The sequence below is a fragment of the Uloborus diversus genome, chromosome 5 (genome assembly GCF_026930045.1).
Source record: "Uloborus diversus isolate 005 chromosome 5, Udiv.v.3.1, whole genome shotgun sequence".
In the NCBI taxonomy this organism is placed as follows: domain Eukaryota; kingdom Metazoa; phylum Arthropoda; class Arachnida; order Araneae; family Uloboridae; genus Uloborus; species Uloborus diversus.
In genome coordinates this window covers 760,858-884,075 of record NC_072735.1, presented here as the reverse complement: position 1 = coordinate 884,075, position 123,218 = coordinate 760,858, and the positions used below count along the sequence as shown (strand labels likewise).

Below are 123,218 nucleotides of genomic sequence, written 5' to 3'. Positions count from 1 at the left end.
GAATTTGGACCTACTCTACTGATCTTCAAAGGCGCTAGAATGATTGATGGTTTGAAAATTGGGGCGCTTCCAAATGTAACAGTTGCAGTGTCTCAGAGTGGCTGGATAAACTCAGAGTTATTTCTGATGTGGTTTCAAAAATTTGTCCAGGGGATTTCCTCAGCAAGGCCTGTGGTGCTATTAATGGATTCACATGCGAGTCACATAACTCCTGAAGTCATTGCAATGGCTTCAGAGAATGATATCATAATTGTAACATTTCCAAGCCACACAAGTCATTTGCTACAGCCTTTGGATGTAGCAGTATACCGGCCTTTGAAATTGGCTTGGCAGAAACACCTGAGGCAGTTTCAAGAAGGTAATCCGCTGAGAAGACCAGGAAGATTCGATTTCCATGGGATGTTCAGTCCCGCTTTTCTGGAAGCATTCAGCAGAGAAAATATCATTTCTGCATTCTGCAAGGCTGGTGTTTTCCCACTAAACAAGATGAAAATTCCTGATGAAGCCGTGACAACAAACGTGGATAACAGGTGTATGGATGAAAATTCCCTGTCAGTCAGCAATGCACCTGCTACAAAGGAAGGCATCGATGATGTGTTAAAACTACCTGATTTTACAGCACGTGCTCCAAAACCTGCAAGGAAGAGGCGTGATCCATCAGCTGCAGTTCATCTTCCAGGGGAGAAATCATGTGGTAATACTTCCACCGCCAGTACCAGTTCCAGTACTAGTGACACTCCCAAATCCTGTGTCAGTGCCAGTACCAGCAGTTTGGTTAAAGCCAAAAAGAACACCAATAAGAGCAAAGGTGAAGCTGAAGATGAATGGTTCTGCCCCAACTGTAATGAAAGTTACTACAAAGGACATAACAAGAGCCCATGGATCCAATGTTGTTTTTGTTTAAATTGGTATCATGAAAGTTGCCAGGCAGTTGACTCAAAAAATCCACCAACAGTGTTCATGTGTAGTGTATGTGCACGTAATGAAGAAAATGACAGTGACAGTGATTAAGTCATTACCACGAAGTTAGGTACACTGACTCACGGAATAAGGTAGACTATCACGAATTTAGGTACATGTGATACTTTTTTGGAAAATAATTAAATTACATTATATTATCATGTATTAATTCTGTTTGATGGTTTAATAACTAAGAATAAAGTTTACTATGTCTATGGAAAAAATATCAAGTCAATAAATTCAGAAAAAATTATCGATTATACTGTTTGAATCCTTAGTATCACGAAATTGGGTAGGTATATATAGAAGAAAGTATTGGATTCGTGTAAATTTTCTAATTTCGAATTTGACGGATTCGAACGTTTTGAGGTTTGCTGAGTCCATTTCGACCATTTTTGGAAAATGTCTGTCTGTGTGTGTGTCTCGTATGTGTGTGACCAGTTTTTTGTGGCCGCTCTACAGCAAAAACTTCCTCATGAAATTGAACGAAATTTGGTACACATATGTGCTGCTATGCGAACTTGTGCCCATTGGTTCTTAGCGCGAGTTCCTCCACGGGGGTTGAGCAATGGGACGTTTCTTGAGTTATGCGTGCCTGCTATTACAAAGGAAGTAACTGGCGGAATCAAACAAAATTTGGTCTATGCGTTACCACTAACAGGTACAGGTGTTGATTCAATTTTGGTGTTAATAGCTCAAACGGAGGTTGAGCTATAGAACGTTTTTTGTCGTCATCTTAAGAAATAATGAACGGAATCAAACAAAAAAATATCGACAAGTAGCCCTTTGAGGGTATATGAGCTGATTCTATTTTGGCATCAACAGCTGAAAAGTGGGCGGCGCAATCGAACGTTCTTTTTTTCCATTGTGAGTGCCATATCTCAAGAAGTAATGCTACGTTCTGGATGAAATTTGGAATATGTGTGAATCCATAAGTAAACAGGCGTTGGTTCAATTTTAGCACCAATTGCTTCGTGGGGGGGGGGGGCTGATTTTTTTATGTGAATAAAAATAGCTTTATAATTACAACAATAAGAAAGATAAGTCGTAATACAATGTCGTCCGCGTATTTCGTGTGATTTTAATAGTCGACAAATAACCAGAAAATCGCGATGTTTTAAACTTTTTAACTGTTGCCATCTTATGTTTGTTAACAAATAAATGTATGTAATTATTTTAAGCAAGGCTTTAAAAATAATTTTTAATTTTCATTCTTTGCTTTACTTTTTAGGTAAATCGGGAATTTGGATGGTCGTCAATTTTTGGCGTGTGTAATTTTGTTTTTTGTTGGGAATATTGTTTCATCGTCAAGCATGGGGAGGGATCAGAACTATAAGAAAGATATAGAAGAAAGTTCCGTGATGGCCCCAACATACTAGTTTGCGTGGATTTCTTCGTCCATACAGAGTGTGGCTGAATTTTCGATCGGGTTGTCGATAGTCGAGTTTTCAGTTCTATTGTAACACAAATCTCAAAATATTCTAATCATAAATACAAAACACTAGCTATTAACATTACTTATCGTTAAAACTTTCAATTGATATTCTAAATTTGCGAGCACCTTCTCACTATCAACATTGCAGAAACTTGCTTAGCATTATGGGTTAAGCACAAAAGTGGTGAATACCTTCTGGACATGCGTACTGTGAGTGTTTTGGTGACTTTGTTTCCGAATGGCTCAGGTCATTGAGCATTAAGGAATGTGGAGAAGTCTTCTCGATTCCGTAATCTAGAAAAGATGATATAGTTTTCAAAAAAGGCAAACATCTAGGAAAATCAATATTTTAGACTTTCTTCTTTTAAAAGTCCTTATTTATTTTTTTTATTTTTTATTTTTTCTTTAATTTATTATGTAGAAGAAAGGGAGATGGGCATGACAACATTTGTTTTCATTTCTTAATTTTTCAAAAATAGATTAGCATTTTTTCACAAACATGTCGGCAGAATTAAATAGTGCTTTCTTTCATGAAAAAAAATTTTTTTAAATATTTTTTTTAAAAAATGTCTTCATTTTATAGTATTTGAAAAAGAAATCTTCTATTGTTTGACTGGCGTGAGCTCTACAACTAACTATTTAATATAGAGTAAAACCTGTCTACAACGATACTGTTGGAACCTAAAAAAAAATAACGTAATAAACCGGTTATCGTCCGTATATATATATATATATATATATATATATATATATATATATATATATATATATATATATATATATATATATATATATATATATGTATATATATATATATATATATATATATATATCGTTATAGACAGTATCGTTATACACAGGTGTTTCACTGTGTGTACTCATAAACAAATTACATTGAATGTAACTTTATACTGTGTAAATTGTGCAGTAATTGATCAATAAGGAAATATTTGTTTCAAAAAATATGACATAGCTCACGTCAAGTTTTAAGTGTTCGTAGCATGTTCTAAACCCTGGATCGACAAGAAAAAAACTCACAAGACTAGATATCACAATTAATAGTTAACCCTAAGTTCAGTGGATTAACCCTAAATTCTTGTAAAAAGCATCAATTCATTATGGATCACTTTTCCGTTTCTTCATTCTCCTAAAATGAGTCTTACCAGTGAAACAGTTAAGTTACCGGATCGAGTTTAAGCCTTGTGAAAGTAAAGCATTTTCTTACATCTCAAACTTTGCCAGAAAATATTATCAAATTAGTATGCCGTGGCGCGTGTTTCATTGTTGGTGAGGTCATTGTTGGAGCGTTACTTGATCAGTGATTTCGCTATTATATTTACGACGATGCTTTTAAGCGTAATACACGGTATGGAGATTCGCCAGTAGTTTTTTAAACATTTACTTATATTATCATGAATGTCAAACCTTTATTAAAAACAGTAGGTTTTTAGGAAACGTTTCAAGCTTACCTCTCCTTTCTTGGGAGTGTTTCCTGAAGCAAATGATCACAATCAATATGATTGCAAATAAGACTAAGAAAGAAATCAAAACTGGCAGCACAAGAGTCACATTCTTGTAAAATGGCATTTCTGTTTCTCTTTTCCCATATGCAGGAAAGGATGTTTGCCCTGAAAAATTGAAAAGAAAAAAAATTACTTACTCCTCGTTAAATTTCTAAGATTCCGATATAAGTAGACATAAACTTGTGAACAATTAAAAAAAAAAGAAAAATTGGTATTCTGTGTAAGCGTAATGTTAAATTGCTATACTTCATGTACCTTTTTCTCAAAAAGTTTTAATGATAGAAACTTACAATTTTCAACGTGTTTTCAATATATAACATCTAAGAATCTACGGAAGTAAAATTTTAAAGAATTTCTGCTTCATTCATGACTTACTAAATTTAAACTATAATTTTTAACCTAATAACTATAATTAAATTAATAGCCATTTTGAAATTTAAAAAAAATACCGTTTTTGACACTAAAAACAGCTGATTATGAAAATGTGTGAGCCCTAAAGCAAAATTTTCGCTTTAGTATGATTATTGACATACAAATAAAATGTGATAAAATCTTCCAAGAGATATGTAATGTAGTTTTTTAGGGAAAAGGACATGAGTTTGTAAATTTGCCTTTTGAGAAAATCGTGTTTGATAGAAAAATTGAACTTAAATTTTAATACAGTCCATTGATATTTAAATTGAATAGTTTGAATATCGATCGTGATTTGAATAGTTTGAATATCATTACCTACAAAAATGCAAGATCAGATCATTCGTTAAGAGCTTCGATGTGGCAGATATATATACACACACACACACACACACAAACTGAAAAAAAAAAAAAACATTTTTATAACAGGTTTTAGGGTAAAAGCGTCTCTTAAATATGGGTTATTGTTACAACCTCGAAGCCTTTTGCTGGGTAGAAAAATATGAAACGTGCGAAGCATTTTGCCCAAAAATATTAAATTTATATGGAAAGTTGACTTAAAATTGAATTTAAGAAAAAGATAATGATAATTTATGTTTCTGTTATTTACTTTTTCTCACGCAATGACCTACGTTTTATTCCAAATCTTTTAAATTTTGTAAAAATGAGGGGATGGGTAGTTTTTGATGGTGATATATTACTCTAAAGATTTCATGACTTATATTTGTTAACGTTACCATTCACAAAATAATATACTTTAGTTGTATGCATCGTATGCTGTCCACCCCCCTCCCTCAAAGATGAATTTTGGACTTGGATATTGGTGAAAAATATGTATCTAAGAAACCTATATCAAAAGTAAGGAAGGCATGTATATGTAATAATTTATTTGCATTATCAAATGCATCAATATATATTATATAACTATTGAATATAAGTATGAGTACAAGCAGTAATTTTCCATTTACGTTTGGCAGTCTTTATACAGCCAAACTGTCTGAAAACTGCGTATTGTTAGAATAAATGGCGGAAACCGAACACTAGGCTGAGAAAAAATCTAGAAAGCTAAAATGCATAATCGACTATTATTATCTATATTACTAGTGTTTATGTTGAAAAAAATATTACACATGTAAGACAAAAACGACTAATTAAAGTAAATCAGAAATGAAAGTAGATAATTGATACATACAATTTGAGTCTATTTCTTTCCACATTCAATTTTACTATTCGGACATTGAAAATACATAATAAGTGCAAGTTAAGATTTTACCTTCATTAGTATGCAAAATACTTTATTTACTTTGAAGGAGCTACCCCTGGCCTTTTATAATAGAGCCCATACTTTATTAAATTTAAATTCGTCATTTAATATTTTTCATTAGAAATATTTCATCATATACCTACATGGTAAACTACGCTTAACCCTAGAGAAGTCGCGCTTCGGTCGTTTCCCCGTCCGTTGTCATATAGTTCTCTCTATCCCACCACCCCTTACTCTAATAATGGGGCCCATCTGTGCAGCTGAAGGTCAGACTCTCCCCAGCTCACACACTTAGTTCTGAGAATTTTCTTCGGTATTTCAAAGTTGCATAACTTTTGGAAATGTACGTTGGTCATTTAGACCAATAGCGCGCCATCCTGGTCCGGTGTCATTTTCTCCCTGGCACTTCCTTTCTTTTGCTTTCGTCTCACGGATCGCTACGGCGTGGAAAAGACCGAAGCGCGAGCACTAGCGTAACAAAAGAAAACGCGACTTCTCCAGGGTTAATATGAAAGTTTTTGTCATTTATTGAACTGTCTCAAATAACCAAAAAATTGAAAAGAAAAAAAAAAAGCTCAGACTTTCTTTATTAAAATTAAAAATATTGCAACTTACTGTTCTTAAACTAGTTTTGAGTAAGGATAACTAATGTAGATATAAACATAAACATACTTTGCAAAGCGGTATAGGAACTAATGAAAACATCTTAAACCGATATATTTTTCTCAGAAGTTGTTTTACAACACCGGATTGGACAATTTTTACTTCCAATTAGATATTAAAATGTTTTTTGCTTTTTGTTAACCAAGACTATTTTTATAAAATTGTACCAAAAATTGATAACAGTTCAGTAGATTTCCATTTAACAGACTTTTTAACTTCTTCGCATTAAAATGAAAACGAAAAAAAAAAAAAAACAGTATTTACATTTTTTTGCAAATGTTTTTTACGAATCATCTTTAAATCATTTTTTTTTTCGAAAACATTTTTTTTCTCTTTTTTCTTTTCTGAAGTAACTTCAGAAGAAAAATCAATCCTTTTTAACATAATGCGAGCATGCTAACCGCTTTTTTTTTTTTAATTAGTTCTTACACAAGATTTAAATGATAAAAATATATATTCAACCTATCTTAATTTAATCTTTCAAATTAAGTAAGATATTAATCTTCATTTTGTTGTCGAGTTCCACATTTACGTTGAGTTTGAAGATTAATTAAGGTATCTCTACTAAATCTAGTTTATGGAAACTACCGTTTCAGCTTTCTTTAAAATACAGCGTTACAAAAGGAGACGCGACTTCTCTAGGGTTAAATGTTTTTAAATTATGTGTTTTATGTGATTTATACAGATTACGTAAACAATCATGAATGTTTGAAATAAAAATAATTGTTGAATAAATATTTTCACAAACCTGTTTGAGAAGGGTAAAGGGTTCTAAAACTGTATTCTGCTTGAGTAAGTCCAGCTTCGGTATACGCTGTAACCATCAGAACGTAATCTCTTCCAGGCGCTAAGTGCCGAAGAGTGTACACTTCTACTGGCATGTCTAATTTTTCACTAACGGTTGTCCACTGGTTATGATATTTCGGCCGGTATTTAATGGTGAAATACATAATAGGACAACCTCCACTTTGCCAGGCATTGAGATTCAGTGCGACTGTTGTTGAGTTTTGGTGGATAAAATTTGTATCCTTTGGTGACATTGAAGCTGAAAGGTAGAAATTGCTATACTTTGCTTACATGAAAGAGAACGAAACATTAAATGTGTATAACATGACTTGCAAAAGCACTAGAAAAATATAAATTATTGCAATGTCGGACAAATTAGAAAAATACATTGCATGCAAAGAAATCAAAACAAATTACGTAGTAATGCGAATTAAAACACTGTTAGTGATCAAAGACGTCCATCTAGAGTGGCAAGGGGGGGGGGGGGGGCTCGATCCCGCCCTTTGAAATTAGAACTTCCTTGCCTTTAGTACTTTTTTCTTTGCAAAAATGTAAAAACATTTCTTCTCCAGCCATTAATGAATAAGTTATTAAAAATGTCAAATTTTAATGACTCTAATCTGTTCTGCAATCAGTTTCCACGGGGAAAATATCCAACTAAACCACGGGAAAATATTTGAGCCCCCCCTTGCAACTTTGCATATGGGCGCCCATGTTAGTGAGATTTTTTTTTTTTTTTCACACTTGTAATTTGGGGAACTTTTATAATCGAAGAAAACGTATGAAATAAAATTGCATTTGGTGCTTAAGAACAGTAATTTTTTTGTTAATACAGTCAACGCTATTTAAATCATCCCATTACTACGATCCTTCCGTTACAACGACCGATGCATGAAGCCCCGTTTGTCGTCTATTCCATAAACGTAATGTTATTTAAACGTCCATTGGAACGTCTAAACAGAATCTCTTATTCCAATGTAATGTCTCAAATTAAATTTTGATTTTTTTTGAGATTCTCAAGCCTGGTATATTGAAAACTGATGAATTACAATTTTACGGATATATCTAAAGATAAAAAATTTCGATTGAAAAGAGTTATTTGGTGTGAAAGGATTAAAGAGTTGATGAGAATTGTACACAAATAATAGACATAATGATTTTTTTTTTTTTTTTGAAAATGTCAAAAAAAAAAAAAAAAAAACGGAAATCGGGTATACACTATCTTATTGAAAATATAAACTATGTTTTTGAAAAGAAGCTGAAAAAAAGCAGAAGCAAACCATGATCTTTAAATTCAAAAATAACTAAGTTCTGCCAATGTTTTTCAGTGTACATTTCGCTAAATATATCCGCCCAAATTCAGGATGGTATTGAAATATAAATATTAAAAATATTTTGAATGGCAATTATTCATAGTTTTGCTAGTTTCTTAGTTCTCTTTTAAAATGAAGTACAGCTTATAAAAGTTACTCCTGTATTTCTAAAAATGTGGCTGAACAATTTATCTTTATCTTCTAAAATTACATTATAGTGACCTCTCGTTATAGCTATTGTTTTTTTTTTTTTTGGACGACAGGTGTCGTTATAACGAACGTCAACTGTATTTATAGCGGATTTTTTTTTTTTTTTTTTGCTGGGATTACCAGTCAAAACATTCCAGCAAAAACTACACAGAAATAAGTAAATAAAATAATGAACAATATGAAAACAGTTCGGGAGAAATTCTTAAAGTTTTCTCTAAAATGTTACAATTGTCGCATCTTATCCGACGCAAATTAAACATCCGAAATTTCGTGAAAAGCATGCATCTCTTTTGTTCCACTGCTAGGTAAAATTTAATGCTTGTTGTTTTTATTTATTTATTTATTTATATTTTTATTAAGGGGTCTAAGGACCTTTATAACCTTCAAAAATTTCGATTTTCTGGGAAAAATATATGTTATGCATAATTTAATTCTGAACAATTCGATGCCTTATTTATTACAATATGCCAAAAACTTTTCATGTTATCGTAAAAATGCGTTAACTTTCCCCATAGAGATTTATGTTAACAACAGCTTTTTCAGCCTCTTTTTCACAGGTGTCGGTTTCTTCAGTTTTCTCGTTTTGCGCGCATGATGTCTCAGAAAGTTTCTTATATATTTCCATAAAACTTTTCATGCCCGTTTGTCTGGTATATTTTATGATTCGAACCTAAATTTCAAAAAAAAAAAATGAAAGTTAATATTTAAAAAAAAATGTATTTTTGCCTAAAATTTTGAAAATTTTCGATATTAACTTCAAAACAAATTTCAACAAATTTAAAAACAATGAATAAATAATTTTAAAAAAATAAATAAATAAATTCAGGTTCAGGTCATAAATATAAACCAGATAAACATACATTAAAAGTTTTACGGAAATATTTAAGAAACTTTCTGAGATATCATGCGCTCAAAACGAGAGAACCGAAGAAACCGGCACCTGAGAAAAAGAGGCTTAAACAACTGCTGTAACATAAAGCTCCATAGGGAAAGTTTACGCATTTTTATGATATTTTGAAAAGCTTTTGGCGTATGGTAATAAATAAAGTATCAAATTGTTCAGAATTAAATTATGCATAACATATATTTTTTCCAGAAATTTTGAAGGTTAAAAGTCCTTAAACCCCTTAAACAATATACCCACCCTTGCTTAGTTTAAATTACAAAATATGGTAAATTAACTTTTCCTGCCTCTTAATATAATTAAACAGAGTATAAATGCATACACGCGCACAACATTAGTAAAAAAAAATCACAAATATTGTATTTTCAATTTTAAGTTCTTTATCTCTCATTACATCTCTTAACGTTTACAATATACTATTTTTATTCTCATTAAAAGTTCACGATAAAAAAAAATCATACCCGCTCCATTTGTTCTAGCATAAACAGATTCACTAGGTTCTCCCGTTCCCAGGCTGTTAGAGGCTGTCATGTAAAGATGATATCTTGAACCACATCGTAGTCCTTTAAGAGTGTAGCGATCAACAGAGCTGCTCAGTTTTTTCTGCTCCCATTCTCCGTTTTCCGTCTTATAATGAAGAGTATACTCTGGAAGGAACATTTTTAACGCATTGGAAATTGTTTAGCATTGCTTATTAGTTATGCATACACAATTTTATGTTGAAAAATATTTTATGGAAGTAATTTAAACTTTAAAGACATTTTTTTCCTTTCTAGTTATTATTTTTACTCCGATATTTGCCGGACTCCAAACAAAGGTTGTTGATTAATGCACATTAAATAATATTTCGAGCTGAAAGTATAGAGAATAAATTTGTTTAAGTTGTTCATCGTTGTCAAAAGCAATGTCGGGACGCGAGAGGATGATTTAAAAAGAAACAAAAACACAAAAGTAATCAATTATTCAACGTATTGAAGCACAAAACATGTAAATTATTGCAGACACGTGTTTCGGTGTTACAAGGAACACCTTTTTCAATGCAAAGAAGTGTGAGCTTCTGGATGAAAAGACATCCGAGAAAAGCAACACGCTGCAACAGGAGATAGTATAAATGACAAAAATCAGAAATTAAACAAAACAAAAAAAAAGATAAAATGATAAATTTATTACATAATTCCATCAGGAAAAAAATCGTTAAGTAATAAATTTCTAAGAAAACCCATAAACAATGCAAATAGTCCAAAAATGGAACCAATCTGAATAAATTAGCAATAATATTACCAGCGGGAAAAACTATGTCTGGAAGCAATGTATCAAATGGAGAAATGCGGGGGGAAAAAGTGAAGGATAAACAAATTGGAATTAGTTGATCACAAAACGAAATAAGAAAGCAAAAAATGAAAAAATGAAAGTAAGAAATGTACCACGTTTACATAAAAATAATAGAAGAACTAAACGTCTTTTAAAAATGGGGTCTATACAGAAGAAAAATACGGAAGTGCAGTAAGATCATTAACCAAATTAGAATGGTTCCTCAGGATGTGGAAAGATTCCGAAAAATCAAGATCCAACGAATTAGGGCATTTTTGGATAATCAATCCATACAAATATTAATCATCCTATTTTCATCCAGAAGCTCACACTCCTTTGCATTGAAAAAGGTTTTCCTTGTAACACCGAAACACGTGTCTGCAATAATTTGCATGTTTTGTACTTCAAATACGTTGGAAAATTGACTATTTTAATTTTCAGCACAAAAGGTATTTATTCGTTACAAACACAAAAGGTTAAGTTTTAGTATAATTTTTTCTGTGAACCAGTCATGCAGTTTTCCCCTTAGAGAAAACAAACTTCCACAGTCATGCAGAACAGTGACGTAAAAAAAAAGAGAAATAGTAGAATATTATAAAATCTATCACGTTGGAAAAAATACTAGTGGTTAAATCTACTACTTAAAGGGTATACATTAATATACAGGTAGTTATCAAAATAATGGAAACATCTGTGAATAAAAGTGACAGTTTTGAACGCGTTTCGTAAGTAATAAGAAATAAAACTAGATATTTGATTTTTTATAAATAGCAATGTATATATTCTGGTAGTATATGGTGGTTTAAATAAAGTTTTGGAAGTGTTGGATTTTTTTTCAAGCGCGTAAAATGTCGGACCTCTCAAATTTAAAACGAGCTGATTTGTGCATCACATGACTTCCTTTTACTCCAATTTTAATGTCATTTCCCCATTATTGGCAATTTTAATTTGAATCAATAGTTTACTCTCCAAATATCACCACCAGTGGCCAAATTGAAAGCAGATTTGAAAATAAAAAAAAAAAAAATCGCCAAATTTGTCACCAATTTGGCGACAAAACTTGGCGACCAAAAGATTGGCGATATATCGCCAAGTGTCTGCCAAATTATAACACCACTTGAGTATACATCGAATTAACAATGATTTCCCCCCAAAAAGGGGCTAATTGTTGGAGAGCGTCTACCTGGAGCAAGTGTAACTGAAACATCTCCACTTTTTGGTGTAGTATCTTAAGTCATGATAGCATACACACAGCGCGGTAAGACAAGTTCGGCAAAGTAAAATAGTGGGTGGAAAATTAAGCTCAGTGAAAGAAACCGATGATATTGAAGATGATTGTAATGTCTAAAAACCGAACAACAGTAGCGAAAGTGACCACAGAACTCAATTATCATCTGGATTCACCAGTGCGAGTGATTACAGTTAGAAGGCAATACCATACTAATAAAAAATTCTTTATAAATCTTAAGTGTTTCTATTATTTTTATAATACCAGTATAAAGATCAATGTTGTAAAATGCAAGATTTTGAAAACAAATGTGGAGGTTTTGATGTTACAATAAATTCCGTATGCAATTCAAAAGTTTAGAGCTTATTTGGTCGTAAAGAAACTCAATAAAAGACAAGCTTGCAACAATACCTTCATTCGATCGAACATAAAAATAGTTCACTCTTTTTACTTCCTTTTACAAAAAAGGAGGTATTGTATTCGCGAAAAAATTTTCGCTCAAAAATCGGCCTTAATTTCCATTTTGCTCACCCCCAAATGAATGTTGAGTTTATTTTTCAACCCGACCACACGTGGATATATGCCTAGGAACATACAGACTCCAGAAATATCCATTTTGACGATCCTTGAGTTAATTACAACGAGTTTTCTCGTGACGTCTGTATGTACGTATGTGCGTATGTGTGTATGTATGTCGCATAACTCAAGAACGGAATGTCCTAGAAAGTTGAAATTTGGTACTTCGACTCCTAGTGGGATCTAGTTGTGCACCTCCTTTTTTGGTTGCAAAGGGGGTCTTTTGCCCCTTTTTGGGGGGAAATCATTGTTAATTTCGATGTAAACTCAAGTAGTGTTATAATTTGGAGGACACTTGGCGATGTATCGCCAGTCTTTTGGCTGCCAAGAACTTTGCGACAAATTTGGCGATTTTTTATTTATTTATTTATTTATTTATTTTTTTAATCTGGTTTCAATTTCGCCTATGTTGGTGATTTTTAGAGAGTATACTATTGAATCACATTAAAACTGCCAATAATGAGAAAATGACATTAATTTGGAGTAAAAGGAAGTCATGTGATGCACACATCAGCTCGTTTTCTTTTGCAGTAAAAAAGGGGTTTCTATAAACTCGATACATGTGTCAGCAAGGTTTTTTTTTTTCGTTTACATTCGCTTCCATTCAAGTTGATGTTTATGGAATGATAGCTTCGTAAGTCAGAATATACGGTTACTTTAGCATGAATTTACAAGAAAATTAACGGTGTCTACTTTCTGAAAGAGTTTTGGAAAAAATGAAATATTTTCCTTTTTACTTCCTTTTACAAAAAAGGAAGTATTGTATTCGCAAAAAAATTTTCACTCAAAAATCGACCTTAATTTCCATTTTACTCACCCCCGAATGAATACTGAGTTTTTTTTTTCGACTCGACCACACGAAAGTGCCTAAGAACGTAAGACATGCGAAATATCCATAATGATGATTCCCGAGGTAATTACAGCGAATTTTCTCGTGACGTCCGTATGTACGTGTGTATGTGTGTATGTATCTCGCATAACTCAAAAACGGTATATCCTAGAAAATTTAAATTTGGTACGTAGACTCCTAGTACGGTCTAGTTGTGCACCTTCTCTTTTGGTTGCATTCGGATGTTCCTAAGGGTGTCTTTTGCTCCTTTTCGGGGGGAAATCGTTGTTAATTTCGATGTAAACTTAAGTGGTGATATAATTTGTCGGACACTTGGCGATATATCGCCAGTCTTTTGGTCGCCAAGTTTTGTCGCCAACTTGGCGACAAATTCGGCGATTTTTTTTTTAAATCTGATTTCAATCTGGCCACTGTTTGTGATATCTAGAGAGTAAACTATTGAATCACATTAAAATTGCCAGTAACGGGGAAATGACATTAAATTAGAGTAAAAGGAAGTCATGTGATGCACACATCAGCTCGTTTTATTTAGTATTTGCAATTCACGTTCCACAGCTCATTCACATTAAAGTAACTTTCAAGCGAAAAGCATCTTACCGGTTATAGCTGATTTGTCCATTGCATCCTTCTCCCAAGTGAGTTCTATGCTGGATTTGGTGGTGCCTTTGATTTGTACAATTGGTGAAGTCGGTGGTGCTGATAAAAAAAATAAACAATGTATTCTTTATAGTCAAATATGCACTATAAAATGTAATGCAACATTATATTTATTATGTAATGATTTTTCAGAAAAGAAAAACCAAATTGTTAAACTGAATATACTATTCACTTAACGCAAAACCTAGTAGATGAAAGTTTTACTCATAGTAAATTGGGAATTACCTTTTCTATAAAGACCTAAGTATTAAATATTTAACCTAATAAAAACCTAAGTATTAAACGGAATATACTATTCACTTAACGCAAAACCTAGTAGATGGAAGTTTTACTCATAGTAAATTGGGAATTACCTTTTCTATAAAGACCTAAGTATTAAATATTTAACCTAATAAAAACCTAAGTATTAAACTGAATATACTATTCACTTAACCCAAAACCAAGTAGATGAAAGTTTTACTCATAGAAAATTGGGAATTACCTTTTCTATGAAGACAATAAAATGCCCTGTGTCATATACTACTCTCACTACTGCATTCACACGGATAGCAATGGTTTTACACTACATCACATTACAATCAACAAATCACAGCTGCTTTTTTTTTTTTTTTCTACGCAACAGCTTGACGGTCAATTGCTTGTTTCTTGTGCATAGTAAGAGTGAGAGAACTACCTACATATTATCTTGCCATGTTGTTCGGATTCTTTAAAAAATTATCAATTACTCCTTTAGATATGCTTATCTTTTTTGCAATTTCAAGTCTCCTCCTTCCTCATTTTCTGTAAGCAAAAATTGGGCTATTTTCTTACTCAGAAAGTTGTGCACTGTTCGGCGTAATGAAGAACAAGATAAAGTGTACAATCGTACTGTGTAACAGTTTTGAGTTATTGTTAGCAATCATATGGTACGACAAAATAAGCAAAATTTTGTTTGCGATTTAAAAATAAATAGATGTCCTTATACTTTTTCCAATGGATAAGCTATTAAAACCTTAAAAGTTCGTGCATTTTAACAACCCCTTCAGACCTGGTGTCCGGTATACCAGACATACACTTTAAACAGCTGCTAATAATTTAATAATTGATTTAATTAGTTGATTTTTTTGTAGTTGACTCTTTACATTCTACTTATTATAATATGTGAAATGATTTTTCGTTTTGGGATTGACAACACTTACATAAAAGAATTGAGAGATAGAGAGTGGCTAATGATTTAATAAGTAAAGCAATATTAAATAAACGTGAGGAACCGATACGAAGTTTCACATTCATTGCATTGCTTTATAGTGAAAGATAAACTGGCATTACTATTCATATGACATTATTTATAAATGTTTAAGCTTGATTTAAAGCACTTAGGAGTGCTTTAAATAAAGCTTGATTTAAAGCACTCCTAATTACGAGTATTTCAATTAAATCAACCATTTTCATTAACTATTCTAATTATAATTAAAAAAATACCTAAACATTTTCTTTAATATTTTCAACTCTTCATTGTCTTAATTATGATCGATACGTAATTTCTATTACGTTTTGAGCAAAACAGTTTAATTAAATTATCCGAACTTCCTTGATAGTTAGAATAAAAACAAATTTTTACTGAATACTTACTTGCCTGATATTTACTCCAAAAATACAATACTTCATAATTTAACATCCAATAACTTTAAAAGGGAAAGATGGAATAATTTAAACACCAGATATGAAATATCAAAGCTTGAAATGTTTTAAATTAATCCTTCTCGTTTCCTTCATTTATTTAAACGAGCTTGCAAAATAAATATTGATTAGATCCAAAAACGAAAGAAAGTACCTGTTTCCAAAGTTTCTGCAGCTACTGCTAATGATTTTGGACCAGCTCCAGCGGAATTAAATGCTTTAATAACTATGTCGTATTTCGTAAAAGGTTTCAGCCCGGTAATGTATGTAAATTGCTGATCATCTCCCCCATTTTGTTCCACTTGCTTGTAAGTAAAGTTTTCCGTTGAAGAGGAAGCGCGATATCCAATGTAATATCCGAGGATATATCCATTTAGTTCTTCTTCAAATGGTGGCTAAAAGTGTTCAAACAATATCCAGTAAATAACAATTTTATAATTTTTAATACCTAAATCAATATTTAAAGAAGATAAGGGTACATAAACTCTGCTGAAATATAAATTTTCTTCTGTTACAAATATAGATGTTTTATACATTTTAATGCCATCTTAACAAGTATTTTCACAGATGCAGTGACGCAATCGTTGTTTTATGGCGTAACAGTTATCTACGCATGCGTGTCATGCAAATGACGCTGATACTGAAGAGTTGTGGATGGTTCTTATAGTTACAGTGTGATTCATAAATAATGTTTATGCTTCAATGTGTATATTTATTTTAAAATAAATGGTTACTGCAATTTTGCTGCAATGATACCATTTTTCTCTTCGTCGATAGTAATGCAATTCAATGACAATGGTGGTGTTTTAAATGTGCATATTTCTAATGAAAAATGGTAACTGCATTTGCTGCAGTGGTACGGATATATAAGTCGTCAATATTAATACGATTTAAAAAGAATAATGGGGTTGGTTTCAAATGTGTATATTTGTATAAAAGTGAGAGCGACAATTATTGCAGCGTCATGGGTTTCAAATGTGTATATTTGTATAAAAATGATAGCGACAATTATTGCTGTGATACGGTTTTGTAGGCGTCATTACTAGTACGTCATGCATGTAGTGGTGGCAGATTGAAACTTGATCCTTCGCTCTTTCGCCCAAGCTTCAATAAAAAGCAATACGTCCTTAAGTCTGTTAGCCTTTTGAAATACCACCATTTTTGAACCATTCTGATCATTATGCTAATGCTAATTTTTGTCATATTGTTCTTATAGTTATTTTTTAAACATGCATTATAAAAACTACATTAAAAATTCGTAAGTTAGATTAAAGTACACTGTAAAAAATTCGGGAAAAAATTCAGGTAAAAATTACTGCAAAATGGAGCGTTTGTAGCACAGAAAATTTTTACAGTAAATTCTGCCGGAAAAAATAAGCGATTGCAGCACTAATTTGTACACCACGCGACTTGTGTTGCGAAGCATATATTTCTTGCTCCTTGTGATCCTGTCGTGTACAAGTTGGTATAGCACTTTTTACCGTAATATTTCAGGAAAATTTTTTAACAGTGTAGACATTTTGTTATATATTCAGCCATACCTTCCATGACACTTTGATCGAATGTGCTCCAGTAGAATGAGCTGCAACGTCTCGCGGTACACCGGATGGGGCTGTGGAAGAATTTAAATTGAAAAAAATAAGTAAATAAAAAATGGATACTTATTCAAAGAAAGTGATTGAAAAAATGCTTTTTCCGGAAAAATATAGCTTCATATACATTTTAAAAGGAAGTCTAAAGAACATAAATAATGTGTACTTCAGTTTGCGCACTTAAATGAATGTTATACCTGTGTTTAAAAGTTAGTTAGGATACAATAATAATAAAGAAATTTATTTTATAAAACTAAATTTCAGGGGTCACAGTACCTTTCAAACATTTTTTTTCAAAATTTAAATAAATTTTATATTTCCTTGAAACTATAACATGCATACTTATTTCGTAATCAATAATTTATTTTCAGAATTAAAAAATATTGCCTACATTTTTTTAAAATTCAAAAAATTGAGAAAGTTTTTAATTTTTTAAAATCCCTCAGGCTTTTTTTATTGCACTAATTTAAAAAAAAAGTTTTTTGCTAAACGATCACGATAATCATCTCTAAAAATCTGTGCATTCATTTGCTTATGAGTTTATTAGAAAATTTTCTGTGATTAATTATGTAAAAGATCAAAGTTTTTTTTTTAATTGGTTTTTAAAGGTTTAACTATCTCTAAACATTTGAGTAATTTATAAAATGCTTATCCAATGCACAGTTTTGTCAAACATGTTACCCAAATTGCAAAAAGTATTAATTTAAGGATCGATCTTTAATAGAAAAAATCCTTAGGGATTCTGATGGCATGAAAACACAAAAAAACCATCATCGAGAAAAATGAATTTAAAGTTTTTCTTTTGCAAAAGAACACATAGCGAACATGGCCTAAAACCACGCATAACTTTTTAAATATTTGAACTAAAGCAATGAAACTTTTCCCCTATGTTCAGAATAGTTTTTAGTTTTGAAATAAACAATAAATTTTTTTTTGATCGTTTCATCATTTTTGAGGTACTGTAACCCCTTAACGGAGCAAGTTATAAGTTCCCGACCAATGTCCGGACCTAAGCGTATACAAATACAAATACAAATACAAAAGTGACGACCAGCAACAGGCTCTGGGCCCAGCTAGACTGGTCCTAGTCAATTTACAATCGCCAGTGAAGATCAATGGCCCTCTTAAAACTGTCTACTCCCTTGCTCATTACCACCTCTTCCAGTAAGCTGTTCCAAGGTTCCACTATTCTGCTAAAATAACATTTTTTCCTAATATCCATGTTAGTCTGAGATTTAAATAGCTTAAAACAATGACCGCTTGTCCTGTTTTCAGTGCTAAACTTCAGCCCCGTAACATATTTCGTTGAAACAACTCTTTATTTCTTTCATACTGCTGACCACTAGTAGGAATGAAACTGCGTTCTATGGATGTCTTAGACGAACTTCTTGGGAAATGCATGCAATACATATCACTTCCAAGAGCATTTGGCATTTCAAAACAAAACTCAGATATTATAAATGCTGCATTCATGCTATTATATAAAATGCAAGGGCAATTGATATAACTATTTCTGAAGTAATATAAGTAAATATCTTTGTGCTGATAAGTAAAGTAAGAAATAACAACGCCAAAAAGCACAAATTGCAAATTACTGCAGACACGCGTTTCGATGTTACAAGGAACGCCTTTATCAATGCAAAAAGTAATAAGCTTATAGATGTAAAGACCTCCGACAGAAGCTAAAAGATAGATAAGCAAACAGCTCAAAAGATAAAAATAGCGGATTAATCAAACACCAATGAGAAAATTATGAACTCATAAAGAACCAATAGGAATGCAAACAAAGGGCTCTCACAGGCACAGTAAAGCCGAAAGAGAGGATTCAATTGGACAGAGATTAAGCCAAAGTTAAACAAAAAGAAAATGCCATTAACCGTGAACCGCAAAAATGGAAAAGTTGAATGGAAGATAAAACATCGCGAAATGAAATAAACAAAAACACAATTTTTTCGGAAAAGGAAAAAATAAAGATAAATAAAAGAAAAGAGGAGGGAGGGTGTCAACCCATGACAAAAAAGTTAAAAATAAACAAAGCAAGATACATTAAAATGAAAACAATACAAAAAAGTATGCAAATAGAAAAAAATGGATGGGGAAAGGACAGTGTTAAAGATATGGGAGCCATACATTGGAAAAATATGGAACTGCTTTAAGATCATTAACTAAGTTAGAACTGTTCCTCAAAATATGGAAAGATTTCCAAAAGTCAGGATCTGATGATGTTGATTCTGATGTGTTTGGTAAATCCGCTATTTTTATCTTTTAAGCTGTTTGCTTATCTAGCTCTTGGCTTTTGGCGGATGTCTTTTCATCCATAAACATACTACTTTTTGCATTGATAAAGGTGTTCCTTATAACGCCGAAACACGTGTCTGCAGTAATCTACAATTTGTGCTTTTTGATGTTGTTATTTCTTACTTTATCTCTGAAGTACTTATTAGTTCATTATTTTAGTAAACTTGTCTTTAACAAAAAACCACTGAAGTCCTTAAAATTAATTTTGTAGTTAAAATGTTTCTTTTTTTTTTTAAATCTGCTTTTAGTTGATTTGAAATACAATTATTTTTATTTATATATTTTTTATTATTTTAAAAAGCTAAGGGAGAGTCTTAGGGGTTATATCGGTTTTCTGACCAGTGTTGAATTTGTTTTTGAGAAGGTTTTATTTATAATCGCGTGTTTCTTCCGGCTTAAGTCTAAGTATATTTTTTGAACAAGTTTGGGAATAGAAACAGCATGTCTTTGTTTATTATATACACACTTGTAATTGCTATATTTTCGAAAAACAATGGGTAAATAGTTTTGACTCCGACCAGCATAATTAGGCGTTTATATGGCACTAATATTTCGTTTGGTAAAAACATTTTCGATTTTTAGTGCATTGCTACTAATGACTTAACCCTGTGTTTTAGGTTGCGGTGAGATTGGAGGGAAATGATCAGAAACTACGCGTTAACAATTAAAAATACACAGTTAGAAAACATGAAAAAAAGCCCATATGGAAAGCCAACTTGGTTGAGCCTACGAACGCTGCAAATCTCGAAGGAGGTGGATCATTTTCTAAATGTTGTGCGTGTTTCAATGTTATGAAATTTTGTTATATTGTAAATATTACTTTTATAATGTTTGCTTAATATTATTAATGCCCGTTGCCTGCTTCCGTATTTCAAACTTTCATGCGCAAATGTTACATATGTGTACGTCAGGCTGCTCTGTTTCAGAGTCATTTTCTAAGTCAATATTAGAAAATATTAACAGCATTAAATTATACTTTTGTGAAACAGGAAAAGAGTTAGGGCGAAAAACATACCTGTGTGATACAGGCCAATTCACCCGTAATTTACCTTTTACAGTCGCGAAAGATGTAGTTTTCTACCCTATGTCTAATTAAAAACCTTCAATACACAAGTTTTTTTTTTTTTTTTTTGAGCAATCACGATTGCTTATTTCTTTCACTTGACTGTTTTGATGTGCTATCATTTTATTTTCCCACCAGCACCCTCCGCACCATCACCGTCGACCGGCTCCTCACCATGCTGCTCCTCTAGCGAAAACCGTCTCCAGGTTGCGTCAATATCCTACGCACACGCGCATACATACACAACTACACACACACACAAATACATACACCTACACACATACACACACACAAACACATACACACACGCATACATATAGACACCTACACATACACACAAACAAACACATACACACACGCATACATACATACACCTACACATACACACACAAACACATAAACACACAAACACACACTCGGACACACAACTACCCACATATTCATGCATGCACACAGAAACAAACACATATGCCTACACACACATGCACATACCCCGCCTCCACGCACACAAACAATCATACACACAACTACCTACACACTCATGCCTGCACGCACATACACATAGAAACCACGCACAAGCACACACGCCTACATACACACATACACTCGTGATTGCGAAAACCATAATTTGAATTCAAGGTGTCAAAATTCAAATTATTATTATTTTTTTAATTGTATTTTTTTCTTTTTTTTTGAAAAATAAAAATACAGAGCTTTATTATCCTTTGTAAAAGTACCGCAGCAAAATTGCTCAAATTAAAACACTCCCCAAATACAAGCAAATTGATTTCCGTTTCCGTGACACAAATCGATCTGAAACAATGATTAAACGGTTTCGTCCGTGCTCTGTCACATCATTAATACGCAGAGTTAACTAATTACCTTCCTCCAATGTAGTGACGTTAATAACTTCACTAGGTCTACTGCGGCCCAGCGCGTTCTCAGTTATGATGCGAATGGAGTAGACGGTAATGGGTGAAAGTGATGGAACGGTTGCTGTCCTTTCTGGTCCGGGAACAAGCAATTGGGAGGTCTGATTGCTCCAAGTGGTACCTGAAATCGGGGGGCAGCATGTGAACAAAGTATCAAAATAAAATTTCGTGCACGATGTATAGTTAAAAGTACATCATACATTATATCATGAAAGGAAATAAAAAAGTGAACAAAAACAAAGTGTCACTTTTTACACGATCTTCATCAAGGGCGGATTCAGGGGAGGGTCAAAGGGTCGGCTGACCCCCCTGTGGCATGAATTTTATGATAGTTATCAAATTTCAATATTTTAGATTCGAAAAAAAAAGCACGTGGAACCAATCTTAAACCTTTTTTTTTTCTTTTTTTTTTTTTTTTTTTTGCCTCGTTGTTTAAGATATATTCTCTTAGCGCGTCTTAATTCTAAAGATTGACTGGGTTTGTTTACTGGTTTGTTTTCTATTTTGATATTTTTGTTCATTTTCAAAAGAACAATGTATTCAAAGCTTACGGCAACATGTCCAGCTTATTTACCTAAAGAAATATGACTTTTGATGAAAATTTGAGGGAATATGATCCATGACACTGGTAGCGCCATTGAAAAGTTTAGGGGAGAGCGTGGGTTCATTTCAAAGGGTTTTGATCTCATTTGTGGAGAGGGGATACTCCATAGCATATCAGGTGGTGCGCCATCCCTCTAGGGGGCGGGGGGGGAGGCACTTCTGTTTAACTGATACAAAATTTTTATGTTGAGGTATAACGTTGACCATTGAAACTTGATCCCCCTTACAAACATTTCTGGATCCGCCCCTGATCTTCATGTGCCCTTTAATCATATTTAAGAAAACCATCCTCATAAAAAAGATTAAAAGACAAATTCTTTTATCTGGACTTTTTAGGACAAAAGGCAATCTGAATAATCTGGATAATAAAGAAAACACAATCCTAAATGAGCAGACTTATATTTTATTGCAGAAAGAAACAATGTTTTGGAATACAATTTATCATTTAGTTCAGCTGTAGTGGTGTCGGTTTGAAGATCTAAAGTACGCCAGATTGCCAGATTATTAGTTAAGTTAATGCTATAATTTGTTGTACGTTCTATTTAGGACTTCTACATTCAATCAAAACAAAAGCCGAATATTTGGCGCATTTATAGTTCCATGCTTGCAATCATAATTTAAAATTATTGTTTAAGACATATAATTTTGTTTAACTCCACAAATTTGATCCGGATAAACCGGAGATCCAGATAAACGGGGGCTGTTCAAATGACGTACTAGTGCAATACTAAAATACAAATGCGAAAAGTTTGCGTTCAAATTTTATGGAAATATCCGGTTTCGAAATTCTAACTCATGGAGTCGGAAATGGGCAGAAAAGGACACGGAAACTTATCTCTCTATTAGAAAACATAGATCGTTACGTGCTTTTGAAATATAAAAGCATTACATACAGTCGAAGGGCCATTGAAATTATGTCAGTGAATAAGAGTGGTGCTATAAGTGCTTATTAAATGCCACGTGTCATATCTCGGAGAATATTGACTGAAGTTGGTTGCAGTAATGTTAAATTTTGAGGTTTAGAGTCTTTCAGACTTTTATACTTCGACAGCACGCCATGATCTATGTTTTCGAAAATTGAGATAAGTTCTGAACTCCTTTTCTGCACGTTTAATACTCTATTTGTCAGAATTTGAATCCAGATATTTCCATAAGTTTTGAACGTAAGCCTTTTCGTATTTGAATTTTAGGATTGCATTAGTACGTCATTTATCCGGCCCTCGGTTATGTCAATCTCCGGTTTATCCGGAACTCTTTCATGTTCGTGATTTTTCGAAATATGTACGTCGGGACCTTGGAACTGTATAATATTTAACAAGGTCTATTTTTTTTTTTTTCTCAATGTCAATCTTTCCGTCAAATATTTATTATTTTGTTCTTCATCTAATTTTAAAGTTTATTTTCGGTAGGAACTATTTATCTATGACTTACGTATGTGAAAACAAAGGTCTTTCTAGTTAAACGTGGTCTCGATTGAATAAAATGATATTATTAGAAAATATCGATAGTTTAAACAAAAATAGCTCTTTTTGTGAATAAATTTTGCTAAAAACATTTTTCAGCACTACTTATAAAAAAAAATTAAAAAAAAAAAAAAAAAAAAACGCAAGAAGAAATTTGAAACTAATTAGAATACACCTTTTTAATACAAGTAAAAACTTCGTAATATTACACTATTGAATTTCGTTTGAAAATGGTCATTCATACATGATAGTTGTCTATACAACTATCATGTATGAATGTAACCTTCAGAAACAAAAGTAAATAAAAGATTAAAAAGCATTATAATACACCAAACTAAACAACATGAAATCCATACACATTTGACATAAGTAAAACTTATATTTTGCTTACCGGATATGTTTTGGTATTGCACAATACTTCTCTTAATTGGGTTATTCCCATTGTGGCTAAATTCCCACTGGACACTTACAGATCGACTGGTTGTGTTCACAACTCTGATATTACTTGGTGGATCGGGCTTGCCTAAGATTGTTATTGAAATTAATAAATAAAAGCTAAAATAACATGATATTATGCTTGATTATAAAATGAAGAGTAATATTGCTGCCGAGTGTTTGAAAAAAGAATCATCTAATTTCAATTGATATAACAGCAAAACAATGAGATATAGAAAGCTAAAGCAAGTGCTATGTTCGGCAGATAAATCTGGAATTTTTTGTACACCGGTTTCCAAAAATAGTTCGAAATTGGACGTTATAGTAAAATGTTTTTTATTTTTAATTTGTGCATGAAAGTGCTTATTTAACCCCTTCAGTCGGAATTATGAAATACTTCACAAAAAATGTTTATATTTGGTACACAGAATACTATAATAGGTAAAGGGTATCTTATAGACAAACTTTCAGGTTTGTAGGAGAAAAATCAAAAAGGATATGGCACGTCCAATATTCCGGACTTATACTTTAGAAATTAATATTTCATATAAAAAAAGATTAAATATGAAACAAACTTCATTATAAAATGTTGTTTAAACAATAATAAAACATAATATACGCGTTTAAAATGATTAATTAAAAATTACAGTCGAGCCCGCTTATTAGAATATCGGTTAATAGAATATCCCGCTTATTGTAATACATTTTCAATGTACCAAACCAATGTAATGTGCTATTTTGATCCCGGTTAATGGAATATCCCGCTTAATAGAATATTTTTTCGTGGCAAAATGGCTATTCCATTCAGCGGGTTCGACTGTATATAGTTTTTAAAAAATCAGGAACAAAACCTAGCTTTATGGACGAGAATCCATGGTTGGAAAAATGAGCCACTTTATATGTCAGTGTTGTCAATCCCAAAACGAAAAAATATTTCACAGATTATAATAAGCAGAATGTAAAGAGTCAACTGCAAAAAAAAATCAAGTAACTTAATCAAATTTTGAATGATTAGCAGCTGTTTAAAGTGTATGTCCGGTATACCGGACACAAGGTCTGAAGGGGTTAACAAGATGGCCAACTTTCAAAGCTGTGGAATTATGTTATCGAACGATCACATTACTTCCGTGAAAATTGGCTATATTGAGTTCATTGCATTTAGATTTGACCTCTGTTCAACGAGCACAAGTTTATATACTAAATAAGTGCTCTTTGATGCCAAATTTTCGAATTGTTTTTAAAAAGCGGTGTAAAAAAAAAATTCCAAAACTTCTTGTGCGATATACCACTTGCTTCACCTCTCTATAGTGCCGTTTCCATGGATACTTTCGACCCCGGAAAAAACCTGCTTTTCACCGCATTCCGGTTATTAGCGGGCTTTATGTGGAATCTTTCTCCTCCTGCTAGCTTCTGGAGCGAAAGCGGTGTTTTTACCCGGAATGCATTACGCGAAACAAGTTCGTCTACTAGCCGCTAAGGATGCTGGGTAAAAACCGCTTTCTCTGGTATAATGGGAGAACCTCCTTTTACATGGAAACCTGGAATTTTTTAATCGGTTTTTTTGCGGAGTCAGAGCGGGGATTTACCGGGTCGAAAAGTAAGTTGTGAACGCGGCTAATCTCACACGGTTTTACGGGCTAACAAAGAAAAAGCCAACCGAGTATTAGGGAGGACCAAACTCATTGGTCGGGTTTGGAAGAGGAGTAATGCTGGAATTGGAACTCAAGTCCCTGGCGGCTTTAAGCTTTCAAGTTTCCCAGTGGCATTATCCTTAGGCCCTCTGAAACGGTCACTGGATGTTTCATTTTTCTTACTTACTTTATGAATAAAGTTGTAGAACTATAAATTTTTGGAGGAATTTTTGAAGTAATTTAGTACCTTTTTCTGAATAGTGAAAAAAGTACTATCAAGTTTAAAATTGGTATATTGAACATATTGATATTTAGAACTTAGAGAAAAAGAAACTCCCATCAGTTTGAGAAAATACGTTTATTCTAATTTCTTTTAGATGAAATATAATTTAGTATTTTTGGGATAGCTATTTTAACTTCGTGACACTTTGAAGTAAAGAACAGCACAGAATAAGGGAGAGATTTAAAAAAAGTATATTTTTACAAACTAATTGTTTTTACATGGGAAGTCATGCTTGTTTGATTCTGGAGGAATTTCTAATTCAAAATTGCATAGTCAATTTGGTCATGGTAACATTTGCCTTTCAAGCATGATACGCATTTTCAAATAGATTATCCCTTTTCCTATGTTTTACTTACAAATCAGATATAAATCCAAAATTATACATTCATTGTTAAATTTTTTAGAAGCGTTGCTTTAAAACCCTTAGTCGTACTAGTAACTCTTTAACGATGTCGCCAAATTACAACTAGATTTTATTTTTTTCTCCAGTTCATCTGTTTTATTTTTTTCATCCCAATTTTGATCTGATTCTGAATAGGAAAAAAAATTGATTTGAGCTTTGCAAAAAGCCGAAGTTAAGCTGTTAATCTCTTGTTAAACATGACAACTTCCCTGTTGTCTTCTCCCTTATTAAGGGTAGAGTGTTTATTAGCGTATCGAATTAGAGCAAGTCAAAGGTACAAGCGAACAAGACATTTCTGTACAAACAGTTTTTACGACAACAAACCTGAATAGCTTCAGTAAAATAACACATTTTTGTACTAATTAAAAATCATTAGTACAGTACTGATCGGAGGAAAATTCTTTTACATTATTCTGCTGTTAAAAGCAGTTGCAAGAGCAATTCAAATGAGCATGAGACAACGTCTGGTTAGACCTACGCTTAGCGTTCTGCCCCCCCCCCCCCCATAGTACTGATAATGAAACATATTTACAGTGACTCACAGTTTCCTTTGAGCCGGTTCGGAGAATTTTACGCTATTCCAATTTTTTTAGCGTATTCGAATTTAAGAAAGAAACTCGAAACCCAAATACTGCAACATGCTGACAAGATTCTTGAACCAAATCTCCCAATCAATCTCATAAAAGTTGCCCCCTCCCCCAATAGAAAGACCCTCCGCAAGAATGGGATTAAAGTCCCTTACGAAAATCGCAATTATAAATTCAACTGCGCACTCAGGGTTATGATGCATCCCCCCCCCCATTGCCGCCAGTTTGGGCACCGCAGATTTTACCTCTATTATAAGAATAATGTTGCTGGAAGTATCGAGATTGCTGAAAGCTTATCTCTATTGCATGTCTGAATATTCAGACACTCTAGCTAAGGGTACTTCCCTCCCCAAAACAAGTCGCCCCCAAATGATTCAGTGCATCCCCCTTCCCCTCCGCCTGAAAATAGAAATTCCACTAGACCGCGTAGGACTAAGACTAAAACCACGTTCAAAAATCGCCTTAAACTTAAGCAGATTGTGCGGAAACGTGCAAGTGATTTTTTAATGTATGTCATATTTTTCAACTTGAAATATACTAGCGTTTACCATTAAAGCTATTCAACAATCCCCTTTTTTTTCTATTTTTTTGTACTCATTATGTTTCTGGTGGCTTTTTGCGTTTAATGAATACAAAAAAAAAAAAAAATTCTTTCTACAATTTTCATCATAGGTATATTCCTTATAAGTTTTTTTAGCATTTCTTCCGATCATCAAATGTTCTCAATTAAAAAAATTAAATAAATCGTCGTAAAGTAGAATTTTTTTTTTACCTTGAACTATGTATTCTATTGAGGCCTCAGCAGTTCCAATGTCGCTCACAGCTAGACAGTTATAGACTCCTGAATCGTTTCGCTGTGTTTTAATTATATTCAGTTCTGACATTGTTTGTTGAGAATCAGCTATGTCTCTTATAGAAAATCTGCATTCAAAATAAAAAGTATACACTAGTATTATGCGAAAAAAAAGAAAAAGACAAACAGAAAAATGAGTAATTTAGAAAATAAATATACACTCATAAATTGACCTTTGAGTTTTATTAGTGTTTGACCGTTATATACGTATATACAGATTCATCACAACAGTTACATAAAAGAGCTAGAATGTTATCTGCTCAAAAATGAAGCTAAGCTCTCAGAACGTTAATTAACAGAAAATATTTGTGAAAAAGGGTCGTTTTGGTTCGCGTAAATTGACATATTTATTAGGGTTATTTATTAGGTTTTCTTTATTTTGGAATCGCTTTAAATCCGAAAATATGTAATTATGTACCCTCAATTAGGGAAAAATAATAAAAAAAAAATCTAAGTTGACATTTTCAGTTTGCGCATAAGACTGAAAATTTGAAAAAAAATATGCTAAAAATTGATTTTTTCAAAAAAAAAAAAAAAAAAAAACAAAAGAAATGAATAAAAAAAATAAATAAATAAAGTAAAATTAGTTTTTCATATTTTTGTAACGCAACAGCCGTAATTTGTCAGTATGTAACGTACTTTGAACCTAAAAAAAATATTTAAGAGCATTTGCATAAGATCTTTCGTTTGCCTTAAATTGGGCTAAAGTCTAATCCTCAATATAAGGCGTACGCGCGAACTTAAGATCTCATATAAGAGCAATAAAATACTTTTTAGGTTTAAACTAAACTACTTACTGAAAATTTATGGCTGTTCTATTTAGATTTTTTTTAAATTATTTTTTCCCGAAAATTATTTTTTTACGTATTTTTTTAAGACTCATGCGCGAGCTGAAGGTGTCAACTTAGAATTGTTTATTATTTTTTTCCCAATTGAGGGTACCAAACTTAAACTTTTGAGAGGTAAAGCGATTCCGAAATGAAGAAATTGATTTTTGGACCACCATAATATTTATGCTAAGAGATTAACGAATAAGTTACGCATGCATGTAAAATCACACCACGTCATACAAGTCAGAAAATGGTCTTAAATAACAAAAAATATAACAATTACAACCGCAACCTTCTTGTATTATATATAAATGTTTAAAATTAATTAATTTTTTTTTTCATTCATAGACATTGGGTAGTATTTTTTTTTTTTTTTTTTTTTTTGAGCAATCGCGATTGCTTATTGTCCTCACTTGACTGTTTTTGGCGTCCGGTTCCTTTTTCAGCTTGGACCAGGGGCCTCTGCAGCACCACCGCCCGCCGCTGCAGGCGCGGCTGCTCCGGTCCCAAGCTATCCGCTTCTCCTGATCGGAGGCGTCTATGTCCTACACACACGCACGCTCACACACTCACACACATGCACACACAAGACTTCACACACATACACTCACACACGCCTACGTGCATACACACACAGGTCTATGCATACACACAAGCCTACACACACACACACAACTATGCACACGTAACCGCCCAGGAAGAGGGGCAGGTTTGGGGGGACAGGAGCCGTTTCTAGAAACAATAACTCCAATGAGTACGGTCCTGTTGCAGTTTGTGATTGCGAAAAACATAACTTGGATTCAAAATTTCAGAATTCAAATTAATTTTCTTTTCTTTTTTTTTTAGAAGTAGGGGAGAATCTGTCATTAGAAGTATAAAATTGTCAGAAATACAATTTTAAAATATAATCGTAATTCTATAACTACGCACATTTCCAAATGAACTGTCCGTTAATAGCAAGACATATAAAATCGCAGAGTTTTGAATCCATTGACATTTACTGTTAAGTTTAATTTTATGGGGACTTGGGGATGTACTGTTAACGTTATTTCAGAGCTGCGTATGCTGATGTGAATGTTGAGGGATTAACGTCTATATTCTAATGATGACTTGTGGATGATCTTATTCCAAAGGGAATTTTTTGAAGCTTTTGTTCCAATACTGTTGGGGTTAGAAAAATAGATGTTTACGTTATTTTTTTTTTCTGATTCCAAAGGGGTGGGAGAGAAGTGGAGGAGTGTAATTACTTTCCTGATCCTGATAGATATTTTTACAGATACTGTTTTACGTTATTTGAAAACTGTAACACATTTTCTAACAAAGATTATCTGAAATTTATGACCTTATTGTAATAGGGAATTTTAGAGAGTATTTTTCTTTTTCTTAGTGAGTGTTTCGGAAAATCCTTTGTTTTGGTGAAATGATAAAGCTCTCTTCTTTCGCAAAACGGAAGTTACCAAATTACATACGGAAATTTTTTACATAACAACAATAACTGGTTTGAAATTAATGACAAACAATATAATACTCGAATTTCAGATAAACAATATAAAGTTATAAAACCAAATAAAAAGATTATTAAAAAGCAATTCTTTTTCTTGGAACCACGGCTGTTTAATGAAATAACGGTAGATGTTAGGAATGAGAAGAACTTCAAAAAAATATAAACAAGGGGTCAATGAATATATACAAAATAACGACATTCTATCAATAATTCTTATCTGATAAAATATACTGACTTGTCAACCGGGGGGGGGGGGAGCTTTGTATTATATTTTTTACAATATAAAAAGTTTCAATGAGAGTTATTGTGTGTGTGTGTTTTTTTTTTCTGTAGTCAAACAGTCGAATTATTGTTCTGTGTGAAATATTTATTACTTGTGTAAAATTAATTTGTAAATATTATACTGTTTAACACATATTTATGTTTGTACTCCATATTAAACCGATTAAATAACACTGCGGACAGTGCTTTTGGCGCTCTTTAGTGTTGAATTTACTACTAACTTATGTTGAACTATAATCAAGAATTTCTTAATGTTTTGTTATTGACCTTTGTAATTTACGTTTTATAATTTGTATGTTTTAACTTTATTTTATTTTACTTACTGTTATGTATGTGTGTTTTGTTAATAAATCTTATCTTATCTGTCTAAACCTACATGCATGCGAACGGAAAAAAAAAAAAACTAGTTTTGAATATTTAATAATGTTATAAGGTGAAAATTTCTTTTCACCTTAGAGTTTTTCATTAAGCTAATGTAAATAATTTTTTTAACAAGTTATCTTTATTTTGACGTGGTTAGTCCATCAACTTGCGCAGGCGAAGTGCTCGTAAAATGTGTAAAACAAATTAAAAGCAAATTCAGTTTTAAAATAATGTTTGGTCTTCTGGAGAAGAAGCAGTTTTAGACAAGCTTTTATATTATTCCGAGTGTAAAATGGAAGAATACGCGTACTATATGATTTGAAACACTCGAATACATCTTTCTGCTTGAAACCAGATTAAGAGTTCATTTAAACCCAAAGTACAACATGATGAAATTCACTGGGAATCATGTCTAGACACATACATTGCTTACCTTCCTCGCTTGCTTATCTCAATCAAAGACTTATTCTTATGCCACGTTATAACAATCGGCGTGTGACCGATGGCTGTGCACCTCAGTGTGGCGTTGAAATGTTCAGCTACAATTTTTGTTTGATGTGGCTCTACAAATTTCGGAGGAACTGAAAGTAAAAACAAAGATTTTTTTTAGTGAAAATAAAAGTGTGATTCAGTAAGCTATAAGAGTTTAATTTTTGAAAACGTAGTCATAGAAACACTACTATGAAAGTAAAACTCACACAAACACAAAATTTCTGTTGCGACTTGTTAAAAAAGTACTTGTAATAATGCGTAATAAGTACTAATTTAGAACAGCATAACTGCATCCATTATTATTGAAGAAAAAAAATCAATAGACATCCCCTAGAGAAAAAAAAATCAGCTATCCGATCATAAATGACTTACAGGATGACATTATAGCATAACGCTTCTAGAATTTAGTAATTCTGAAGCAAAATGGGGCAAGACAAAACGGGGATGAGAAATTATGTTCATTTAAAAAATAATAAGAATAAAACGAAAATTTAAATAAATTAGGTGTACAAAAAAAAAAAAAAACAGCTTTAAAAAAAGGAATGAAAAGCAAATCATTATGTTTAAATATTATTAGAGTTTAAAATTTATTCTCCCCTATTACGGTTTTAGCGATATTTTTCTAGCAAGCATTTAAAGAGCAAATACCAAATCTTTGATTCATAGGATGACATTTCTGGCATTACCTTTACAAACAAAAGAAAGAAAAAAAGGAAAAAGAAAAAAGGAATCGCAGGAGAAAAAAAAAGTATTTGATTAATTGCTATATTTTTCTTTACCTTCTCTCTCTCTGTCTACGTCTTTCTTTTTTAAATAAGTACCCTCTTTACAAACAGATGTAAACTAAACCTGAAATTTTTTAAGTAATATTTGTTTTAATTACGATTATTACACCTGATTATAGGAACTGAATTACAGTTTAGAATTTTAAAAAATGTGAAAATCTTAGTAATCATATCATAAAAAAAGTTTGACTTATGATTTTCAAAATTTTACTTATAAAATATGCGTGGACACATTCTTTTACCTGGAAAACTACAAATATTTATATTTCTATACAATAAATCGGTGGAACGAATTCAAATATTTTATTAGCTAGAGTAAACATTTATTGAGAATAACATCTTGAATTCCATATAAGCAGCAGTATTCCCTCTAAGAAAACTACCAATTTTTCAATCTTTTTATGAGATTTCTCCATAGTAACCCAAAATAAGCATACGTTTTCATATTATATCAAGTTGTGGAAACGTTCTGTAAAATTTTATTTGTTATACTTAGTCATCAATTTTATATAAAAACCTCTTCTTACAAGAACATGTCTTATTATTAAGTTTAAAGCTTACCTGGTATGCAGTTGTTTCGTTTTATTATGGATGAAAAATTTATTAAGTTTCTCTTTTTTGTCCCTGTTAGTCAAATGAAACAATGTCGGTTATGAAATATTCGGAGAAATGTTATATTTAATATTATCCAATATATTTTGAGGGTTTTATCCCCAGTTTCGCCAACATTTCGAATTCCCCCCCCCCCCCATAATATATCAAAAATTATGATTGAACTGAAAAACGGGGGGGGGGGGGGTATTCGTGTCGGCGAAAATGGGGGGATACAATTTTAAGAACAGTATGCTTGCTTTCCAAAACAAGTTTTTTCTTTTTTTTTTTTTGCAATATGTTTTTGTTTAAAAGAAAAGACTTTGAACATACCTAAAACCTGAAGCCATATAACTTTACTGAGACCTGCTGCTATTCCATTATTAGCTTGACATAGGTAAGGGCCTCCATCGCTTTCTTCAATATCAGATATATACAATGTTCCGTTACTATAAGCGATGCGCACGCGCATTTGAATGCACGTACGTGAAGTCTTCTGTACTGCCGTCTGCAAATATAAAAAAATATGCGTGCTTTTAATTTTTCTTTTTATATAAAAATGCATTTATTAAACAGTGATTACTGAAATATTTTTCTCTAACACTTAATTTTAGATAAAATGTTACCTTTTATGCGTTTGAGAATTTCTTTGTTTTTTGTGATTTCCGACTCAGGTAGCGTATTCATCAGACTTCAAGGAGCAGGGGGGGGGGGGGTGTAATATACTTTTATCAAGCATGCGAGAAAAACATAATGTAGTGTAGAAATGGACTTTCAAAAAAAGGACCATAAGTACAAAACATAATAAGGGATAACGAAAAAAAAAGGGAGGGGGGGGGGGCTTTGTGGCCGAGCGGCATTGCTTAGCAACTACTTGCAAGCGGCGGAGATGAGCGTGTTCGGCTCCCGCCTACTGCCCTGGGTATTCTTCTGATTTCTTTGTATTGTAATTAATCTGAATTTTTTCTATCTGTCTTTGTGTCTGAGCAAAAGTTGGGCTTCCACCTAAATGGGGCTTAGTCAAACGGAAGCCGCTTATATTAGCTTCAGAAACAGATTAACGCCTTTGTTATCCATCACCTTGGGTGCTCCAAGGGACATCAGAAACGATAACAACTTTAACGAAAAAAAAAAAGGTCTGTTTCTTTTCTTTCTTTCTATTTTTTTTTTTTTTTAAAGTTTAAGATAACTATTTTAAGGTTCGGTATTGCTTCAGGATTTTGAGCGATCATTTAATTCGTTCGATTGAAAGCACGTGTTTTTTTCTGGAAGAAATACTGTTCATAACTTCTTTACTAATAATAAATCTCAAAGACTCTCTGTCAGGATGTCTGGATCTCTGTGACGCGCAGACGCCTACACCGTTCGGCTGATTTTCATGAAATTAGGCACTAGGTTAGTTTGTAGCATGATAGTGCGCACTTCGAAGCGATTTTTCGAAAACTCGATTTTCTTCATTTTCTATTTCAACTTTAAGAACATTTTCCGGAGCAAAATTATCACAAGACGGACGAGTAAATTACTAAAATTGTCAAGATGTGGAATAAGAGAGCGATTAAACTTAGCCCATTGACCAGAAATTCATCATCCATTATTTGTAAATATACAGGCGAACCAAATGACCTTTTAATTTTCTACTACGGGCAAAGCCGTGCGGTACCACTAGTTTATAACAAAAACGGAAGTACCAGCAGAACGATGTACGTGCTTGGGACTGTCAACAAGTAACTTCAGAAACCTGGGAAAGTTTAAGAATTTGGAAGAAACGAACGGGAGTTTTCTTTATTTGAATAAAATTCGCGTATTAAGCATTCCTGTCGGTTCCTTAGCTGTAGTAAAATGTTCCAAGGAATGCAGCAAAATCTAAAAGGAATTTTAAAGCGGTAAAAAAATGTCACAAATTTATCATTTTAAAGGCATTTTCCCTATTTCGTTCAAGACGTAGTAAATATGTTAAAGTAATTGTGGTGAACTTACGACATTATTAAATACCAGCAACAAAAAGAAAAAGAAAGGAAATTAGTTATTAGATTAAATCCAATTAATAATAGTATTAGTTAGCTGATTAAATCCAAGCAAAACGCGTTAAATAGCAATTAAAGGTTTTTTTTAATGAAGGAAAAAAACTCATTAAATGCAATAATTAAAATAGACAGCAGTCTGCAGACAGAAAAAAAAAATCAATCAATGGTTTTTTCAAAGATGACAATGGCCTGCTATTTATAAATAATTTTATGTGAAAAAGTGGCCAAATGGCCAGACATTATGCATGTAAAACAAAAATCTAAAAAGCCCCCCCCCCCCCAGAAAAAAAAGTACTATTCGGATAACGTCATCGGTTATCCTCTAATTTCAATAAAAGACAACAATTCCCTAAAAAATTCGATCTGAGTTGTAAAACACCCTGTATAAATAACAGCCGGTCCTAAAATCCGCAACAGAGTCAGGTTTCTAAAAATCTTCCTTAAAATATGATTCATAGTCACAAAAAGTCATAATTATAACTAGGACAATTGTCCCTAACAATCCTTATTAGTTCAAAGCCAGCATTTTTTTTTTTTTTTTGAATATTTTAAAGAAAGACCTCTTTTGTGGCATCTATACGTAAATATTAACAGTAAGGGAAACTGGTAGAACTGAATTACTATTGATTTTGGTTGTTAAGGAGATACGGGGGTTTCAATTTTTTTTAAAGTAATTTTCAATGAATTTCTTTGAAATTTTCAGCATAGTTACATGATGCTTATACCAACTCAAATAGAAAAATTCATTAAATTATTTTAAAATTTATTTTTTTTAAATTTAAATTTAGACTTTATAACGCTTTGTCGTATTACTCCTTGCAAACGAAAATTCATCAAATTTATAAAATATTAGCTAAATATGATACGTAAAACAACCGAAATTAGGATGTTTGAATTACTTTTTCAAAATTTTGTGGTAAAGATAAATAATGAGAAAAAAAAAGCAAAAACTAGATGTTCAATAAAATATAGCAAATATACTCCAGAAAACTAATCAAACAAAAAAATCTTTCACAACAAAATGTTAACAAACCACTTAAATACTTGGCATAAAATTTTCAGCAAATTTAAATAATAATTCGTTTGCAAAGAGCAGTTTGAATTTTGTAATTATGTCGAAAATTAGGTGTTGAGGAAATTAACATTTTCTGTTTTACTATTGCAAATTTCATTATTGAATAATCAATTAATTTTTTAATACAGATTCACCACAAATAAGGTCTTATGATTAATTTGAAATGGTATTAGTATTAAAAATTTAAATATTATATGTTTTTTTTTTTACTCATGCATTTTATATGCATTTCTTATATGCATTTTTTAGTAAAAAAAAGGAGCGTGGCTCCCACATAAAGTGTCATAACTTCACCAGTTTTCCACCGATTCAGTTCTTGTTTTTTAAACGGTTCAGCTAAAGTTTTTAGAAATATAATGAATGAAAAAACGTTTGTTTGACAAAAAGTGTAAAAACGCGTAAACAAGATAATATAGTATAACACATACATTGTGGCTGAACATATACGGAACATCTGAGACTGAAATACAGAAAATCAAATCAATATTTAGCTCAGCCGCCAAAACTTCTCTCGTTCACACCGTAAATTATCGTCAATAACCAAAACTCAACATTAACATAATCCGTACCTGAAAGCTATGTTTTCATATTAATTAACACTATTAAGAACATAATAAATATTTTTTCAAGGCAAGCAAGAATGTTAAAAAAAAAAAAAAAAAAAGATTTAGCTTCTGCATCTTTTCACACTTTTAATACAATGCATAAAGTGGATGATTGAAATTAGTGTTTATCATCCACAAAGGAATACAAATCTAATTTTAGTTCTTGGATATGTTTTATCTAATTGCATTATTTTACTATTTCATTTTGTAACTCGCTACCTATAAAGGATAAAATCAAAATTTCAAAGAGACCGAACCGAATTCGAGACTACACCGAACCCATACTAAATACTCAATTGTGCTCACACATTTGTGTTTTTTTTTTTTTTTTTGAATTATTTTTTAAATCTCAATAATATGTGATTTTGGTTTGTTTTACTGATAACTCCTTTAAATTACACCGTGGTGATGGTTAAATATGTATAGAGACATTTGTCAATAGAATGCTATCATTTCAACCACTCGTAATGATTGTCGAAGAAAATATTTTTCAAATGATAACTGCATAAATAAATTTTCCTTACCTTGATGAATGAGTTTTTTCCAAATGATACTAGGAGTTGGGAAACCATTTGCTGAGCAGTCCAACCATGCAGCATTACCCAGCACAGCAGACGAGTTTTTAGGCTCTGAAATCCATGATGGAGGAACTACAACAATCAGATCCAGGTCAATGTTTTTCTGATATGGAATCAAATACATTTTTATTTCTCTGAATGTTATAAGACACAGTTCTCAAAAAAAAAATAATAATTCATCCATTAATTAATAAATTAATAAAAATAAAAATAAAAAAACGAGAAAGATCGTGGTTGTTGAAATCAATATCGCCTGAATTAGTGGTGCTTGATAGCAAACAGTAATTGTTATTTTTACTAGCTCATATTTTAAAAGAAAAACGAGCTGATGTGTGCATCACTTGACTCCCTTCTACTCCAATTTTATTGTCATTTTCCCGTTATTGGCAATTTGAATGTAACTCAATAGTTTACTCTCTAAATATCACCACCAGTCGCCAAATTAAAACCAGATTTTTTAAAAAAAATCGCCAAATTTGTCGCCAAGTTGGCGACAAACGGCGACCAAAAGACTGGCGATATATCGCCAAGTGTCCGTCAAATTATAACACCACTTGAGTATACAGTGAAATTATCAATAATTTCCCCCCAAAAAGGGGCAAAAGACCCCCTTAAAAACACCCGAAAGCAACCAAAAGGGGAGGTGCACAACTAGACCCCACTAGGAGTCTACGTACCAAATTTCAACTTTCTAGGACATACCATTCTTGAGTTATGCGACATACATACGCACATACGCACATACATACATACGTACATACGGACGTCACGAGAAAAGTCGTTGTAATTAACTCGGGGAATGTCAAACGGATATTTCGAATGTTTATACGTTTTTAGGCATTTATCCGCCTGTGATCGGGTTGAAAAAAAAAATTCAACATTAATTCGGGGGTGAGGAAAATGGAAATTAAGACCGAATTTTGAGTGAATTTTTTTTGCGAATACAATACTTCCTTTTTTGTAAAAGGAAGTAATAAAACAGTTCTATAGGGGCTATTTTTACACGCAAAATACTACATCTAAATAATTAAAACCAATAATGGGATGTTTATAGATGAATGGGATAGGTTAAATTTTTGATTACCATGTGCAAAAACATTTAAAATTAATTGTGATGCTTAAAACGCTTGGATAACGATTTTTCAAGCTGTAAAAAGTAAAAGAAAGCAGGAGATACTTACGTAAGAAGTGACGTACTGTCAAATGGGAAAGATTTTATGCATCTTTTAAAATCTGGTCAGCGATTTCTATTCAAAGTAGTTACATTATTATTGACCAAATAACCGTAATTTCAATTGTTTCTTGACTTTGGTCCATGTAACTTAAGTTCATGTATTTTTTTTTTTTTTAATTTTCAACTTGATTTTAAGAGCATTCAGTAAAAACGTCTAAGTTCGGGCAATTCCCTAAGATAGAACTAGACGCAATCATACACTTCGTCCCTATATTTTATTTGGCATTATTTGTTTAAAATGTTTTTAGTGACTAATTATTTCGCAGAATTATGACATTAAGACGGAAAGAAAATGTCGGGATGAGAGGTCGATTCAGCTTGTTTTGAAAGTTGTAGTTAATTTTCCTGAAGCTAGGAAACTTAAAGGAATATTCTGCCACTCTTCTGCAGTCGCTTGTCTTAGAAGAATATCGTACTTGCTCTCAAATTATGCGCTAGCACAAGCAGTGATGGTGACGATTAGTAAGTAAAGACTTGAAATCTTTCCTGCTTTTTCTTCAGAGTTTAAGTCCTTTCCCCTACGTCAATAAAGCATATTTAATGGGAACCTGAATTTAAGGAGGATATAAGAAACATTTGGTTAGTACAACGTTACATCAATAAGAGTATAGCATCCTTTCCGTTTAAAGCTTACGTTGCGATTCTTAAAATTTTTATTGACTTGCATCTTAGATTATCGTTTCTTGAAAAATATCGTGCAAAACTCAAAAGTCAGTCGAAAGTTAGTGATGAGTCATAAATACAAAAAGTACTAGTGACGGCTTTTTTATAGTTTATGAAATAGATAGACATTAAAACAATATACATTTGTTAAAACTAACGCTATCGCTACTGAGATTTTTACTCAAAACAAAATGATGAAAATAATGATGTTAACGTCAAATATGACGAACTTTAAATCGAACAACCCTTGACATACTTGATGGTTTTTGATGAGCAGAAAATTTTATACTAATTTATTTCGCATCCAGGGATGCATGAGCAAACAACGGTGTTTTTAGTGCCTTGAGTATTTGTTAAAATTCAATAGCAAGAGAAACGAGCTAATGTGTAAATCACATGACTTCCTTTTACTCCAATTTAATGTCATTTCCTCATTACTGGCAATTTTAATATGATTTAGTTGTTTACTCTCTAAATATCACCAACAGTAGCCAAATTAAAACCAAATGAAAAAAAAAATCGCCAAATTTGTCGCCAAGTTGGCGACAAAACATGGCGACCAAAAGACTGGCGATATATCGCCAAGTGTCCGACAAATTATAACACCACTTGAGTTTACATCAAAATTAACGATGATTCCCCCCCCCAAAAAAAGGGGCAAAAGTTCCCCTTAGGAGCATCCGAATGCAACCAAAAGGGAAGGGGTGCACAACTAGGCCTCACTAGGAGTCTACGTACCAAATTTCAACTTTCTAGGACATACCGTTTTTGAGTTATGCGAGATACATACGCACATTGGCACATACTCACTGACATACGTACATACGGACGTCACGAGAAAATTCGTTGTAATTAACTTGGGGGTCGTCAAAACGAATATTTCGGGTGTCTGTAGGTTTCCAGCCAAATATCCATGTGTGATCGGGTCGAAAAAAAAAAAACTCAACATTCATTCGAGGGTGAGAAAAGTGGAAATTAATGCTGATTTTTATGTGAAATTTTTTTCGCGAATACAATACTTCTCTTCCTTTTACAAAATTACTTTTTTTTGTAAAAGGAAGTAAAAATCAATAATACGGTTCAAACCATTTAACCAATTCAATCTAGAAAAATGACAAAATGAGTTAATTCCATTTTATTCTTTTTTTTTTTCACGACTCCGTTATTTACGAGCACTCTGTTATAAGGACAACATATCATGGCTTCATAGGGCTCGTTATAAGCAGGTTCTAGTATTAATGTATTTCATCCACTTACCATTCACTATGAGCTGCATTGTTCTATTGAAAGATGAAGCTGGATTTGTCGCGACGCACGTGTATCGTCCTCTGTCATTGGAGAGCACCTTGTTGAAAGTTACAATGGATGTGTCATCAAAGGTCTGCACGGTGGTATCTCCATGAGCTAGGAAAGTTTGGCCATTCTTTAGCCAGTGAAATCTGATTGGGGGATCGCCTTTAATAACCACGCACATAAGTTTTGTTCGTGAATCTTCGTCCACTGTTATTGTCTCCCGCAGGTAATAACCATCAATAAGTGGTGGTACTAGAACGAAAAATAAGAAGCTTTCATAGTCTTAGTTAGGTTAAAACAGATTTAAGTATGAATTAATACTAATGAGGATAATAACGATACTAATGATAATGTTCATAAGAATGATGACGATGATAATGATCGTAATGATAACGATAATTGAAAATGATAATAAAGACAATAATGATGATAATAACGACACTAATTATAATATTCATGATGATGATGATGATGATAATGATCGTAATGATAACGATAATTAAAAATGATAATACAGACAATAATGATGATAGTTATGATTATAATAATAAAAAAAAAATAATAATAATAATTATTATTATTATTATTATTGTTATTATTATTATTATTATTATTTTGCTTTTTTTAAGGAAGAATTATCTTTTTCGTTTTACTAAGTAATAATGAAATTAGTATTAGTTTATTTAGTAAATTACTAATTATAAAATTCGTCTCGAAAAGTTTTAAAATAGTTTTCTAAGTAATAATACAAGTTAATAAATATATTACATAAATTGAGCTATCTAAATACATATATTCAGTAATCATATTTAGTAAACTATAAGAGGTAAAAATTGTTTATCAAATGTCAATTGTGCAAAATCACTAGTGTAATTATCTTTTAAAGAAAAATCACAATAATAATTATGATAGAGAAATTGAAGAAGAAAAAAAAGTTATGAAGAACAAAAAAAGTGAATTAAGCCATTAATCAACGTAAAAAGTGCACACTCTGACAGAAATTTGAAAAGAACTGATTCAAGGTAACAGTGGAGCCCTTTCATATGCGCAAAGTTTGTCTGCACTCAGCAGTACAACTGTAAAATATATATGCAACTTTGCTGTTACGTGTTGAATGTTCTGGAAGAGATTAAGGTGGTTCGTTCTGCACTGAATAGTACTTCTAATACTACGTTCTGACTTAATGCTGAATAGCTAGGGGAGGTTAGTATTCATACCCACAACAATCTTCATATGTGTTTTTTACTAGAAGTATTTCTATTTTTCGATCTTTGGAGTAAATTTAAAACAGAAGTAACATTATAAATTAGGGAATAGCAAGCAAACCATAGTCAAGCTTAAATATTTGTGATGTGAATTATTTGTTGCTAATTTAGTGATATTTCAGAGAGTTATCGCAAAAAAATGGCAATCAAATCTAGTGTCAAATTGGGAGACATTTGAAATGCTACTCTTTGTCTCAAATATTATCAAGTTTGCTACAGAATCTTTGGCAATCCATCGACAAATTGTCATCGATTTATGATAGCAAGTCAGCTTTCTTTGAATCTCCTAAAATGGAAGTATACACGGAATTTTCTACAATTTTTCTAAAGATTCTGCCAGAATGAAGTAATCTGACTTTTAAGCTTTAACAACACAACTACAGAAAAATGATGTATTGTTTACGCATAGCACTAACTATATATGTAGTAAATGCCAGTTTTAGAAATTTCAATTAAAAATAATTTACAAAATATATAACACAATCTTATATTTACCTACAACAGAAACATGCACCTTTCCATAAGCAAGCTGTCCATCAGGACTCTTGACCTTACATGTGTATTCTCCTTTATCTGCGGATCTTTGTACATTCAAGATGGTTAGTGTCCCGCTAGGACTGATTTTGTGCTTTTGACTCATAGCTAGAAGGACATCATCTACAAGATAATATTTTGTTTATTCTTGCAGGTAATAGATGTCGATAGAACAAAAGAATAACATGGTTAATAGCTTATACAATGCATAATTCAGAAGTTTTAAGACTGCTCTTTGAACTAGAAATGTCTTGGACGTTTAAGTTCAGCGCAGTGAAATTCTTCAAAATATGATCCATCAGCATCAATACAGCGCTGCCAGCACGTCTTCCATTGTTCTTAGTCCTTCTGGAAGTCCTCGGGCGACATGCTGCCAAGGGATATCGTCGAAGACTGTTAGATTGTTTTTTTCCATCGATGGAATCGAATCACTTCCTTTTAAGACCTGTCTTAACACTAGAAAGACGGAGGGACCTGTGTGGCCCCTCGCGTAGTTTGTTATTTAATAACTCGGATAATATCTAACGGAATTTAATGGAATTTTCTGACTTTTCATTATATGACACTATTTGAATGCTTGTTTAATCATTTAATCATCCGCCTCATAGTACTGTTAATATTGATCCTTATACCTAGAAAGGCGGGAGGGGCCACAGTGGCCCCTTAGCATTTTGACAATGAAAAAATTAATTTTTTTCCTTTCTCCTAATTGTTGTAGCATAAAAAAATGCCATTCACTCTAGTTTAACCTGTAACTTCCTCTTTATGCAGCCGGTTGGATATCCAAATGCTATAAACAGTACCGACTGCTTACCATCCTAACGGTGGCCATTGCTCTTAAAAAGGAAAACTAATTCAACCTTTTGCCCATTATAGAGAGAAAAACTAAAAATAATTAAGTACTAAGTTTTTTTCTAGTCATGAAAGAAGGTGTATCAGGCATGTGGACTCCCTCAGGAAGAATTTTTAAAATACTTCACTCCAAAAGTGGGTAGGGGCCACACTGGCCCCTTCAGTCTTTCTAGGTATACAGAAAATGTCAGTCGTTCTAGTGTTTGTCTTAATTAGGGGAAGACGAAAAAGTCCCTTGGAACCAAGTCGAGGCTGTAGGGTGGCTGCGCCAGTTCTGTCACGTTAAATTTGACCGAAACTTCGTCGTCGGCGAGCGACGTGTGAGCAGACGCGTTGTCGTGGAGGAGAATCCAGTTGCCCTTGATCGGCAGGCATACGTGGCAGACTCGAAACCTCAAGCGGCGGAGCACTCCAGCGTGAAAATTTTCTTTCGTATCTCCCACTTTTCGATCGAGGTCACCACTCAGGCAACAAGTGATGCACTCTCTCCAGTGTTCCGAAGACAACTGCTCCCCTTCTCAGAAATAAATCAGTCTTGAAATTTATGATTCACACCTTGTAGTGCAAGGTAGATTCTCTTATTAAACATTTATTTATCAATCTTCCAAGTCATTGGGCTTCGAATTTCAGATAATTATTATTCAAAATATCATTCTGTAGAGCCAAATTAGATTCCAGGCTTTGTAATTATGTAGGCTTTTACTTATTTGTATCGACACAAATTACCGTGCCAAAAAGACATTTTTGTTTCAAATTTCTGCTTGGTTAGACTGAGTTTGACACAATTTTTAGAAAGGTAGTTTACATACGCTTAAAAATAGTTACAATTTAATAAGCGCTGCTTTCACAATTGTAAAATCTGCAATATTTAAAGATGAATTTCCTGAATACTTCAGCAAAACGTGGAAATAAAATATTTCCTAAAGTTCAAAAGGTAAGAAATAAAGTTAAGAGCATTAGTGTTTTCCTATTGCTTACATTCAATCTTTAAACCGAATCCCCATGTAGTTATTTGAAGTTTCACTTTCTTAAAAACAACTATCAAACTCAAATAATAAAACAAAGCAGCTATAACATTAGAAAACAGTCGTAGGCAGATAAAAGGTATTAACGGCAAATGATTCTTTTTTTTTTTTTTTTTTTGCATTTTTGTCGTTTATGTTACGTTGCTTTATTGCAAAAGATTTCCCTTTTGGCTTCAGCTGAAAAAGGAAAAAAATGAAAAAGTCTAATTCCAACATTATTATTAGTGTTGAATCCAAAACACGGTTTTGAAATATCTCTAAAATTCATTTCTGCAGATTCTGTTGTTTACGTGTCCATCGCAGCACACTTTACTAACAATAAAACGAAAGCTTTCCTTAACGTTTTAAGATCAACTGAACATTTACTTGTGTTCTATTGTTTAAAAAACAACGTCTTAGGCTAAGATTCAAATGTCATAGCATAAAACATTTTTTTTCAGTTGCAATATGTAAAGTTATTAGCGGTTACGAATGGACTAAGTAAAACAACACTCTCAATAATGTATGTGCAAAGAACAAAAATATGGTTCACACAACATCTAGATTATGTGAAAGCCTTTAAATTAAAATACGACAAAAACAAAACGAAAAAAAAAAGAAAACATTTTGTTATTAAAGTGTCTTGCAACGGTATGATACTTGAAAAGAAAAAAAAAAATAGCGTGCTAAAACCTTTCATGCAAACTTACCAAAACGTACAATAAGTCGAAGAAAAACACGATTTCGGTTTCAAAAACTGAATATTCTGCGAAAGAGAATGACGCATAAATGAATATTAACTATTCTTTTAATATCTGGCTATATTTTGTTTTATAAATATTCATAAACCAACTAATCTTATGCTTTAGAGTATAAATAATTAGTATCGTTTTAAGATATTGTTATTGAGTAATAAGTTTTTTTTTTATTTTTTTTTTTCAATTTTTTTAAGTGACCGAATTACATGCACGTTTTCTTTCTTGAAGAAGAGCGTTAATTATTATTCAAAATCCGATTTCCCCAATTCATTCAACATGCTTACGCACTAGGATTATCAAGAAGCTTAAATGACACTATCAAACAAAAAAAAAAAAAAATCTAATAGTTAATAACGAATTAAAAAACGGTGTCATGGTATTAAGAATAATAATTTAATAACTGCATTTCGTTTCCACTCAGAAATGTATTAGAGGGATATTAGAAAAAGATTTACCTAAAAAAAGCTTTTGAAAGCTGATATAGTTAACGTTTGTTTAATAACACGAAATTTCTAATTGAGCAGAAATTTTTATTTATTTACTGATAACATGTTTCTTTTTTAGACTCGATATAGATAAATGTGAGGCATTCAAGCTTCTAAAGTAGTTTTATACGCACGTGTTAAAAATATCTTTAGTTACATACAAATTAGTTTATTAGACCAAACATAATTATTAAAATTAGCTAAGTAATCCTTCATAAATATGCACATATTTATGTGAAAATCATTTTTGCAGCATGAAATATAAGTTTCCCTTCCGTTAAAAATATTGTGAAAATTGTATTATTTGTTGTTTTGTTATAAAGTTAATTTTATGTGACATTTTTGTATAAAGTTTATTTTAAGTGACTCAAAACCTTTTAGGAAAAATGTTTATAGAAGTTATTTATTACAAACATCTAGTTATATTTTACATGAGAAAACAGTTTATTTTCCTTGAAATAGCAGATTGCTAGTTGAATTAATTATTTCAAATTTATGTACGTAAAAGTAATGAAAATTGTATTATTTGTAGTTTTGTGATAAAGTTAATTTTATGTGACAGTTTTGTATAAAGTTAATTTTAAGTGACTCAAAACCTTTTAGGAAAAATGTTTATAAAAGTTATTTATTACAAACTTCTAGTTATATTTTACATGAGAAAACAGTTTATTTTCGTTGAAATGGCAGATTGCTAGTTTAATTAATTATTTCAAATTTATGTACGTAAAATTAATGAAACAAACATTGGTAAATCCTGATTATTACTATTACACTGGAAAATAGACATTTTCTCTTGAACAAGACACTTCTATATGTCATTTCAAATATTTCAAGCAATATTTTTTCTGGTAAAATCACACATGTATGTGTGATTTTCTTGGGGAATCACACAACGTTATCACATATGTATTCGTGGTTTTCTTGGGAATGACACAACGTTATCACACATGTATGTGTGATTTCGTGGGGAAACCACGTTACCTGTTCACACATGTACGTATGATTTTTTTATGCAAAACATTTATGTTTATTACGTTTTTTAAACTAGTAATTTTTCTATAAATCATAAATCTCTGGCATAGTGAAAAATAGATCTGACTTTTATCACCAGACTTTAGAGCTAAAGAAACCCCCCCCCCCCCCGTTTTCACACAGTTATATCTTACACAATTATATCTTTCACAATTAGATCTTGTAAAACATAGGGGAAAGTTGCAGTCAATGAACCACATAACTGTTTTCGATTTATTTAGAAAGGAAATTCAACTAAAATTTCATGTTAAATATAGAAACAATTTCTCAGTATACTTCTCTTTTAGTAATAATATTCACTTTCATCATAAATATACACAATATAAAGAATGAAAATTTAAAATAAATATTTTAGCATGTGGTTCATTCCCGGCAACCGGCTGCTGTGGATGGACCATTGAGTTTCCACCGATGGACCACATTCTCAAATTAAAAATCGATGCGTAACTTACAAATATCTATAACAGATTATCAGTATACACTACAAATAATTTATAGAAAAAGATATTTATTTTCTAAAATGCTTTATTTTCAAATAAGAGAAACATAAAAAAAAAAAAAACTATAGCATTCACACAACACACAGTTGTTGTCATCATACCTCGTTCACCTCTTGACATTTTCCCAACCTGCGCAACATATTTTCAACCTCTTTTGAACTGTTAGGAGTTTTGTTAAATCCGTTTTGAAAATTTTCGTTCGACGCAATATTCTACTTGCTCTCTAAAATGTCAAAGAACCTTTTGACCATTTTATTACTGAAACCGGAAGTTTAAGTCACAAACTACCAGAGAATATAGTGCTAACAGACATTTTGTAATTGAATCTGTGGGACATGTTATTTTTTCTAAGCCTCTTGAAAGGCCAATTCCTCCCATTTTTCGGAAATAATTCCAAAAACGTCTTCTCTAGTTTCAAAATATGATCCACTTATTTTATATTCCTATTTCGGAGGGCTTATCTCCTAAATTTCCAATAAATGACTAAAGTTGCAACAAACCAGTTTTTATCTTCCATGCGACTGTTTAATATTGCTTTCAGGGCTCTGTATCATCGGTAGACTTAAGGTCTATGTCACCATTTCTGTAAGAAACTGTAGCACGTTACATACTCTCACTGTCTACTGGCCTTATTTTGCTAAATTTTGCCTTTTCTGGAACAGCAAAAGTATTAGAAACTGTATTGTTATCTTTTAAATTTTTAATCATTTAAAATGTCATTACCAACTAAAAAATCAAACCTTATCTCTTGATCACATTAATTCGAACAAGGGTGTTCTTGTGTACATTAAGTCATTACTAGCAAACAAGAACCCCATTTTCTCTGTAACTTATTTGAACCTGTTGTTACTTATTTTATTTTCTACTGCTAATTTTCTTTCATCGAACTGCAAAGCTGATTAAAAAAAAACTTACTTTTATACCATTTAATCCCCTTAATGGGATATCCACCATAGGGGCAGCGGATCTTGAGATCCCGGCCAGCAATTGCAGTCACATTTCCCATAGTTCGGACAAATGGCGGTCCATAAATATTGAGACGTGCCGCATGGAAAGCACTCCCAATATCGTTATCGCCTTGACATCGATATTCCCCGCCGTCTTCGACTCGAGCATCGCTGATGTTGAGGATGCCAATCACGTGTCCCGAGTCGTCCACACGATCTGCTGCGGTAATTCGGGGGCCCGGCGGCAGGGGGACATCGTCTCTGTGCCAAGTGAGGAGCGGAAGTGGATTACCGGCAGTGACGCAATTTAAAGAGATTGTATCTCCTGGTTTTGCAGTTTTCTCCGTAAAAGCGGTAATCAAAGTCGGGGCCACATCTTCAAGAGAGGAAAAATACAATGATGCTTTTCGTGAAAGGGGAAACTAAAGACAATAAAGAAGGTATATGCATTTGAAGACACGTTTAGTCTTTTTTTAAATAAAATGGCCATTTGACAACTATTTTAAAATCTAACTTTTTATGTTTACATATTTTTTACTTATGTAAAAAAGTTCTGTACATGATGTTGGTTTATGTTTTATTTTGTACTAATGGATAAGGTACAGTGCAGTCACGTGATATAATAACTCTAGTCGATTAACATAGATTTAAAAAAAAAAGTTGTAGAGCTATTCTGCCATGCTATGCACAGAAGTCGTATCTGCACTTTTCACCAAAATTGTGTTATTGTCTCCAGGTGATTCTTTGTAACATATACTACCTACACACGGGACGGGGAAGTATTAAAAGTAGTATTTCTGCAAAAGTGGCTCATGAATCAAATATATGGAGGCACGAAACGAAAAAATTCCTCATTATGAGCGCAGTTGCAGATGCGTATTTTGTAATTAGCACGGCAGTATTTTTGTTGATTAATTCTAATCAGTAAAATAAAATAATAATATTTTTTAAATAATAAAAATAATAATATTAATAATAATAAATAGTAATAATAAAAATAAACAATAACAATAACATAAATGATAATAATAAAAATAACAGTATATAAAAATAATAATAAAAAATTACAATATTAATAATAATAACAAAAAAAAATAGCTAAAATAATAACAGTAATAGTAGTAGCAGTAGGTTTTAAACATGCGAAGTGTTGCAAAATATATGAAGTATTATATAAAATGTATAACACGATTTTAGATAGTGTTTAACAAAAGTTACTAGTTATTGAGTAGCAAGTTAACACGAGTATTGATGATTTTTGAAATTGGTGCGGTGCACTTAATGAAGATGTGTAGATATCAAAACCAATATGTATATATACATTTTTATTTACTTTTTTTGCGAAGCAAGGGGGGGGGGGCAGAGAATATCAGCAATACGCAGTACCTTTTTCTTTAGTAGATATAAAATAATGCTTACCAGATATTGTTAGCTCTGCAGTACCTTGAGCTACATCAATCTCATTGTAGATGAAACATTGATACATTCCAGCATCTTCCCTCCTGACAGACGATATGTGCATGACGTCACGTGACAAAAGTCGAACCCTGCTGTTTGACAATAGTGGTCTCTGGTTTCTCTTCCACAAGATATTGTGAATAGGGTACCCCGTGGCATTGCAGTTGAATGTCGCCTCTTGTCCGATGATTAGGACTTGTCTCTGCGGCCATATACTCACAGAAATGCGAGCTAAACACATTAAAATGTCATTACCTAATATTTGCGATGAACATAGTTTATTACGATCTAAGCTATGAAAATACAATTTCAGTTAAACATAATGTGAACAAGCATTTATTTCCGTAATTTATAAAGCAACATAAATCCAAACACAAGCCAGGAAAAAAAAAGACTGTTTTTGCTGAACATACTTTACGAAGTTAAGCACTACTCAAAATTGAATTTAGCTAAGGCTATAAATTACTACAGATTTTGCCAGGAGTCGATATATGAAGAAGATGAAGATGACTAGGTATTATAACAGTTTGAAGTATGGGAAATCATCTTTGTAAATTATTTATAATTGAGTTCCCTCAGGTAAATTAGTTTAAATTTATCCGAAAAAAAAAAGAACATGCACGCACCACATTGTTGAGTTTGTGCAGGTATATTTTTTAATTTCTTTACTTAAAAAAAAAAAAAATATTGCGATTTTCGGATAGCAAAAACATATACAATTTTGAATAATCTTTTTCTTGTGTCATGGCCTTTTGTTTATTTTTAAGGAAAGGAAAACGTTTTTATTTTATTTTTATTTTTTTATGGCGTTAAAAAAAAATTGTTTTCTGTCATATATCTTCGCCTTAGAACAACACTATAGATATCTTACAGTTGTTCCTGTGATTAGCTGTCTTACGGTTGCTCTGAGGCAACGATATGCTCCTTTGGGTGAGGGAACATGTGAACAAGGCACGCATGAACGAGATTTTTTTTTTTAAACACAACTATCAAACTTTAAAAAAATATTTTTAGTAAGAAACGTATTATATATCTAATACGGCAACGGGCAGGTAAAGGACAATAAATGTAAATGCTTCATTCTTTTGCACTTTTGTAATCAATTGTACCTTAAATTTATTCTTCAAGTTTGCTTGTTTGGTTTCCGCTGAAAAACGGTTTTGCTCCAACATCGGAACGGGACTTCTGAGAGGACAAGCAAAGGCACATGGTACACATACATAACCTCTTCCAATTAACCGGCAAAAGAAATCTTATTCAGGAAATTGCACACACCATAAATTTCCTCACGGGTTTAATAAGGCAACAAGTTGAAGACTTTCTGTTACACATGACCCAGAGAGCAGCTGTAGAACATGTGTTTACCCTCTTGACTCCTTAGAATATCGGAAAAACGTCAGAGTCCATGTCATAATTCCTCTATGTTACGACATGAATGGGGTTCATACTGTCGTTTATGACTATTACAACTTGAAGGTAACTATGCATAGAAACATTCAAACTTAGCTAAATACTTGCTTAAAATGAAAGAGGTTATATTCACTTTGGAACCTGTGTGTATGACTAGCAGTCGACTAATGTTGCTCTTATCATTGGATAGACATGAAATAAACTTATAAGATTCAAAGCACAAAAGATAGTTTATTGTACATATATTATAAATATTATGTATCGTTTCAAAGCTTCGAGTAGAGTAGGATATTGTTTTAAAAAATACTTTTATACTTAAGTGTTTAGAAAAGTTAAAATATAGTTTTTCGTGTAACTGTTCGATAACACTAATTTGTTGACTAACTGCTAAATATCAAAATGATCAAAATAAATAAAACTAAATGAAAACAGTTAATAATAAATGTGTTAATTGATCACATAAAAACAACAGTTTTAATTATGTGAACATTAAAAAAAGGTATCGTATCCTACACAAACACTAATGATACAGTAATCGGTTTTGTTCACATCCGTCCCAGATATTGTGCTCACAAGTGCCCATCATCTACCTTCGGTTTCATGCTTAAAAATAAAGTACTTTTAATTCAGCAAAAAATAATAAACATTGTCATAAGTTTTCACTTGAAGAAGATACTACTCTTACTAAAATAAAAAAGTTGTTACTTCAGAAACACAAAAGGTTTCGTTACACTAAAGGTTTCACAAAATCGTAGGACTATTCCTGCCATTACTTGAAGTTATCTAAACAAAACGTACCATGCTCACATATGTCTCCCCTTTTCCCTACACTATATTTACCTAATTACAAATGTATTTTTTACGCATACTGTCTGACCACGGATTGTATGTAAAGAAAAACATCCGTTTTACAACCGGAAATGGACAAATCTATTATTTTTAGCGATGTCAGCTTTTGCAGAAGCAGACTCTCATTCAAATGAGCGGGATACGCGTACCAAATTTTTACTTTTCCCCTTCATTCAGATAGATTCGTCTCATCTGGACGTTTGAAAATTCCATACAATCCGTGGTTGGACAGTAAACAGGTATGTGCAATGAAAAATAAATGCGACAAAGGAATCGTGTTATTCATCAATTACCGCTTTTTCGTTGCCTCATATTTATTTTGCTTGCTTATATTTTCCAATTAATACGCTTTAATGCTCTTACATCGACGGAAAAATTGAGTTGGAAAAAAAAACGTCGAGAAATAACTGGAACTCACATAGGAAAACCGTTGAAATCGATTAAACTTTTACACTTAATTTGAGTAATTAGTTTTCGTTTCAATTTATTTATAATTTAAAGATTTTTGAAATAAAATACCGTGGAGAACGCAATTCAGTCTCATTTTACTCACTTTCTTAATTTTAAGTTATTAATTTATTTATGGATAATTTAGGTATCTAATGCCTTCATTTTCATTCGTTTTAAATTATTTTGCCATCATATTATTGTTTTCTTTTAAATCTATATTTTTATGTTTTGATTTTTCCGTTTTCAAGTCAGATACTATTAGTTAATAATTCATTGCTAAATAGTTTATTATTTTGTGTTTAATGACTTTTAATAGAATCTTTTAATAGTCTGTTAGTAGTTTAGGTTATATTAGTAACTGAGAAGTTTTAAAAAGACGATAAATGTTTGTATCTACTTTCTGCTGTTAATGGGAGGCACTGGACGGGATTGTACAAATTATATTGCGTTAATAAAACTTAATTAACGTTTCTAAAAACCCTTTGAAGCATTTAAAGAATTAAAGTAATTACATGAAAACGCACTTCATAACTACCGGGAGACTACAAATATACCTGACACAACTCCTAGATGTACAATAATATAAAATGTATTTCCATTTAAGAAAATACCATAAGTTACTAAAAAATGAATCATAACGTCTGGCACCAAGCTGAAAAAAGCTGTTGTACTAAACGAAAACGCACTTCATAACTACCGGGAACTACAGATATACCAGACACAACTCCTAGATGTACAATTATATAAAATATATTTCCATTAAAGAAAACGCCATAAGTTACTAAGGAATGAATCATAACGTCTGGCACCAAGCTGAAAAAAGCTGTTGTACTAAACGAAAACGCACTTCATAACTACCGGGAGACTACAGATATACCAGACACAACTCTTAGATGTACAATAATATAAAATATATTTCCATTAAAGAAAACGCCATAAGTTATTAAAGAATGAATCATAACGTCTGGCACCAAGCTGAAAAAAGCTGTTGTACTAAACGAAAACGCACTTCATAACTACCAGGAACTACAGATATACCAGACACAACTCCTAGATGTACAATAATATAAAATGTATTTTCATTTAAGAAAATACCATAAGTTACTAAAGAATGTATCATAATATCTGGCACCCAGCTGAAGAAAGCTGTGGTACTAAACGAAAACCGCAGACATAATGGATTAATATTCGCTTGTTCTAAATTGAGATAATTAAAGCGGAGGACATCTAAATCAAAGTGATAATGCATTCTGCAAGCAATTACATCTAAAGGCTTTTATAGGGGCAATAATCAAGAGATATGACTGCAATAAATCCGTTGCTTCGAGTTGACTATTAGTTCCTTTGACGCAGTTGACTCAGCTCAGAAATCGTAATGTCCATAAGTAGATATTATAAGGTGTAATGCAATAAAGAAGGTTGTGCACATCAGGCCTAGACTAATGCAAGTCAAAAACTGCGAACTTAACTACGACTACCTACAATGCGTATGAGTAAGCTAATAATACTCTGTACATAAGGTCTGTCCTTCACTATATACAAAGAAATGCCTATCGCTATCTCGTAGGGGAGGTGCGTTGTTTTTTCCACATAGGAACACAATAACATTTTTAACAAATAGCGTACGGGAAACGTTTACTTCAAGTAGAAGGGGTGATAAAACTGATTAACTCCGTTGGTTTTTATATTTTTCTTTTTGTTGCACTGTTAGTGTTAGAATAAGTATACATGTTCGTTAGTGATTTATAAATTTAGATCATGTGAGTGTTTTCGTTTGAGTTTTATTTTAGAATTTAAATAACAAAAACAGTAGTGGGTCGGAATATATTTGTAGTTAAGTCAAAATTGAAAAAAAAAAAATGTTTAGGTATGATTGTTACAGTTGAATAACATAGAGTGCAATCATCCATTTATTATTTTGCGCATTGTATCTGCGTCTCTCCCTGCATTATATTTGCTTTCCTTCAAAGCCTGGTTGAGGGACGCCGACTTCTTCTTTCGACGCCCTACTCAAATGGCTTAAGCCCTGGTTTCCTAGAAGCGAAATCACCGAGCTTTAGCGTTGCTACTCGACGTGACGCTGAAATGAAAGTTAAATGATTCCGACGTGGCCACTCACGACGTCGATTTCGCTCGGGCGCGCATGCGCAGAAGAATCAACTTTTCCTCTCGGCGGTAAGCGATGCCGAAGGTCGGCGATTCGCTCCTAGGAAACCAATGCTTTAAGCCTTGGTTTCCTACAAGTGAAGTCGCCAATCTTCGGCGTCGCTCCTCGCCGAGGGGAAAACTTGATTCTTCTACGCATGCGCGCCCGAGCTAAATCGACGTCGTGAATGCCACGCCGGAATCACTTGAGTTTTTTTGTGTTGAGTTGCGTCACGGCGAGGAGCGACGCCGAAGATCGGCGACTTCGCTGCTAGGAAACCAGGGCTTTACTGAATTCGGTGTAGAATCTTATCTTGTGCATTCAGCCATAACAGCGTTAATTATAAAAGGAAAAAAAATATCCTTGGCAATTATTAACCAGTGCAAAAGAGGACGAGTCCCAATCTATGCACCAGCCAAAGGTTCTTACGCTCTTCTAAATCGTAGTGACAGTGTGACTTACATTACTACAGAAATAGGAATAGAAGCAGTAGTATTGCGTTTTACTGTACTCTGGTGTTTGTTGATAGGTTGAGGCTTCGTTGAAAGCCCCTTTCTCATTCCTAACGAATTGGGGTCAGTGTTGACGGCTAAAATGAGATACAATGATTTGAAGAATGAAACGACATATGATTGGAATTTTTACACGTATACTTAGAGGATTTTAAATGCCAACAGACGCTGTTTAACCGATTGACTAGCAGTGTGCTGTATATCCATTACGAAATTTAACAGAGGCTTTTTAAAAGCTAGACTAACAGTGCAAAAATCTATCCATAACCAGTGTACATTAAGCACCAGGTGCAGTTACAACTTCCTTTTAACTTGAATACAGTTGGTTGGTCTTATTGGATTTCTTTGCAGAGGAGACTACATTACACCAAACGATGGTTAAATTACCGAAAGAAAATAAAAAAAAATCACGGAAAATGCAAACTGGGTTTTAAGTGCAAAAAATGACATAAAAACTTTTAGAATTTTTAAAACTTACGCCTAAATCAACCCATTAACGACGATTAAAATGTAAGTACTTGAATGCGCAGAATTGTATTATTATTATTATTATTATTATTATTATTATTATTAGTGAATGTCTGGTATTGTTAACAAAGTCATATATATGCACTTTTTTTTGCAATAGGCATACTCGGTTAAAATTTTTTGCTTTTATGTTAAAATACTTTGCGTGTTTTTTATGTCTGTAATGTTAAGATTGTCCGTTGTTGCGTTGTTTAATGCGGCAGTTTGTAATAGTAGTTTTCTTATTTCCATCTACTCAGCAATCTTTTTTTTTTAAGCAATCACGATTGCTTATTGCTTTCGTTTGACAGTATTTGGCGTCCTCTGATTCTATTTTCCCACCGCCATCCTGCGCATCATCACCGCCGACCGGCTCCTCACGATGCTGCTCCTATAGCGAAAGCCGTCTCCAGGTTGCATTCATGTCCTACACACACGCGCATACATACACAACTACACACACACGCACACATACATAACTACACACATAAACACAAACATACACCTACACAAATACACACACACAAACACATACACACACGCATACATACAGACACCTACACATACACACACACACAAAAACATACACACACACACATACGCACAACTACCCACACACTTATGCCAGCACACAGACACAAACACACATGCCTACACACACAGACACATACCCCCTACACACAAACACACATACCCCTACACACAAACACACACGCCTACATGCACACACTCGCGATTGCGAATAACATAATTTGAATTCAAGATGTCAAAATTCAATTTTTTTTATTACGACTAAGAAAAATATTATAATCCAATATACCGTGATATTTTCTTACATGTATAAAAATTGCAATACATTAGTCAATAATATTCCGTATATATGAAAGATTGTGTATGTATATGCAAGTGTATGAAAATTAGACTGGCTAGACATGAAAATGATGAAAATACGGTGCATTTAATATTGATCAGCTAAAGTATGATTGCATCGTTGAAGTTTATTCACAACGTATGTGTAAGAATCTATATCGATAGTAATGTGAAATTGCTCTTCAACATTTTAAATCCAAATATATTATTAGACTACTAGCTGACCCGGCAGATCTCGTTCTGCCACATAATTTTTTTCTAGAATTCAAAAACTTTGTTGTATTATTTACAGCCTCGTCAGAATCGCAAACTTTATCGATTGACTAGCTGTACCCGACGCGCGTTGCTACGCCAAGAAAAAAATACATCATTATACTAATTTTCATGACAATCGGTTGTACGGGACAGAAGTTGCTACTCTGCAGTGCCTTCTGGTGGCGAGTGGCTTCAATGAGCATATTATGCACCTTCTCCGTGGAAAAATACATATATATATATAGCAATTTTCATAATAATCGGTCCAGGTATCAAGTGAAGCCGTGACTATATTCAAATTTTGTACTCACGCAGTTTGCAAGATAAATCAATCGCTAAAAATATCAAATAGAAAAAGTTTTAAATCCCCCCGTTGCATGAAAAGCCATAAGACAATAAAGAAAGAATTTATTTGTTCAAACTCAAGAAAAATGGCAACAGCTAACTTCTTATTAATGAGATCTTTCACGCGAATTAATTTCTGCAGCCGATAATTTTATTCGTATTTATCCAATGGATTGTGACTTAAATTGGAATAAAAAAGGAACTATCGATCGGATTTTTTTCGAACTGGTCTATAAACATTCCCAGAACCAAAAATAACAAACGGTGAAATTTTCAGCCAAATCTGCCGGGTAGTTTTTGAGTTCATGGATGACATACAGACAAACATTCATTTTTATATATATAGATTTGTATGATACCAAGTCGCCAGGTCGTATCTCGAAGTTTATAAATCGTCAACCTCCTCATTTTTTTTGCTGCCAAATATGGCTCTTTTTGCAAACCACGCGCGAAGCATGTATTGTGTGCGTACATCGCGGTCAATGAGAACGTTTTGCCGAATCAACGATGGTGCTGAAATTAGTGAGCAATTTTATGCATTCAAAATTTTCATTCGTCGATATCTGACAATGGGTCCAAGAACTTGACAGCAAATGGATCTAGTAGAATTTGGACGTACATGTTTTGGCTCGATCTTTTCAACATTACGATACAATGGCAAGGATTTCAAGTAAACTTTAATCTCATCAGCGACTTTTGAATGTAGAATGACGGAAATGTTTGTCTGAAATCACTTGAATTGAGTAACAGAGTGCGTTACCTTTTGATGAACACTGCGTTTGGGTTATTTTGAATATTCAGTATCAGCTTAAATGAATAGCTGAATGAGCTATTCTGTATCCATCCAGTAAAGTTACTGCAATACAAAATGATGCAACGGATATAGCGTTGTCAACATTAGATCATATTTCGGCAAAAATTGCAAAATGATAAATTTGCAAGTTTCACATTGGGCAACCCCCCTCCCTCGAAAAAAATGCACCTTGCCCCGCCGAAACTGCCAGATGTATAATCAAAATGTCACTACCCAGATTTTGTTTCTTTTTCTTTCTTTATTTTTTTTTCTCTTTTTTTTTTTGGTCTTTTTTTTTTGTTCAAAATTGGGAATCAAAAATCACCTATAACCTCAACGTTTTACCCTTCCACTCTTTAATCGCGAATTTACCAATTATCAAAATCCCCCTTCAAAGAGCGAAATTGAAAATCATTGCAAAAGCCTTGCTTAAATTATTTAAATATTTTATTTGTTAACAAATAGCAGATGGCGACAAATAAAATTTTTAAATATTTGAGAGTTTTTCGATGTTTTGAAAAAGCGTCGAGTCATTTTGACACTTGGTAGGCAAAAAAATTCTAGATAGAGGCACACTAATTACCTATCGGTATGATATATATATATATATATATATATATATATATATATATATATATATATATATATATATATATATATATATATATATATATATATATATATATATATATATATATATTACGACCTATTCTCATACCTGCCAAATACACATTAAAAAAATCATAAAAAACGGTCGATCCGTTACGGAGGGAATGAAACACAAACACCGTGACATAACAGTTTTAAGTATTAGATTTTTCGACTTTTTTTTTCTTTTATTTGGTGTCTAAAATAACAATACTCCCAAAATTTACCCCTTCTACCCCCTCCCTTTAAATTTTTTAATCGCAAATCTCCGAAGTATCAAAATATTTCCAAAAAAAAAATCAAAGAGCGAAACTGAAACCATTGTAAAAAAAAGCATTGCTTAAACTAGTTTCAGACATTTTTTTTTGTTACAAATAGAAAATGGCAATCAATAAAATTTTAAATCAATGCTGCCAAGTAGTTCTTTAATCATATACCATATTTTAATTATAATTATTAAGTAGTTTTCTCTTAATTTTAACAAAAAATCAAAACCAAAGGGCATATGAGGCAGTGAAAAACAAATGGATGTAAGTGACAAAAGTAAAAATTTGAAGATAACCAGTACAAATAATAAGGGGACAGCTCCTCAGCTTTGGGGTAAGAGATGGTACGAGTAGCTCTGGTGGGTGGTGTTATACAGCATGAAATAGAAAAAAAAAAGTCAATGAAAGCCTACCAAAACCTTATCTATAAACGAATTTTACTCAAAACTTGAAAATATCCACTTACATTCTTTACTTTCCTTTTCACGGCCTCATATGAGGCACTGAGAAGCAAAGTAATGTGACTTTTTAAAGTTCGTCATAAAACGAACTTAGAGTTTAGATCCTCCGTTGGCTTTCATTATTTTTTGAGCAATCACGATTGCTTATTACTTTCATTTGACTGTTTTGATGTCCTATGATTTTATTTTCCCGCCAGCACCCTCTGCAGCATCACCGTCGACCGGCTCCTCACGATGCTGCTCCTATAGCGAAAACAGTCTCCAAGTTGCGTCCATACCCTACACTTACACGCATACATACACGCACGTACGCACACACACAAACACATACACACATACATACACGCACGTACACACACACACAAACACATACACACATACATACACGCACGTACACACACACACAAACACATACACACATACATTCACCAACACACATGCACAAACACATACACACATACATTCACCAACACACATGCACAAACACATACACACACACAAACACATACACACACAAACACATACACACAAACACATACACACACACAAACACATACACACACTCACACACACTCAAACACACACACGCGCATACATACAGACTAATATACATACACACACCTAAACACAACTACACACACACACACACGCTTACATACAGACTCCTACACATACATACAGACACCTACACATACACACACGCCTACATACACACACACTCGTGATTGCGAAAAACATAATTTGAATTCCAAATGTCAAAATTCAAATTATTATTTTTTTTTACAATCGTGGTGCAAAGCACGCCGTAGTAGCGCGTGTAGAGCTACTAGTGCCACCCCTTGCCCGAAGACAGATTAGAGTATTTTCTATTATTTCTACTGGTTATCTCCAAAATTTTAGTTATCTCACTTACCTACTTTTGCCTCATATTTCAAAGTGACTTTTAAAAAAATTATGTATTAAGGGTTAAATATTTTTTTCTTCATTACTAGAATTTAAAATACTGGAATAAGGAAACGATACTTGGAAAATATTCAGATTTTCAAAAATCACCAAAAAAGTTACCCGTAACGCTTAATACGCTTTCAATCCGTCTTTCTCCTATACTGTTTCTGACAATGCATTGGTATATGCCTCCATCCGAAAACTGTATGTGTTTTATATTCAGCACTCCTTGGTTAATCCATATTCGTCCATCTTCTTTTATGGGACGCAAGACACCGGATACGTCTTTCATCCACCTTATTGAAATAAAATACAGATATTTTAAAGAAAGCTGAAACGGTAGTTTCCATAAACTAGATTTAGTAGAGATAGCTTAATTAATTTTCAAACTCAACGTAAATGTCAAATTCGACAACAAACTGAAGATTAATATCTTACTTAATTTGAAAGATTAAATTAAGATAGGTCGAATATATTTTTATGATTTAAATCTTGTGTAGGAACTAATTCAAAAAAAAGCGGTTAGCATACTCGCATTATGTTAAAAATGATTGATTTTTCTTCTGAAGTTACTTCAGAAAAGAAAAAGAGAAAAAAATGTCTTCGGAAAAAAATGGTTTAAAGATGATTCGTAAAAAACATTTCCAAAAAATTGTAAATACTGTTTTTTTTTTCGTTTTCACCTTAAGACGAAGAAGTTAAAGTTAATTGAAATCTACTAAATCCACTGTTATCAATTTTTGGTACTATTTTATAAAAAATGTTTTGGTTAAAAAAAAAAAACTACCTGGAAGTAAAACTAGTTCAATCCCGTGTTGTAAAACAACTTCCGAGAAAAATATATCGGTTTAAGATGTTCCCATTAGTTCCTATATCGCTTTGCAAAGTATGTTTATGTTTATATCTACATTAGTTTTACTTATTCAAAACTTGTTTAAGAGCAGAAAGTTACAATATTTTTCATTTAAATGAAAAAAATCTGAACTATTTTTTTCTTCTCAATCTTTTGGTTATTCGAGACAGTTTAATAAATGACAAAAACTTTCATATTAACCCTAGAGAAGTCGCGTTTCCTTTTGTTACGCTAGTGCTCGAGCTTCGATCTTTTCCCCGCCGTAGCGATCCGTGAGACGAAAGCAGAAGAAAGGAAGTGCCGGGGAGAAAATGACACCTGACAAGGATGGCGCGCTATTGGTCTAAATGACCAACATACATTTCCAAAAGTTATGCAACCTTGAAATGCCGAGGAAAATTCTCAGAACTAAGTGTGTGGGCTGGGGAGCGTCTGACCTTCAGCTACACAGACGGGTCCCATTATTAGAATAAGGGGTGGTGGGATAGAGCGAAATATCTGACAACGGGCGGGGAATCGACCGAAGCGCGACTTCTCTAGGGTTAAAGAAAATATGGTCGAATTACATAGCAAATTTTTCTACAAGACCAAGCGGTGACGTTGGACAAACAGGCCACTTGAAATATGTTTTCTGCTGTTATTTGTGATACCATTTCTAGCCATTTACATAAAATGAGGTTAATCTATTCTCAAGATATGCTAACAGTGTTATCTTGTCTAGTTCAGTACAGATAATTCTAAAAGGGAAGGTTTAATAAAAATCACCAGATGTGCGTCTTGTTTTGTTCATATTGCTCATATTGCTTGAGAATGTATTTCTGGCTTATACAATATTTTTTAGGCATTTACTCCTTTTGTTTTAAACACAATACGCGTTTCTTGCTGTAAAAATCATTATCAGCTTAATCAAAGCGAACAATATTTGTGAAATTTAACAGCAGTCTGTCCATGAATCTGTAAGTTTAGCGAGAAAACTTAAATTTACAGATTCATGGACAGACTGCTTTTTTTTTCTTGAATTACTTTTAGCAAACGAAATCTTCTCAAACTAAACGAGAAAAATGCGACCTAAATATAAGTTTTCTTTAAGTGCTACTACTACTGTAAGAAAAGAAGTAACTATGAATTTGTCAGTTTACATGAATTGCAGAAAGTAATTACCGTTACAGAACAACCTGCCTGTCATTTAGGCAGTAGGACCAACTGCATTTACGTATGCAACCGAATCTTTCCTTTGGATCTAACTCTAAAAGTTATTCAACGGTGAAATGCAACATTTAATCTCTAAGTTAAATACAAAAACGGAGAAGTAACGTTTACTTGTAACTAGGTGGGGGTGTTCCTTGAGCAACACAAGGCAGTTGTGCAAAACTGTTTTCTTCAGCTCTGACTTGAGGATTGTTAAGGGTTACTTTCGGAAGAGTTGAAATTTGAGAATCTAAAAAACAGATGAGAAAAAGGAGTGATTTTAAAATGCAAACATTTGTTTAATAAGATAAGATTATACAGACACAAACACACATGCGCGCGGGAACAAATATATATATATATATATATATATATATATATATATATATATATATATATATATATATATATATATATATATATATATATATATATATATATATATATATATATATATATATATATATATATATATATATATATATATATATATATATATAAATATATATATATATATATATATATATATATATATATATATATATATATATAAAATTAAAATTTGATAAACGTTAATATTGCAGAAAAGTTGCCTTTACAAGAGATATTTAGTCATGGAAAACCATTTCGACAGAAAAAAAATATCTTGAGGGTTCGCCCGCGCCTTGAAATTGACCATTATTGCATAAAAAGTGAAAAAAAGTTGGAAAAGAACAATTTGATGAAACATAAAAAATAAAAATTTGATAAAATTGATGTAATATCACTTAAGAGTAGACTTTTGTGTAGATTACAAACCGCATGTGATCACTTTAATAATAAACTATATTTTAAAGTTTCTCACATTCTTTGAATTTGGCGAATATAGCGTCGAAACTGAATAACATCGTGAACATTATTATTTGGAAAACTTTGCTTCAATAGTTATTAATTATTACATAGATACGGAAAAATAAGTAAAACAAGCATTTCTTATCCAGTAAAAAAAAAAAAAAAAAAGATTGATTTCCACTTAGTCAATAACTTTAGCTCAAAAAATAAAATTTGCCTGATAGGGAACAATGGTTAAGTGTAAAAATTTGAAAATTTAAATATAGCTGGAAACAATCGATAAAAGTCACACCTTCGAAACAAAAAAGCTACTAAATAAATTTTAATATTTTTGAGTTCTCATACTGTAATCAAATTGATTACTATGAAATATACTTTGACGTGCGATTTGAACTACTTGACTCCTGCCAATTTTCGGTCTTAGTGTTTTATTGTGGCATAGTTCTGGATTCTAATTTGACTCGAATAAAGCCATTTCTCTCGGTTAAAAAACAACCAATGGCTGGCGCTTCGATCTCTAATTTTACCTATCGTTTCACTGCTTTAGTATCACATGTGAGGTTTTGAAAACCATAAAATTCAGCAGGTACGACATGAAGCACGATTTTGGGGGATTTATATATATATATATATATATATATATATATATATATATATATTAGTTTCGTATATGCAATTTAAACTCGTTACTTCAAAGTTTTCCAACCTTCTCTTACCTTCAACTTGCGTCTTTAATTAAAGTCAGACTATTTCAAACTTAACTTTAAACTTCTGTGATTTTAATAATCCTCGAAATTTTCACATGCAGATGAGTCACTTATATACTTCGAATTAGAAAACCTGTGCATCATTTTCATTTTCATAAGGTTTTTTTTTTTTAAATATTCGTTGCCAATATTAATCTTCCATTTCATCTGTCTTAACTTTAGAGCTCTGCATTTTAAGATTTGTTACACATTTAAAAGAAATGTTTTTAATCAAATTTAAAGTAAACAATAGTATAATACTTCTCGGAAATTATAACTTTAAAGGAATGGCCATAAAAGTTTATAGTTATTATTATTTTTTTAATTTTCGATCAAAATCTTATGAATCCAAAGCATGTTATACCTTTTAAATACATCATTAAAGTGAGGAAAACGTTAAAAGAAGAATGGTTTATGCAGTAACTTTTACAAATACTGCACGACATGATTATAAGTTCAACATTTTGCAACTCGCAACTGTCTGAGAAATTTTTTAATAGAAAATCGATACTAATTTTCTCGTATTCTTTTGGAATAGGTGGATTATATATTGAACTAGAGGGTGTACTAGAATCGCCGTAGGGACAATGTAAAGCTTCTAGTGATTTCCCTTGAGCTCTGGAAGGTAATGAATGAGGTTTCATAGAAAAGGTGTATCGCTTACGAAAATACATCCATCTCTTCTTTTTGCCCTAGCTGGTGGTATTACGTATTCAAAGGGGATTTCTTTTTTACTTTCCATTAGACAATAGAGAGGAAAAAATTTAGTTGTCAAAAGGATTATTAAGGTCACAGTCACGTTTGGGGAACATAACTATATTTTGAAATATACTTTTTTTTAGGTAAACTGAAAAAGCAATACAGTCGAACCCGCTTAGTAGAATAGCCATTTTGCGACGAAAAAATATTCTTATAAGCGGGATAGTCTATTAATCGGGATCAAAACAACGCATTATATTGGTTTGAAACATTGAAAAAAAAATTATATTGAGCGGGATATTCTTTTAACCGATATTCTAATAAGCGGACTTGACTGCAACAGAAACTCAAGAAAACAAGTAGTTCTTCTGTAGCACTTACGTTCATAAATCCATAACAAAATTCTGCAAAAAAAAAAAAGTTTTGAAGAAATGTTAAACGTTTGATTCAAATGTATGTATTTTAGTTTCTGTTTGTAATCAGTTGAAATCAGTTTAAGAGAATTCTTCCTGATTCCAATTTTTTTTACCTGTTGTTTTTCATACAAACCATTATATTAACAAATAAATAAATAAATAAATTAATAAAAACGGTAGTGACTGTTTAGGGAAAAATATTAAACAATGATTTATTGAAAACATATCCATAATAAATAGGAACACTTCCTTTGTATTTTTGAATTAAACTTAGTGGGCATTTTTTATAAAAAATTTTAAGCAATAAATAAACTGATTCCGTCATTCAAAAGCCCATCCCGATTAAAGTTATCTTGAACTTAAGTTTTGCATTATTATAATGTAAGATGCAATTATTTGTAATTAATGTTCAAGAAGGTATATTTTAAAAAACCTAATTTTATGTTACGTGGTAAGTCCTTATTAGAGAAAGCAGTATAGTTAGTGGTAGAAAAATAAATATTTCTGTCTTTTATTTTCTGATTTAATGATGAATTAAGTTAAATAACTTAAACAACAGTAGATAACAGTACCATCCTTTTCATCGGTAAGAATTTTTAATTTCTTACTGTTAAAATATTTGCAACTTTTATACTTCAAGACAAAGGTTCTTTATTAACAATTATTTTATCTGTATTGCTAATCATTTTTCCTACTCACATGTCTATATTAATAAAATGCTAACATATGTAAAGACATTTGGGCTGATTACTTATTTCCAATTGGCAACAGTTAAATAAATGTAAAAAAAAAGTACCTTTGAAAACTTTAGGCGTCTAACAGTAGGTGTAAATGAACGTGAAAATAGGCTGAGTCATACCCTACACAATTAAGTAATAGTATTAACCTTGCATATGGAAAATACTCAAGAGCACAGCAGTGGGACAATGTCGAAAGCCTGGATTGTTTGTAATGCATGTTACTGGACATAAGTACCAGCAAAAAAATTATGACCATCGGTATTAAACCTTGGCACCACATCAAACTACAAAAGTTCCAATGAAGTGTAAAAATTCCAATATAACACATCAGAGAGCAAAAAATAATCAAATTTTAAAACAAAATATGCCTCCAAAATATTTTTAAAGGTATTAAAAAACTTTGAAGGGTTCCGTAAAATGCAAAATAGCTCCAATAGTACGTATATCTCCAATCTTATATTATATATATATATATATATATATATATATATATATATATATATATATATATATTAGGGTGGTCCTTATTTATATGGGAAAAAAAATTCGGAATTCAACAAGTGACGCCCCCTAGTTTTGTGACACTAAAATGAAAAGTAACGTGTGCAAAATTTGAATTCGATCGGTCAATAATAACACGTGCCCCTAGGCCGTTGAACTTTAACACTTTTGATAATTTTCTCACAAATCTTCGAAATTTTACTTCGTACTCAGTACATCGTTTCTCCTAGGTTTGCAAAATATTTTTACAGTGAGGTAGCACTAAAAATAATCTTTATAATTACTTTACATCATCTAAAAATTTTACGTTGAATAACAATGAAATAATGCTTTAGAAACTTTCCTTAATCATACGCTTTTCCCAATGCATCTCGATAGTGTGTATTTTTTTTTTCCGATAGTCTTGGACGGTCTGTAAAATAATTGTTTTTGTGACTCATATTCGGTAAATTAACTGCGAAATTCTTCGAATAATATTGTGCTCCTTTTTCAGTTGTATCATTCACAATTTTCAGTATTTTAACGATCTTTCTTCCCTTTAAAGAGTTTCCTTCATTTTGCCGTGAATCAGGATCAAATTGAAAAAATATTTTAGTATTTTTAACTTATTAAACAGTTTTATTGACTCGTAATTGATTCTATGAAGAGGAAGATCTTTACCAAGAAAGTATTCCAAATCATCTACAGTTATCTGAAATTTGTTAAACAGACATCAGACACGTCTTCCTTATCACAAGCATGTTTTGGACTAGTGTTTTCCTATCTTCAAAGTTAATTCCTTCATCCAATACGGACAAAGCTACTAGTTTATCCCCTAAATACTATAAGTGATTTATAAATTTTACAATCACTGCTTCTGCTGCATGTTTGTCGTCATTTTGTACGCTGCTAGTTTTTCAGACATATTATATTCTTCAAAAAAGCCTCGATTGGGTTGCTGCGAAAAACCATATCTTCATACAGCATTTAATTGTAAAACAGCTTTGTAAAACAACATTGAAGGGCTTTCTTTTCATGTAAGGTCAATTTAAATTGTTTCCTAAATATAAAAATTTTTAAACAAAAATTCTTTTTGCCACCTATGTGGCTCAGGGATATGCTCCAGGTTGCCGAATACATATCCCTGTAGGAGGAAATTTACCAGGAAATATTATTACGAGTTATGAGTATTATCTGCAATCTTTCTCAATTCCGCTTTTTACGAACAATAAATCATACGTCATCAACTTCGTCTTTCTTAGAATTTAAATGGTATGTGCACTTGATTGAAATGTTATAACTTCTGAATGATGGAGATCTTTCCACAAAATTTTGAAGCGCTTAAATAATTGAATATCTGATCTAGAACTAAGAAAGGCAAGAACTTCTTTAAGGGACACACTCTGCAGTACGATTTCAAGTGCATGATGCTGGCAATCCAAGTGTAATATATCGCCGTTCAAGTTTTTGCTCTAAAAAATTGCATGCACAATTCATTGGTATTGCAAGTCGTTGTACCAAACACTAGAGCTAGAACAGTTAGTAATAAAGAGCTATCATATAAGATATCACAAGCAACTGAAGAAATATCTAAGGAATTCCGTGTAGCTGTTCAATATTAGGACAAGGAAGCTATCACGGTAATCCTGTCGGCGTTCTTTTTCCAGTTACATCTGGATGTAGCTTTGTATCCAAGTGAATAACTACAAAATCTAAATTTAAATTCATGAAATTTAATTTTACCACTCAAAGATTTTCTCTTGCTCTCTTAAGGAATGTACCATTGATCACTAGGTCATTTGGATTCAAATTTACTGCATCTATATAGGCTGTAAATAAACGAACAACATCTTTATCCCTAATATGGCATTTGTCTAACGATGATGAAAGGCGAGCAGATATCAAAAGGTTATCAAGCTTTTTCGCATTGAGGTAGACCAGCTGTAGAAAACAAAAGTTCAACAGTTTAGGATAGATATCCATTTCGGTTTCTAAATTTTGTGAATCGTAAGAATTTGATGATAATAAAGGACTATGTACTGAAGTAGAAGAAAATTAATTTAAAGTATTGATTTCTACATTGTTCCGATCTAAATATTTTTTTAAAATTTATATTTTAGCTATGGAAAATACAGTATATTTTTATGTTAGGTGTAATCGAGGATTTTTCGAAATTTATATTTTAAAAATTAAATTACCTAATTAAGCATTAGGTACGTTTATGACTAAAGAACAGCGAATTAAAATATAATTGCAATTACTTATATTTATAGCGTTGAAACCTTGCGACTCTATTTGCTCACCTATTACATACACAGGGAATTTTGTAAATCAATACCCCCGAAGCCTGGAGGAGGCAATTTGTTGCTGTCAAAAATCATTCATTAATGGCCTATAGAATCCCTTGTGTCCATCTTGGTGGGAAGGAACGTTCCCCTGCTGCTTGGTTCGAACAAGCGTAGAAGAGTGGTACGCTTGACCCAAGGCCATTGGTGTACATGTATCCTATGTAACATATTAAATTTTACAGAATGAAGGTGAGAGAATGGTTGGTCTGGAAGTAGCAGCACCTATTGATGTTCAAAATTACTTTAAATATAAAACGTTATATTTAACTTCAAGGAACGTCCACGCGGGTATGACTAGTTCCAAGATATTAAGTGACCATTATGTCACAAATATATTTACTATGTCATTTATGCACCCTACTAAAGAAGTAATTTGACAAGTACAGTAAACTACTATTGATTCTTTGTGTTATTTTGCCTCATTTGAAATATATTTCCTTTTCCTCTTTATTTGAAAAAAAATACTAATAATAATTATTATTACTTTAATCAATTATTAATCTTCCATTTTTGGAACCAGTGCACGCCATTTTTCCCATACTTGTAGTCTGAATCACATGGTAATAGTAGCCTATACAGTGCAGCCTGTATAGTGCTGCTGTACAGTATGATGATTAAGGAAAGGTTTTTAATAAAAATTTATCATTCGTTTGAACTTAGCACTTGTTTAGCTCAAAAGTTCAAACTTTTTTTTCTTTAATTGCGTAAAACATTTTTCTTCTTGTTGCCTCAATAATTGCAAAAAAAAAAAAAAAAAAAAAGCGGTGTACTAAATTAATCGTCTGGGAAAAAAAATCAAGGCATTTTTCTATCCTAATAGAAACTGATACTACGAATTATGGTTTTTTAATGAGATACTTGATTGATAATAACTTTTTATGTGTATTTTAATTTTCGGTCTTTTTAAAATATACCGCTTAAAGGTACGAATAATGAACCACACTTTGGATCCATCATAATATTACGCCAAAATGTTATCATAAAAACAAAATTACAAGAAATAGATGAGATTATTGATTCTGGTAAATTTTACTGGGTCTTATAAGGGAAGTAAAATTACGAGTCTGTTATAAAAAAAAATCTTAATCACATTTCACGTAACCCAGAAATATGTTTCAAACTTCTAAGAAGTGATTAAATAGATAAACATTTAACATAAAAATTCATTTTCTCGGAAAATAAAGTCCCCGAGTCAGAAAAGATAAATATTAATTCTAGAGCAATCTAATCAAAATAATTGCATTGTACCTTGGTTGGAGAGGACAATGTTTTATGTTGGTACCCTTTGGGTGTTCTTTTCAGTCCGTTAAAACGAGTGCATTTATAATTCTGTTACTTCCTGTCTGAAGATTACTTTTAGAAATAGAGACAATTTAATCATTTGCGAAATGATAAAAGAGGTTTATCTTTTTCTTCTTCACGGGAATATAAAAAAATATATATTAATTGTAATTTTTGGCATCTTGAATTCAAATTATGTTTTTCGCAATCACGAGCCGTGTGTATGAATGCGCTTGTGTGTTTGTGTAGACGCATGTGTGTGGGTGTGTGCGTTTTTGTGTGTGTGTATGTATGCATGTGTGTGCGTGTTGTGTATGCATTGCTGTGTGTGTGTATGTAGGCATATGTGTCTGTGTCTGTGTGCAGACATGAATGTGTGTATGTGTTTGTGCAGGAGTGTGTTTTTTGTCTGTGCGCAGGCATGAGTGTGTGTATATGTGTGTGTGTGTGTGTGTGTGTAGGCGCATGTGTGTGGGTGCGTGGGTGTAGGCGCATGTGTGTGGGTGCGTGGGTGTATGTTTGCATATGTGTGCGTGTTGTGTATGCAGTGCTGTGTATGTAGGCATATGTGTTTGTGTCTGTGTGCAGGCATGAGTCTGTGTATGTGTATGTGTGTATGAGTGTGTAATAGTGTGTGTCTGTGCGCAGGCATGAGTGTGTGTATGTGTGCGTAGGCGTGTGTGTGTATATGTGTGTTTCTGTAGGATATGGGTGCAACCTGGAGACTGTTTTCGCAAGAGGAGCAGCATCGTGAGGCCGGCCGACGCGACGGTGGTGTTGGCAGATGGAGGTGGTGGGAAAATAAAATCATAGGAATTCAAAACAGTCAAATGAGAACAATAAGCAATCGCGATTGCTCAAAAAGCTAAATATATATATACTGCATGATGGCTGATATTTTTAAATGCTATTTTCATTTCAAGAAATGAAATAATTAACCGAATTAATTCACCTGAAACAACTACTTTTCCAGAACTCGCGCTAAGAACCATTTCTCCAGTTACCCTGTGTCTTGTTTGGCACAAATAAGTTCTTTTAGACTCTTTTTCTTGAACGGCATGGAGTAGTAACTCTCCCGAATTTAATACTGTATAAGAATTTCCTAAAATAAAGACAAGTAAAATTAAAACAGAAGGTATCATTTGGTATCATATTATCTTAGATTAATTTTGAAACATATCAAATTTTTGAATAACATAAATACATAAGATAAATTATTTTTCTAACGGTATGCAGCTTTAAATCAGAATAAAAAAAACTCAAATGTTTAAAAACTCTCTTTCTTTTTGCAGCATCATATGATTTCTATATTTTAGAATGTGTACTACAGTATCAAAACGTATTGAACGAGAGACTTGAACCGCAACTTGAAATCAGCATTCTAATGTATGTTCTGAACAATAACTTCCGAGTTTTTGGCGAATACAACTAACTATTTTGAGTGCTGCCAACCTATTTTGCCAAAAAAAAAAAAAAAAAGGCAACGGTATTATTCATATTAACTTCCGAGAGTATTTTGAGAGCTACAAACATTTTACTTTTCTATCAAATATTTTGGATCTTTTTCTTAATAGTAAAATAGCCCCTATTATTAAAACAGTTCTGCAACAACTTCTGAGTAAAATCTTGATTAACTTTTTAACACTGTGTGACTCAGCCAGCTATAGGTGGAGCAAAGCTAACCTAGCATCATTGTAATGGCTTTGCAGATTCAAATCATAGCATTATGATGCTACCACGTTAGGTTTGCCATAACTATAACTATAATTTTGAGGTTATTGCATCTGATGCAGTTCATACGTTGTTACATATACAGGGTGTTCGAAAAGTCCTTGACACATTTAAAAAATCCATAGAAAATCAACAAATTGTCGTATGAATTTGCAGTTTGGTCTATAATACTTCAGAAGTGAAATACCATCCACGCTACAGTGCACTGGTGTCCACTAAATAGCAATGTGGAATTATTTCTTCTTTAGCTGTGTATGGTAAGCTCGTAAAATGCATATCTATGTAAAATATTAACTGTCCACTGGAAAGTAAAGTGAATGGATTTCTTTCTGAGATGTTTCTGGTAAGTTAGAAAATGTTATGTCGTCCGAAAAGTCCTTGATACATTTAAAAAATCCATAGAAAATCAACAAATTGTCGTATGAATTTGCAGTTTGCTCTATAATACTTCACAAGTTCAAGAGTTTTTATGACATAGAAAAAAAAATGAAAAGGGAAAAAAAGAAGAAAAAAAGGGCATTTCGCAGACAAGGTGTCAGATTAAACGATTTAAAAGTTAATTTAAAATCGTTTTTTGTTGACATGGGAAAACGCAAAACGGAATTAAAATTACTAAACGAAGAATTACAAGCATAGCATATACAGTCAAGCCCGCTTATTAGAATATTTGTTAAACGAATATCCCGCTTAATGTAACACATTTTCAATGTACCAAACCTATGTAATGTGTTATTTTGATCCCGGTTAATGGAATATCCCGCTTATTAGAATTTTTTTTCGTAGCAAAATGGCCATTCTATTAAACGGGTTCGACTGTACTTTCACCCTGGCTGCGAAATGCCTTTCTTCTTCTTCATTTTTTTTCGATGTCATAAAAACCCTTGAACCTGTGAAGTATTATGGTGCAAACTGCAAATTCATACGACAACTTGTTGGTTTTCTATGAATTTTTTAAATGTGTCAAGGACTTTTCGGACACCCTGTATTACATTTTCTAAAACTTACCAGAAACATTTCAGAAAGAAATACATTTACTTTACTTTCCAGTGGACCGTTAATATTTTACATAGATTTGCATTTTCGAGCTTACCATACGCAGCTAAAGAAGAAATAATACCACATTGCTATTTAGTGGACACCAGTGTACTGTAGCGTGGATGGTATTTCGCTGCAGACCTTTTGATAAACACATGATCCATGATAACGAATAAATAACTTTGTGCTGAAAATTCAAATAATCAGTAATCCAACGTTATAATGCACAACAATTGCAAAATATTGCAGACACGTGTTTCGGTGTTGCAAGGAACACCTTTTTCAATGCAAAGAAGTGTGAGCTTATGGATGAAAAGTCATCCGAGAAAAGCTTGCTTTTCTCAGATGTTTGCTCGGAAAAATTGCTTTTCTCGGATGACTTTTCATCCATAAGCTCACACTTCTTTGCATTGAAAAAGGTGTTCCTTGCAACACCGAAACACGGATTTGCAATATTTTGCAATTTTTGTGCTTTATAACGTTGGATTACTGATTATTTGAACATGATCCATGGTTCAACACATGATCATTTAGATTTTTGTTTTCCGCTACAAAAGGAGTTTTTAAACAAGCTTCAGACAAACACCTAGTGCAGAGACACGACTGTTTGAAGACACTTCAAATCACGTACTCTGATTGATTTAGTTATAATGAAAAGGCTCATAGTGGGGGACCTATGCTATTCCTCGGACTTGCTTCGCTCAATGCTGTGCTTAGTACAAAAGCAGTATCTGCAATTCAGCTAAAAATGATAAGGTGCATTTTAAAGTTTTACTTCTCCATATACTTGATCCAGATGTCACATTTCAAGTAATCTTCAAAAAAAAAAGTTCCCCATTCACAAATGAACCTAAAACATAGCATTTAGAAAAACTATGTTACAGAGAACTAACCGGTGACATCAACTAAATTTTGATAAAAATAACAGATACGACTTCTGTGCTTCGCAACTAAGAGACAATCTTAGATTGAGGATTGCCATTCGATGCAAACCAAATGTTCAAAGATATTTATTGGTGAGAGTGCGCCACAAATTCAATGAATTACACTTTTTGGTTTATATCATGACTAGTCATCCGAAAAAAATCTAAAGCAAAGTATCAAACAAAGTAAAATAATAATTAAAATAATAAGAACTTAGACGACTGTTGCTGTGGCACATGTTAGTTATAAAATACTTTTTCGTAAAACTCGTCTATGCAAACTGTAACTTGATTTGATTGCTCATTACTGTAGGAAAAATAATAAACTTCGAAAAAAAAAATGAGATAAACACTCTAAAAATACTTTTAAAAATTTTCCGACAGGATATCAATACACACTTATAGTTTTGAGCACCCAACCTACAGTGTTTTAAACTTTCAATTTATTTAGTACCATTTTACTGTATTTACGATTTTAAATAATAAAAAAACACAAATTTTCCGGGAAATATAAAAAAAGTGTTTTAAAAACGAATGCAAATATACCTTACACATACCTTTCATATCATTTCGTTTCAGTATTTGCTGATCATCTCTAATCCAAGAATCAACCGACACATATTCTCGTACGACCAGAGGAAGATGACAGCGCAGAACAGCAGTATTACCAAGAACAACAAAGTCGTCGTAAACTTGGGGCTCAAATTCCTGTTTTATCACTGACAAGAGAAAAATCACTATGTCAGTCCTTGAGGTGTATGCTATCATAAGTAAGAATTTGGTTAATATATATTGATGTGTTGCGAGGACTAAAGGTTATGGTACATCCATCAATAATGTCCTTTTTATTCGCCGCATAACCAAATATTCTTTGCACTATTTTTCAGAGTTTCTTTAGAGCAAGGATATTGATTTTACATTTTTCCTCTTTGCCTGCAACTTTATTATGTAGCATAAAATAGCAGTTTGAAAATTTTGACAAAAATGGAAGAGTATTGTGCATCGTTACTTTTACATGCATTTTATTGTAAATATTCGTACGTTTTACTGGCTCTGCAGGAAGTAAATATAAGAAGGTGACGTTACTCAGTGAAGTTAAATGAACGTAATAGTTTATTATCATTTCGTATTGTAACAAGGATATTGATTTTACACTTTTCCTCTTTGCCTGCAATTTTATTATGTTGCATAAAATAGCAGTTTGAAAATGTTGACAAAAATGGAAGAGTATTGTGCATCGTTACTTTTACATGCATTTTATTGTAAATATTCGTACGTTTTACTGGCTCTGCAGGAAGTAAATATATTAAAGTGACGTTACTCAGTGAAGTTTACTGAACGTAATAGTTTATTATCATTTCGTATTGTGTTTAAAAATAGAACGAGCTGATGTGTGCATCACATGACTTCTTTTTACTCCAATTTAATGTCATTTTCTCATTATTGGCAGCTTTAATATGATTCAATTGTTTATCCTCTAAATATCACCAACAATGGCCAAATTAAAACAAGATTTTTAAAAGAAAATCGCCAAATTATGACACCACTTGAGTTTACATCGAAATTAACAATGATTTCCCCCAAAAAAGTGGGCAAAAGACCCCCTTAGGAGCATCCGAATGCAAACAAAAAGACAGGTGCACAACTTGACGCCACTAGGAATCTACGTACCAAATTTCAACTTTCTAGGACATTCCGTTCTTGAGTTATGCGACATACATACACACATACGCACATACATACGTACATACAAACGTCACGAGAAAAATCGTTGTAATTAACTCGGGGATCGTCAAAATGAATATTTAGGATGTCTGTACGTTCCTAGGCACATATCCACGTGTGGTCGGGTTGAAAAACAAACTCAACATTCATTCGGGGATGAGCAAAATGAAAATTCAGGCCGATTTTTGAGGGAATTTTTTTTTGCGAATACAATGCTTCCTTTTTTGTAAAAGGAAGTAAAAAGAAATAATCGATATTATATTTTTGGCATTTTAAACCATATACTGAGGTTTACAAAATAAATATATACTTTTGTACTAATTCTTTACACACATGCAGTAACCTTTCAAACAATTAAGTTGAAACTTTAAAAGGTTAGAGCATGGGAGATCAGTAACTTTTCCCATGCAGAGCTGCAAGGGTTTACCTGTACTGGGAAAGTAAAATAAGAAGTAACTACGTTTAACTGCACAAAATGGAGATTACTGCAGATACATGTTTTGGCGTTACATGGAATGCCTTTTTCAAAGCGAAATGATGAAGCTTATGAATAATAAGGCCTATAGAAAAGGATGTAAATAAGCCGTTGTGTAGTCTAATGTAAGGGTATTGTGAACCGAGTTTGGTCTAAGTTTTTCGCTCAAATGGAAACGATAATATGACATGTTCTGATTAATTGAAAAAATTCTTTGCGGGAAATTCCTCTTTTGCGGGAAAATAAAGTTATGTCATATGATATAAAATTTTATATAAGATTGTAATTTAAAAAAAACTGATGGAAAATTTCAGAAGAAAAAGGGGGAAAAAACGCTTCTAGGTGCAGACTCTACCGGGTATGGTTTTTACCACATTTTAAGAGTATTCTACCGTGCAAAGCGCAAAAGTGGTATCTGCAGTGGAGCTCAAAATGAGAAATTGATGATTAAAGTTTTGCATCTCGTTTCTTTGATTTGTAACTTAATTAAATGTTCAACTCGCGGTAGTTGTTTCGTAAATAACTTATCTAACCTTCAGAAGAGCGTATGTTTGTAAAAAATATTAATTTAAAATAAATAAATGCCGTTACGACAAATTTTCTCTTCAAAACCTTTTCATATCCTAAGTTAATTTCACAGTAATTGACTATTACTTGGCATTTTTGGGGGTATCTGCACAGTTACAACAAAAATAGCTTAGTGTAAAACGCGCTTAATGTATCATTAAATAATTATCTGCTTTATTTGGACTTAGCTGCCGCTTTATTTTGTTAATACAAATCTAACAGAATCTACCTTCTGAAAAATACTATTTTCAAAATTTCGGACATTAAAAACTGTAAACCATAATAATTTTCCATTCTTTATAGTCAAAGAATGTGTTGATGCTATGATTTTTAATGTTTTATTTTCTAGATTCATTTTTACGCAGCATGAAGATAATTTAAACAGCAAACGATACTTAAATGAACATATAATTGGCCGTAGAATAAAATGCGTTTTTTTGCATGAAATAATTAGATATGAATATTTTATATGCATTTCATTTTTAAGAATTTGCATTTGAAGTAAAAATTTAAATAGAAAAAGCTGAATATTTACTTGAACATCTATGCAAAGTTGTATTGGTTTTTATTGTCGACCTATACCAATTATTCAACGATAAACTAATTTTAGTACTGTTACTATAAACTGCTACATTATTAAATATGCTGCTTTCCTTTGGTATAAAAGTCGTATCTACAAATTACTAAGGAAAAAAGTAGTAACTGCGCAGATACCACTTTGAAGGCTTAGTATTTGTCACTTACGTTCAAATTACCTCAGCAAACTACGCAAAATGTGCAGTTACGGCTTTTTTCTTACAGCTTATTTTTAATAGTTCGCTTTCACAAATCACCAAAAAAAAAAAAAAAAACTTGAGATTTAGGTAAATTAAACTACCTGGTGTCAATAACTCAATTTCGATAAAATGTGCAGATACCAAATTTGTATATAGCACGGCAGTATTGTCTCCTCGGGGTGTCCTCGACATCGCGTGCAAGTAAATAAACAGACGAGGAATTTCGATTTCGATTTCGAGTCACAACTGACTACAACTGTATTTATGTCAAGGACTGCATACTAAGTGCCTTGCCTCCATTATTTTTTTATACCGATAGATGGCAGCACCATCACCGGATCGAACAGTTAATGAGAATTTAGAACTAGACCAGGAGCTAATAGCTACCTGGTGCTAGCACCCCCAGAGGTATCGTTTCACTTGGAGGACATTGAGACCACGAGCATATTTAACGTCGCCCAGTCCCCTTTAATGACGACGGTGGATCTTCGACCATCGAGGTTCGAACTCAGGACCCTCCGGCCCCGAATCCGACACTCTACCGATTGGGCTACCACGGCCCCAACAGACGAGGAAAGATCCTCCCTTTTCTTTGGCAGACATTGCTTAAAAATGCTATTAGATGTAAGAAAGTATGTGCTCTACGAGGTTAGATTGCGTAACGCTTGCAAGGGATTCTATGATTTATAATTACAATTCCCATAATGGGGGCTGTTTCCATCAGTCAAAAGTACTACGTACTACTTGTAGTCACTGAAGTTGATAGAATAAGCAAAAAAAAAAACCCTATGGAGCGAAAATAAAACATTTACTTTCGAAACGTATAATTTTTCATTATTATTATTATTTTTTAATGTCCGACCTTTCAAACAATTACATCACAAATAATTTTCTTTGGCGCGTTGTTCCACTGGTGAGATAAATACACTCCTGATTGTGAAAATTGCAACACCTTGAAGGAAGCATCATAGTTGAATTAAATTTAATACAGAGGTGAGTGGTAATGGCTCAAATAAATAATTACATTTTCAAACCAAACAAAGAATAAAAAGAGATAGAAATTAGTATTTTGTGTGGCCACCACGCGCCGCAATAAGAGATGCTACACGAATCGGCATGGAGTGAAACAAAATTTGAATATCTGCCTGCGGAAGAGTATTCCATATTGTTTGTATGCGCAACCAAAGTTCGTCTGTCGAAGCAACAGGACGAGGATCACGAGCGAGACGCCGCATAACGAAATCCCACACATGTTCAATCGGTGACATAGGCCAAGGAAGAAGCTGTACCTGCTGCACGGGATTCGTCAGAAAAGACGGCCTGATGCCAAGCAGCACGCCAGCTCCTATGCACATTGGCCCATTGTAGCCACAGGCGGCGATGGTTTTGCGTAAGAGGAATCCTGTATAAAGGAATCCTTGCGCACAGCCCATGCTTCAGCAGACGTCTCGAAATTGATGAAGCACACAATGAAACACCAATAGCTGTTGACCACTGTGCTGCCAATTGCCTAGAAGAAGCTGTGCTGTCTGACAGCGCCATACGCACCAGGTGTCTGTCATCACGAGCTGACGTCACATTTTGGGGTTCCCTTCCGGATTTCCGAGCTGTCCGACCATCGCCCGTCCATTGCTTCCAAACACGCATGAGTGTGCTGCTGTTATGCTGCACACGAGCAGGCTACTGCACGATAAGACAATCCAGCTTCACGAAGGGCGACGATTCTGCCCCGTTCAAACTCCGAAATTTGCTCAAATTTCGCTTTCTTTCGTAGAACAGGCATAGTAAAGATTCAGTTAACGTTTACTCTACCATATAACCACCGATAATCATACACGCCTCGCTACAACCGTCTATTTATATTCGGTTCGATCTACCGTTCAGAGGGCGCTGCTGAGCATACGCATGCGCAACCGGTCTGCAATTCTAATCATTTGCATATTATGCCCTACTTTACATTTCCTGCAATTTTCAGCTCACTCGCGTAAGTCCTTCGTGGTGTTGCAATTTTCACAAACAGGAGTGTACTTACGCTTGTTTTCTACCGTGTTTCCACGTTATGCTAGTCAAGAAGCGAATTAAATATTGCACTCTACGATTGTTATCAACCATATCGTTGCATTTACGTGCGAGTCAAAAAGCAAACTAAATATTGCTCTCCTCGCTAATGGCATTAGTGAATGCCATTTCATCACTTGTGATGTCTTGTGCAGAAGCGTGCAAAATGAAATTGCATCTGCGCACCGATTTTAATAATTGTTAAAAAATATTAAGCTTTGTCAAATTATTTTTTAAATGGTCAATTCCTATGTTTTTAAGCATGCTCTTTCAGAAAAAATACTTTTAAAAGTTTGGAAACGACCCCATTGCGTAATGGAACTCTTCCGCGATTGCCTACTGCGCAGATGCCGGACAGCGCCTGTGGTCATAAGATTACTGGCCGTCCGTCTAGCGAGGACGAGCATCCTGACCGAATAGCAAGATAACAATTTTTTGGAATATTTCTTGAGCATTTTTTGGGAGAAAGGGCAAATAGGTAGCCCATCCTGTATGTTTCACTGTGTGAAACAAATAAATTAGTTTGTGTAATGTGAATATGTTCAGTTCAATTCTCTCAAATATTTGATTGCTGACGAATAAGAATAAGAGAAATGGGCATTTCCGCTTCATTAGATAAAGATGAGATATTAGAGTAAAAATTGTCGCGTAAAAATGCTGAAAGACTCAACTACTTTATTAGGCTTAACCATAGACTAATAATAAGAATAGACCGAGCTATGGCAAACCTTTTGCTGCTCATAAACCAAACCATGTGACTGGTGGTTATCCTAGCAACAGCGGGATTGCTCTCGGGGGCGTTGATCGTAGCAGACGATCAACGCCCGCGAGAAATAAAATAAATTGAATTGATGGAACACGGAAGAATGATCTTTTATGGAGTCCGATTTGTAAAATTGTTATTCTAAGTTGTAAATATTTTGTTAATATAGTGAGTTTTTCGTTTAGATAGTACTGTGAATTTTCTTTAGTTAATTTCAATAACTCTCTAAGCAATTAAAGATGCAATCGCCCAAAAAGAATCGGAAAACGGTAAGATTTTTACCTACAATTTTAATTTAAGTTACCGCTTAGTACATTTTTGCGTTAACGCAAAACGTTTACGCCATTACGTTCACGCCAACGCTGACGTAGCAATTCCAAATGAAATGAAAGTTACTGAAAACTATGATCAAAAACTAATTACTAATGTCAAAATAATGCATAACTAAAAGAAAAATAGTTCAATCTCTGCACCTGGAAAGAAATTATAATGAAAACACATTACGTCTTAAAATACATGTCGAGTGCCAAACTATAAATAATGTTGCCATCTAGCAACCATGCTGCCAAAGTTTTCGCCAAGCCTCCCACCAGTCACATGATGTATCCATGAACCAATTTTTTCATCAGGAAGTCTGGGAAAGCTTGATCTACTGTTATTATTAATCTACGGACTCAACTTCACTTACTTACTGTAATTGCTATAAAAATAGAACTAATATTTTAAAACTCCATCCAAAATCGGGCATTTTCTTTAATGACTAATTTTTTTTCTGCTAGAAAACAATTTATATTTAAAAGAAAAGAAAAAAAATCTTTTTTTATTCATTTTCCTATTTTTGCGTTACTAAAGAAATGCCTGGATGTCAAAGTAAAACTTTTGTTTTCTCTGTTAAAAGCTTTTTTTTAACGAAAACATGAAGTTTTATGCGCTTTAAAAAGGTAGAGCTCAAAAAGAATTAAATCACATGAAATGCTTTTCTTGAGGGGAAAAAAATCCTATCCTGGATTTATTTTTAACTTTTTTCTTTACTTTTTTTTCTCTCTCACACGGTACGCTTCACTGATTTTTTTAATTTAATAGTTACCAGAATAAAATTCTTTTGAACTTTCCATGTTTTATCTTTCCTTTTTTTCTGGATTAAAAATAGCCTGAATGCCTTTGGAACGCAAATCAAGTGATATATTTCGTAATTTAAAAATTTTTAAATGAGTTATAGGACACTAGCTGAGAATAATGCAAGAAATGCTTATTTTTATTTATTTATTGTGTTTTTGGTAAGTATATTGTAGTTTTCAGCTTAATCAAACTAGCCCTTTTTTTTGTCAAATTTCATTTAGCTTTCAAATTTTTCTAGACCAAAACTTTACCGTTAATAACCTCAGAATAACACGAATACAGCTCATAATAATAAACTTGAAGTTGACGAGAAAAAAAAAGTGCCTTTTTTTTGCTAAAGAGTACAAACAGGGCCTCATACAGACGACCCAATCAACTACCGAACGTGCTATTATTACACTAAAAAAATGCGTGAGGTTACCAGTATTAATGGGTATAATGTTACAAGAATTCTGAAGTGTGTAGCATCATAGTTTTAAAAAGCTCGATTTGTTGGAGAGACCTTGCACTATGGTTTCAGTAGAATTCAACGCGCATGCGTAAAAGTCAGAACTGACGCAGAAATGGTAAACTCTTATTAGCGACACGGAACCCATCCTTGGTGGACGAGCGATAAAAGATCTTGCTTGGCGACCTGTCTGAAATTAAGGGTTCGGACCTCGCTCAGGAAATTTCCTCTCTTAGTATTATAAAAATGTAGTGTTTATGAATTTAAAAAAGTAAATAATTTTTTTTTATATTGGTTGTAAAAAAGCATGGACTTGATAAATCGTTGAAGAAAACCAGATGGAAGCTAATTTTTCCTAATGTGTATCCTTTCAAGCAATTTCTCTTTAAGCATACTGTCAACTCTGGTGTATCCTTACTTAGAAATTAGTGAGACATTACGCTATGGTTATATTACCATGGTGTAATCAAGCAATGTGTAACCTTTCAAGCAATTTCTCTTTAAGCATACTGTCAACTCTGGTGTATCCTTACTTAGAAATCAGTGAGACATTACGCTATGGTTATATTACCATGGTGTGATCAAGCGATGTGTAACTTTACGCCAGTTATGTCATTTGAACTACTCCAGAGCAGCGGTGGCAGCTGAGCTGCCTTAACTCTTATGTAGATCTTATGGAGTAAGGTTACACAGTTTTTTTTTACAGTGTAGGAAGTGAAACAAGGTTGAAAAGTGAAGAAATCATTCGGTATCTTTCCCACTGCAGTAAACTTGTCAGGCACGCCAAGAACATGCGCTGCTGCATTTATTATCCCGATAAGTTGAATCAACTTTCTAAATTATTCGGAGAGTTGCTAGGGACGTTGTTAAGAGTACGCTCCACATGCGAGTAAACTAGTTAAGTCAACTCTGTTCAGTTTTAAAAGTGTTGTGGAGCAGTTGCTTGAATAAATTCGGTTTATTAGAAGATCAGTTGGTTTAACTGAATTGTCTAGTTTGAAGACAGCGAAAAACGCTAGTCAACTAGCAGATATGCAACTTATTCGATAAATTGATTTAACTTAACGCCTTGTGTGTAAGCAATATTAAAGTAACACAAATAATGATTTGCGCTCAGTTGCAAGTCTTTTGCCTTTACTTTTTGCACTTGAAAATAATTTACGTTTCTAATAGCTTCTTGATGGTTTATAACGTATTCATTGGCCATTTAATTATTCTTTTATTTTGCAACAGAAACTGTTTATTGTTTCGCGTAGTAGAGGCTGACGTCTTTCCTCACCGAAAAACATGGATTCCCTGCAACTCCGAAACACGTGTCTTCCATTTTTATCTGTTTCTGTGAATTTTTTCACTTATACAAGTTTTTTGATTTACTTTTTCATTTAAATATTGTTAAAAATGATGAAAAATGTCTGTTTATGATCTAAAATGAATCATTTTTGGAACTCATTGGAGCCAAAAACTAATTGGAGTTTTTTTTTTTTTTTAATATCAAGTGTACTTGAAATTAGAGATTTTTCTGAAACATTGAAACACTTACTGATATATAGCAATCATAAATTGGAAGAAAATAACACGATTTCCTTCTCATCTTGCATCTGTTGACGTAAAGCTGTATTCAGTACATGAATCCTCTGAGGTCTAAATATGGACCAATTTTGTATTAATCCCTGCATTACTTCTTAAGAATCAACAGTCGCGCATGGCAAAGAAAATCTTCGACTGCCCTACTCTATTGTAAAAATAAGTGCCAAAAATAATCAGCACTCATCCACATAGCATCCACATCAGCACACACCACTCATTTGTATCAGATTTCGTTTGAATTCTCGCAGTGGTATTTTAGTTAAAGTGACCGGAAAAAAATAGTAACATACCAACAAAAACAATAACACACAAACACATAGTGATACAATTTCGAAACATTTGCAAGTTTGGAGACTCATGGGATATTTCCCCTCTCAATTATTCAAAAAAACCATCGAAAAAAATTCTAGGAGGTTTATTAAATTTTTTTTTCACTAATGTTTCGGTGTAAAAGTTAAGCATCGGGCTCATTTCAGTAAGTGACGCGTCCAAAAAATCTTCACTTTTTTTTAGTTTTAGAAGCATCGTATGTAACATACAAGTCGCAACCACAGATAATTAAGAAGCTGCGCTTATTATCTATATTTGTTCAAATTACATTCACAGACATAGTTATAATTAAAAAAAAAATTAGTGTGCTCAAAATAACGCATTAATATATGTTCCTGGGGATGCAACGGCCTTAGTGTTTATCACTTCTTGATATGATCAAGCATGACCCTACTAGAAGGCGCTAACTTTTTTAGGCCTTGACAATTTATGACTTTTCTGTGTTAAACCGATGCAAATATTTTCCGCTCATGCATCCACCAATCAATGACAACCTTTCAAGGTTTGTTTATTTTTGGTTGGACGCCGCCAATTTTGGCTGCAAAAGTGCAGCAACCAATCAATGGGAACGTAAAGGAAACATGGGTTTCCTGTAGCGCCATCTTTGTTGCTATGAGTTTCAGTCATTGTTACGGTCGTAAGCGAAGTTTAGTGGGGCCATTGGATCAATCTATTATCTTTATGAAGTTTATGTTGTTGTTGCAAATCTCCGGTGTTTAGCAGCGCTAAACCAGGTCTATGAAATTCGTCACTCTCAAAAAATCCAACACCAACATTGGATCCGCTAAAAGATCCAACCTTGAAAGTCCCAGACAATTCAGTATATGTTCGGGGGTGGCCTGATGGTCGGCACACTTCACACAGGTTGGAAAAGTCTTTTTTCCATTGCAATAAGTCAATGATTTTAGGTGTCCACTAATGAGCCTAGTGATGGTCGTCTGACCTCGCCTACCACACTTGAGAGATAATGCACCTCCCAGGCACTTCGCCTAGTACCAATTATGGGTAGGAGGGACAGTCCAGGAGGACTTTGCATCTCTTTTAGCCTTAGAAAATAGCTCCAAGTTAGTCAAAGAATCAGGTGTATATAATGGCTCACCAGTCCCTTTTTTAGCCAAGATATCGGCCATCTCGTTACCGTAAACATCAACGTGAGATGGAATCCACTGAAAATGCACCTCTCGAAAAGAAGAAATATGCTCCAGTTTGTTAATAATAGAAACACCAGTACCATCACTCACTTTATGCCAATTAGAGAGGTATTGGATGGAACTTCGGCTATCTGACAGAATCCAAACGGCTAAAGAGCCGGGAGAAGACAAAATTGAACCGAGCCCCTCATCGATAGCAATAAGCTCGCTTCTAAACACTGAGCAACAGTCTGGATTTCTTCTGCTTAATTTTGTTGCACACCCTTGGAATAAAATATAAACACCACTACCAGAGCAGTTACGTTCATCCTTACTACCATCCGTATACATTATAATAGAGTCCTCAGGGATATTGTTTATCACTTCCAAAGCCAATTGTTTCAAATAAGCCGGTGCATCTGATTTCTTGTTCACCTGGGAAGGAAGATCCGTGTGGAAGTAGACTCTGTTTAAACCAATATGAAGTTTATAGGTTGGAAAACTGATTTGCATTTTTAAAACTGTTGTGAAGGCTTATAAACTCAAGGAAACAAATCAGTGTTTCCTGTGTTTCACGCGTTAGGCTTTAACTGCTGTTCTTAAGTTGGTTTTCTGGTTACCTTAACAAATTTATAGAAGCAAGCATATTTATAAAAGTAGTGTTAAACTTTTCTTCTGAATATTTCATTCGAGTTAAAAAAAGATTCTTAAATAAAGAAATAATAATTGTATTTCCCCGTTCGGATTGAACTTAAAATCGACATTATATTTGTAATTTTTACTAAACAATAATTTGATTACATAGTTTCACTGTCTAAATGTATAAAAAATAATATAAGATTAATATCAAGTTACATTTCGAATATGCTTTTAACAAACTTATAACTGTTCTGTATATCATTCTCATTTATCTCATAAACATCTAATTACATATTTTTTCCGTTCGCTATATGTTTTCATTCACTGAAGCAAATGACATTAATCACATAAAATGTACATAAAACACTATGTTAAAGATATAACTATCGGTATATTGGCATTTAAAATTTTTTAACCCCTTCAGACCTGGTGTCCGGTATACCGGACAACCACTTTAAACAGCTGCTATCATTTAATATTTGATTTAATTAGTTGATTTTTTTTTTTTTTTTTGTAGTTGACTCTTTACATTCTGTTTATTATAATCTGTGAAATAATTTTTCGTTTTGGGATTGACAACACTGACATATAAGGATTGAGAGATAGAGAATGGCTCATTTTTCCAACCATGGATTTTCATCTGAAAAGTGAAGTTTTTTTCCTGATTTTTTTTCAAATATATAATCTTTAATTAATCGTTTCAAACGCGTATATAATGTTTTATAATTGTTTGTAGAACATTTTATAATGAAGTTTATTTGGTATTTTATTGGTTTTGTATATGAAATATTGATTTCAAAAATATAAGTTTGGAATATTGGACGTGCCATAACTCTTTTAATTTTTCTCCTACAAACTAAAATTTTGTCTGTAAGATACCCTTTACCATAGTACACTGTGTACCAAATATCAACATTTTTGGTCAAATATTTCATAATTCCGACTGAAGGGGTTAACTTTCAATTTTTGCACCCAAAAGTTTTAAACACTGTTTTAAAACAGTGTTTACACTAATTAACTCCTTCGTATTGGCGCACATTTGGTCTCTTAAATTGTCTTTGTGCGTATAGAAAAAAACACTATTAAATATTTTTAAAACCAACATAATTAAAGCAGAAACAACAGTTAATTTGGACAGTACAAATCGGATTTGCAATTAGCTTCACAGAATCCGTATGTTAGCATTCGTATAACTAGTTTATTTGGTTAGAGGTAAACATTGCTATATGCAAAGTGTATTCCCAATTCCCCGTTCCCTCAAAGAATGAACACGCAAAGAGAGATTGAGGCGAGGGGGGGGGGGGGGCTGGAATTCCCAAAGCGAATTCCTAAGTTATTACGTTCGGTGTTATTTAAATAAATGTGACGTTTCGTTAAAGTAAAGAACATTTTACTCATATGCATGTCTTCGAATATTAAGTGCGCCTTTAAGGTTATATTGCTAGTGACGTCAAGTATTTCTCATTTAAATCTTTCTATGCTGTGTGTCATCTGAGATTTTTGAAGTTTTGTTATTTTAATTATGACTGTCATCTATGTTTGTATGTATTTTAAATCCGTTTAGTCTAAGCCCTACTTTTCAATATGATTTTAAAAGAGAAATTAAAAAAAAATTATTATATAGGCGTAGTTCAATTGTTAAAATGTACCCTCTATAGGGGCACATGTGAATAATTGGAGACATTTTAGAAAAACTCTTTTTTATAAAATATCCTTTTTATAAAAATATATACTCTCTCTAAAAAGGTTTTTTTTTCTTTTTAAATTCTGAGAAAAAAAAAAAAACCATGGCACAAAGAAAACACTATTTAAGCATAAATATACATTACCTCCAAAAAACTGATTCTATTTTTCAAGAAATTTAGAAATAAAAAAAAATGTACACATGTGCCCCCCTCTTCCCTTCATTTTTATATTAAAGAGTTTTTCGTTAGAAAATGACTCTTGTTCTGCCTTATTCAATCGTTTTCATATGTGCCCCACCGTTGTTCACATTTGGCCCATGTAGGGGCACATGTGAGCTATGGAAGACATTTTTTTAAATTATATATATATATAAATATATATAAATATATATATATATATATATATATATATATATATATATTTATATATATATATATATATATATATATATATATATATATATATATATATATATATATATATATATATATATATATATATATATATATATATATATATATATATATATATATATATATATATATATATATATATATCCTGTCTTCCATAGCTCACATGTGTCCCTACAAGGGACAAATGTATGTATGTATATATATATATGTATGTATGTAGTATGTATGTATGTATGTGTGTGTGTGTGTGTTCACCCTTAGCTGCAATACACTTGTTAATTCTTTTTTTTTCCACTGTTAGAAGCTCCCCTGGAACTCTTTAAACTTGACGATGTCCAGTGCCCGTTGTGAAGCAGTTTTTACAGCCTCTACATCATCAAAATACTTCACTTTCAGAATTTTTTTCATCCTCGGGAACAGAAAAAGATCACAGGGACAAGGTCTGACGAATACGGGGGTCGAGGAACGGCCACCCCTGGGAGTCCAAGTAGTGGTTAATAGTGAAAGCCGTGTGTACGGGAGCGTTGTGATGGTGAAGGGACCATTCTTCCGATCGCCGCACGAGCTCCACCTCACTCCTGTTTCTTCTAAAGTTTCGTCAATCGTAAAACGAAAACTCTCGTAGATTTTTTGGCGGATTTTTTCAACGTTTTCATCATTTCGACACTTTGAAGGGCGCTCAGAGCGATCATGATCTTCAACATTAATACTACCACATTTAAAGCGCCCAAACCACTCGAAAACTTGTGTACGGATCATAGCTTCGTTCATGAAGGCTTATTGAAGCATTTGATAAGCTATTCCGTTGCCGTTTCAAGCAGGAAGCAAAATTTCAATCCGGCAGTTTGTTCTTTTAAATCTGCCGTAAAGAGTTCGAACGGAAAGCAACAACACCTGAGAAAACCAACACTGCGATCAGACGTTATTAACTATACTGGCGCCACTTGCGCAGGCACAGCTGGTTTGTGAAGGTCTCTACTGGAGCCACTAGCTGGAGAACACTTTACTACATCTAGGATTGGCACCGCACCACTAGTCCGGTTTCTTTTTGGTCCCCCCTATCTATATTGGGTCTATATATATATATATATATATATATTTTTTTTTTTTTTTTTAATCCATAGCACAAAAAAAAAAAGAAAAGAAATTTAAAAAAATGTTCTAAAAAAGTGTTTCCCTTTATATACTTGTAAAGTATTTAATCAAGATTGATAATGTTTCAACCCCAACAAGGTCGATGCGGGCCGCAAGTTTTGAATTAGATTAAGAAGTATTAAATTAAATGAATATTTAATATCATTCTTGAAAAACTATAAAAGCCTAGAGTGCATGATTTTTTTTTTCATTTCATTACTATCTCTGATTTATTTACAAAAGCTTTTCCATCTTAAACCAATGTGTCTTCTACCTTTTAGTTTAATAAAGCTTTCATTTTATTTTGACCAATCATGTGCTATGCAACTTAATTCATTCGTATTTGGTTGCGATGTTTGAAGTCAAAACTTATCCCGCGTACAATCACCACCATTCTTCTCCCAATGGAGGTTGTTAAATTAATAAACCAATCGTGAAAGGAACATAATACGACAACTTTTGCTTTCACATCAGCAGGGGAATTGATAGTGATTTGACTTTCCAAACTATAATATTTCTTTCAAATCTGAAAAGCAAACAAAACATAGATCATAAATTCTTGTGGGAGGGGGTACCTCCCAGCAGTGAGTGCTGGAGTGTACCTTGAGGTAGGCAGTTCGTTCTGAGAGAAATGCGGAATGCTAACCAAATCCTAAAGAGTGTAAATTAAGAATACCATTTGACATAACCTATTTTTAAAATAAATCAAATTAATTTTTCAGCATAGTAATTTACCAAATTCACAATAAAAATATTGCTAAGCCTGATTTTGAACATATAGAAATAATTTATCTAGAAATCTAAATGTAAATATATATATATATACATTATATTTACATATATATATATTTATATATATATATATATATATATATATACATTATATTTACATATATATATATTTATATATATATATATATATATATATATATATATATATATATATATATATATATATATATATATACACATTATATTTACATATATATATATTTATATATATATATATATATATATATATATATATATATATACAGCTCAAGTTGCAATGAATATATATCTACACTCCTGTTTGTGAAAATTGCAACACCATGAAGGAAGCATCATAATTGAAAGAAATTTAATACACTGTTAAGTGCTAATTGTACAAATAAATGATTACATTTTCAACCCAAACAAACAATGAAAAGAAATAGGAATTAGTATTTTTTGTGGCCACCACGCACCGCAATGAGAGCTGCCACGCGACTCGGCATCGAGTGAAACACAGTTTGAATATCTGCCTGCGGAAGATTCTATATTGTTTGCATGCGCAACCAAAGTTCGTCTGCTGAAGCAAGAGGACGAGGATCACGAGCGAGATGCCGCCCAACAAAATCTCAAACACGTTCAATCGGTGACATATCCGGGGAACATGCAGGATAAGGAAAAAGCTATACCTACTGCGAATCGAGGTAGTATTTGACAGTCCTGGCGACATGTGGACGGGCATTGTCCTGCTGGATTAGAACCCCTGGCAATCCTTGCAGGAAAGCAGTAGCTTGTGGCTGTAAAACTTCGTTTATGCATCGAGTATTGTTCAAATTGCCCACAAGTTCGTCCATTGTGCCGTTCGATAATGCACTCCGGAATGTGCTGTTCACTGACATAGCGCCTGTCACGAATTCAGCGATCATGGTACTATAAATTGAAGCGAGATTCGTCAGAGAAGACGACCTGCTTCCAATCAGCACGCCAGTTCCTATGCACAGTGGCCCATTGTAGCCGCAGGCGGCGCTGTTCGCGTGACAGGACTCCTTTACAAAGGAGTCCTTGCGCGCAGCCCATGCAACAGCAGACATCTCCGAATTGATGAAGCAAACAATGAAACACCTGTAGCTGTTGACCAATGTGCTGCCAATGGTCTAGAAGATGTTGTGCGGTCCGTCAGCGCCATACGCACCATGTGTCTGTCATCGCGAGCTGACGTCACATTTCGGGGTCCATTCCCGGATTTCCGAGCTGTCCGTCCCTCCTTCGTAAACTGCTTCCTAACACGCATGATTTTGTTGCTGTTACGCTGCACACGAGCCGGCTACTGCACGATAAAACAATCCAGCTTTATGAAGGCCGACGATTCTGCCCCGTTCAAACGCCGAAATTCGCTCAAATTTCGCTTTCTTTTGTCGAAGAAGCATAGTAAAGATTTCAGTTAACGTTTATTCTAGCATATAATCACCGATAATCATACACGCCTCGCTACAGCCGTGTATTTAAATTCGGTTCGATCCGCCGTTCAGAGGGCGCTGCTCAGCATACGCATGCGCTACCGGTCTAAAATTCTAATCATTTGCATCACATGCCCTACTTTACATTTCCTGCAATTTTTAACTCACTCGCGTAAGTCCTTCGTGGTGTAGCAATTTTCACAAACAGGGGTGTATATGTATATATAGTGAGTTCATTTTTCGTCACTCACACTAATCGATTTACATAATTTTATCCTCATATTTAAAATTGCCAATGATCGGGTAACGTTCCTGACGTTATCAACAAGGAAAATCACGCCACGGCATTATAATTTGATGATATGTTTTGGTAATGTTTAAAATGCAGGGAAAGCTTTACCGTGACAAGGCTGAACTGTATCCGAGAACTTAATTGTTTCACTGGTAAGACTGCTATTTTAGGAGAATGATGAAACGAAACAGTGGTTAACAATGAACGCTGTATACTGATGTTTTGGGTTCATCCACTGGAGTTGGGGTTACAATTTCATTTACCAATAAATCATCAAACAGGCGATTGCTTCGTTTAAATGCAGAAAATGTAGAAGCAATTGATCTATCTTTGTGGCTAATTATCTTACGAAAGTTTAGGACAGTCTCTGAAATAAATCCTTAAAATGTGGAATGAAAAGGAAAAAGCGGAGTGCGGTACAACGAGACAGTCTGAGTTGAAGCACAGTGAGACTTCCGCTGTGCTCCACACTAAAATCTGATTTGAAAACGAGCTGATGTGTGCATCACATGACTTCCTTTTACTCCAATTTAATATCATATATTTCCAAGTGTTTGCTAAATTATAACGCCACTTGAGTTTGCATCGAAATTAACAATGATTTCCCCTCAAAAAGGGGCAAAAGACCACCTTTGGAGCATCCGAATGCAACCAAAAAAGAAGGTGCACAACTAGACCCCACTAGGAGTCTACGTACAAATTTCATTTTTCTAGGACATTCCGTTCTTGAGTTATGCGAGATACATACACACATACGTACATACATACGTACATACGGACGTCGCTAGAAAACTCGTTTTAATTAACTCGGGGATCGTCAAAATGGATTCGTCAGGTGTTTATACGTTCTTAGGCATTTATCCACGTGTGGTCGGGTTGAAAAAAAATCAATATTCATTCGGTGGCGAGCAAAATGAAAATTAAGGCCGATTTTTAATTGAAATTTTTTTCGTTAATACAATACTTCCTTTTTTGTAAAAGGAAGGAAAAATTTGTTAATTTTATTTTATGATCTCAGAGTTTTTAACTTGATGGTTTTTTTTTATCTCACATGTATTATTAATTCATCAAAAAATACAAAATAGATCCCGTAAGGTGAAAAAAGGGATATTTTTCTGAAAATGCCATAATAAATTTTTTTATAACTAACTATTTGATTCCAAGTGACATCTCAGATAAAGCAGATAAAATAATGTGTAAATTATATATATAACTGATACAAAACACATTCCCTGCTCTGGTGTAGCAGTTAGTGTTTTATAAGATAGTTAGTTCTAGTGGTGTCATTGTAACTGTGCAATGTGTATCTACAAAGCACATTTTCTAAGAAGAAAACAATCAAACTAGGGAAATTAAAAGAAAATTCAAAAAATATAGAAAAACTGTAGGCGATAATGAAACAACTGTTGAGAAATAAGATATTAAATGTGACAGTTGATAATTTATGAGACCACTGAGACACGTGTGGGCTAAATTCTACCTTGTGGAATTGACGAGTAGGATTGTGAGCTACTTGAAGGAGACTCTGTTCTCTTAGAGTTTGACATCAGACAGAAATATTTTTATGCTTGAAACGCTTTACAGGCAGCTGATAACGATCTAGACTTATACATTAGTGTTTTTCGTAAAAGTAAAACGATTTTTAATGTTTTTATTAGACCATAAGTACCAGATGTTACATGAGTTTCGAATAAAACTATTCAATTGTTGTTAACAAGCTCCTACTAAAAGAAATGGTTAAAAGTTAAATCAATACTTTTGTTGTTTGAATTTGTTTTTAAATTTAGATGTAAGAGAAAACTTGAATCTTTTGTTAAATTTGATTTAATTTTGATTTTAAACATTGAACATATTGTGTTTCACTCAACTCTACAATGGATTAACAAAAAAGGTAAATGTTGTAATTTGTTTGTTACTGAGTGCAAGAAGTAATACTCGTATTAAAAATTTACTTAATTTTTTATGACTAAAGGAAATATTGTGTAATAAAGTTGATCATTGTGGAAGTAGCTTAGCAAGTTAAGGTACCCTCCCCCCTTCCTTTTAAAATCGGGTGTTAAAAACCGTTGGCTATAGCGATCACCAAAGCCGCTAAGTTAAGAGTTCGTTGTAGCGGAGTTCGAACCTAAACATATTAACGCCGGCATTCTTTGCTAATAATAAAACTGAAAGTCTCTCTGTCTGTCAGGATCTCTGCGACGCGCATAGCGCCTAGACCGCTCTGCCGATTTTCATGAAATTTGGCACAAAGTTAGTTTGTAGCATGGGGGTGTGCACGTAGAAGCGATTCTTTGAAAATTCTATGTAGTTCTTTTTCTATTCCAATTTTAAGAACAAAAATATCATAAGATGGACGAGTAAATTACGAAATTATCATAACGTGGAACCGTAACATGGGCACAAGCCAATTGGCGAGATACGAAATGATCATAACGTGGAACCGTAGCATGGGTACAAGCCAATTGGCGAGAAAATTCACCATACATTATTTGTAAATATACAGGCCAACCAAAAGACCTTTTAATTTTTCTATTACGGGCAAAGCCGTGTCGGTACAACTAGTATGAAATAAACAAGCAATATGGAACATTTCTTGTTTATTTCATGTGTTTATCAAACCATAGGCAAGTTTGAATTATCTCTTACATGTATTTTATTTACTTGGTTAAATCAAAGACTGAAAAATGTAAGGAATATCCATTTGAAAATAGTGCGCAAAACTCAACTGCTGCTTTTCATTTTTTAAGTAGAAACATAGGTTTTCACACATTTGCTGAAACAAAAACAAATCTTAATCGATTTGCTTAAACAAAAACAAATCTTAATCGATTTCTTTCCTTTTTTTTTAAACAAAGTAACACTTGACTGCGTTTAAAATAAGAAACATTTCAATTTGCTTTTAGCTTGGAGAAAGAAAAAAAGCATTATCCCTTGAAATAAATACCAAAGATGATTTTTTTCCACTTTAAAACAACCTGCTTTCTTATGAAAACCTTTTACACTCTTCTTCGTTTTTTTGACAGCAAAGAAAATACACTGTAATAGTTTAGTTTAGAAAATATCTTAAATTGGACTTTAAAAATGTTGAACCTGACAACGAATTGCAACACCATCTGTAGGGTTTGATAGATTGTAACTGCTCTTTGAGCTGAATGCTAAATAGTGAATTTTAACAAAGGAAAAAGAAGATAATCTCTCTCACAATGACTTCCGTATTCAAAATGTGAAAGGATCCAAGTTTTGTTGTCATGTCTCTTTCCACATTTTCATTTGAAATCTTTAGAATTGAAGCACCGAAACAAAAATTTGGATAGAATATCTGAATAAGAATTGTTGATTATAAAGTAGTAGAAAAAGTCGAACAAAGGAAAATCTGTTTCTTCTTGTTTCAAAAGAATTTTCATTCGTATAAATTGAACTTCTTTTTATTCATAATAAAACATTCTTCATTGAAAAGAAATATTTAGAAGGCAAGAAACAACACATCAGTTTTTAAATAATATTTCAGTTGAAATTGCATAAATCTGTGCTGAAAAACCGTTTGTATAAATATAAATTTTTTTTTTTTTCATTTTTAGTTCGGGTTTTTGTTTCAGTAATCAAACTCAAAAAGTTTACATATAGAATAATTTTTATGTTGACATCAAAATATTATTTGAAATATTCATTTTTTTCTTAAAATTCTACGTAATGGAACTCAATTACCATCAACCATTGATTATATAATGCTGAAGGGAATTGCTTTCTAATTGAGCTACAAACAGCGATGTTAAAACAAGAATATTAATAAGTTTAACGTATAATGGACATTTGAAGCTTGATTTTAAACTATATTACGTTTTAAAAACACAAAGCTTTATGGTCCACATTATTTCATGACGTCATCCGTGCGTTCTTCCAGGGGCTCCCCGATGGAAGGCTAAGGGCTGTGTCCTCCCTAAATTTTCCTCGTTTGGCAACGTTTGCTGACATTGAGATTCCTTCTTTTTAAAACTATTTTTAAGTATACCCAATGTTATTATATTATGTATGCTTAATAATATATAATGTATGCTTATTAGATGTTATGCATGCAATGAATTTGTGCTGGTCAGAATTTTATGATTCGATAAGTATATGGAGTTTGACTTGGCAAATTGAGAATTTTCGCTCTTCCAAGAATTATACTTTGTGTCCTGCTTTCTTCTCATTTTGAAATCTTATATTTCGCAATTTGGTTTTTTAGTTCTTTATTATTTGATAATTAGTACATAGAAGACGTCTGCAGTGATATTTGAAATGCTTAACATTAGGGTTGGTTGGGGTAAGTGGGATCTCTTTTGCGAATAGTTTGTTTTTGAAACCTTATACAAAGATTTTGAAGCCAAAAAAAAAATAAATAAAATAAACGTATTGTTTTATCTTACCTTGCATATCATTAATAAACAAAAGTTCATCATTAATTTAAAAAATAATGCTTTAAATATTCTTAACGATTATATTTTTTTAAAAATGGGATGGGTGTCCCTCTTACCCCATAGTAAGGGGTAAGTCGGTCACCACCCCTTTCATTTAAATTTAAATGGATCATATCTAAAAAGGAGGTAAGGTAGTCTTACATGATAAAGCATGTACATTTTTAGTGTTAATTTTTTTTTATTTTGTAAATTCATTCATTTATGAGATATTTACTGTCCTTTAAATCTGTATCACGGAAAATTTTATAACGAAAAACAAAACAATATCATTTGTGAAAATTATTAAAAGCCTATAAGAAATATTTTACTTTACACATAAAAGTGTGTTTAATAAACGTAATGCAGTTAAATAAGATCAATTTGAGTAAATTTACCAAAGCTATAAATTGAAAAAGAAATTGGAAACACTAAATGACTGCGTCAAGGTAAAGTTGGCTAAGAAAGAACCATTATTGCTTCATCGTCAGTAATTATTCCAAAATCATCTGCAAAATGTCAATAAAAAGGGTCACTATTTCTATTCGTTCTTGCAAATTCAACAGTGTTGTTTGCAACATTAGACTCAATTAAATTTTAATGATTTTCTTCCATATATGTTTCACAAATACATAGTCACCAGCTTTAGCAGTTTTTGTAGCTGAACAATCAATTTCTACTAACCCATCATTGTTGTCTTGTATTTCACCAGTACAAATATTTAATCAGAGTTATTTTTGATTTTGAAATCCCTATTATTATAGCGGGACCCATTTACCCCGCATAACAAAAATGTACGGGGTAAGTGGGATCCCTCCTCTTAAACACTTTTAAATAATATTTTATTATGCAAAAATTCTTGTTGCTGTATGAACTTTAAGTTAAACTATACGTGAAAAATTAATTATCATAAAAATATAATAAAAACTAACCTGGAAATGATTCTCTGAAAAATGTTGCTTGAACTCGCAAGCATTTTTTTTTTTTTTTTGACTAAGTGCTATGATCTAGAAAAAAATCCACAAATCTCAAATATGTGCAAAACCAGTCCATGTCATTAAATTTAACATGATCTGTGCAAAAAAGTTTGAAATCTTTATTCATATTTCAGTTTTAGGGGAGTGACCCACTTCCCCAAACCAACCCTATATAGGAGGAAATACTTTCCCCACATCCCAGAATGGAGCTACGTCAACTAAACTCCGCGGTACCATAAATTTAGCTCGTAAGAAATTTAGTTTTGGTTTAAGTGAAAGGGTTTGAATGATAGTGGCATAAGCCAAAAGTTTAACAAATCGAAGGAAACATGGATTTGTCGTATCTTAAAATCTACCATTAAGGTGGGGGGGGGGGGGGGGCTCGGGACTAAAATCGATTCCCACTAGCAGAGCACGAACTTCGTCCGCTAACCACAGCTACTATTTAGGTAAGAGTGAGTTATTTACTTCAAGTTTCATACCACTAATTAGGTCAACAACCATAATTTTTTGGTACTGACAGCACCATTCGCTCAGAACTGTCACTGCCTGTACTTGACCGTTTTCAGTAAAAAGGTTGTAAAAGTATAATTAACAACAATAAGTAGGCTTGCAAGTGTGCAAGTGGGCACATAAAGTACCTTTCTTTTCATTTTGGTGAGGAAGTTTTCGAGATCTGTACCAAATGTAGATTGGTGCAAGCATCTCCAGACCATCTTTAGAATTGTGCGGGACTGGAAATAGAGGAGGACATTTACACCAGTCCTCTCCTGGTTTAAGATTTTTTGGGGACATTTGGGCTCATGGACCTGCTCTAGCCTGCGGCTAGACCGGAAGTATAAGCAATTATCATCATCAAAAGTAAAATGACAAGGCCCGTCATTTTACTTTTGATGATGATTCCCATTGGTTGATGATTCTCATTGAAAATGACTTAAAAACAGTCACAAGTTAATTATCTTAAAAGCTTAAGCATTTAAACCATAAAAAAGAAAAATAGTAATGCATGTAAGTATGATTTCTCTTAAACTTTTAATCCATACGGTACCTGTGTTCTTTTTTTATAAGTCTTCCATTACTTGACATCATTATAGGATGACTTGCCAACTATTGTTTTTGCTACAGTAAATAGTTACTCGCATTCCGGTATATTTTTTCCTCTGATCAGCGGAACTCGTGTGTCATATTAAGCAGACCGTGTACTTGCTGAAATCTGCAGTCAAAAGCGCTGTTACTCGTTTGTTTTTGTACTATTTTTAGTGGTAGTGTGGTAAATGGCGTACTGAACTCCTCTTGCTCAGTAATACTGCTACAACATTGCATGAAAGTTGCCATATTTGAAAAGTATTAACTTAATTTGTTATGATGTACGTAGCTACATTTTGAGGTTTATTGCATGAACTTCAAATTAATTAAGGGAGTTCGTTTTTCCGTAGATTGACGTTTATCCTTGTACAGCCATTTCACGGTTACAAACGTATCATTTGTTGCAAAAAACAACTTGCAGAAATTCCAAATATGTTATATTCTTGTTCAACTGTACGAACCTTATGAAGAACGGGGACTCTACCTGTGTGTAATAAAATTTCGTTTTAAAGATTTACAATAGAACTAATAAATAAACTATGTTGCTCAGTAACGGACGCATCTAATAAGATGTGTACACCAGTCAAATGTTTCTGGAAACGATCAAAATTTAATTGCATTTTGAAATAGAGCCCACGTTCTTCATAAAGTATACTGCATATCCTCTTTTTATCAGACAATAAATGTTTTCGCGTCTTATTCATGTGATTCGTTTTTAATGTATTCATTAATTACTTTTGAAGCTGAGAAATTTTTTCACGCTATTGATTTTATTATTAATTTTTTTTTTGATATAATTATCATTCTTTTCAAATTTACCTGATTTATATTCACTGCCTTTTGCTATGCATATTTAAATGGAATACGATTGGAGTAGAGGTGCAATCATTGCGCTTATTAAGACCATTAAAGGAAGCTTTTTTTTTTTTTCGCTGAAACACGTTATAATATCCTATTGAAGAATATTATAATATATTATCTTTGTTGTAAAATATGAGATAAAAATTTGCAACAAAAACGAATTTAAGGTATTATCGCTTTTTTTTTTACTTACTTTTACAAAAAAAAAGAAGTGTTGTATTCGCGAAAAATTTTTCACCCAAAAATCGGCCTTAATTTCCATTTTGCTGACCCCCGAGTGAATGTTTAGCTTTTTTTCAACCCGACCACACGTGGATATGTGCCTAGGAACGTACAGGCACCCGAAATATCCATTTTGACGATCCCCGAGTTAATTACAACGAATTTTCTCGTGACGTCTGTATGTGCGTATGTGTGTATGTATGTCGCATAACTCACAAGAACGGAATGTCCTAGAAAGTTGAAATTTGGTACGTAGACTTCTAGTGGGGTCTAGTTGTGCACTGTCCTTTTTGGTTGCATTCGGATGCTCCAAAAGGGGTCTTTTTGCCCCTTTTTGGGGGGAAATCATTGCTAATTTCGGTGTAAACTTAAGTGGTGTTATAATTTGGCGGACACTTGGCAATATATCGCCAATCTTTTGCTCGCCAAGTTTTGTCGAAAACTTGGCGAAACATTTGGTGATTTTTTTAATTTTTTTTTTTTAAATTTGGTTTCAATTTGGCCACTGTTGGTGATATATAGAGAGTAAACTATTGAATCATGTTAAAACTTCCAATAATGAGAAAATGACATTAAATTGGAGAAAAAGGAAGTCATGTGATGCAAACATCAGCTCGTTAATGTAATTTTTACGCTATTTTTGTTCTATTACTTTCCTGATACAAGGGCACAGGTTCAGGGAAATTTTAATGTTTGCATCTCCACAAGAATTGTTCTGATGATTTTAAATATTTAAATTATCTGAATGTGATTATCTATTTGCATTGAGGCATAAATCTTTACGATCGAAATCTTGAAAAAATCAGCAAAAACACCTGCTCGTAAGGACGTTTTTGAAGTCTACGTTTCATAAATTCTACAATATTCAATTTATATTTACCTTTATATTCTGGAAATTTCAAACGATACCGCTTAAAACACCTACTGTTTTAAGCGCTTATGTCAAAAAATAGTGAAAATTTGCATTAGTTTCACCTGTGTTTAAATTTGAAAAGCGTATATATGTTTTACCTCATTAAAGTATTTATATTTCGTAAATATTTAGATAGACAAGAAATAATTTATTTTAATATACTAACTGTAGCATAAAAAATATTGCTCGTGAAATTATTCGAGGGATGTAAAAGCTGAATATTTGAATGGAAGGGAAAAAAAAAATGTTAACGCTATTCATTTTTAAACACTGCTTTGGAACGAAGACGCCTATACTTATTAAGATGAAAAAACAATGAAATTCTTCATGCATAGGATAAAACTAACAGAAAACTAAGGTTTCTTTTTTTCCCCTTTCTCGTGGTAGGAGAAAAAAAATCGCTCTGCGTTAGAAAAATATGCCAAACTATGCAAAAAAAAGTATTCAATTTGCAGCCTCGAGTAATTGACTTCTTTGAATTTTCAATGTTGGGAAATCGAAAAAAAAAAAAAAGGAAAAAGAAACTTCTTTAATATTTTTGCATTCATGAATATTTATCAAGTTTCATTGCTTTTTGCACATACTTGAAACCACATTGCTGCCTCAGAAATAAGGATCTTTAAGAAAAAAAATCCTTACATATGTTCATTGCAAGTAAAGGAAAATTTGATGCTTCGATTCCTTTTGATATGAAATTCATTTTTAAAAAAGATGAGAAAAAATTGATTTGAATTCGTATTTCTGCATTTTTTACGTACAGAAAAGTTATCCTTTCAGTTAGAAATCATTGAAGAGATGAAAAATGAAATATATAACCTTAAACAATTATTACGTTTTATGTGCAAGTAATTCAATAAAAAGAAAATTTAATCTATATACATCTTTAAATCTTATACATATGTATCCGTATGGATCTACATATTTGTGGAGTTACCTATCTCTCTCTCTCTCTCTCTCTCTCTCTCTCTATATATATATATATATATATATATATATATATTAGGGTGGTCCTTATTTATATGGGAAAATTTTTTTTTCGGAATTCAACAAGCGACGCCCCCTAGTTTTGTGACACTATAATAAAAAGTAATCGGTGCAAAATTTGAACTCGATCGGTCAATAATAACACGTGCACCTAGGACGTTGAACTTAAACACTTTTGATAATGTTCTCACAAATCTTCGAGTTTTTACTTCAGACCCCGTACATCGTTTCTCCTATGTTTGCAAACTATTTTTACAGCGAGGTAGCACTAAAATTAATCTTTTTAATTACTTCATATCGTCTAAAGATTTTACATTGAATAAGAATGAAATAGTGCTTTAGAAACTTTACCTTAATCGTAGTTTTTTCTCAATGTATCTCAATCGCGTGCATTTTTTCCCGATAGTCTTGGACTGCCTGTAAAATACTGAATTGCTTTCGTGACTCATATTTGGTAAACTGTTTGTGAAATTCTTCGATTAATTGTGCTCTTCTTTCAGTTGTATCATTCACAACTTTCAGCATTTTAACGATATCTCTTCCCTTTTAATAACTTCCTTCATTTTGCCATGTATCAGGATCAAATAGGAAAACATCTTTTGGTGTTTGTAACTTATCAAACAGATTTATTGACTTGTAATTGATTCTATAAAGAGAAAGGTCTATACTAAGAAAGTATTCCAAATCATCTACTGTTATCTGAAATTTTTTATACAGTCATCAGACACGTCTTCTTATTCAGCAAGCATTTTTTTGAAGTAGTCTTTTCCTATATTCAAAGTTAATTCCTTCATCCAATACGGACAAAGCTACTAGTTCATCCCCTAAGTACCATAAGTGATTTATGAATTTTTCAATCACTGCTTCTGCTGCATGTTTGTCATCATTTTGTACGCTGCAGGTTTTTTAAACACTAGACTTTATAATTTAAAAGACCTAGAATGGGTTGCTGCGAAAAACTATAGCTTCATGCAACATTTAACTGTAAAACAGCATTTACGGGCAATCTCTTCATGTAAAGTCAATTTAAATTGTTTCCTAAATATATAAATATTCAAATAATAAATTCCTTTTGCCACCCATCTGGCTCACAGATAAGCTCCAGGTTGCCGAAAACATATCCCTGTAGGAGGGAGGACTTCACCAAGAAATATTATTACACGTTATGAGAATTCTCTGTAATATTTCTTAATTCCGCTTTCTACGAACAAAAATATGTCATCAAATTCTTCTTTTAGAATTTAAGTGGTATGTGTACTTTTTGAATTTTGAAGCGCTTAAATAATGGAATATCGAGTCTAAAACTAAGAAAGGCAAGAACTTCTTTAAAGACACTCTGCAGTACGAAGTTTCAAGAGCATGATGATAGCAATACAAATGCAATATATCACCGTTCAGCTTTTGCTCTAAAAAATTACATGCACAATTTATACGGCCGGTATTGTAATAAAACACTATTGTACCTGTATAAAACACTACAGCTTGAAAAGTTAGCAATAAAAAGTAATCATCTAAGATATCATATACAACTGAAGAAATATCTCAGAAATTCTGAGTAGCTGTTCAACATTGGAACCTGAAGCTATCATGTCAAGCCTATTGGCGTTTTTTTTCAGTTACATCTGGATGTATAGCTTTGTATCCCATGGAATAACTAAAAAATCTAAATTTAAATTCATGAAATCTGATTTTACCTCTCGAAGATTTTCTCTTGCTCTCTTAAGGGATGTACGATTGATCATAAGGTTTTTTGGATTTAAATTTACTGCATCTACATAGGCTGTAAATAAATGAGCAGCATCTTTGTCCCTAATATGGCATTTGTCTAACATTTATGAAATGCGAGCAGATCTCAATAGTTGTCAATTTTTTTTGCGTTGTGGTAGACTAGATATAGAAAAAAGGTTCAAAAGGTTAGGATAGATACCCATTTCGGTTTCTAAATCTTATGAATTGCAAGAGGAATTTGATGATAATAAAGGATTATGTACTGAAATAGAAGATAGTTTTAAGTATAGATTTTTACATTATTCCGATCTGGAATTTTTTTAAATTTATGTTTTAGATATGGAAAACAGATTTTAATTTTATGGTAAGGTAATCGAGGATTTTTCAAAATTTAAACTTTAAGAATGCATAAACATTTAAGTATATAACTAAAGATCAGCGAATTAAAATGTAATTGTCATTACTTATATTTACAGCATGGAAACCTAGTGACCCTATTTGCCACACCTATTACATACACAGAAAATTTTCTAAATCAACACCCCCAAAGCCTGGAGGAGGCAATTTGTTGTTGTCAAAAATCATTCATTAATGACCTAGGCCATTCATTAATGGCCTTTAGAATCCCTTGTGTCCATCTTGGTGGAAAGAAATGTTCCCCTGCCGCTTGGTTTGAAACGGTATGCCTGTCCCAAGGCCATTGGTGTACATGTACCCTATGTAATATGTAAAATTTTACAGAACGAAAATTAGAGAATGGTTGGTCTGGAAGTAGCAACATTTATTGAAGTTCAAAATTACTTTAAATATGAAATTTAAGAATATTTTAGCATAAAAATGAGAAAATCCGCAATTTTTTCTTCGAAACTCAAAAAAAGTTAGCCCTAGGGGCAAGTGTTAATATTCATGGATTGACTTAAAATTTTGCATGGATCTCTTATTTGTATAATGGAACAAACTGAGGGGGCGTCGTGTAAAGTCGTGTAAAATATCTACAACTTCAAAAATAAGGACCACCGTAATATATATATATATATATATATATATATATATATAAACCTATAAATGTATCTATATGTTTTTCTAATACATCCGTAAATATATCTACCTATCCATATTTATGTGTATCTCTAGATTTGAAATCCAAAAATCGTTCTTAATATGCATCTATCTATTGTTTTATTTACTTGTAAATTTTTCTTTTTTCAAATGTTTCTCCAGATTTTGGAATTTATACATACAGAGAAAATTGGCAAAAGATAATATTGAAAACTAACGTCCTACCGTACCGATTAATCGGTATTTTGAGTGGAAACATGTATTTGTTCTTAAAGATTTTTTTTTTTTTTTTTTTTGAAAAAAATACTTGTGGAGACTTTTTAACTCCGATACAACCGATGCATTTTAATTTTATTGACACAAATTATACTCTTTAAAATACTATAAAATACTAACCGCTGCATCAAATGCTGAAAGTTATATAAGTATTGGTCAGCAATCATTTGACACCGTGATGCCTATTGAGACAGAGTAATTTTCAAAGAAACTATTTTTGAGGATGAAAAAGTAAGGTAAGTTTACGTTGAGACGCCTTCTTCCAATACATTGGAAAAAGGTAAAACTAGGCGCGTAAATTAAATTCAGATTTCTAAAAAGTGCCCATTCAAGTATTAATTCTTGCTATATTATTTTGTATTTATATAATATCTCCTGTAATCCTGATGCTCTACTAAATAAGGAAATATTGAGGATAAATGCTTCTAAAACTGTACTAGAAAATTGAAAAAGCGTAAACGAAGGACGGAAAACTGTGCGCTTTTTATAAAAAAATGAGCAGATGTGTGCATCACATGACTTCTTTTTACACCAATTTAATGATAATAGTAGTGCCTTGTAATAAGCAAAGAACCACTTTAAATATTTTTGCCCCAAGTTTGCAGCGAACAGAAGAAAAAAAAAACGTTTTATACAGATTAATTTTCACAATATTGAACATTTCAATATGATTCAATGGTTAACTCTCTTAAAATCACCAATAGTGGCCTAAACGAAACCAAATTAAAAAAAAAAAAAAAAATGCCAAATTTTTCACCAAGTCAAAACCAAAAGCTTGGCGATATTTCTGGATCAAAAAATTTTCGTGAATACAATACTTACTTTACTTCGTAAAAGGAAGTAAAAAGAGTTAAGATACTGGGAATTAAGGCAAAGGATTATTTTTAACCAAGTAATCGTAATCGAAAGTCCTTAAAGGAACGTATTTCAGTCAGTTTATTAAAACTCTTCGCCGAGAAAAATTTTTACATACCTCCTCTGACGTGAACTTCTCGACTTAAAATTGAGCCTCCTTTGTTTGCAGCAGAACACTGATAAACGGTGTCGTGGACATCTTGCCGATACTCAGATCTGCGGAATGGCAGCAAGACCAAAGTGCCATCTGACCGAGTATGGCGCAATCCAGGAATATCTCGAGCGACAGTGCCTTCCTTGTTTATCCAACTGATTATGGGAGTTGGTGCTCCGTCGGCTCTACACCGCACTTCAGTGCCACTGTTGTTGGAGAATTCCACTCGAGTAGGTGGTTCCACGTGGAAATGTGGACCTTTGACATCGAGAGACATAGATTCGCAATCAGCTGTAATTAGGAAACAAATTATTATACAGGGTGTTTCAAAATGAATACGGGGTTTTAACATGTTATAATATGTATTACACCAAACTTACAGCCACAAGTGATGTATCAAATGAAAGAGAAACTCAAACAGTTTTGTTTGTTGGCATCAGTGCGCATGCGCGTGGAATGTTTCTGCTGCATTCCGATAGAAAGCGCTTGTAGCTATGGCTCTTCCCTCAACTGGCACAAGATGAACCAGAAAACTTCATCTTTCAGCAAGATGGTGCGTCGCCTCACTGGCATAATGAGTTGCGCGATTGGCTTAACCTAACTGTACCCGACCGCTGGATTGGCCGTAAGGGGCCTAATGACAGGGCTTGTTTCCCTGGCCTCCACGGTCACCCGACCTAACGCCGTGTGATTTCTATCTTTCGGGGTTTATTAAGGACCGTGTGTATGTGCCTCCACTGCCAGCCGACCTTCTCGAATTAAGAAACAGGATTGAAACAGCTGTTGCAGCAATTACTAATGAGACACTCATCAAAGTTTGGGAAGAACTCTCATATCGTCTTGACGTGCGCCGAGTGACGAATGGTGCTCACATTGAACACTTGTAGGCTATTATGTAAAACTGTTTGAGTTTATCTTTCATTTGATATATCACTTGTGGCTAAAACTTTGGTGTAATAAATATCATAACATGTTAAAACCCCGCTATTCATTTTGAAACACCCTGTATTTAATGTTATACAAAGTTTTAGCAAGTTCAGCAAGTACATAAAAGTACAGGGTGGTTATAAACACCCTGCATTGATAAAGGCAATTTAGTAACGAAAAACAGGTGCTACATGCATAATTCCTTTTTAATAGATTTTTTTAGAACATCAATAAATTTCTACGTATGCACATCTGTTTCTCTGAGAAGGTTTAGAGAATTTTCAGCTTCGCGCAGATATTAGCGCAGCGAGTTTTTTTTTTTTTTTTTTCTGGGCGTTAGGTTTGGTCTTTACAGTTTATATAATGATAGAAACGACCAAACTTACATTGCTAAAATGTGCTTAATCCAGAGATTCCGGGGTTCGATCCATAAAAAGCCCCACGTAGCTCCTTTAAGCATTGGTTTCCTAGGAGGAAATCGCCGAGCTTCGGCGTCGCTTCTCGCCGAGAGGAAAACTTGATTCTTCTGCGCATGCGCGCCCGAGCAAAACCGGCGTTGTGGGTGGCACGCCGGAATCACTTGACTTGGATTTCAGCGTCACGCCGAGTATCGACGTCAAAGCTCGGTGATTTCGCTACTAGGAAACCAGGGCTTTAGGTGTTTTTTCGGTCGTAGACGGCATTTTCGCTTTCGATGCTAGTTCAACCTATATGTATTTGGCAAGTTTTGTACCGATGGAAATAACCGCTTAATGATATAAAAAGGTTAAAAATTATACATATTTTTTGTATTCATACATATTCACACACACACACAACACACATATATATATATATATATATATATATATATATATATATATATATATATATATATATATATATACATATATATATATATATATATATATATATATATATATATATATATATATATTTATATATATATATATATATATATATATATATATAAAGTATATATATATATATATATATATATATATATATATATATATATATATATATATATATATATATATATATATATATATATATATATAATATATATATATATATATATATATATATATATATATATATATATATATATATATATATATATATATATATATATATATATAAAATAGTTTTTTTTTTTGAAGTTCCTTTATTTATGCAATACTTTATACACAACCTGTATAATATCAAACACATAAATGCATATCTTCTTTACTAATTAAACAGCTGAAAGTCTATATGTCTGAATCTCTGGATATTTGGATGGCTGGATGTCTGTTACGCGCAGCCTACACCGTTCGGCCGATTTTCATGAAATTTGGCACAAAATTTTTTTGTAGCATAGGGATGAACAACTCGATGCGATTTCTTAAAATTCGATTTCTTACTTTTTCTTTTCCAATTTTAACCTTATTTTACCGAGCAAATTATCATAACATGGACGAGTAAATTATCATAACATGGACGAGTAAATTACCATAACATTGACGAGTAAATTATCATAACGTGGGCGAGCAAATTAGCACAACATGGGCGAGCAAATTAACATAGCCATATTGGCGAGGAACTCGTTACCTATTATTTTAAATATACATGCGAACGAAATGACTTTCTATTTCATACTACGGGCAAAGCCGTGCGAGTACCGCTAGTAAGCTTATGTAATTAAGCTTTTCTTCGTTAGAGAGAAACGTATCCACTTATGCTAAAGCATGATTCAGTAGTTACTTATTGCCTCATTTTTCTCCGTTTTCATTTGTCCGTCTCGCCAATAAATAAGAAAACGGCAAGGTGGAAAAGGTGATTTTTGAAATACCACCAAAATCAACAAATATACGAATTATAGACGTCATTAAATTTTGAATATGTACATAAGCTTCTTAGAGTGGAAATGTGTGCGCAGGTCTACACAATATTTTGGAATGCGTGTCTGTCTGAGTTTCCCATTACCGACTTACATGGTATAATCTGGTTCATTTATTTTATTTTGTTTGAAATAAATTCTCCAGGAAACTTTATTCTCATGTGCTCAAATGTTATTTTCAATTAGTTTAGAACGAGTAGGCATATTTTATAGTTTTCTTACTAAAGAGGAAAAACTATAACATTTTATCATATTAACGTCTTTGTTTCTTTCTCAGTTTCAACCTCCGTATTTTATTGCTTTGCTTAAAGCAAAAGACTTTTGAGAAGATTGTGTTAAGGTTCATTTTTGAACTACTTATGCTAATAATATTATTCAATCAGTTTTAAAAAATTATTCTGTTGGGGAAAATATTTGCTGTATTTAAGCGTTAAACTTATGTTAAGAACTTTTAGATTATTTTTTTTAAAGAAAATACTTAAACGAAAATTTCTTAATAAAGTTACTAAATAGCAAAAACTAACAAACACATACCGTTCAACCTAAGGTCCTCTATATATACGAGCCGACGCATCAGCTTTAGATTAGCCATTTTGGACCGGAGCGCGTGTTTGAGTGGTTGTCTTTTCTGGCGAGTTATCGCGTTTGGTGATTGTTCAATGTGAACAATTATTAGCGGTACGTTACTTGTTTATTAAACAATATATTATTTTCGGCACATTTGGCGAAATCCGAAACTTTGCTGTGGTAACCCTAGCAGCGCAACAATGAAAAGTCGATTCAAAATGGCTAAACTTAAGCTGATGCTTCGGCCTTTCTTTTTAGCGGCTCTAGTTTAACCCTTTGAGATAATGAGTTCAGTGTTGTTTCATATTTTTATAATATTACAAAAAATATTTTTGGCTTTTTCTTTTTTCAAAATTGTTTTACATATTAAAAAGTTTCTTTGCAATAATTTGGAGGCTTGGGACAGTGAGAGATACAAATAGAGAGAAAAACCTGAAGCTACAGTATCAGTATGGAATGCGGTTGTATAGGTTCGTCTCTGTTTACTTATTTTATTCAGTTTCTATTTGCATTGAGGAACATCGTTGCTTGCTAAGAATCTAAATTCAAGGCAATTACTAGACACGTTGGATATCTACTTCACACCTTAAGAGTATATATTTATGTCATTTTAACTGGTTTCTATTAAAGAATATAGCAGCTTCAATATTCCTAAATGACTAACCCATTCCAAGTGAGGAATTGCTTTTTTTTTTTTTTTCTTGAAAGAAAAACAAATGTCATTATTTTTTTTAAATTTATGTCTGATAACAGACAAATTGTATATTTTAAAAAGCCAGAAATCGCTAATATAATTACATATGTATGGGTTCGAAAACACATAAACTCAACTTTGAGGGGGTATTAGGTGCGTTCGTGAAATTGTTAGTTTGGACAAAGGCGAGTGCGACCAAACACATTTTTGTTGAAATAAAAGCATTCCTTACGTTAATATGCTGAAGTAATAAACGTGTCATTTGACAAGGAAAGGGAGAAAGATGAAATGTTACGCTTGAACAAAAAATAGGAAGGGTGTGAAATACGTTGAAAAAAAGTGTAACACATAATTTATTACAAATTGAAGTTTTAAAATGTCAAATGCTCAAAATGAACATAAAAATGGTTTTAGACAGCGAAGAATAAAATTAATTGTAAAAGTTATATATGTATTGGCCAGTAATAAAAATGATTATCTATAAAAATTATAAACATAAAAATCATCCAATAGATAAATGTTTGATTTTAAATTGATTTTACGAGAACAGTGCATTATTTTTCGGATATTACTACATCACGATTTCCCTTCCTCCCGTTAAAAGTAACAACCAACCCATGCTCAAAATTTATCGTAATATACCCAGTTTTAGCTGAAGCATTCTAAAAAAGAAACTTATCATGCCATCCTTAAAAATATGTCTTCAACGTTACCAATACTTTCGTGTTCCGAGTGCTGGTTTTCAGAAAAATGGATTACCATGTGTTGCATACTTTTATACGTCAATTCATGCTTCTCTACATTTTTTAAAATCTAACCAATACTAATGTTATAGTACGAGTGTTACAGAATAACAGTTATGTAGAACAATAGAGAGAAACATATATGTTGTTCATTTTTATACAAAATAAATACATTTTCCTTGTAATAAAGTACCATAGCGTATTTAATATTAAACAAAAAATGCAATTTTTTCTAGTTATTCTGGCTTAATTGTAATGATGAAATGATGATTGTATTTCAATTAAAGTAGTTTTAAGGATTTGAAACGTTATATTTATCAGTCTCAGTCTTATTCTTAGAGAACGTTGCCATCAATAAATTAGTTGTTATGAATGGACCACATGCTGAAATGCATTTTCAGTTTTCATTATTTGTTGAATACAATTATTATAAAACAGATCGTGCTAAATTCAGAGTTATGATGTTAATAACCTTAGGCGTACAGCTTTATCCTAAAAGTAAGAGAAATGTGCTGTGTGTGCATATATATATATATATATATATATATATATATATATATATATATATATGATATAAATATTCTGTATATTTTTAAAATTACCAACTCCTGCTATTCTTTTAAAGATTGTCACTGTAATCTATGCATTGCAGTGAAATAACTATTATAGCATCTCATTTACCTCTTTCACGAAAAAATGATGACTTTGTGTTTCTATAAACTCTTATTTGAGAAAACTACGGGGCCACAGAGCTACTCGGACGATATTGGAAAATCTTTGAGGAATTGTGAAAAACAAAGTTATTGACTTTAAACGGATTGAACGTAATCTGAAAGATGTAACTTGCGAGCATTTTCAGACCTTAGTAGTGATCAGAAGCAACATCTTAAAACATTTCTGGCAATTTCAAGTGGTTTGCAAGTCTGATTTGGATAATTTGGATCCTGGTAAGCTGTCTCGTTCAGGATGGAAACTAACATGACAATGTCAGATATATTTCAAAAAATGATTATGACCACTACTGACTTCTGTAACTGCAACCAAATTATATGTACGTTTCGGATTTCATTCAATCCGTTGCAAGTCTCAAAAACTACTTTTTATTTTTTCTTTATTTCTTCTTTTTTGAAGTCAAAAACATCGTTTTTTTTTTTTTTTTTTTTTTTTTTCTAGGTTTTGACAAAGTTTTTCTGATATCATCCAAGCCGCTCTTTAACATCGTAGCTATGCCATATAAAAATTTATACAGATGGCGCAAAAGCAGTTCTTTTTCTCGAAAAAGACAAATAAGCTATTGTAGTGGTTTGCCCAGCTTCCTTTTAAGATGATTTAATAAGTTCATCTTTTACATGAGTTAGTAACAATTCTATTGTATCCAATAGTTGGGAAATTTTTAATATGTATATTTTACGTCCTTTAAGAACGTAAAATGCTTTACATTAAGTTTAGAGAGATACAAAAAGTAGTTCCAACCCCAAATCCCACAAACACCCAAAAAGTGCTTATTTGTGATTTTTCGGAACATTATACCGTGTACGAGCCCTTATAAACTTGTTATAGCACCACCATTTACCTCCTCTTCCGCTTTCAACTCACACTACTTTTGGGGATTATAAACACTGAAAAAAACTGTCACTTCATGATATTTGTTAAAAAATTTCTTTAAAGGTCAAATATATTTTACATGATATTTTAGACAAAACAAAAGCTGAAAAAGTCAAAAAAAAAAAAAGGGGGGGGGGGGGTCCTGACGCCTTATGATTGCTTTTGATCATACCTGTTTATCACTAACACTAGCTAATTCATGATATTGCTTTCTTTTTTTGGCCCACCCTAATATACCTAATCTGCACGGAAATCTTGGATTGAAGGCCAAATTTATAAAATGTTTCGTTTTAGTTCTTGAAGACTGGGGAGTTATTAAAGAAACTTTGCCAAGAAAAAGTGAAAATGTGATTAGCTTCGTTAAAAAAGAGAAAAAAAATAGTAAGAAATCGAGGCAGTCATAAGCAGAGGGAAGTAAGTGCCAAAAATAAAATTTTGAAGATAACTAGCTCAAATAATAGGGAAACCTCTAATCTGTACCGGGGCAAGGCATACTACTAGTAGCCCTGGTAGGTGCTGCTACACGACATGATTTAGGGGAGAAAATCAGTGGAAGCCTACTTATTATTTGAACTTTAACTGCGTTTTACTTAAAACTTTAAATCATCCACTTACATCCATTTGCTCGCTGATTCAATTGTGTCCCCTCTTGTCGAGTTTGCTAACAACCTCTTTTTCAACTCAAACGTATAACTGTGAGGGATTTCTTTTAATTCCAAGATATGAGCCTGTATTAATGTAAAATCAGATCCTTTCTAGCATTTTCAAGCTGAAAAAGTGTTCAATATACGGTATTTCTCATCTAACTGAGGTCTAAGTTCTTGAAACAGATATCCGAATGACGTTAAGGCATAATGGGGATGTTTAAATAGAGCTGCTTAGCCTCACTTTCTGGAGCTAAATGACAGCTAACTTAGCATTGTATGGGGGAAAAATCCTTGGTGCAATAAATTTTCACAGAAATGCTGTGAAATCTTTACTTATAATAAAGCTAAAAGTCTGAGTCTCTATATCTCTCTCTGTCTGGATGTCCGAATTTCCCTGACGCGCATAGTGCCTAGACCGTTCGGTCGATTTTCATGAAATTTGGCACAAAATTAGTTCGTTGCGTAGGGATGAGCACCACAAAGCGATTTTTTGAAAATTCGATTTTGTTATTTCTTTTTGATTTTATTTTTACCACCATAGGTGGATTTAATTCCTGTGCATCGAACGAATTACCATAACATTGGCGAGTAAACTAGCATAGCATGGAAGTGCAAATTACCATTATAAGGACGAGCACGTTAACATAGCATATTGGCCAGAAATTAATCATATATTATTTGTAAATATACAGGTGACCAAATGACCTTTTAATTTTCTATTATGGGCAAAGTCGTGCAGGTACCGCTAGTAAACAATACAAATACCACCAAAATAGCAAATGGCATTAAAATACATTCAATTAAATATACAACAAGTTTGTAAACTATAATACATTTCAGTTTTAGCGTTACCATTTTCTTGGAAATGTTCTCTTTTATGTTCGCAACTAATAACACCATGTAATATAATGAAGACAATCGCAATTATCGTACAATTTACATAATATAGTTAATAAACTGCTTACGGACACTATTGAGGTAAAAGAAAAAGGCATAATAAGTACTGAAAACAGAGTGCATCAATGTCATTTAAGAAATACTATCACAACATTTATATACCCTTCCATATAAAAATATTGGTAGCACGGACAATATGAACTATTTATAACAAATGATATATTTAACCAGCCATTATAACTCGTCTGGAAACGTTCTTGAAGTGAGAGTAGCTTCCCCATGGGAACGTGTAGCATGATATAGGGGAGAACGTGCCAATTAGTGCTCACTGAAGTAGATCTTCTGCTCCAGGAGAGGATCAAAAGGAGAGAAAGTTGCTAGATCACAAGAGACTGCAATTAGGATGACATAGAACTTCATCCCAGAAATTTCACTTGGGGGAAGTGCCTCAGATTTATTACATGCCACCGTTCCTTCGCTCTAGAACTGTTCAAACCTCTAAGGACAATTATTTATTTCGAGAAATGTGGATATAATTATGTCTACTAATAATTCATAATACTATTTTATAAGAATTTTTTTTTAATTCATCATTTACTTTTTACAGCATTCACTTTTTGAACCAAGAATACCGCCTTTGGTTTATGCTTAAATAACAATAGTAACGGAAAGAAACTAACTTTAGCCAACATCTTAATATCTTCACATTTATATAATGATTGAAGTCCATCCAAATTATCCGTATATGTATATATTTCTATAACTTTATTTGTGTGTATATCTGTTTCCACATACCTTGATACAGATAATAATAGTATATATGTTTATTTATGTCCCTAACCCTTCTATTTTCACCTATGTATACCTATCTACTAATCTGAAACACATTGATTTATCATTGTATCTGTCTATTTCTATATGTTAATATTGATCAATCTGTAGCTATATACATAAATATTATTTTTTGGAAAACATTATGTATATATATGTCTCTAACAATGGGAATTTATGCATATCTGTCGTTTATTTTCTATGCATCTATACCTATATATTTATCTATTAAGTTCTCCACTCTTATCTATCTATCCACATATATATATATATATATATATATATATATATTCATCTCTCCTTATTTCTTTCAGAATCAATATCCACGTAAATCTTCATTTCAGCTAAGTTTTAATTCCATGCAAAACATTATTATTCCCTCATCGTGCTGATTAAAATTTCATCATATGTATCAATCAATCTATGTATTTACTACATTGCATAATTCACAAAAACGTACATTTTTTTTTAACTTTAGATAAATCCTAGGGAGAAATTCATTATTACAAAAACGTACAGTTAGCGGATTTGTAAAATTGTTCTTTCTTACTTGCCATTATATACTAATTAGCAATTGTAATGCTTGCTGAAAAAAAAAAAAAAAAAAAAAGAAGAAGTAGCTCCAATTTTAATGTTTTCAAACGGTTTGCATTAAATCTGAAAACATTAATCCGCTTTTTTTTTTCTCTTTTTTCTATATTAATGCATCTATTTTTATGCTTTTCAGTACAGTTATACAATGATAGTTATGGACATTTAAAAATAAATAAAAAAAGCAAATTGCGTTTTGGTGCTTTTTAGCTATAATTCTGGGGGGAGGGGGTGGCCTGATCGGTAAGGCATCGGACTTGTGACCGGAGGTTCGATCCTAGCCGGTCGAAGATCCACCGTCTTCATTAAGAGTAACTGGGGGACGTTACATATGCTCCTGGTCACAAAGTCCTAGTGAAACAATACCTCAGAGGGTCGTAAGCCAGGAGTTATTCGACTTCTGATTTGGTTCTAAATTATCGAGCTGTCCATAGATGGTGCGGCCATCTATCGTGTTGTCTGAGCCATAAACGGAAGCCGAAACTATCTGCCTTAAATCGAGTAACCTCGATACTCCGACTTGGATTCCCGAGTGGCAAAAGTAACAATAACAACATCAACAAGCTTCAATGCTGATCTTTTGAAAATTGAAATTCTGTGTTACATATTTTTGCTGCAAACCTTTCAGTTAACTTCGGCTCTTTTGGATAGTAAGTGCTAAAAATCCAATAAAACGTTAAATAACGTTTTTATATTCATTTTTAAGGGCTTCAACACAACCAAATGAATTCTTTGAAAAATCCCTGATATAGGAAATTAGCTAGATATGATTTATTGAATGATCGTACATAATTACCATATCTTAGCTTTAAAATCTTGGTTGCATTTCAAAAATATACATAAATAAAAGAAATACACAGCTCTATTTTACTTCCTTTTACAAAAAAGGAAGTATTGTATTCGCGAAAAAGTTTTCACTCAAAAATCGACGTTAATTTCCATTTTACTCACTACCGAATGAATGTTGAGTATTTTTTTTCGACTCGACCACATGTGAATAAGTGCCTAAGAACGTATAGACACGCGAAATATCCATAATAACGATTCCCGAGTTAATTACAACGAATTTTATTGTGACGTCTGTATGTACGTATGTATGCGCGTATGTGCGGTTGTGCGTATGTATGGCGCATAATTAAAGAACGGTAAGTCCTAGAAAGTTGAAATTTGTTACGTTGACCCTTAGTGGGGTCTAGTTGTACACCTCCCCTTTTGGTAGCATTCGGATGATTCTAAAGGGGTCTTTTGCCCCTTTGGGGGGGAATCATTTTTAATTTCGGTGTAAACTCAAGTCGTGTTATTATTTGTCGGGCACTTGACGATGTATCGCCATTCCTTTGGTCTCCAAGTGTTGTCGCCAACTTGGCGACAAATTTGGCGATTTTTTTTTTAAATCTTAAATTTGGCCACTGTTGGTGATATTTAGAGAGTAAACTATTGAATCACATTGAAATTGCCATTAATGGGGAAATGACATTAAATTGGAGTAAAAAGAAGTCATGTGATGCACACGAAAAATACTTCGTGTACAGAGTCACTTTAAGTCTTGCGCATGACCACGACTTAGATTTTTTCTAAAGAATATCTGAGTTGTAAATTTGAGTCATAAAATTAAAAATGCGAGAAAATTTAACAAACCAAACGCACACGTTAAATGTATTCTAACAATGTTTTATTCTAACAATGACTGTTTTTTTTTTACTATAGCATCGCTGTGATATTCCCATAGAAGTTTTGAATATTGCAGACTAAAGATTTTCTAAGTGAAAATGAAAGTGAGAGAAACACGCATTTAAAATATCAGCATGTTCTGGGGAAAATTGAAAGCCAATTATTGAAATAGCTCTTGAGGTTTTTGCTAGTCACGTATCTCCAATGTTCGTAAAGGAAAGCTAAATAAAACAATCGAAAATGTTTAGGTATTAATTCTGCGTGATAGGATAGAAATGCTGGGATACCGACTTTAATAAAAATATTTTTATTTGGTCTTTTTTGTGATTTTTAATGCTTTGAAGGTTTGTTTTTTCTTTCATTCCTAAATCCAGTTCCTGAATTCCGACTGCGTGTATATTTGTTGAAATTACTTTTAAAAGAAAAATGACTTTACGAAGCTTTACTTTTATGACCATTGAGCATTACTTATATTTTTATCACGGAAACTTTTGAACTTTTAATTTTCCTTTTAAATCAAGTGTTTAGAGAAGATCACATAGTTATCGTTGAAAATTTGAACAATACTCTAAAGGAAAATCAGTATTTTTAACTCTAAAGGAATGTCAATATAATATTTATTATTCTTTTTTTTAATGTTATTAAATATTTTTTTTAAATGGAATGATACTTCTAAATTAATAACTTTAAAAAAACAAAAATATCTCCAAAATACTTTAACAAAAGTAACTTTCCAGTAGAGAGTACATTTCTTTAGAAATGCATCGTGTTCAGCTAATTATGTTTACTAGCGTTCGCCCAGCGGTCGAAATTCGATCATATTCATTACTGAATATTTGAGAAAAGTAATATAATTTTTATATTATTTTAAATTATATATATATATATATATATATATATATATATATTAGGGCTCGACCGATGGCATTTTTTGGCCGATGGGCCGATGCCGATTGTTGGCAGATTGTTTTCCTCCAAATGACCGATTGCCGATGGCCGAATTCTGATGCCGTCGGCCGATGGCAAAAAAAAAAAAAAAAATCAAACAGAAATAAATTGATAAGATTATCAGGGATTTAAAGGATCGCTGATTCATTTCATTTTACTTTCTTTCTACGAATAAAGAATCGTATAATCACAAAAAAAAAAAAAAAATCAGATTTCGACCTAAACTTCTATTTTACGGTTTAAAGTTCACAAGTTTTTCCGGCACATTTGTACATGCATATGTATTTAAGAACATATAGATGACCGAAATATCCATTTTGAACGCCTCCTCAGCTAATTATCGTAAATTCTCTTGTGATGTCTTCATGCGCGTAAACTTGCGTCACTCAAAAACGTTATGAAATAGTAAGTTGAAAACACATACGTACGTAGTATGATCTAAAATTTCAGGACAAACTGTATGCAACCTTACCCTGCATAGTTCACATTACCGAAGCACATTTATCTACAAAATGGACGACTATGCACTTCTGCCAACGTTCGCATAACTTTTCGAAGCACTCCTGGAAGACATTTTACGCAACCTCCTGTAAAGCCTCTTGCGCTGCTGCTTTTAACTTCATCGTGGGGAAAAAGGCGACTTTCATGTTGAGGATGCATGGTTCGATTGGTCAATACTCTGATATGACAAACAAGTAAAATAACGTTTCGTTGAAGTTGATCCGTGTGACTTTTACCTGTTCTCAGCAAAAAAACATTTGCATGGACGCCGCTTTCTTCCGTCAGGTGAAGATAAAGCTGCATCATAGAAGGTAGCGAAAAATGGCTTCCAGGAGTGATTGCAAAAGTTTTATGAACACTGGCAGAAGTACATAGTTCCATAGTCCCTCAAAGTGACCTTTTAAAGGTGGATGTGTTTCGGTAATGTGAACTATTCTGGGTAAGGTTCTATACAGCTTGTCCCCGAGCTTTTGGATCGTACTACGTACAATATGTATAGGGTGTAGTTATGCTTCTCCTTCTTTGACTGCTGTATGATGAAAGAGAAAGAACAACAGCCAAAAAAAAAAAAAGAAAGAAAGAAAAAAAAAAGGAAGAAAAACAAAGAGACTGTTTGATAACCAATTGATTTGTTTGTTTTTTTAATTGAACATATAACTAAGATTTCAGTAATATTGTAATAATGTATGGATTTAGGTACACTAAAAATAGTTAAAAAACATTAAATTATGTTGTTTAATTATTCAAAAAAAAAAAAGAATAAAACTATGAAACCGTCAACAAATTACGCAATTAAAGTGAAAAGATTGCACGTAGACATTTTTTAGTCATCAAATTAAACAAAAAAAGGTAACAGGTAAATTACAATATTAAATCATAATAGGAATATTTTTGTACTTATTTAAAATTTATGAAAAGAAAAGTTTGCATTTTTCATAAAAGCTATAACAGTGACATACATTTTTCTGAAAAAAGAAGTAGTCATAAAAAGAGCGAGGTTCTTAAAACGCAGCTACAAACAAACTCAATATTTACACCAAGTTAATAACTGAATAAATATACTACTTGATCTGATGTTTGCACGCATAATATTGAAAAATGTGATTATTTAATCTTTTATGAAGCTTTACAAACAAGTTCAAATTAATTTTTTAAATTTAAGAATAATTTTCTGAAATTTAAAAAAATGCATAATAGAAAATCCTTGAAACGTTTCTATAAAAACGAAAATAACTTATTCATTGATTTTATATAAATACACAAAAATTAGTACAACATACTTACTCATACTTACAACAGAAAAAACATCGATCACTATTAATGATGCAAAAAAGATGACGCATTACGAAACATAGGTGAAACAAGTATGACAAATACGCAAAATGACATTTCTTGACCAAAATAAATAATCGCTATAAATATTTAAAAAATGCTCGAAACGACGAGAGAAGGTTAAGGGTGGAGGGGTCACCCTCTGATTTTGGAGTAACTCACACTTCGGCCCCAACTTCGGCCTCATTTTTTTAGTACAGAACCGCTACCACCAACGCCTCGGAAGAGTTTCTGAATCAGCTTCAGCACTTCTGAAGAAAAAATTCAAAAGCCCCTTTGATTCTCGAAATATGTCACCATTTAAAACGTCTTTAATTACTTTCTTACATTAATGCTCTAAATTATTTCTAAACAATAAATTAAGTTTGAAAAAAAAAATCTCTAATTTTATGAATGGTGTTAATTTAAAGAACTCAGAAGTATAACTAGAGTTTAATTTCAGAAATTGAGGGAGTGGGAGGAGGGGCGGAGTGTTCTCGGAAATTCAAAAAATAGTCGTAATAAATAGAGTTCAAAATAATCATAAACATGGAGCAGAAAAAAATTTTAAAACTTGCACCCGAATTTGTTTTGACGTGCAGAGGCAGATTTAAAATATAGCAAATGTTGCAATTGCACGAGAGGCCCCATAACCATCGGGGCACCGTAGGAGTTACAAAAATGCTTATGATAAATGTTTCACAACTTCTGCGATAGAGAAATAGGGCCCCAAAATGTGTTTCGACGGGCCCTAAACTTGTAACTCCGCCGAAGCGATACAGAAAAGACTGCATTACTGTGATTCATATTACAAGTATTGAAAAATTAAAAAATACCGTCGGTTCAACAGGAATTTACCAAAATGACACAAAAACCGGTTTCACTATCTCATATTTGTTTCCATAATCTCCAATTCGGCAATATATCACCAAATGATTGTCCGTCTGAGACGCTAGATTAGTTTTGCATTGAAATAAGTAATTAATAGCTACAAAAAGTGAGTAAACCGGCTTTTCAGAACACCCGATCGAAAACAAAAAAGGAAGTGCACAACTGGCATGTACGCACACCCCACATGCGAAAACTTAACCTTCTACAGCTTACCATCTTAGAGTTATGACTTATGAGAGATATACACGTACATCCAGCTGCAAGAAACAACGCAATAATTAACTTGTTATGTATCTGAATGCAGTATTAAAAACTCTTTTAGGGGTGACTAAAATAAAAATTCATACTGAAATTTAAGTCAACAATTTCATATGAAAACAATAACTCTCTTTACTTTGTATTAAAAAGTAAAACAGCAAAGGTCCTTTTTTTTTCAAAAACATCGGCCAATCCCATCGGCTTTTCGATGTATTTTAAGGCCGATGGGCCGATGTTTCCTGCAAGTTAGCATCGGCCGCCGATGCCGATGCCGATGGCTAAATTGTTGAACCATCGGAGCCGATGCATCGGTCGAGTCCTAATATATATATATATATATATATATATATATATATATATATATATATATATATATATATATATATATATATATATATATATATATATATATATATATATATATATATATATATATATATATATATATATATGTGTGTGTGTGTGTGTATATATATATATATATATATATATATATATATATATATATATATATATATATATATACACAAAGGAAAACATTTCTTGTGCTTGTATTGGTGCCAAAAATTTGAGGCAAATGGATAAATATCACCAATTTCTCAATTATCGAAGTCTTCTCGAAGGAAATGATACCGCAAAAATCAGTTCAAAACTTCTGTATAAAAAAGCTTCTAATGAAAAGTTGACTATCATTGATTAAGTTACCTTGATTTTTGGCATAGGAGGTATAAAATTTCAAACGGTAAAATGAATCACCCCGCTTGTTGCATTGAAAATTGCGCCTTCGAAAACACTGGACGTCTCAATAATAGTATAATTTTAAGAAATTGTCTTTGTGATTTTTTATGCTTAAGGGCTGTGCATAGCTGATGTTCCTTTTTTTCGACATATTTGACCCAATTTCCTCTATGTCATAAAGTTTCACATTTCACCATAGCCCTCCTCTCTTTGTTTAGGAAAAACAGAGTAACAATTGTCCTTCTTATTAAAAAAAAAAAAAAAAAAAAAACGCGCGATACCACATTCTCTACACTGTATATATCTCTTATAATTTCCTTCTCTCTCTCTCCCCCCTTCCCCTTGTCACAAACTTACAATTTCATGAATCTCACCATAAGCGTGACTTCATTCTTTTACAGCACCTTGCTTTGCGATAACCCTGTGCAAATAGATATTTCCGTACTGTTTGTTTACGTATTAAAAGAAAAACGATTGTCGCGCTAGCACTGCTGCCAAAAATTTGACGCCAATGGATAAAGATGACGAATTTCCAGAAACATTGAAATCTTACTAAATGATATGATACCTCAAAACTCAGTTAATAGTACGTAAAACCTAAGTTTAACAAATTTCATTCCTTAACACTCAAGCGAGTGCTGGCATCACCTAATATTACCCAGCCATTTCTTCGTGCTATGCCGCGTGAAAAAGAAAATAAAATGAATTTTAGCTTTCTTAAAATTGCTTCTAGCTTTTTTTCTAGTCAATTTTGCGAGTCTTTGTTTTCGAATGGTAAAACCGGATTAAACGTGTTTTTAAGTATTGTTTACGATCATTTCAACCATACCAAGCTCGAAACACTGAAATGCATTTTTCGTGTAGAAAGAGCGGTTTAAAAAATCAATTAAACACTTAATGTTCACGCTTCTAACACTGAATTTTAACAATGAATAAGAGTAAAAATTAATATTTTTGAGTTTCGCTAACTAAAAAACGCTTATAATTTTTTTTAGTGGATTTAGGTTATTGGACTTTGGGCGCCCTGGCAATTTCTTCGTTTGGAGTATTTTTTAAAGACCTTTCCAACCATATCAAATTTGAAAAAAAAAATGGACCACCCATTCATGTAGAAAGAGTCATTTAGGGCGAAAGTGCGTTTGTTATTAATGTATCCGTTAATTAGCGTCTGATTTCAAAAACAATTTTTTGATGACACTAAACCTCGGCAATAGCTACTAAACAAAAATAATGAAGAAAATCGGTTCAAAACAGAAGAGAAAATGGTACCGAAAAAAAAAACGGCTTGCCTATTAACATATAAAGATGTGAAAATAATTTGAAAGAATGATGGGGAAATCTCGGCTGAAAGAACACTTGAAGGAAATTTAGAGATTTAAAAAATTATAAAAGAAAAAAAAAACAATGTTTTTACGAACATGATCTTAAGGGATGACAGTACCTTTCAAACATTTTTTTTTTAATTTTAGTAAATTTTATATTTCTTTGAAACCAGAACATGCATACTTATTTTTTAATCAATAATTTATTTTCAAAATTTAAAAATATTGCCTACTTTTTTTAAAAAATTCAAAAAATTGAAGAAAATTTTAATTTTTTTGAAATTTCTAAGGTTTTTTAATTTTTGCACTAATTTAAAAAAATTTTTTTTTGCTAAACGATCACTATAATCATCTCTAAAAATCTGTGCATTCATTTGCTTATGAGTAAATTAGATAATTTTCTATGATTAATTATGTAAAAAATCAAAGTTTTTCTTTTTTTAAATTGGTTTTTAAAGGTTTAACATGCTCTAAACATTTGAGTAATTAATTAAATGCCTATGCAATGCACAGTTTTGTCAAATGTGTTATCCCAATTGCAAAAAGTATTACTTTAAAGCTGTATCTTTAATAGAAAAAAATCCTAAGGGATTCTAATGACATGAAAACACAAAAATACCATCATCGAGAAAAAGCAGTTTAAATTTTTTCTTTTGCATAAGAAAACATAGCGAGCATGGCCTAAAACCACTCATAACTTTTTTAATATTTTATCTAAAGCAATGAAACTTTTTCCCTGTGTTCAGAACAGTTTTTAGTTTTGAAATAAGCAATAAAAATATTTTCGATCGTTTCATCATTTTTGAGGTACTGTAACCCCTTAATTGAAAATCGAATTGGAGAAACACTCGAACGTATATGCAACAGACTATCGCAAGTTTACCTATCCTTAGAATAAAGGAATTTGTACGTTTATACCTCACTCGCTTGTGGTATGCGGGTCTCGTTTCTATTTTGCATTGCCTTTGGATGTTTGATAATTTAATTTAGAAAAATGATTGTGCAATTGTATTTAAAAAAAAATACTTAGCAATTTTAACTCCAGACGCACTAATTCCACGGGAATAAGACACATTTTCAATCTGAATTTAAAGATTTAGTTTTGAATGTATTACGAAAAAATAAAAAGCATTGATTTGTATTTTAACAAACTCAATGAAAATTGTTTTAAAACGAACTTTAATAAAATTCATCTTTCTTTAATCATATATCGAGAACGAAAAAAATATCTTTTTTCGTAATTTTGATGTAAGTACACTCAAATATGTCTTTCTCCAGAAAAAGAACAACAATTTTGTCCCTTAAGCGGATTATTTATTTATTTATTTATTTTGAGACAAAAAAAATCTTTTGTATTAAAAAAAAGAGTAACCAATTTTCTCTTAACTTTACTCTGAGTGAAATGACACCGTCCGAAATAGAAGGTAGCTTTCGACTTCCATGATGTCATTTGTACTTTAATGCGCATGCATTCAAATGCTTTAATGTTGCCATATTTCGGAAAAATGAATAAACAATTTCTCAATGCTGATATCTTTATTTATTTACTAATAATGAAGCTCAAAGTATCTCTGTTCGGAGGATGTCTGTAGGATTTCTGGATCTCTGTGACGCGCATAGCACCTAGACCGTTCGGCCGATTTTCATGAAATGTGGCACAAAGTTAGTTTGTAGCATGGGGGTGTGCACCTCGAAGCGATTTTTCGAAAATTCGATGTGGTTCTTTTTCTATTACAATTTTAAGAACAAAAATATCATAAGACGGACGAGTAAATTTCGAAATTATCATAACGTGGAACCGTAACATGGGTACCAGCCAATTGGCGAGAAAATTCACCATACATTATTTGTAAATATACAGGCGAACCAAAAGATCTTTTAATTTTTCTATTACGGGCAAAGCCGTGCGGGTACCACTAGTTGCCAATAAATTTGAATTGGAACATTTTAAGCATCAAGTATAAGCAAATTATAATAATAAGCGTACTGGCAATGGGTGATAGAAAACTCAATTTTCTAAAAAGTAAATAAATAACCTTTTACAGCACTATTATTGTAAGAAAAACAACGTTAGAAATACACAAAGTTGCACGAATAAGAGATGCAAATATGTTCATTTTTAACGTCGTTTTCGACCTGCTACTCAATTTTGTGTTATATTTTAAATGGCCAAGTGGAGTCGAAAAATGATCCCAAAGATAGTTTCTGTCTAATGGAGAGTTAAAAAAAAATCAATGTTGTTATAACTAAGTTTTACACTATTTTATTACGTATTATGAAGTTATTGTTCCCCCGTAACAAGAAATACTTAAAAAAAAATCTACTTTTGCTCGAGGTCTCTAAATGACTACACCTGATCGTAAGGTTAAAAAAAAAAAAAAAAAACTGCATTGAACTGCGCAAACTACACAGGCCATTTTCATCATGTGCAGGACACGTGGACGGACTACACATGTCATGTATTTGATAAACAGGACATGGACATATGTGAGACATTCCATGTATCTGATATACTTGACTTA

The 123,218-nt window shown here is 32.7% G+C and overlaps 1 protein-coding gene across 1 annotated transcript; it reads right to left on the bottom strand.

The window, feature by feature from the left end:
• Positions 1-2,564: 2,564 nt before the first annotated feature.
• On the bottom strand, positions 2,565-107,716 carry LOC129222400 (cell adhesion molecule DSCAM-like). The gene is given in 24 exon segments (XM_054856905.1): positions 2,565-2,689; positions 3,865-4,023; positions 7,005-7,301; positions 9,931-10,116; positions 14,032-14,130; positions 15,905-16,145; positions 17,292-17,362; positions 21,586-21,756; positions 24,093-24,224; positions 27,813-27,961; positions 31,306-31,453; positions 33,074-33,194; positions 33,196-33,248; positions 36,969-37,094; positions 40,177-40,464; positions 41,973-42,134; positions 47,558-47,965; positions 49,009-49,278; positions 59,625-59,800; positions 61,678-61,795; positions 70,039-70,188; positions 73,333-73,494; positions 103,637-103,963; positions 107,713-107,716. Coding segments are annotated over 24 exon segments (4,143 nt in total).
• Between the last annotated feature and the right edge of the window lie 15,502 nt (positions 107,717-123,218).